The sequence below is a fragment of the Rhipicephalus sanguineus genome, chromosome 1 (assembly GCF_013339695.2).
Source record: "Rhipicephalus sanguineus isolate Rsan-2018 chromosome 1, BIME_Rsan_1.4, whole genome shotgun sequence".
In the NCBI taxonomy this organism is placed as follows: domain Eukaryota; kingdom Metazoa; phylum Arthropoda; class Arachnida; order Ixodida; family Ixodidae; genus Rhipicephalus; species Rhipicephalus sanguineus.
The window spans coordinates 75,871,586-76,015,764 of record NC_051176.1 but is presented as its reverse complement, the minus strand read 5'-3'; the positions used below and the strand labels follow the sequence as shown (position 1 = coordinate 76,015,764).

Below are 144,179 nucleotides of genomic sequence, written 5' to 3'. Positions count from 1 at the left end.
CTACTGCCATGCAGAATGCCTGGGTTCGATTCAGGTCGAGACTCTAACGAAAGTGTTGTATGCCGGGGTCCACCAAGACTTCATTGACGTATTTCCGTCACGGATATCACTTTGGTACAATACACAGCAACCAATAATTAAACAAACGAGAGAAAATGTTCCATCACCAAGAATCAAAGCCACGACCTCTCGGTCCGCGACGATTACTGCTGGGCGTTTCACCCATTGGGCCATGGACGCAGATGCACGAGGCTCCACGAACTCGCCTTATATCTCACACATTCTCTCTCGCACGGTGCTCTTGGTTTACGAGGCGGTGTCGCCATCTGTGAAAGGTGAAATGAAGTACTGCGATATGATACTAACGAGCGTCGCTGATAGGGAGCGATTCAGCGACGACGCCGTTAAAGCGTCTTCATGCCAGCGAGGAAAATGGCCGCGCTAGCATGGAGGAGTCGCACTAGACGCAATTCCATTCTTTGCCTTTCGCTTCGTGTTAGAGCGTGACGGCTTCCTGTCGGTGTAGTGCAGGTTCCACATTCACCAAGAGCGTTTCTCCGCCGCCTACTGCTTCGAGTGTGATAACATCGACTAATAAAACTGCTGCAATGAGCGTCGCGGAAAGGCAGCGGTGTCGAGGGGCGAATGTCGGGACTTGATAGAGCGAGACAGAGGCCAGCGGAACGTGGAACGCCGTCATGCGCTCACGGCTCAAGCTATTGAGTTATCTGTTATAAATTTGATTATTCTTTTGATGAAATTTAGAATTCGAGCATCCATGTCTACGTCCTGAATGCCTTGTGAACCAGAGTCAGACAGACATTCTTGATCAGTCCATTCTGAATTTGACAGTCCTATCTCATTATTACTAGGAACATCTGATTGGGATCCAATTGAAGAATTAGACTGAAAGGATTCTGGAAACTCTTGGATAACTGCTCCGAAATACTAGACAAGTGCGTAAATTTCACTTGAGCCAATGTCTCCGAATATTTCAGTAGAGGTTTTTCAAGAGATTTTTCCACTGCTTTCTCTACGATGCATGAAACAGATTGAATAAATAATGCATCCATAGCGAGAGGCTGACGGGCTGCAAGGCCTGCATATCCTTGTGTCCTGCTCTGTACTTCAGCTAGAGCTTCTCTTCCCGAACATCGCCTTCTGTCAATGATGTCAAGAACCTGTGATTATTTAGCCTTAGCAGGGCAATCTGTGTGGTCAGCTGTGCGATTGGCTTGGCATAGGCAGCATGACTCATTACTAGACTCACAGTCTTCAGCACTATGATCCGCCCCACATATGCGGCATCGGACATTAGAGCGACATCCGTTCGCACTGTGTCCATACCACCAGCATTGACCACATTGAAGAGGGCGTGGAGCAAGAGGCTCAACCCAGTAAATTAACGGCCGTGCTTTAATCTCTGATGGACGCGATGCCCCCGCATATGTGGCAATTATTGTCTCGGTTGGAACCCTCACATTATTCACGTGCCTGTTACAGCGGTAGACGGACACTACACCTGAAGAAAGAAAGTGCAAAATATAGAGAGACAGCGAAGACCGCCCAGCTACTTTCTTCAGACTTTGCACGACTGGTGCAAATTTTCTGTACCCTACTTTGCTCTCACGTCTTTCCTTTGTCTTTGAAATGGTCTTATAGAAGTTGCTCTTCTGCTTTCTTTTTTTATTTTTCTGTTAGAAATACGGCGCTATCTGCTGCAGCCCTTGCGGGAGCACGACTCGGCTACATATATAGTTTCCCCAGCGCGAGTTCTTCCCTCAATTCAAAGCCTCCTCCTCCTCGGGTGCTCACTTCTCTCGCAAATTTCTACGTAATCTTGACGATTTTAGACGTCGCCCCTAAGCACGCGTGAACGCCAGGTCCGTAGCCAATGGCATTTTTCGGGGGGGGGGGGGGGGGCACTTGCTGAAGGCCTTGACTCTTCGTGAAAAACACCTATTGTCGTTATTTATCTTCGGTAAAACACCCCACCCACCTCAGTCAAAACTTTGGGAGGGAGGGGGGGCGGGGGCTAGGGTCCCTTCCTCCTGGCTACGGGCGTACACTATAATCGCCTTCGTCTTGGTCAATCTCCGGTATTGCGTGTCACAACGCCTCCTTTATATGAAAAAAACTAAAAAATTAAGGCAGCTTCCCACTAGGGCTGTCAAGCCTGAAAGAAGTGCGGAAGTGGGCGGCCTTCCTTGTTGCTCTTCATTTTTCTCTTTCTATCTTCATATGTTTCCTTGTTTTTCTCTGATCTCTCTGTTCTTTGATCTCTTTTCTGTATCCGTGTATTTGCATTTATCTCTTTCTTTGTATTTATTTCTCTTTCTATATTTTTGTCTTCCTATCCTTCTTTCGCATCTTTGTACCGCTCTCTCTTTCTATTTCTCGCTTACTTCCTCGTTCTTTTTACCTTTTTCTGTCTCTTTCTTTCTCTTTCTCTGATTCTCTATATTTATCTCTTTCTGTCTCTTTCTGCATTTCTTCTTTCTATTTCTCTCTTTCCTCTTCTTTACATGCTATGCTTAACTCCCTTCTCCTCGCCCTCACTTTCCTTTTCTACCCCACTGCTAAACGATACTACACAATGCTATGCTATGTTCTGTCAGCCTGCCTGGATAGCCGAGTGGTTAAGACGCTCGCCTTCGGGTCGTAGCTACGTGGGTTTGAATCCCGCCAGCTTAAGAGGAATTTTTTTCGCCAAGATCTTCTCTTTCTCTATATCTTATTTCTTTCTGACTCTCAGTTGCTTTCTCCCTATCTCCATTTCTTTCTTTCTTTCTTTCTTTCTTTCTTTCTTTCTTTCTTTCTTTCTTTCTTTCTTTCTTTCTTTCTTTCTTCTTTAATTCTTTCTTTCTTTCTTTCTTTCTTTCTTTCTTTCTTTCTTTCTTTCTTTCTTTCTTTCTCTATCTCTGAACTCGTTCTCTCCTCACACCCATCAGGGTTATTACACGCCACGCCGAAGAAATCGGCGCACGTGTTTTTGGAGCGAAGCAGAAGAGGAAGAAGAGGACTGAGAGGAAGGAGAGGACGAAGAGAGCGCGTGTGAATTCATGATGACGATAGTTTCTATTCGCACTACACGGCGCAACGAAAAGCTTTAACAGCTCCGCTCTTAAAACTATGCCTGTCAAAAGAGCCCCTCTCGTTCAAGCACACTCTTTCCTATCTCACTTTCCCATTTGCGAGTGCTTGCTCCTCATGGTGCTGACGGCTGAGACTAGCTAGAGTTACTGTATATGCTACCTTTAGGTAGCAGAGGTACACATAGGTCTGGCAAGCAACCAGAGCTATGCGGCGAAGCCGCTCTCCGTTTTTGCCGGCCCCATGCCTACCGCGACGTCAACCGACATGTTTGGAGTGTGGAAGGCCAGTGATTAACTGTCGATGTCTGGTGTCAATCCAATTCGCTGCAGCGGTGGCGTAAAGAAATACAAGAATTTGCCCAAGCGTCAGCTTCTCCGCAATGCATTGATGCTAGCGGCGTTTGGAAGACAGATGCGTAACTCTGCTACCTAAAGGTAGCACATACAGTAACTCTAACACTAGCGTGAAGCGTCCCATCCCGTCTTTACGGGCAATGCACAGCCTTGCTTCACAATTCGCGGGACAAAAGCAAGGACATTTTCTTTTCTTGGTGTTGAAGCGCTCGGGAAGATGTCATAAATTGGGATTTGTGTACGGACAGCGTTTATCATGAGGAACTGTTGCGCGCCTCTGTGCGTTGGAACCGTTGGCGTATAACCAGTGGCACATACAATGGGGTACCCCAAAATTAGGTTATTTCGTTGACACGGCGGACGGCCGTATAATCGATACGCATTTCATCATGCATACATGTGAGCTGTGTGAACTTACAGGCAAGCTCTTTTTTAAGATCACAACACCAGCTTCGCATGAAATAATCTTTTTTATTAGTTCCATGAAACGTGATTTTAGACTTGTCGGATGAAACAACAATTCCATCATAAAATGTTAATGCACGCGCAAATATTCAAAAATCTCATAATATTTAGGCTGCCTGTTGGCAGCACCAACACCCCAATCCAGTGCGACTTGGGGGGCAGCGGAGAAGACGAGCCCACATTTCACTCTTTCCCCAACAGGCGTAAGCAGCACCGCAGAATAGTCCCCCCACGCCATCGCAACAACTCTTCGTCAGCTTCAGCGAGGACCCCGAAGGTGTGATGGAGAGCATAACTCGCCGATCTTCGCAGCCACAATCCTCTCACCGCGTTCACACGTGAGACGACCCAGCTCATTGTTCGATGGCGTCGCTCTGGTCGCTTGAACGAAGTCGCAGACGATGACCGTCATGTCGTGACTCCCGCCATCAGCACGAAGCCGAACAGCAAGATACACACGTGCAACCAGCAGTGGCTCCTGTAGGCGTCTCGTTGAAGGGTGATCTGCTCCCGAGTGGCTGTGTCCAGGGCTGCGAAGGAGAACGGCTGCTGGCACCAGTGGTCCGTCCCGGAAGACGCGAGGATACCGGCGTGCACTCATTGCGCTCCTCACACGTAGTCGCGTAAAGCGTCGGGCGCGTTGACTGCGCAGCATTGAGCTGTGCCCGGTGTCAAGCGGGGGTCGGTGAATGACCTTGGAAGCGGCTGCAGTTCTTGACATAAGGCAATCGAATCTGCACTGTGCAGCGGTCCAGTCGTCTTCGTCGTCTTCGAGATTCTCGCTCCCGGAGCACGAGGGCCGATAGTGAAGATTGCGCTGCGAACAGCGGGAATTCTCGGACGTTTTGTAGTTTACCCTCAGATGATGGTATATAACGTAATACTTAAGAAAAAGAGAGAGAAAGCTCTTTAATGAAAAACATAGAATTCTGCCGGCGTACCTAAAGGCGCCTACATGCTACTCTGTATAAGGGAGGGGAGTGAGGACAGAAAGGCCCTAGGAGGAGGAGGGCAGGAAAGGGAGAAGAAAAAAAAAAGATAATATGATCGTGGTATGTACATGTCACAACGTAATGATGTCGTAAGTTAAGTTGCAGTTTATCAATTCAGTTAATGTCCTCGAGGAATCTGAACAGAAACGTTAGGAAGACGTAGGTACAAGTATTTTCCCGAGATCTAGCGGCGCTTGGGATGTTGAGCATATTCTACTTTGGAGACAAGTTCTTTCTCATCTGTATGCCTGGCAATCTAATAAAATATGTTTTATTGATACTAGAACACCAGTTATCACAGTATGGGTCAGTGGTCAAACCATGGAGGCACATGTAGCTATTGGTGAATGCTGCGTTGAGGCGAAGGCGATGTTAAAAGTGTCTCAAGATGACTGCGAAGGTGATGCGGAAGTCTCGTTTTTAAGTCAGGGTCTATGGAGCGGAGATAGAGGTCTTGAGGTGAAAGATTCCATAACTGATCCCTCTCTCCGTGGGCGTTCTTCTAGATAATAGCACACGCTCCGACTTATACAACATTATTCGCAATTTAGCCCGACCAAAACTTCAATTGGCCGACCATAATCATCGTGGGCTTGGGATAAGTATGAAAAGTGTTGCAGGATTGGGCTATATGCCGTGAGTCTCCTAAATAGTGAACTGTTTATCATAACATGATGTCCTCGCGGCATTTGGCACTGCTTGCTATAAGAATTAGTAGCCGTTCCTCTTCATCTTATGCTTTAGCCTTTTTTTAAAAGCAAAGCTGTTTATGCTGTCGGTAACTCGTGCTCCGTCGTGAAAAAACTGGCATCGTGATGAACCGGCGCGGGCTCTCTTCATTCTCTTTATAGAGAAGCTGTTTAAGCTAACGATAACTTGTGCTCCGTCGTGCAAAACTCATCTGGTGGGTATGCGCCACAGGATTTGCACAGGCCCCATCATCTGCAGCAGGTGCGAGTGTCAAACCAAAAAGGAAACATGAAAAAGAGAGAGAGAAAGAAATGTATAGAAAGAAAGAGATGGAAAATACAGAGAAAGAGAGAGAAGAGAAAGAAAGCGTTGTAAAGAAAGAGGGAGGGAAAAATATAGAAAATTAGGGGAATAAATACTAAAAAGATAAAAAAGAGAGAGCAAGAAACAGAGTTAGAGAGACAGAGATCGAAAGAGAGAGGAAACGATAAATAGAGAAAGCGAGACAAAGAAAGGGAAGAAAGAGCAATAAATAAATAGAGTGAGAAAGAAAGGAACAGATACAAAAAAGAGATGGAAGAAACAGAGAGACAGAGAAAGAAGGAGAAGAAGAATGTAAGACAAAAATAAAGAGAATCAAGAAAGGCGGCCCAGCTCCGCTGTTCCTTCAGGCTTGGCACGACTAGTGCACAACTGCCATAAGTTTTTCTGTACCCTACTTTGCTCTCGCGTGTTTCCGCTGTCTTTGAAATGGTCTGATAGAATGCTTTCTTTTCTTTATTTTTCTGTACCTTTCTTTTTTGAAGCAGAAGAATAGGGCGCTTTCTTCTGCAGCCCTTGTTGGAGCACGACTCGCCTACATATATGCTTTTCCCGGCGCGCGCCCCTCCCCCTCACTTCAAAGCCTCCTCCTCCTCCTCGGGCGCTCACTTCTCTCGCAAATTTCTACGTAATCTTGACGATTTCTGACATCGCCCCTACGCATGCGCGTACGCCAGTTCCGTAGCCAGTGATTTTATTCAGAGGGTGGGGGGGGGGGGGGCATTTGCTGAAAGCCTTGACTCTTCGAGAAAAACACCTATGTTTATTAATTACCTTCGGTAAAACGCCCCTCCCACCACCGAAACATCGGGGGCAGAGGGGAGGGGCTATTCGACCCCCTCTACCCCGTGGCTACGGGCCTGGCGTACGCTGCTATCGCCTGCGTCTTGATCAATCTCCCGTAGTGCGTGTGAAGCACGCCTCCTTTATAAAAAAAATTAAGGCATCTTCGCACTAGGGTTGCCAAGCCTCAAGGAAGTGCGGAGCTGGGCGCCTGCCTTGTTCGTGTTTATTTTTCTCTTTTTGTCTTCCTCTGTTTCTTTGTTTCTCTCTGATCTTTCTGTTTTTTTATGTCTTTTCTTTCACTGTTGATTTCTATTCCTTTCTTTCTTCATCTATTTGTTTCTTTTTCTCTCAGCTCTCTGTTTTTTCTGTCTTTTCTGTATCCGTTCATTTCTGTTTCTTTCTTTCTCTCTTTTTCTCTTTCTATTGCTTTCTCTTTCTATCTTTCTCTTTCTTTCCCATCTTTGTATCACTTCAAAGCTTTTTTCCGGAGTAAAATGCTAATGAGGAGTTAAACTTAGTCATTTACATCGCAGAAATTTCTCCTCTGAAGATGCCGTTGAAGGAAAACGTCGTTGTCGGACGTCCAACGCCAGGCACAAGAAGGCGGAGATCGTGGGTGACGTCTCCAAGGCACTTTCAGCGTGGACCAGGTCTGCCTTCAACGCCTGTCTTGCTTCCTGTGAGCATTAGGGTTGAAGGAACTGCCGCTTGCGAAAACCCGGCTCGAGTGTGCTTCAAGAGAAATTTTGTAGCGTTAGCTACACATGCTTAGCCGGAGCCGATTTCGCGTGGATTCTCATGAGCCGTGCTGCGCATGCGCGAGGATCAGTGATGTCACACAACTGGCTCACCGGAGCCGGCAGCGAGTTTGTAATATGCAGAGCGCTCAACGCATGGCAACGGCAGCGGACGCCGCTGCGGACTTCCGACTAGCAACGGCCGCCACGACGAGACGACCACTGGAGACGACGCGTCCTCCTTCTCGGGGTGCCTTTCGCGGGAATTGTAAACGGTGAATGTGGCCGCCGGGTCCCCGGGGAATTTTCGTACGCCGCTTGTGAACTGCTACTGCTCTCGCGTTGACCGAAGACGCCGTCGTCGCCGTAGGATTCGACTGTGCTTTGTGCATTTTATTTTGTTATAACGGTGAACGCGTTCGCCCATGAACATTTGTGTTGTCGCCACTGTCTTTTGTGCCTTGGCGCTGCAGCAAGACGCGATCGGCCGTTGTGTTCCACTAGTGCGTTTTTTTTTTCTTTTTTAACAGTGAACTACGCTCGCCCTTGAATATCTGTGCTGTCTGCTGTGTCTTTTGAGCCCTCGCGTTGTCGCAAGACATAATCGCTGTTGTGTTGGACTGATTGATTTTGTTTATTTTTTTAACGCTGAACACGCTTTCACGTGAATATGTGTGTTGTCGCCAGTCTTTTTTGTGATCTCGCGTTGTCGCAAGACGTGATCGCCGTGGGTTCGAGTGTGCCTTGCGTTTTTTTTATTATTGTTTTCGCGGCTGTGTAGACGGCTCGAAGACAAACACATCGTTGGTTGTAGACTTCGTGAAGTCAACAGCAAGGTGTGAAAGGTAATACAAAAAGCGGTGTTTCATAACTTCAAAAATAACTTGCGGCATCTTCTGTGGTAATTTAACTCAATGCTTTGGGGATAATGTCCAATGATGAGCCGTCTCAATTAGGTCGTATTATGTGTGCACTTGGCCCCCCTTACACGTGGCGTAAGCGGTTGGCGAAACAAAATCGAAAAAGTGCCGCAGCCACATAAGTAATTATGTTCTAGTTATTTTCATATGTTATGGCGTAGGTACCATAGGATGGGAAAATAATGAGAGCAATCAGAGCGCAATGTGAAGCAGATCTACATTATGGTTGGATCTCACGAAAGTATTCCACAAACGTGCACATTTGGCCATACTCACTTAGGTCACCAACTCAAACCTAGGAGAAAGATCATACAATTACGTCCGATACTTCCTAACGAATAGGAAGGTTACCTTCAACATGGGGGAACTGGAGTCTGAGGTGAGGAGCATGGACAGTTTAGTTACACCTCAGGGCTCCATGATATCGCTCATGCTCTTAATCTCATTATGACAGGTGTGTCAGAAAAACGTGAAGACATCGAAGGAATCAATCGCTCCGTATACACGGATGATGTTGCCATATAGATCTCGCAAGGCAGTGATGGGTAAATAGAACAGAAGTTACAGGAAGTGGTAGATAAAGTGGAAGTCTACCTCATAGGCACTAGGCTTGAATTTTCACCAGAGAAACCTCATAGGCACTAGGCTTGAATTTTCACCAGAGAAATCAGAACTCCTTTACAGACCCATACTTAACAGCAGGTGGCCCAAGAGATACATCAAGGAGAGAGAGTGCGAGGAGATACAGACTTGCACGAAAAACGTGGGGGGCATCCCCATCATTGAACAAGTTAGGGCCCTTGTACTAACATTGAGTCGAAGCGAACTAACAGCAATACTCTTATAAAAATAGTGACTAAGGTCACTAAGGCAACTGGCTGATCAGGAGAATCACAAACAACTTTCACGGAACGATGGAGGCTAGCATTCTTAGGCTTAAATGGAACAAGACAGAAAAGGACAAAATCAATATGTTTGTAAGGAAAGCTTTTAAGCAGGCCCTAGGCTTGCCCGAAAGCACCAGCATAGAGAGATTAACGCACCTGGGCATGCATCACACCTTAGAAGGATTGATTGAAGCTCAGTTGGAAAGAATTGCCAGCACCTGGACTGACAGAATATAGATAAATTACAAACAATAACCAGCAAGGACCCAAGGTTGCATGGGCCAGAAGATTGGGAGCCAGTTGACATTGCAAATTTACTAAAAAAGAAATACAAACAAAATTGAATTAGGGGCCGAGCACAGCTAAATACGACCTAATTGAGACGGCTCAAGTGCACACATAATACGACCTAATTGAGACGGCTCATCATTGGACATTATCCCCAAAGCATGAAGTGAAATGACCACAGAAGATGCCGCAAGTTATTTTTGAAGTTATGAAACACCATTTTTGTATTACTTTTCACATCTTGCTGTTGACTTCACGAAGTCTACAACCCACGATGTGTTTGTCTTCAAGCCGTAATCTTCTACACAGCTGCATGCGTCTTGTTCATCAGTGATGTTCGCCCGAACCACGTCGCGAGTTTGTAATATCCAGAGCGCTCAACGCATGGCAACGGCAGCGGCATGTCAACGTCAGGCGATGAACAGTTATTGTCTTCAACGCATTCGATCGCGCGGCGCGCCGACGTCTCACATGCGCTGTTTTCCTTGGTCATAGCCGTACAACACCGGCGTTGCAGGGCTGCGAAATGTGTTGGCTAGAACAGCCGCGAAAAAAAATAATAAAGAAAAACACAAGGCACACTCGAACCCACGGCGATCACGTCTTGCGACAACGCGAGATAACAAAAAACACTGGCGACAACACATATATTCACTGTGAAAGCGTGTTCAGCGTTAAAAAAATAAACAAAAGCAATCAGTCCAACGCAAGAACGATTATGTCTTGCGACAACGCGAGAGCTCAAAAGAGACAGCAGACAGCACAGATATTCAAGAGTGAGCGTGTTCACTGTTAAAAAAAGAAAAAAAGAAACGCACAGTGGAACACAACGGCCGATCGCGTCTTGCTGCAGAGCCAAGGCACAAAAGACAGTGGCGACAAGACAAATGTTCATGGGCGAACGTGTTCACCGTTATAACAAAACAAAAATCCGCAAAACACAGTCGAACCCTATGGTGACGACGGCGTCTTCGGAAAACGCGAGAGCAGTAGCAGTTCACAAGCGGCGACGAAAATTCCACGGGGCTCGGCGGCCGCGTTCACTGCTTAAAATTCCCGCGAAAGGCACCGCGAGAAGGAGAGCGCGTCGTCTCGTCGTGGCGGCCGTAGGTCCATTCGATTCGCCTGCACCACCGGAACCAGTTCACGAGGTGCTGCACCTTTCCATTCGTTTCAGCAGTGCAGCAATGGCGGCCTCTGAACCACGCCATTCGTTTCAAAAGGTGCAGGAGTGGTGCAGCACTGGTTCACGATTTTCCTGCACCCTCTATGCTGACGGTGCCGCCTTGGTGCAGTCTTGCGCGTGCGCACTAGTAGCTGAGCAGACGACGCAGCATTCGGACGTAGGCGCTCTACCCGCCTTATTAACGTGAGACGTGTTTTGCCACAGTTTTTGCGCTTCAAAGACTGTCCACGTGCTGTTTGCCACCTGTCAACGTTACGTGGACGACGTAAAGTAAGCGAACAAAAATAAGGTCTGCACCATGTCAGCACCTCGTCATTCGTTTCTAGTGAAGCACCGTCATTCATTTCTAGTGAAGCACTGAACTCCTGCTGAACAATTCCTGAACTTCTCGTGCACCGCCGTGAACCGGTTCCGATTGGTGCAGGTGAATCGAACGGACCTCGTTGCTAGGAGGAAGTCCGCAGCGGCGTCCCTGTGTGCGCGCAGCCAATAGCGCGCCGCTGCCGTTGCCATGCGTTGAGCGCTCTGCATATTACAAACTCGCGAGCCGGCATCTCACGCGCTCTTCGCCACTAGCCACGCGCGGCTCGCCGCTGATGGTCTACGCATTCCAGAGGAGTAACGTCGTAGCCATGGCAGACACAGTGGAGCCGGCGCGCGCGCAGCTATTCGACTTCACTGTGCTCTCGTCGTCTGACACTGCGCTAGGGCCACTTGATAGCGCCTCTGACTGGCGTTTGCCGGTGGGTAACGCCATTGAGGAGAGCGCAAATGCTGATCAACGGCGCAGAAGAGCCGAGAAGCTTATCTCATCGGATCCCGAAGTAGTTGCCTGGCAATTAGCGGTTCAGCGTACAAAGAATGACCAGAAGAAGGCTAATAATCTCAGACAATCTAGAAAGGTAACAATATTCAGCTGAACCTTTGCTAACGCTACGTATATGCTGGCATAGCCGAGCTAAGATTACTACGACTGGGTACAACATGCATATGTACCAATTTGCACTTCAAAGGAACTCTTCGTAATATTTTTGTCAATTTTATGCTCCGTAAACAAGAGAGAACCTCGCTCCTCCCCAATATGATACGGGGTTGTTTTGGTATTTACAATGTATATTTACAAAGAAGAAATGGTAGACGAGTCAAGTTGGCTGACCAGCACACTCGCGCGCCAGTCAGGCTGTCCAGCCCTTCGTCTTCCTTCACTTCATCTCCGTAACAATATTTAAGCCTTAAAAAGAAGGACAATGGCAACCATAGCAACATGCTCCCTCACCTAAGTTGTTACGCGTGAACGTCAATTTAGGCACTTTGGCAGGCATTGTAACTCTGACATCACAAAAATAATAGAACATGTTTACGCAGATTAAGTTAGAGCGCACATTGGGCTTCGACTATGAGGAGCTTAAAGCGAATTGAACATGGCTTGTTTTTTTTTAAATTGTATTTTTAGCTCTAGCAGTTTTAGAGACATGCCTTCACTTATGCATTTATTGTTTGGCTTTGACATCATTCTCAAAGGTAATATTTAACGTAATTGTTAAGCTAATGTGTGGCAACAGTCTGAGAAAATTTTAAAATTCTGAGCTCTATAGATGCGAAGCGAAAAAAATCTGAAAGTAGAGCATTATTGAGCAATATGCCGTATTCGCGATTTTTTGCTTTAAAATACGGGCAACAAAACTGTAAGATAACAACATTCACAGCTACAATAGGTATTTTGCAGGACCTCGTCAAAATCGCATTCTCACGCCATTCGCAAAAAGCTGTTCTGCTGAGTGGAGACTTCCGAAATTTTTTGACTAGGGCAATTTTTTTTCGCAAGATAAAGAATGGTTTCGTGCCCTGGGGACACGTACAGCAATATATATATATTTTTGCAGCTGAAATTTAAGGGGTGCGCGGACATGCACCGACGTGCTCATCTGAACACACCCTATAGAATCTAGGACTGACAAACAACAGTGAATAATTGGAAAATTCACCTGCTACTCCGCCAATCCCCTGCATGGGTATGAGCCATGCCCAAAACAACAACAACTGCTACGAGGCTCAAACTTAACCATAGGCACTGTGCTCGCCTTCGGTGCATTGGCTTTGAGCTTCAGCCACAGAAACGGTTTTGATGCTGTTTCTGCTTTTATTCGCGAAACAAAACGAACGGGATTTTCAATTCCTGCTTGTAAAGTTATTCTAATAGTACTTTTGAATCAGTCAAAGAAACCATTCGGTTAGACTTAATTCCATTATTCCAATTTTTATTAAGGATAACCATTAAGCTCTCTTGTCTGAATGCAGAAGTAAGTAATTATTGCACTCTTTCCTTTACATCATTGCTTTTCTCTTCCGTTTAATCATTATTCATTTCTAGACGAGCTATATGTGAGGGAACAATAACAGCAACGGCAAGTGAAATTTACTGAGGAAAAACCTTCTCAAAGCGGTGTTTAATAGAGTTAGATTGGAGTTCATTGCTTCTAATATTCTATTCTTGGGAGCCACCTCATTGGGTAGTTGTCACCGGCATGTCTGTTCCGCTGTACAACATTTTTAATTGAATCAGGGTGGTTTTGATTTCGAATTTATAAATTAGCATTATAAATTTATTGTAATTATCCTATATTCATTAGTAATACAATTAAAAAGTGACCACTTTTATTTATAACTTATTCGTTTCTTGGTCAATCCCCCAGAGTAGATGTGAGCTACTCATAAAGGCAATCATCACCATTATCATCATCATGAGGCGCATACCAGGCAGGACTGCGAGATACACCGGAATGCATGCTCGAGCTTCTCGCGAGCGCGCGCGTGCACGGTGATCTCTCTCTACGTGGCCTCGTGCTCGCCGCTCGAAGCGCGCCGCTGTCGAGCTACCAAGGGCCGGATACCAATCAACCCTCTCGGTTGCCTCCCCTGGAGTCGAAGCTGGTTCCTGTGCTGGACGAATCGATTCCAGGTAAGATACGAAACCTCTCAATTCGACAATGGCGCAGGAGCTCCATACAATTAGGTTTAATTGCTCTTAAATGGGCGCGTCTCGCCGCAGGGCCGGCGCCATGTTTTTCGTTCGTACGAAGGGGCGGGGGGGGGCGCTGCCTCTTTCGTGGCCCCTCCTGGTGCTGCCCCTGTCGAGCCATGCCCCGCTAGAACTTAAATTAGGCGATTCTTCAACTCATTTGATCACCATATTCGTCTCCGTTCTCACTTCTTTAAGCCCACTCGACAACTTTCACTGTTGAGAAGAGAACTCAGGATTAGAATTGAGTGTAGCAGAGTTTTTCATGTTTAGAAGGAACGCTTTCACAAAGTACGATTCACAGCAGACTGCTAAAAGCTAAAACGTTTTAGTCTTAAGGCCAAGACCCGTGCATAGACCGAACTCGTCGCGTTGAGGCGTGGCCTTCGTGATTGGCTGCTGCCGGAGCTAATCGCGATAGCCACGGGTGAGGAAAAATGGGGTGAAGGTAAAAACGCCGATGGTGATGTTACACTTTACAGAACGCTTGCACGAGCGTTCGCCGCAACGCCGTAACGTCGGAGCGCACGTGCGAAATGGAGCAGACGAGGTATGTTTGACGTCAACGCTTTGGCAGTTCACGTGACTTCTGTGACGTCGTGTAGTCGTGCTTATGTCAGCGAATGTTTTTCGTCGCGCGAATTTTGAAATCTTGAACTCTGCTTGAGAGAAGCTGCTGGATAATAAATTACTGGCGATGCATGATCGTAAATATTCCGGTCGTTGTCATAGCCCCCAGAAGATTAAGCTTTGAGTACTCCAGCAAAAAAAAAAAAAAAAAGGTCGTTGCCTAAAGACGAGCTGTAAGCCTCAGATTATTCATCGTTAGCTAGTGCTATGTGAGCGCTCTGAAGAGAATATACTTACCTATTTGTCGATGCTCTCTCATGTTGTGGTGTGAAATTATTATTGAGGTTCTGTTGTCTCTGGCGCTGTTGTTAAAAAGTAAAAGCGACAGTCATCGCATCTTTGACTTGTTGTTCTGGCATTTCTGGCGATTTTAAACAAAATATCCAAAGAATCATTCACTTAGACGTTGTGCGCTCGCACTCTCATGCAAAATGTCTAAAGGAGGCCTCGAAACAGACGTTGTGAAATTCTTCGGCAGAGGAGATTATGGTAGCACCATACTCGCTCAGAGAAATGCAACTAAACAGTCCGTCGGCGCATTTGAGGCACAAAGGTCTTATTTTGAAATGTATCTATTTTAGGTCTTCTCGAAGACCAACGTTTATAGCCGTTTCGAAATTCTTGTTAAAAGGTTTTTTTTTTTCGTGGGTGTCGCCTTGTGTAACAGTACTGTAGAGCAAGACTGGATACGGTACTTTCACTAACGAAATTTAGTATGAAAGAAAGTTGAGCTAGTTGCTGGGGGATTCAATTAAAAATAAACATGGCTGATTCCTCTGTCATATGAATCAGAATAACACGAATGTGAAACGTGTCTTCCCAGACGTAGTTGGGAGTTTTGTTGTGCATACTTTCGCCCCAAGCACTAACGAATAAATTATACAGCAACACATTGTAATGTCACGCGAAGAGCGGCAAGCAGCTCGAAACTTGCAACGCGCTGCTCAAGCAGAAAGGAGGCACGGAACGAACAGACACATGATGAGCGCGAACTGTCACAGTTGTGACTTATATTTTTGTGAGCAGCGCGCTCCTTTTGCAAAAGCGGCTCCTGCAGTGAGCGAAGTGACCTTCGTGCTCTCAACGCAAACTTGCGGTGAGAGCACAATACGTACAAACCACCGCCATCACTAGATAAGCGCGCGCACGAGCGACCATGCCCTGTAGAGGCGCGCGCTCAACCGCGGGGGGCGATGACATTTAAAGTGCACTCTTCTAAAGTCCCTGTTCGAGGCCCTCGCACCACCCAGCCAGTGATAACGAAAACAGGCTGATGTACCACTGATCTCTGAGTACCGCCACTGGCTAATGGTGTATATAAATAGCTCGCCGTTAGCACAGCAAAGAACGTGCCGTCTGTGGCCGAATGGTGTCGCGCCGCGTGCTGCGGAGCGAGGGGTCATAAGTTCAACTCCCGGTGACTGAACTTTTATTCTAGTTTTTTTCTTTGCCATATGTTAGTCTTTATATTTTAGGTCATATCCCTGATGGAAATACGTCAGTGGAGCCGTGGTGGACCCCGGCATCAAACACTTTCTTGTTAAAGGGACCGAGAACTCGCTAGAACGTGGGATTATATAGATGCTGGTGTAAATGAAAAGGCCGTAAAATATAGTGACCGATTCCAGCATCCTTTTCGCGTTGCGAGTAGGATTTATATTTTTAAATCGTGTGTAAACGTAACAAAACCGGTATGTTGCGCAGCCTATCGGAAGAGCCTTGAAGATGGATTATGAAGTCGATCACTTTGCTGTACGTAGTCTGATGCTGTCATGAGTGCCACAATTAGTCCTCAAAGTCAGAGTATGTATATTATTATCCAACCCCACTCAATTCTGTGCTGCTTACGAGCTAAAAGGAGCTGCACGGTGAGAAGCGGCGCAGCCATCGCGGATTCAGCGGACCATGTCGAGCCGCGGCGCATGCGCGCGAAGTACACGCCTGCGCAGAAACTCATCGCGCTCGAACACGAACCGCACCCGCGCTCACAGTTTGCAGCATATGTTATCTCGTGTGTATAATGACTTCATATTCGGCGCAGATGCAAAAATTCTGATTACAAATGTTTCGCGGCGTATTCCATGTTACCATTCCGTGATTAGGCAGTCTGACCAATGAGCTTTCCGCTGCGCTGAAGAAAATAGGTACAATGAAATTGGTTGTCGGTCCCTTAAAAAAGAGGTTGTGATCCACAGACTTCTTCTGTGTCCGTGTCTGCGCGCATAGCCACGGGCTTCGAAAGGTGCGATAGGGGTACTGCCCTTTGCCCCCCCCCCCCCCCCAAGCCACTCCAGCACTCCTACCCCCTCTCCTCCAACCACGGCGATGCAACACGGGTTTGAACCCCTCCAAGACAAAATCCTGAGGTCGCCCATGCGCCTAGCTTACCTTCTTTAAATTTCAGCAAGTAGCCGCTGGTGGCATAAACTTGTGAGGTCTCCTTCTCATTGTGTTCGCTGACTGTTCCAGAAACCTGGTTTCATGGGCTTCTTTCTGCATTTGGATCGAGCTACATCGGAAATTCGTATGCCACGGCATCACATCCAGCGAGATCGTCGCGGTGCTGATGCTCCCGTAGATCCTGAGAAGGGCGTCGCATCGATGGTGCTTTTCGGGTACACACACCGACAAGTCCTGTCCGAGAAACAGTACAGTCACCCGAACAAGCCAGGTCTGCCAGTAAGGCGTACAGGGCGTGCAGATAGCAACAGAGCTGCGGCGGCCCTGCCTAACCTCAGAGGCTGCACGTCATTCATTAAAGAAGGTTATGGTTTCATACGAATAGATAAGCCTGAACGAGCATCTATCCATGCCCAACGCTCTACCATCTTTACTCAAAGTCCGAAAGATCCGAGAAACTTAAGACTCCAGGAAGAGAGTCACCTGCAGTTCAAGGCCACACATCAAGTAGTGGGGGTAAAACTCGAAGAACTCGAGGCCTACGCTGCGCAGCAGAACTATCCGTCGGTGCCAGCGTCTGGTCTGAACAGTGTGGAAAAGGAGATCGTAATCCAGGTGGACACTTTATACAGCGTAAGTGAAAACGAAGGAACCTTAAAATTTGGTTCAGGAGACAAACAATACGCGGTTTTCGACACACGCTGCATATCGAACACGCTCCTGAAACCGACGGTGAAATTTTCCGAAATTTTCGCGGTAGGCAACAAGGTGGATTTAGCTCGCGCCTCACGAACACCGGCGCAGGTGCTGCGCAGTGGCAAGCAACGCTGGTGACCGCTGTGCTATATGAAAACTCCAGCCAAGATTTTGTCTTCGATGCGGTGCTGACGAGATGTGTGAGGCATGACAGAAAGAGCGACTTTGGCAACGAGCTCATGTACGCACCGTTCAGGAGCGATCCGCGAGCACCCTTCCAGAGCTCACAGCGGGGTCCTGCAAGCGGTGTATCGGCAGCTCGGCCACGCTGTCAATTGCCCGTGGAGTCCCGCATCGTTGTCCCAGCGGCAAGCTCCCTTCCTGTTCTCGCCGCGCCTGACAAGAGCAACTCGAACTTTGCTTCCCACACCAGCGTCGCACCAATCACGCCCATTGCAACGCAGAGCAGCAGTGGAAATGGTCCATCGGCCGTTCGACCACGCTGTCAATTGTTCCTTGAGTCTCGTACCCTTTCTGCAGCAAGCAACCTTCCTGTTTCCGCCAGGAATGATATGAGGAGCACGAGCCTAGTATCTGACACCAACGGTGCAACCTCAACATGCGAGCTCATTACAACGCAGACTGGCGGTGGATGTAGTGCGTCAGTCGTTCAGCTATGCTGTCAATTGTCTACAAAGTCTCGCACCCTTTCTGCGGCAAGCTACCTTCCTGTTTCCGCCCGGGATGAAGTAGGAAACTCAAGCCGAGGTCTTCAAAACAACGCCGCCGCAAACGGATCATCTGTGCCACCTGCAACGCAGAGCAGCAGTGGATCTTGTGCGTCGGCCGTTCGGCCACGCTCTCAAATGTCCACAGAGCTGCAGACCCTTTCGCCGGCAAGCAGCCTTTCTGATCCTGCAAAAACTCAAGCCAGCAACTCGAGCCTGTTTTTAGACGCCAACGTCGCGCTAAGAACGGCGACCGCCGTTGCAACGCAGAGCAGCAGTGTAGCCACTGAACGCCCCGATGAAAAAGACAGCCTTGCTTTCGTGGCTCTGCGTTGCAAGCTTCAGCGGGCACTTGACATTGGTGGTGCCTCAACGAAGGCAGACACCACTGCTCCTCCAGGTGGCCACCACGTTCCTGCCGGCACTGTGCAGCCACCGTGAGTTTGCATGGTCTATTTTAGGGGTATTAAACACGCGACCCGCTGACCCTTTAGAAATGACCTTTATAATCCCTTTTAGAAATGACCCGCATATGAGGCGTGGGAAAGGCATTATTTCAAATGGCAACGTTTGCTGACATTTTGTTGAAGCGCCTCCCCCCCCCCCCCGCCCTCCCCCGTTCCAACCTTCTTCACTGTACCGACCCTTACGGGAGACAATTATTTTACTGCGGCCCGCTAGCTGAGGTGAGCTTGAAACCCCTGCTCTATTTTGTGGCATGGACAAAAGTCATCCGTCCGCTTTGCAGAAGCGGGAAGCTAGGAATGTGCCATGCGGCAATCTCTGAAAATACAAAAGCTTCGCTTTGAAAGCTCTGGCATGGAACCCTGGGTCAGTAAACATTCTTTTCCTGATGGTAGTGCTGTCACACCATATGACCACTAATATACCTAGAAGTGCAGGAGCATGGGACGACACCAGGGGAGGGAAGGGGGGGGGGGACGCCGTTTCTTCAAAATTCTCGCCTTCCCCCTCCCCAAGAGCTAAGATAGTGGAAACACAACGCATAAGTTCTCCGCCTCCCTTCCCCTCCGAAGGCACTCGTAGTAAGTGTACCCTTCCCCCAGTAAAAAAATCCTGGCGCCGTCCTTGTGCAGAAACACTGGATATGTAGCTAAGCAGTTCTGGAGAAACTTGTACAGTTATCTCTGTTTAAGCAGGATTGTCATCTACACATACACATAATGGGTATAGGGAGTACTAAGCCATTCGGGGGAACAGGGAAGGGCTCCAAGTAAGCGGTACACACCCCAACCCCCGTCACCCCCTCTTCATTCCGCTGTTCACGGCGGGTGGGGGTGAGGGTGGAGGTCATACCCTAGCGAGAAGAATTCGCGGCTTTATTTTGTTTTAGACATGTACTAAAATGCTGGAAATGCTGGAATGGACCTAACACCAACCAATGTTGGATCGCAGCAGTGACAGGTTTATATTGTGTAACTGCCTCTCAAGCTCAATGCACAGTCAACTTTGCCTGTCGCCGCTAATTCTATCCCACGTTCTTTTCTGCAGTAAAAGAACACCTTTCGAGAAGACACCCCGACAAGGCTTTTCGCTTGCCACCAACTATCACGGCATCGACACTACCAGTACTGCTGTAAGACAGCCGGCGCCGTGCTCTGGTGAACGTCCTCCTGCCTCTGCTGGTGATTATATGCGGACAGCCACAGCTGTTCCCATCGAACGCGTCACAGGCCATCATTGTGGTAAGCACTCGACAAACTTATAAGAGCACGTGACAATTTGGACTACAGTCGAACACCTTAACAACAAAATCACCGGGGAAGCGATTTTTGTTCCTTCTCGTGAGAATTTCCTTGCCGCGAAAATAGAAAAATACGCAGGTCAATTACTTCGCGCAACCAAAATTTATGTAAAGCAGTCGCTGATACTGCTCTGTCAAACTCCTGTGCAATATCTGCCTTTTTCCTTCATTTCGCATCTTCGGCGATGATCCTACACGCCTCCTGAAGCGTCAGAAACTTAACGATTATTAATTGGAGGCGGTATCTTTCCGAGAGGCTAAACAGTGCACGTAAGCGATGCGCGGGAGATGTCCGCGGTCACATAGAGACGGGGCGCGGCAGCAAGCAGTTAAGCAGTCTAAACGGAATGTCTGTCGGCATGACGTCACTTTCGAGGGTGTCGTCACTTGAAACGTCATGTCCCGACGTAGTTGCCAACAGAAGCGTTAGGAAAAACTATTGTCGGCGAAAAAAAGTCTTGGTGTTATCTTTATCATCCGACTAACGTAAACAGCAATGGTCGCACCGATGCTAGGCGGAAACGTATGTGCCCGACTTGTCGATTGAGCGGTGCTGCAATTTTCGAACTTCTGGGTTCCCAACTAGAACATGGGTTAAAAAAAATGTTGCCGATCACTACCTAAAACTTGCGTTATTGCGGGTGTGCTTTTTAAAATCTCTTCGCTATCGCAAGGAGGCAAATACATTGAACACTATATGGACGTTAACCGGGGCCGCCGGATTTCTTGATTGCCGCGAGAATTCCGTTATTGAAGACTTCAAATATATTCGTTTTGTTCACGAAACGGAGGTACAAACCCCAAATTAAGCAAAAATTCAGGCAAGCAGGAAAGTGCTCGATATAAGTTTACTACCTAAAGCTTGATTTCGCAATACTAGTACCGAGCACCGTAATAGTCGTGCGCACAAGAGCGTCGGGGCTTGGGGTGGGGGGTGTGCGGTGCCCACCCTAATACCTCGTCTTTGCTTCCACTGCGTTCTGATAATACGGGCCCCAGTGTGAGGGTCGGGAAGAGGGCAGGGGGTGCCGCAGTGCAACACCCCCCCCCCCCCCCCAAATGGAGAATCTGTGCACGCCTATGAGTATCGCGTTCTTATTGTTGAAGCCGTGGAGGCATTCTCTAATGATGCCACTGGCTCGCTCTTGACAACTTTTTATGGGCAACATCTGTATAGCTACACGAATGCGCTATAAGTAAGGCCGATAATATAGTAGGCCCGAACTTTCTTCAACTGTGTCAAATTGATATACACTACGGTGTTCAAGCTTGTACAAAAGCGCTTATACTGAAGGAACCAGCAGTGTCACTGCTGCAGTTCTCACACACACGCACAAAAAATGAATATGATTGGCACGATAAAAAGTTTTGAACAAAAAGTGGTAGTGATGTGTAATGTGTGAAGGACTGAAGATAAACCACCAAGAGAGCCAGATATAGCTCGTTTTAGATATTTGGTTCGTTTTTGCGAGGTAGATAAGAAGTGAAAGGAATAATAAGTAAAGGTTAAAAATTATTTTTATGAAGTCATAGCTGGTACATTAGAATTCCTTGTAATGTATGCAATGATGCCATGCTCAAGATCGAAATCTACAGGATAGACTTGAAAGACAAGGAATCTCTAGAGGAGCACTCTTTACATATATGTTCCATTTTTTTTCTCTCCATCTTGATCAGGAGCCGGTGAAGACGAACAAGAGCTTGCTGTGAGCAGCCAGCCTGCTGACTATCAAATAACGCGAGTTCCCTCCTGTGCATGAACTGCCGGTGTTGCAGTGATTCAACCGCCATAGGAGAGATAAATTTCCTGTACAAAATTAGGCTAACAGGCAGTGCGGCCAAGGACAGCACACATAGGGGCCGTTATTTGTAGTAAAAAAAAAAACTCTCAGGATCCTCAGGAAGCCATCCGGTGTTTCTATCTGGTCATCATCACTGTCATAATCATAACCAAATCTCAATCTTTAATTAATCATCATCATCATCTTCTTCGATGAGTGATCACCTTCTTCTTCGGGGAGGAATTACCATAGTCATCTTCGATGGTGTTGATAATGATGACGATGTTTGGTGTCATTTGCGTTGAGGACGACAGCGGCGGCGGTCCCTTTTCCCGTTTGATAAACCCTATAAAGCTTTCGCCTTAATTACTGAAATGAAGTAATTGTTAGGTAAAGGAAAAAATGAATTAAAGAGGAAAACTTGCTGCCGGTTATGACCGACACTGCAACCTCGGAATTGGGAATATGCATGTTGTAAACAAGTATCTTTGTGTTAATTTAGAAAACCACTACCAGAATGGTGACGTCATGCCTGAGGAGTGTCATCCGCGAGGAAGCACAGGCACTGAGGCTCGAGGTCTTTCGTCAGACGGGCATCACCGCAGGAGCAGGCGACATGAGGTGAGTCTTATGTGCAAACGACATTGTACGTTCTCACTTGTTGGGTAAGCGAGGGTGATTCAGAGTCCATGCAAATTGGAGCCTGGACTCGACCTGTGTGAGCTGGCTGCTAGAATAACTCGAGTTTATCAGGGGCGATCACATTCATCTCTATCGTACTGCCTGTGCAAGGGTCAGCCTGAGTTTGCATTTTTGCTTGGAGTACATCATTCAGAAATCATCAAATCGTTCGTTCATATTCCGTCTCTCTCACTACACTTCCTGTACATACTCTGCCAAATTTCAGAGTCTCTAACGTGACATTTAAGCTTTAGAAGAGGTCAACGTCATTATGACGAAATTGTTACGGATGCTGAAATTTAGTGAAACGTAGACCAACGCTGCGTTTTACGCTAGAGCGATTTAACGTTGTGGATATTATTTGCATAATAAATGAAAACGAACAGTTTTCTAACGATGCTTCACTAAATAGTATTTGAACTAACTGAATTGCAGCTCATATTGCAATCTACAATTTACAGCCGATAACTTCGAGAATCATATACAACTCGAACGAATTCTGATGATACCGGTTGAGAGGTTAGAGGCGGCGTAGCCTTAGGCAAGAAACGTTGGAAAATGATCCCTCTGGCTGCATTGAGGAAGTTTTGTAATCGAACTTTGGAAGTTTATTTTGGCACTGTTCATGCTAGCTCCGCACATGTCTAAAGTAAATAAAGCCGGTAATTGGGGTTGTTCATGTTCGCGACTATGGCGGGAGGAGGGGAAGGGGGCAAGAGGGGGGTAGCGCACTCCTGCACTCTTCCCTCTCCTCCCGTAGCCACACCACTTTGCCACAAGCACATGTTATTTTAACGCGAAAGCGTTACAGAGGTTGTTGCGCAGAAATTCCGGTGTCGGCGTCGGCGTCGTTGGTTGTGAGCGAATATTCAGTACGTGAGTCAAAATTTGAAATAGCTGAAAATAAATGAATTATTAAACTCTTCGGCTCGAGGGACAATCGGACCCAGGAGTTCTGCGTGGGAAGCAGGTGCTCTACCACACAGCCACGCCAGTGTCCCATAGTGTTTCAATAAAAACCTTATACCAATGTCGTCTCGTGCTAGGAGTCTCCTCCTAATGTAATGTTGCGCGAAAGAAGCGTACAATAGCAGCAGGGGTCAAAACATGTGCATTGCACAACGAGTGGGAAGCCCGCCAATTACAAAGCGTACAGGCATAATTAATCATCATTATCGGCTACAGCATCAACAAAGCGTGCAGCTGCGCGGGTGCCCATGGCACCTCACGGATACATAGTGGGCACTTCGCCTATTCGAAAATAGAAGAATTGTGTCGTAGTGGGCCCTCCGCAACCATACTTGCAGCAGACTTTCCGGGATAATTTGAAACGGCCACGGTTACGCGCATAGACGTTCCGTACCTTGCGGCACGGTGTCCACCGAGAAGTGAAGCGAGGCTAGCGATTGAGAAGGCAATGCACACAGAGCCCGATTACGCTATCGCGTTCTACTCTTGAAGGCGAAGCTAGAGCATCCTCCAAGTTTTTAAAACTAATGTGCTAGCGTCACTATTCATCTTGCTCATGTGACTTTCGTTTTCTCCTTACCAGCAGTTCTGGCCAACATGGTTCGTCATCGAAGGCTCCGAAGGCCAAGAAAGACATGGCTGCAGGCTGCTGAAGGAGGTGTTGTTTCCCCAGGTTAGTACCGCAATAGAACAAGCAAAACGTGGAGAAAGTTTGCCTGCAACACTAGCCGGGAGGTTACGAAAATTATGTTGTCGACCAGCCTCACGTAAGCATGATTCTAGGCTACCACGGCAGCATTCTTAGGTGGCTCACTAACAGATGCGTTAGTTACGAGAAGGAGAGGTTCGTTGGAAATCAGGAGTAACCGGTTTTTTGGCCGCTATCGAACAGTGTGATATATCACTGGGCATATTGCTTTGCCCGCATTGATATCAGCGGCAAAGCAAGCGCGTCATCGTCGAGTTGCGCTAGTAATTGTCACTCGCGCGATACAAAAGAGCCAAACGCTATATGACGTCGTGACGTGCATCTAGCTCTTGCAATCACTTCCGTTTTTTGCGGTATCGAAGGGCGTTTTCGAGGTTGTGAATTCGTTTAGTCTGCACCCGTAGTTGCCATGCAGCTCTACAGTTGAAATTGCTACATTCAATCTTTCAACGGGAAATTTTAAACCGGACCGAGAGTGGTCAATTGTGGCGAGCTTGCTGAGAGATGGGCATACGTATGCATGAAATGTACAACACAAGTGTGATATTTTTGTTTCATAACTTCATAAGGTTTTTAGGAGAAAGCCTTATGTGCCTCTTGCGAACGTTGCCTTGGCGGAAATGCCGGCCTGTGGTAAATGAAAAATGCACAGTTTAGCCGCAAGGACGAAGCAATGAGTATATTAGCAATAAATTGTAATGCCATACGAAGAAAGGCTAGCACGTGCCTTCTTTAGCAAACATGGCCGCTGAAGCAAGCGAACTGACCTTCGTCTAGTCTACGTCTACAATGCAATCTGAGCGATGAAGGATCTGCGCGCGAGTAGGGGCAACCACGTCCTGTTGGGCAAAGTACGGAGCCGAAGGCGCATCCCCACTCCGGCGGCGAAAGACGGACGGGGCGGCGCCTAAAACGCGCCCTTTGACCCTGCGCACCATTCGGCGGCTGATCGTGAACACGCCATCGCCACGCTGAAGCACCTCAGAGATGTGAATAGCATCAACGTGAAATGATGTATATAAATGCTTGGTGGCAGTATGATGTAGGACGCATGCGTTGTGGCCCAGAAACCCGTCGTGTTTCGTTGCGAGGAGTCGCAGGTTCGATTCCTCGGTCGCGCTCTTCGGAAAACTTTTTCTCAAGACTAATTTTATGTTGTGGCTTTTACACATATACACATACCTATACATATACATAAAAACTGGTTGAGAGTTCCCGTATAATTGTTATCGCAATAACAATAATATATCCAATAACAGCAGATATAACTGGTGCATTACGTGGCGCATGGAGCTCAACATTAATAAATGTAAATCGATGCGCATTTCTCGTTCATACGCAACCTGCCCTACCTATGTCCTAAATAACTGCCCCGTTAGAAGCTACCGCTATCTAAGCGTACACATTGAGACGGACCTTTCTTTGAAGCAGCATATATATCTGATATCTCAAGCTAACCGTTCATTAGGACACTTGAAGATTAATTTTTCGCTTGTCCCTGTTTCATAAAACGACTCTTGCATATAGTCTACATCCGCGCCGAATTGGAACATGCCTCATTCGTATGGGATCCTCATCAAGTCACATTAATTAACGAAATTGAATTAGTACGAAATCGGTCTGTTCGTTTCATCTTGGCTAACTATAATCGCACTGCTAGTGTTACATCAATGAAGAGAACCCTTCAGATCAGGCCTGTAGCCAGAGGGGGGGGGGGGGCAATGCTCTCTCCCCCCAAAATTTTGGTGAAGTAGGTGTTTTTGCCAAAAATAATGAAAATAGGTGTTTTTCTTAAATAGTCAATGTTTTCGGCCAGTGCCCCCCCCCCCCTGGAAAAAATTCCTGGTTACGGGCCTGCTTCAGATACCACTATATCTCTTCTCAGAAAATAATCGGGCATTTCAATTTTTCATAAAATGTATTACCAGAACGCATCCCTTCGCTCCCTTCGGATTCCCCCTACATCTTACTATTCAGCTCGTCATGATTACGTACTTAAAGCTAACGTAACTCGTCATAACACCATAGCATGTTCAGAATCATTCATTCCTAAGACCTCAATCGACTGGAATAGTCTAGCTGCATCATTATTAAGCATCACCGACCCCACAAGTTTTAAGCATGCACTAATCAACATGAAATAATGAATCGTACGAACAGGCATATTACATGTTTATTGGTGTACATTGCCTGTTTAGTGTACTCTCTGCGTATTTAATTTTAATTGTCCATTTAACAAAGCTTACTCCCTGTGTGTATTAATTTACTATTATATAGTATTTTTTTCTGTACTTTAATTTGTTACAAATGATTCTGTATTTATTTTGCGCTTACGCTCTATTACCGCCCCTTCCCTCTACAATGTACAAAGTGTATCCTGAGGATCCCACACATAAATAAAAAATAAATAAATAAATAAATAAATAAATAAATAAATAAATAAATAAATAAATAAATAAATAAAAAAGTCACATGAGTACCCGCGCGCTTCGTGGGTCTTGCCGACCGAGCTCCGCGCTCACTCGCCTTCGTGGCGTTCGCGTCCTATGTAGTGGACGGTAAAATAACCACACCGGATGGCTTTCACCTTCGCGTCGCCCTGGCGAATCCATAAGGGACCCTGTGAAGATTTACTTATAGTTTGGAGCTGTCTAATTATTACCACTTCTGTTTTCTCGCAATTTACGATGAAGCAATGTATTGTTACGGGGCGTAGAATATATAGTACAAAGACTTCTTCTTTTGCTGTCCTCTTCGTCGTCCTTTGTAGCCCGTTACGGTATTTCTTGGCCGCTAGAGCACCGACCCGGTGCTAACTAGCAGGCACTCGAACGATGGTTTGAGACGCGTGACATGCACAATATCAGTACGAGGCTGAACGACAGTGGGCTCGCTATAGAGCGATTGCGTGTGTGACGTCGGTCACTTGACGTAAGATAGGGTCAGGGCCGGAATAGCGTTCAAGTAACTCATCCGAAAGTCCGACGCGGCCTGAGAGGGTCCGTAGGAGAAGCAGGCTAAAGTCAGCATGGCGGGCGTCATATCTGCACCCTCTGATTGTCGTCCGAGTCCGCTAGTCGTCGCCGGGCAATTCGGCGCGCCCCTTGGAGCTTCGTTCTGGCTTCGCGAGCGCACTCCGACAAGTAATTTACTCTGGACGGCAGGGGTGTGCCGAAAGGTAATGTAGGCTCGCGGCCAAACAAAATAAAAATAGGAGAGAACAACAAAATAAAATAAATGGAGACAACCCAGCGGTATCGTGGCTATATAGGAATTGAAGGGAAAAGTGACGAACAGTAACGTATATTCTCTCAATCTTGATGGCCAGCAGAGACCAGGGCTGGACAAAGATTCTTTGAACTTTATCGCAATACAATACAAGATACTGAGGCAAGAAGTATTTGAGATACAGTTACAAGATACTACCGCGATAATTGTATTCGATGCGATACTTAAAAATTGTATGTTAACATACTTCGATACAGTCGCCAGTTAATGTATATCCGTATGATGGAGCAGGAAACGCCAACGCACAAAAATGTCTGCTTGAAATTCCTTAACTCTGACCAATTTTGTTTCATTTGAATGAAATGTCTTTAGTATCTTAAAAGTTTTGTCTTTCTTGCTCAAAGTACATTAACTCAATTCCGAAGCAACTTACCGGGAAGAACTTCAAAAGAGGCCCTCGCATGATGGTGCAAATTCCGGCGTGGAGTTTTACCTTATCCATAAGCCACCACTGCGCACTACCTGATCACTGGCCAGGTGTACAGCAGCAACAAAGGTGGAAGCGACATTTGTGAAGAATGGTGCATACGTAGGGGACATAAAACTGCAATGGCTGTTCATATTCTACGTATCTGCAGGTGAAAAGCGTTCGTTATCGATATGCTCACTAACGTGCAATCTTTGAACAATTGTTCTTAAACGAAAGAACATCTGCAACTCGGAAACTTCTCAGACGTATTGTATTGTCACGTGGTATAGTGACGATTAATATGACGGCAGTCAAATTGTAGAAACGAAACTCTTTACTGAACTAACTTAAGGTAAGACAATAGAAAATTCATTACATTTGGAAAATTGCCCGAAACGGTTCGTTGGGACGCCCATGAGAGATACGGAGCATTTGGTCTATATGTTTCTCGAATCATCCGTCTAACATCTTCTCGAGTGCCCCCATCTAACGTCTTTAAGATGGCTCCTAGTAATTTCCATTATTATAATGCAAACTCAATTTCGCTACTACATTAAGCGGTAAGCAGAATGTTTGGTACTGTCTACTCAAGACCCGCCACGGTGGTCTAGTGGTTATGGTGCTCAACTGCTGTCCCGAAGGTCACGGGATCGAATCCTGGCCCCGGCGGCCGGATTTTCGATGGAGACAAAAATTCTTGAGGCCCGTGTACTTAGATTTAAGTGCATGTTAAATAACCCGAGGTGGTCGAAATTTCCGGAGCCCTCCACGGCGTCTCTCATTATCATAACGTGGTATTGGGAAGTTAAACCTCATATAATATTATTACTGTATAGTACTCAAGGCACGCCCACATAATTATATATTTGTTTTCAAATTCTCCTCGGCAGAATAGAAAACCCAAGTGAAGTATAACTGCGCAAATACTAGCAGAAATAACGCAGACATTTAAAAGTAACAATAAAGCAGAGAGCTTATTTTGGCAGCACGTTACAAAAGAGATGTTGCAGCGACCACTCCGGAAAAAAACAATAAAGAGGCCTAGGTAATGCATGGAATGCAAAAGGAGAGATAAGAAAGCATTTGTGCTAACAATCAAATTATGATTTTAAAAATTATTTGAATATATAAATAGCACGAAAAAAGAATATGGCACACCGAAATAATAGTTGTTAGGCAAAGGCTTGTTCTATTAGATTGAGCATCGGTACCGGTGAATCTATTGTTCTTAGAACCTTATTTACATATAGGTCGATGTCATCGCATGTAAGGCAAACTTACATCCAAGAGGTGCTTCACATTGCTGATGTGTGAAAGCCATGAGACGCAAGGCAACTTCATTCTTGCATGCTTCAGATTTCGTTACGAAGCACCGCGCAAGAGGGTCTTCAGTTACGACACGAAAGCGGCATAATAACTTGCGCAATAGACGCTGCACTCATTAGAGTACGCGACGCAGGACCGTGGCTAAGAGAAAGTGTCATGGATGTAACACAACTAAAAAGAAAAAATATCGAGAAAACAAGAGCTACGTGGGATGGGCGTAGACGTTCGCGCGCTTGTTCGTGTGGAGACTGCGCGAGCGCTACCGCATGATTCTACTCCACCAACAGGGACGCGCAAACCACGTCGCCTGCCCTCAGTAGAGTACCCTGGCGGGAAAATAAAATTATTACGCCACCCTTAGATTTATTCAGTGGCTTAGTGGCGCCCACACCAGCTTCAGAAGCGTAGTTCAGCCAGGGAGAATTGTTTCGCACGGTGGTGTTGCGGTAACGGTATCTTGTATCTTAAGATACACGATACATTATTGAATGTATCGGAAATACAGATACAGATACTCGTTTTTCGAGACATATCGCGATACAGATACAAGATACTCGAAGAGTATCTAAGACAGTATCTAAGATACATGTATCTTCGATACTGCCTAGCACTGGCTGGCATAAACACCTCCACTGTTAAAAATCGGCAGATCCTACCGCATTGCGAGAATCGATTTCATGCGAAGCAGTTGGCGAGTAGCAGCGTATGCTGCTTTTTTTCCCATTGTGCCAAACTTTATAAAGTGGATTGACATCGCTGCGTAAACTGAGTAGTTGTTTGCAGATAGTGGGATTACCAGGCGTGTCGACTACACTGGCGTCCAATGGGTATCTCATGGTTCGACGAAACTCTGTAACTCACGTTAAAACACAGACGTCACTTTCGTCGCAACGAACCGCACATTAAGGTGCGATGGCCTTCGCATTATTAACCAGCGGTTGTCGGCGTAGTTGAGCAACACTTGACAGTACCTTGCTCATTCACAGGAGTACATGTGTGCTGCTTGTCACATTGTTGTAAACGTGGATAGCCAATACTCTGGCGTTGGCCCGACATGGCGCTTCGATGAGGTCTTCTTCTAAAGAGCGCTGGCGGGGCTCTGTGCTAGATGACCTACCTGACTCCCAGGCAGAATACCTGGCTTCGATTACGGCTCGAGCCGCGAATGTTATTCTTTACTTCCATCGCTATTTCTCGCTCATCGACGAGGCTGCCAACACCGGCAAAGGATTTTGTGCGACAAAGTCAAATCCTGCTGTCCCTAATATGAACTATGAATCACCTGTGTCATATACCCGCATACCACGGGCACCGATATGCGGGTATGTGCCACACGTGACTCGTGGAACGTATTTCAAGACGTACGCGAAAGGAAGTCGCATTATTCATGCCATGATCCACCCACTCCCTGGACATTTTTTTTTCTTTTTTGCTTTTTCTCCCTCAATAAACGTTTTGATAAAGCTAAGGAGACGACCACAATAGCCCCCAGACGTAGGCGGCTAGATAGATAGATAGATCAATAGCAACGGTCAAAGTGCCTCTGGTTCGCTAAGAAATGCTTCGCGTTTGAAAGGCTGTTCCGTTACATTTGTCTGCAATCGGTGCGGTGAGTATGGGCGAGATGCCTAATTTGGTGTTTGTATTGCGGTAAGGCATAGCCTTCGAGATAACAGACTCGTCGCCCACCTTGCTTGTGCTCCTGCCGCTCGCTGAAGGCTTTAATATCATCCGGAAATTATTGTCCAAGGTTCAGCAGTAACGCACTCGCGTGTTCCAACCGATCACCTCAGAAGATAGACTACAAAGTAGCAAAAAAAAAAACAAATTCTGCACGACAACTTCACATTTCTATGGAGGTTTGCTGGCCGCCGCATCCTCTCGATAAACGTTGCCACCAGGGGAAAGTGTGGCGCTGCATGTTTGGAAAATTGTGCATTCACTCCACCACAAATATTATTTTTCTAAAGAAAAACGGTAGCGGGTCGCTACCACCATGCAGCGCTTTGCTTCGGAGCGTTCCTCGTGCTCCGGTCTCACTGTCGGCACCGGCGCTGGTCTGAACCCAAGCAAATAAATATCTTTTATAATTATCAATTCATTTTCATTTCATCGCCTTCTGACAAGGCCGACTATACAGGAAACTTTATTTATTTACTGTCACTTACTTCCCTATGTTCGTCTACAATTTTTTTTCACAATACCAGCCGGATCGTGCCATATGTAGTGCGTTTGTGCCATTGTTCAACCAATCACTATCATAATCGTCTTCACTCTTCTGTGAAATGACACATCAATGCCTTGGAGCTGCACTCGTTGAACGACCCAAGGCGTACTAATTTCATCGGTGAAACTTAGCGGTGAGTCAAAATTTTCGGAGTCACTGTTATTAGGGTCGAGCTCAGCGCCAGTTATAGTACGGCCTGTCGCTAAGTTAACGTAAGTTTACAGCTATAATGTGACAGAGTTGGATGGAACGGCGGGAGGGGCAATTCCCTGCGTACTTCGCAAGGCTAGATCCGCCCGCGACTGACAACATTCCCCTCCTTCTTGGTGAAGTTGACCTATGACATTGCCAGAAAGCATTTCCGCCTTGAGAGTCAAGTGACTCTCACAACGGCGTCTCGTGAATCGGCACCTCTTTCTGATTTATACTATATATGTCATTTGTATCTAAGGAACATCAAGCTTGGAGTTTAATTTTCCAAAGTGGGTCCAAGTGCAACAGAATATTGCGAAAGACTTAAGAGACAAGGTTAATTCATATGACGCGCTAAGTTAATAATACATTTAGGAACACAGTGCCCGGGTTGCCAGGTTTGGCAACCCACCGGGCTAGTTTTGGGTTTCTTTCTCGTTCCCTCGATTTGAACGAAACTATCTGTATCTGGTGGCGTCGCAGCCGCTGGCGTACGTGTATTTGGTGCAAAAACACGGCAGCCAATGCGTGTTTTCAGCTGTGCCAAAATTGCATTTGGCACTTTGATTGTACCATGAACTTCACCGAAGAGAATGGCTCAGTCGCCAAAGCAGAGATAAAGGTCAACGGTGGGGACCATAAAATAAATATATAAAAAAGCTGCACGTTTACAGCCTGCCAGTCAAGCGGGCCTCGCGGGAAAACAAAAGGAAATGATTTTGGATACGTGGCTGGGACTAGGGGGGAAAATTTTAGAATAACAGAGAGCTGAGCTAGTTGGTAAGTATTCATTCTAAAAAGACAGGGCGTGCAAACACGGACACAAGAAAGAAGTCAGGACACCACAAACGCCGACTAACAACTGAAGAGACGCACAACGGCTGAAAAGAAAGAAGGCACGAAAACTTATCTTCTAATCTATCTTTACATTGTCGAGATTGTAAGTGCACGCCAAAATTCGATGAATGCACAGTGTTGTACCGTCATAGAAATGAAGAAACGCGCCTGATGATTGAAGCATGGCATATCGAGAATAGTGGTAGCGCATGCGTGAGCCAACCGTCGATTAACTTGCATAAAGATGAAATCAAATGCCTTAACAGTTATCTTCCACGTAGACCGCCACGCGTGCCGGATTAGGAGGTTCGCCTGTTGCATGGGCATGCGCAGATAAGTTTTCGTGCCTTCTTTCTTTTCAGCCGTTGTGCGTCTCTTCAGTTGTTAGTCGGCGTTTGTGGTGTCCTGACTTCTTTCTTGTGTGCGTGTTTGCACGCCCTGTCTTTTTAGAATGAAGGGGGGAAAATGTTGCCTGGGGCCTCATCTTACAGACCACCTATTGTTGCACGCCACATCAAACCGCTATTGGAAGTAAACAGGAATCGAAAACGCTCCGCATCCAGGGCGCTCTGCATCATCGACATATGCGACGAACTACTTGTGTGATGTGTTAGGATTTGGTACGGACTGCGACTCGGCACTATTAACTTCTCAGTCTTCGTCATCACTCAAGTTATGATTGCGAAAGCGACTACAATTTATGCTTCCATGCCAGCAACTGGTTCATTATTACAAATTAAACGCACGGCGAAAAAGCAAGACGGGACGCCGTCCTTGTGATTCTTTGCGCTATTATCTGAATCATGCATTACCAACTAGCCTATCACTGTGAAGAGAGAGATGTGTGAAGAGGGTGTCATTTTTGCAACAACGCAAAGACTTCGTCATCCTGCACGAAATGATTGCTAGATTCAATAATTTAGGCTTGAATCTCAAGAGTATTGATAGTGAAGTGTTCATGTTGTACATATTTATATTTTCACCGAAAGGCTTTCCGTTTAGTGATTTAAATAAAAACGTCGCAGTTGTTTTCATACACGCGTGGTTACTTTTGGCTATTTAACTCCCCTTGGCAAAAGTTGACTACTTTTTGGCTAGTTTTTCTGATTTGCTGGTTACTTTTGTCTTTTTGACCTGGCATCACCGCACATTGCAGTTCAGTTCACAATGATTCAGCTAAGAAGGCGACACGATTTGACGTTCACGGTCCAACTCGTGGCCTTCTTGGCCACGAATCCTTTACTGATCACACTGGGAGGAGGAGGCCGATGATGTGGTCGAGTGCACAGCAGTGTACTGAACGCCACTCTGCAAACTTTACCACCTTCAGCGCATTGCTTCTTTTAAATGTGCATCCTTATAACCATAAGTAATCTTTGCCCTCTGAAATCGCTTATTCAATGTGATTATGTCCGGTCGTGGAAGTAGGTTAGGAATATAAGAGCCATAAAACGAACGTATACCCAAATCAGGATGTTACAGAAGCTGATGTTTCGAATTCCCCGCGTAAGTCATGCCGTTGTTGCCACTTTACCCTACGTGAAACTCCATTTTGCCTGATAACATTGAAGTAAACGACACATTTCATAACATTTTGATCGCTATACTGGATTTCTTAATTTAACAGTAATCATTGATTGCAGTTAATATTAGTGGCAAATTATTCAACTGAACTCTCGCAGGTCGAAGAAAATGGATGACAACGCTCACTTGCGCCTAGTTGAAGACGCACTGCTATCTTACGCTGACCAGTGGGCTGACCTAGAGGGCGTCACCGACAGCTTCACGGCGGCTGTCTTCAAGTACCGCTGTTCATGCTCGGAGACACACGAGAGACCTTGTGGCATTGTCCGACATCTGGCGGCTTTGAGCGAACTGTTATTTTCCGCGAAAATGTAATTACGAGAAATACCGGGAGCGTGCGGACAGCTCGCTTTGGTGAGCGTAGCACATTTCGGCCTGCACCTGCCGGAACCGCAGGATTTCCAGTCAAAGCTGGGCGCCTGTTTGATGCACCGCCTTTTGAAATGTCATCAATGCATTGCAGCTCTTAGCGTCACACCATTCCATTCCGAGAGGTGCGCACCACTGCCCAAACAGCGCCTGCGTCGTCAAGAACGTAGCCTGGTGTCGCAGCAGCGTCATCGTTGGCCCATCAGAAGCGCACGCGTGGCTGCACTGGCCATTCTGCCATGATAGTGTGTGCGCATCAGGGACACTGCGTATTATTTTAGCGTTCGTATTTTACTTTTGTGCTTTTCATGACTCTCCCTAACGCGATTATTAACGATATCTTTGATTTGAAAGAAATATGTTTGTTTCATTAAATAAATTATCAGTAATGTACTGATGTTTGTGTTTATGTCGGTACCCAAAAGCTGTGCGGCCCGAGGTGATTGCAAGGTGTGCTGATGGGACTCTGATAAAGCCTTTATGAATCCTTCGAAAGTGAGGAGAGCAATTCCATGCAGTTTCTTCACAAGGCGGCAGCAATTTTCGTGCAGCAGCCGGCCAATTATAGCGCCGTCAGAGGTTTATCAGATTGATACGAGACGCTGGAGTCGGCTACCTGATACTAGACACCAGAGTCTGCGGCTGGCGTTACATGATACGCGCCGAGTGACGTCAGCAGGAGCGCTTGCTCCTGCACTAGCGCGGCAGACTCGTTTTGCCTACCAACAGCAACGCACCTGGACGGCGTCGAGTTGCTATTCAATAAATGCTACGCAGTCTTATTAGCCCGTGTTGTTTACTTTAACTTCTCAACATCACAAATGGTGACGATAATGGGGAAAACAAGGCAAGACGCAAGAAATAAGCGCTAAAGCGTGGGAACCAAGCGCCGATAACCTGCTGAGCTCGGCTTAACGCGACCACACTCTACGGAAAAAGGCGAAAGACTTCGGAGATGGCAGTGCCCAGTCAAATTGGCGAAATTGGGAATTGGCCTTTGACGATACTGAGTGACTGGCTGTCTTGCGAAGAACGTCTCAGTTCTTTTTTGCGGGGAACGAAGTACCGGAACGTCCGAAGGTGCACGCCTTGCTTGGCATCATTGGGCCGAAGTACAGCCTCTTGACGTCCCACCACCTTCTGGTCTAGTGGTTATGGTGCTCGACTGCTGACCCTCAGCTCGCGGGATCGAATCCCGGAGCCCTCAACTATGGCGTCTCTCATAATCATATCGTGCATTTGGGACGGTAAACCCCAAGAAATATTATTATAGCCTCTTGAATCTATGACTGCACCAGAGAAGCCGTCAGAAAAACATGCTCTAATAAGGCTGCACTCAAGTTGCAGAGTCAGAAAAGACGTTCGAGCAACTAACAGAATTGCTTCGATATCACGTGAGCCCGAGAGTGTCAATTGTGATTGGAGAGCTAGCAAAATTTCACAGGAGATGTCAGCTGCAACGTGCATGCACCGCACAGTATGCAGCCTAGCTCAGAAAACAAACTCTCAAACCTCTGAATTCGGCACCTTCTTGGACTAATCTCTTCGAGACAGATTTCTGTGCGGTTTGTCCCGTACCGATATTCACCGATACTTATTTGCTGAAGATAAAAAGCTGACATTCTAAAAAGCCGTTGAGCGCACTTACTCTGGACGAAGCTAAGAAAAAAGTTCACCGACAATTACGATACCGCCTAATGAGAATTCTGAGCGCAGCTTTGTGTTTGGGCATGGTCAACTGTGTCTGAAATTTTGGCTTAAGTGTGAAGTTGGACAGCACCCACTACGCCATTCTTCGTCTTTCTGCGGATAAGCAAGGTACCCGCTACACATCTGCAAGGTATTTTGTGCACTTTGTTTGTGCTGCATGAGGCTGATAACGATGACGAATTATGGCTGAGCACTTTGCAGTGGTTGGGAAGCATTAAACCAATCACTCGTTGCGCAATTAGCATTGTGTGATGACTGGTTGTTATTTTACTCGTCTGCCACGCTATTTTGGATAGGTTAACGCGATTCCATGCCCGACATGACGCCTGTATTGTGTCTTCTTGCAAATGAGCTTCAATCAATAGCGGGGCTCTGTGGGAGACTAGTCGTCTGCCACGCAGAGGCGCCTGTTTCAAATCCCATTTGATCCATCGTATTTTATCTCCATTTATTTTGTCATGTCTATAGGTTGCTCTTTTATGTCTATCGATTACGCCACCGACGGAGACCCCGGCCAACGCAGGAACAGGCTCTTAAGAACTGCGCTCAAAAATGTTGAGGAGGCGCACGCGAGAAAAGCTGGCGACGATCTTTACAACAAAAAGAATGTTTTCGTTGCGGCTCTGACAGCATTTTTCCCGTGCCTGTCCACATATGCCTGATAAGTGCACGAACTGTGGCAAGAAGGGCCACATTCATCGCTCTTGCCGTGGTCCCAAGCAAAAGCCAGCGAGTTCCAGGAAAACCATACGCACTCTTCAGATCGACGACTCGAGCGACGCCCAGATGCTGTCTCAAAAAACCCGGAGTCCCATTAGCGTTGAAGTCGAATTTCATGATTTACCTGCGAATGTGGAGTTGGACATAGGTGTCACGGTGTCTGTAATATCAAGGCAACAGTTGAAGAATATTAGATCACCTTGTGAAGCGAGAACCAACAGAACCGTGCGTCTGAAAACGCACACTGTAGAAGTTGCCCAGCCCTGCGGCGTCTTCAAAGAATCCGTACGGTACATGGTCCAAGTTAGTTACAGGGACAAATCTGATGTTTACACAAGCTGCGCAATGACTCGCACGCTGCCGCAAGCAAAGATGACCACAGAAAGCGATGGAAAGGACTTCTTGACAAATACAGGTCCACTTCCAACGACACCCTAAGCGAAGTTGAATGTGAGCAAGCTACTTTATTTCTTAAGGAACAACGTCCAAAGTTCCTGAAAGCTCGAAACGTGCCATACGCTTTGCGCTTAGTAGGGAAAGAAGAGCTTCGAAAGCTGGAGGAAAAGGGCGTCATTACCCAAGTTTCCACTAGCGAGTTCGCCACTCTAATTGTACCGGTTCTTACGAAAGACGGGACCGTGTGTGTGGAGACTGCAAGACAGTCTTGAACCCTGTCAGATACCGACTGGTACCATCTGACTAATCTATAGATGAGATACTAGCTACGGTTGCCGGAGGGTGGCACTTCTCGAAGCTGGGTATAAACAGCGGGTACCAACACGTGGAAATACAGGAAGACTCTAGAAAGCTGCTCACGTTGAACACGTATAAACGGCTATTTTGCAGTAAACAGGCTGCCGTTCGAAATGGCCTCAGCAGTCGTTCCAGCGCATCATGGATAATGTATTGAAAGGTCTGGCAGGAGTGGTATGTTACCTAGATGACATTCTTTTGACAGGAGCAGCTGCTGAAGAGCACTTCAAGAATATTGAAGCAGTGTTTCAAACACTCGCGTGAAAAGGCATCCGAGTAAACGGCAAAAAATGCGAATTCATCAAATAAAGTCTTTCGTATCTTGGTCATGTTATTAGTAAGGCCGGCGTCAAGCCAACTAAAATGCTCAAGCTCTTCTGGAAGCCCCAGCGCCTACTAATGTAGCACAGCTGCGTACGCTGCTTGCACTCATGACGTACTACGGCAAGTTTACACCACAGTTGGCAATGCTTGCTAAAGCCTTCTACAGACTGTTACAGAAAGACATCTCCTCAAAACAGTGGTGTCTCCAGCCAAGTTCTTGAGCACTACGTCCCGCCGCTACCACTGCAGCTGTTACGCGACGCGCCCTCGCAAGACCTCGGCGCCGTGTTATCGCACGTTATGAAAGACGGCACGGTTAAGCCAATTTGTACGCTTCTAGGACGCTACAGAAGAGAACGAAAGCCTGATTTAGGAGGCACTTGCCTTAATCTCTGTCATCAAGAAATCACATTTTTATATTTATGGTCGACAATTCACGTTAATCATAGATCATAAGTCACTGTAAACAATTCTTGTACCGGAGAGTGGGCTTCCGGCTATAGCCGCCGCCAGACTACAGCAATGGCGGGCTGTAACCCTTTCAGCTTACAAGTACGACCTGGTTTACCGAAAATCGGGCAACAACGTGGACGCGGACTGTTTCTCGCGACTGCCATTACAGAAAACGACGGAGAGGACAGCACCAATGAGACATTTTATATGCTTCGGTTAGCGTCTCTTCCTGTGACAAGAAATGAAATCGCGCGCCACACAGCTCGTGATCCTCTTCTCGGCCTTGTTTTTGATTTCATCAGAAAAAGGTCGTCTTCGTATGTTGAAGACAAAGTGCTGAAACCATACTTTGACAGACGCAGTGAACTGATGGTCGACGAAGGGTGTCTGATGCATGCGATGCGAGTAGTGGTGCCTCCGAAACTGCAGCGTCCAGTCGGATGATATATATAAGGGACATCCAGGAATCGTACGAAGCAAGGAACTCGCCCGCAGCTACGTATTGCGGGCATCCGTGGAACAGGATGCTGACAATCAAGTGAGACACTGCATATCATGCCTGCAAGAGCGCAAAATTCCACAACAGGTATCTTTGCACCCCAGGTCGCAGCCTATGCAGCCATGTTCACATGTGCATATTCACTTTGGGGGCGCATTCCGTAGACGTATGCTGCTAATTGCTGCAGTTGCACATTCAAAATGGCCTGAGGTGTACGTCATGACATCCTCGTCAGCGCAAGCTACCATGACAAAATTAGGCGATTTATTCGCTCCAAAGGGCGCGCCGGAAACGATTGTATGTGAAAACGGCGCACAGTTCACACCGTCCGAGCTAGAGATGTTCATGAAAGAACACGCCGTTCGGCAAGTTTTCACGTTTGATTATCACCCCAGTAGCAAGGCACTGGCAGAAATGTTCGTCCATACCGTAAGGAACGCCATACGCAAAGTCCCTGCAACTGAAAATCTTGAAGAAACGTTGTCCAAATTGTTGATGGCGTATCCGAACATGGCACATGCGGGGACACTGTAGACACCGTCTTTTCTGTTTCTTTGTCGTCAGTTGCGAACTCGTTTGGACGCTCTGAAGCCAGATTTATCGCGTACGGTCAGCACAAGTCAGTCCCAGCAAATAATGCGGCGAAACACCGATCATACTGTGTTTCAATTGAACGAACAAGTTTTGGCGCGCAATTCCAGGAGCGCACTAAGATGGCTGAATGCAACTATATTGCATATATTGCAGCGGACGCGACCAGTGTCATACAAGGTCAAGGCGCAGACACCGAACGGACCTTGTACGTGGAGGCGACACAAAGACCACTTGCTTCGAGCCCCTGCCACAACGACGGCGTCCCCATTTGCAATGGAGGAGGAGACAGAAAACTGTTATCCAGCCTTTGCAGATCATCGGAAAGCAGCAACCGCCGTCCCCAAAAATACAGCAGCAAACATGGTCATTGGGAGCAGCCCCACGACGCGATACCCTCGGCGAGTTAAGAAGCCACCCGACAGATGCAGGCATCCTGCCTCTTCAATTGCGGTGGAGGAAGCGACACGAGACGCCCGAGTCGGCGACTGGCGCTACACGACCCGTAGCGAGTGATGTTAGCGGGGGCGCTTGCAGCAAGCGAGCTCAGCGAGCTCCGGCTCTTGCGCCGCAGGCTCGCTTTGGCTACCAGGGGTAAATTCAGAAATTTGTTTCGGTGGGGGCCCTTCCCTGATCGAAGTGGGGGGCCTGGCGGGCAGATGTGGGCGAGTGTGATTTTGTGCTCTGTATATCATCGCAAAAACGAAAAAAAAATTGGGTGGGGAGAGGGGGGCACGGGCCCGGTGTGCCACCCCTTGGCTACGCAAGTGTAGTGGTTACCGACAGCAGCGCACCTGGAGGTCGTCTAGTTGCTACTCAATAAATGCTACGTCTAACTAGCGCGTCTTGTAATTACTGTGATCAGCGAACATCACACAGATTAATCCTATCGTCACTACCGCAGTTCGCTAGAGTATGCATCCTGGAAGACGATTTCAGGGTGTTCAATAGCATCGCTACCAAGGTCACGTAAGCCGCAGAACAATTTTCACAAAATGATCTTACGCAAAAACTGCTCGTAACTCGGTAACTAAATATTTTTGCCAACCCGAAAAAGCGCTTACGGAAGCATATATTCTGTGAAGGTGAATCGCCAGCGAAGTAGAACCTCGTCTCCATGATAACTCCCATGAAAAGAGTGTGAAGTGCGCAAACAACACATTCATATGGAGGTATTCGTAGTTCGCGCGATGCATTGAGGGCTCAGCACGCTTAGTTCACGGATAAAGCAAGCGCGCTGCGCAGATGATGTCTGTGAATGAGTTGTGTGAGACACATACTGGTGAGCCTATCTGAGGTAGGGAATGCTACATACTCGTAAACGCTTGAGCGAAGGCTTACTGCCCGTTGTTTCACTATAGCTGGTGGCTGTAAACAAGAGTTTTGTCTGACTAGGAAGCTTTAACTTCTTGGAAGGTGTGCGCTAGTATGTGTCTCGTGTGTCTGCCATGCAGTGGCAGCCCTCCCGCAACGTTCGTGCTTATATATACGCAGCATGCATTTCGCAAGGAATTGCATAAAGCATTCCTGAAATCATAAAATATCCGGCAGATCCCACGCATTGTGCGAATCAATTTCACGCGAAGCAGTCAACGAGCAGCAGCATAGGCCGGAGTTTTCGCTTTCAGACAAGCGTTAAGAGGAGGATGGACGTCTTCGTGTAAACTAAGCAGTTGTGCGCAAATTGTGGGCTTACCAGGCACGCCGAGTGCAGTGGCGGGTAAAAGGTAGCTCGTAGTCCGACGTGACGTCAGCACTCACGTTTGAGTAGAGGTGTCAATTCCATCGGCACTAAGTGCTCGCTACAGTGCGTTGATGTTCATATCATAAGTAGCGGTCGTATATTCGTGCAAATTTAGACAATTGCTTGAGAAGTCATAGAAATGCGATCTTTGTTACACATATTTAAAAACGGATAGCTGACACTTCCACGAAACTTGGCGTTGTCCTGACGTCACGTTTGTATAAAGTTTTTTCCGGAAACAGTTCAAAGCTCTGGCGTTGCTCTCTGGTAGAGTGCCTACTGCCATGCAGAATGCCTGGGTTCGATTCAGGTCGAGCCGCTATTTTAACACGAATTTGTTTTATGCCGGGGTCCTCCAAGACTTTATTGACATATTTCCGTCATGGATATCACGTTGGTACAATACACAGTAACAAATAATTAAAGAAACCAGAGAAAATGTTCCGTCACCAAGAATCAAACCCACGACCTCTTGGTCCGCGACGCATACTGCTGGGCGTTTCACCCATTGGACCATGGACGCATATGCACGATGCTCTCTCTCTCTCGCACGGTGCTCTTGGTTTGCGAGGCGGTGTCGCCATCTGTGAAAGGTGAAATGAAGTACGGCGATATGATACTAACCAGCGCCGGTGATGGGGAGCGATTCGGCGACGACGCCGTTAAAGCGTCTTCGAGCCAGCGAGGAAAACGGCCACGCTAGCATGGATGAGTCGCCCTAGACGCGATTGCATTCTTTGCCTTTCGCTTCGTGTTAGAGCGTGACGGCTTCCTGTCGGTGTAGTGCAGGTTCCACATTCACCAACGGCGTTTCTCCGCCGCCTACTCCTTCGAGTGTGATAACACCGACTAATAAAACTGCTGCAATGAGCGCCGCAGAAAGGCAGCGGTGTCCACGGGCGAATGTCGGGACTTGATGGAGCGAGACAGAGGCCAGCGGGACGTGGAACGCCGTCATGCGTTCACGGCTCAAGCTATTGAGTTATCTGTTATAAATTTGACGATTCTTTTGATGAAATTTAGAATTCGAGCATACATGTCTACGTCTTGAGTGCCTTGTGAACCAGAGTGAGACAGACATTCCTGATCCGTCCTTTGTGAATTAGATGGTCGTATCTCATTATTACTAGGAACATCTGATTGGGATCCAAGTGAAAAATTAGACTGAGAGGATTCTGGAAACTCTTGGACACCTGCTCTGAAATACCAGACAACTGCGTAGATTTCACTTGAGCCAATGTCTCCGAATTATTCAGTAGAAGTTTTTCAAGTGATTTTTCCACTGCTTTCTCTACGATGCAAGAAACAGATTGAATAACTAACGCATCCATAGCGAGAGGCTGACATGCTGCTACGCCTGCATATCCTTGTGTCCTGCTCTGTACTTCGGCTAGAGCTTCTCTGCGCGAACACCGCCTTCTGTCAATGATGTCAAGAACCGGTAAATCTTTAACCCTAGCAGGGTAGTCTGAGTGGTCAGCTGTGCGATTGGCTTGGCATAGGCAGCATGACTCATTATTAGACTCACAGTCGTCAGAACTATGACCCGCCCCACATATGCGGCATCGGAGATCAGAGAGACATCCGTTCGCACTGCGTCCATACCGCCAGCATGGACCACGTTGAAGAGGGCGTGGAGCAAGAGGCTCAACCCTGTAAATTAAGGGCCGTGCTTTAATCTCTGATGGACGCGATGCCCCCGGAAATGTGGCAATAACTGTCTCGTTGGGAACCCTCACCTTATTCACTTGCCTGTTACAGCGGTAGACGGACACTACACCTGAAGGAAGAAAGTGAAAAATATAGACAAGGAAGACCACCCAGCTCCTTTCTTCAGGCTTGGCACGACTAGGGCAAGACTGCCATAATTTTTTCTGTACCCTACTTTGCTCTCGCGTGTTTCCTTTGTCTTTTGAAATGGTCTTATAGAAGTTTGTCTTCTGTTTTCTTTTTTTTATTTTTCTGTAGCTTTTTTTTTTTTTTTGAAGGAAGAAAATACAGCGCTATCTGCTGCAGCCCATGCGGGAGCACTACTCGGCGACATATATAATTTCCCCGGCGCGCGCCCTTCCCCCTCACTTTAAGGCCTCCTCCTCCTGGGGCGCTCACTTCTCTCGCAAATTTCTACGTAATCTTGACGATTTCTGACGTCGCCCCTACGCATGCGTGAACGCCAGGTCCGTAGCCAGTGATATGTTTGGGGGAGGGGGGGCGGCACTTGCTGAAGGCCTTCACAACAACTATTGTCATTATTCATCTTCGGTAAAACACCCCACCCACCTCCGTCAAAACTTTGGGAGGAGAGGGGGGGCAAGGGTCCCTTCCTCCTGGCTACCGGCGTACACTATAATCGCCTTCGTCTTGGTCATTCTCCGGTAGTGCGTGTGAACAACGCCTCCTTTATAAAAAAAAAAACTAAAAAAAATTAAGGCAGCTTTCCACTAGGGCTGTCAAGCCTGAAGAAGTGCTGAGTGGGCGGCCTTCCTTGTTGCTCTTCATTGTTCTCTTTCTATCTTCATATGTTTCCTTGTTTTTTTCTCATCTCTCTGTTCATTGATGTCTTTTCTGTATCCGTGTATTTCCATTTCTCTCTTTCTTTGTATCTTTTTCTCTTTCAATATTTTTGTCTTTCTATCTATCTTTCGCGTCTTTGTATCACTCTTTCTATTTCTCGATTACTTCCTCGTTGTTTGTATCTTTTTCTGTATCTTTGTTTCTTTCTTTCTCTTTCCTTGATTCTCTATATTTATCTCTTTCTGTCTCTTTCTGCATTTCTTTCTTTCTATTTCTCTCTTTCTTATTCTTTACATGCTATGCTTAACTCCCTCCTCCTCGCCCTCACTTTCCTTTTCTACCACACTGCTAAAAGATACTGCACAAAGGTATGCTATGTTCTGTCAGCGTGCCTGGAGAGCCGAGTGGTTAAGACGCTCGCCTTCGGGTCGTAGCTACGTGGGTTTGAATCCCGCCGGCTTAAGAGGAATTTTTTTCGCCAAGATCTTCTCTTTCTTTATATCTTCTTTTCTTTCTGACTCTCAGTTGCTTTCTCTCTATCTCCATTTCTTGCTTTCTTTCATTCTTTCTCTCTCTCTGAACTCGTTCTATCCTCACACCCATCAGCGTTATTACACGCCACGGCGAAGAAATCGGCGCACGTGTTTTTGGAGCGAAGCAGAAGATGAAGAAGAGCACTGAGAGAAAGAAGAGAACAAAGAGAGCGCGTGCGAGTTCATGATGACGATACTTTCTATTCGCACTACACGGCGCAACGAAAAGCTTTAAGAGCTCAGCTCTTAAAACTATGCCTGTCAAAAGAGCCCCTCTCGTTGAAGCACACTCTTTCCTATCTCACTTTCCCATTTGCGAGTGCTTGCTGCTCGTGGCGCTGACGGCTGACACTAGCTAGAGTTACTGTATATGCTACCTTTAGGTAGCAGAGGTACGCATAGGTCTGGCAAGCAACCAGAGCTATGCGGTCGAAGCCACTCTCCGTTTTTGCCGGCGCCATGCCTACCGCGACGCCAACCGACATGTTTGGAGTGTGGAAGGCCGGTGATTAACTGTCGATGTCTGGTGTCAATCCAATTCGCTGCAGCGGTGGCGTAAACAAATACAAGAATTGGCCCAAGCGTCAGCTTCTCCGCAATGCATTGATGCTAGCGGCGTTTGGAAGACAGATGCGTAACTCTGCTACCTAAATGTAGCACATACAGTAACTCTAACACTAGCGTGAAGCGTCCCATCCCGTCTGTACGGGCAATGCACAGCCTTGCTGCACACATTCGCGGGAGAAAAACAAGGACATTTTCTTTTCTTGGTGTCGAAGCGCTCGGGAAGATGTCATAAAATGGGATTTGTGTACAGACAGCGTTTATGATTGCGTGCCTCTGTGCGTTGGAACAGTTGGCGTATAACCAGTTGCACACACAATGGGGTACCCCAAAATTAGGTTATTTCGTTGACACGGCGGACTGCCGTATAATCGATACGCATTTCATCATGCATACATGTGAGCTGTGTGAACTCACAGGCAAGCTCTTTTTTTGAGATCACAACACCAGCTTCGCATGAAATAATCCTTTTTATTAGTTCCATGAAACGTGATCTTAGACTTGTCGGATGAAACAAAAATTCCATCATAAAATGTTAATGCACGCGCAAAAATTAAAAAATCTCATAATATTTACGCTGCCTGTTGGCAGCACCAACACCCCAATCCAGTGCGACTTGGGGGGCAGCGGAGAAGACGAGCCCACATTTCACTCTTTCCCCAACAGGCGTAAGCAGCACCGCAGAATAGTAACCCCACGCCATCGCAACAACTCTTCGTCAGCTTCAACGAGGACCCCGAAGGTGTGATGGAGAGCATAACTCGCCCATCTTCGCAGCCACAATCCTCTCACCGCGTTCACACGTGAGACCACCGAGCTCATTGTTCGATGGCGTCGCTCTGGTCGCTTGAACGAAGTCGCAGGCGATGACCGTCATGTCGTGACTCCCGCCATCAGCACGAAGCCGAACAGCAAGATACACACATGCAACCAGCAGTGGCTCCTGTAGGCGTCTCGTTGAAGGGTGATCGGCTCCCGAGTGGCTGTGTCCAGGGCTGCGAAGGAGAACGGCTGCTGGCACCAGTGGTCCGCCCCGGAAGACGCGAGGATACCGGCGTGCACTCATTGCGCTCCTCACACGTAGTCGCGTAAAGCGTCGGGCGCGTTGGCTGCGCAGCATTGAGCTCTGCCCGGTGTCAAGCGGGGGTCGGTGAATGACCTTGGAAGCGGCTGCGATTCTTGACATAAAGCAATCGAATCTGCACCGTGCAGCGGTCCAGTCGTCTTCGTTGTCTTCGAGATTCTCGCTCCCGGAGCACGAGGGCCGATAGTGAAGATTGCGCTGCGAACAGCGGGAATTCTCGGACGTTTTGAAGTTCACCCTCAGATGATGTTATATAACGTAATACTTAAGAAAAAGAGAGAGAAAGCTCTTTAATGAAAAACATAGAATTCTGCCGGCGTACCTAAAGGCGCCTACATGCTACTCTGTATAAGGGAGGGGAGTGAGGACAGAAAGGCCCTAGGAGGAGGAGGGCAGGAAAGGGAGAAGAAAAAAAAGATAATATGATCGTGGTACGTACATATCACAACGTAATGATGACGTAAGTTAAGTTGCAGTTTATCAATTCGGTTAATGTCCTCGAGGAATCTGAACAGAAACTTTAAAACCTGACGTTGCTGAGAAGGAGAAGACGTAGGTACAAGTATTTTCCCGAGATCTGGCGGTGCTTGGGAGGTTGAGCATATTCTACTTTGGAGACAAGTTCTTTCTCCTCTGTATGCCTGGCAATCTAATAAAATATGTTTTATTGATTCTAGAACACCAGTTATCACAGTGGTCAGTGGTCACATGTAGCTATTGGTGAATGCTGCGTTGAGGCGAAGGCGATGATAAAGTGTCTCAAGGTGACGGGGAAGGTGATGCGGAAGTCTTGTTTTTAAGTCAGGGTCTATGGAGCGGAGATAAGAGGTCTTGAGGTGAAAGATTCCATAACTGATCCCTCTCTCGGTGGGCGTTCTTCTACTTAAACAACATTAGTAGCAATTTAACCCGACGAAAACTTCACTTGACCAAACATAATCATCATGACATAATGCAGCGCTAAAAACACACACACCACAAAGTAAGGAACACAAACCGACGGGACAGGCGCTACTCACAACTTTAATGAAGACCACAAGATTGATGCACATATATACACATCCCAATGCGCAAACGCAACGTCACAAACCATAGTGGGCGTATCATATCAAAGATTTGAAAAAATTGTGTTCCGCATTGTACAGGAAGACTGACGTCTGACTGACGCAATCATCACCATTATGTCATTCAGCAAGCACCAACTCGCCCAACAACACGTTCTTCTGCAGCATAATTATCATGGGCTTGGGGTAAGTATGAAAAGTGTTGCAGGATTGGGCCATATGACGTGAGTCTCCTAAATAGTAAACTGTTTATCATAACATGATGTCCTCGCGACATTTGGCATTGCTTGATATAAGAATTAGTAGCCGTTCCTCTTCAACGTATATGCTTTAGCCTTTTTTTGTTTATGCTGTCGGGAACTCGTGCTCCGTCGTAAAAAAAACTATCATCATGATCAACCGGCGCGTTCTCTCTTCATTCTCTTTATAGAGAAGCTGTTTAAGCTAACGGTAACTTGTGCTCCGTCGTGCAAAACTCATCAGGTGGGTATGCGCCACAGGATTTAGGCAGGCCACACTATCTACAACAGGTGCGAGTATCAAACCAAAACGAACACATGAAAAAAAGAGAGAGAAAGAAAGGTATAGAAAGAAAGAGATGGAAAATAGAGAGAAAGAGAGAGAAGAGAAAGAAAGCGTTCAAAAGAAAGAGGAAGAGAAAAATAAAGAGAAATGGGGGAATAAATATATAAAAAGATAGAGAAACAAAGAAAGAGAGAGAAGGAAACAGAGTTAGAGATAAAGAGATAGAAAGAGAGAGGAAGCGATAAACAGAAAACGAGAGACAAAGAAAGGGAAGAAATAGCAATAAATAGATAGAGTGAGAAACAAAGGAAAGAGATGCAAGAAACAGAGAGAAAGAGAAAAAAAAAGAGAAGAATGTAAGACAAAAATAAAGATAACCAAGAAAGGCGGCCCACCTCCGCTCGTCCTTCAGGCTTGGCACGACTAGTGCACAACTGCCATAATTTTTTCTGTACCCTACTTTGCTCTCGCGTGTTTCCGTTGTCTTTGAAATGGTCTGATAGAAGTTTGTCTTCTGCTTTCTTTTCTTTATTTTTCTGTGCCTTTTTTTTTTGAAGCAGAAGAATACGATGCTTTCTTCTGCAGCCTTTGCTGGAGCACGACTCGGTTACATATATGCTTTTCCCGGCGCGCGCCCTTCCCCTTCACTTCAGAGCCTCCTCCTCCTCGGACGCTCACATCTCTCGCAAATTTCTGGGTAATCTTGACGATTTCTGACATCGCCCCTACGCATGCGTGTACGCCAGTGCCGTAGCCAGTGATTTTATTCGGAGGGGGGGGGGGGGGGGGCGGGGCACTTGCTGAAGGCCTTGGCTGAAAAACACATATTTTTATTAATTACCTTCGGTAAAACACCCCTCCCACCACCGAAACTTCGGGGGGAGAGGGCGAGGGGCTATTCGACCCCCTCTACCTCGTGGCTACGGGCCTGGCGTACGCTATAATCGCCTGCGTCTTGATCAATCTCCCGTAGTGCGTGTGAACCACGCCTCCTTTAGAAAAAAATTAGGGCAGCTTAGCACTAGCGTTGCCAAGCCTGAAGAAAGTGCGGAGCTGGGCGGCCTGCCTGGATCCTCTTTATTTTTCTCTTTCTATCTCCTCTGTTTCTTTGTTTTTCTCTGATCTTCCTGTTTTTTTATGTCTTTCTTGTCACTGTGTATTTCTATTTTTTTCTTTCTTCATCTATTTGTTTGTTTTTCTCTCAGCTCTCTGTTTTTTTGTCTTTTCTGTATCCGTTCATTTCTATTTCTTTCTTTCTCTTTTTTTTCTCTTTCTATTTCTTTCTCTTTCTATCTTCCTTTCTCTTTCTTTCCCATCTTTGTATCACTTCAAAGCTTTGTTCCTGAGCAAAATGCTACTGAGGAGCTAAACTTAGTCATTTACATAGCAGAAGTTTCTCCTCTGGAGATGCCGGCGAAGGGAAACGTCATTGTCGGACGTCCAACGCCAGGCGAAAGAAGGCGGAGATCGTGGGTGCCGTCTCCAGGGCACTTTCTGCGTGGACAAAGTCTGCCTTCAATGCCTGTCTGGCTTCCTGTGAGCATTAGGGCTGAAGAAACTGCTGCATGCGAAAACCCGACTCGAGTGTGCTTCGTGAGAACTTTTGTAGCATTAACTACACTTGCTTAGCCGGAGTAGATTTCGCGTGGATCCTCAATAGCCTTGCTGCGCATGCGGGATGATCAGTGATGTAACACAGCTGGCTCACCGGAGCCGGCATCTCACGCGCTCTCCGCCACCGCCGAGCGCGGCTCGCCGCAGCTGGTCTGCACATTCCAGAGAAGTGACGTCGTAGCCATGGCAGACACACTGGCGCCGGCGCGCGCGCAGCTATTCGCCTTCGCTATGCAGTCGCCGCCTGACACTGCGCTGGAGCCGCATGATAGCGCCTCTGACTGGCGTTTGCAGGTGGGTAACGCCATAGAGAAGGAGAGCGCGAATGCTGCTCAACGGCGCAGAAGAGTCGAGAAGCTTATCTGATCGGGTCCCGAAGTAGTTGCCTGGCAATTAGCGGTTCAGCGTACGAAGAAGAAACAGAAGAAGGCTAATAATCCTAGACAATCTGGAAAGCTAAGAATAATGAGCTGAACCTTTGCTAACGCTACGTTATCCTGGCATAGCCGAGCTAACATTACTACGACGGGTACAACACGCATATGTACCAATTTGCACTTCAAAGGAAGTCTTCGTCAATTTTATACTCCGTAAACACGAGAGAACATATTTAAGCCTTAAAAAGTAGGAGAATGGCAACCATAGCAACATGCTCGCTCACATAAGTGGTTACGCGTGAATGTCGATTTGGGAACTTTGGCAGCCTTTGTAACTCTGACCTCACAAAAATAACGGAACATGTTTACGGAGATTAAGTTAGAGCACACATTGGCCTTCGACTCTGGGGAGCTTAAAGCAAATCGAACATGGCTTGTTTTTTTTCGAAATTGCATTTCAAGGTATTGCATTTTTAGAGACATGCCTTCACTTATGCATTTATGGTTTGCGTTTCACATCAGTCTCGAAAATAATATTTACCGCAATTGATAAACTAATGTATGGCAATACTCTGGGAGATTTTCGAAATTCTGAACACTATAGATGCGAAGCGAAAAGAAATTCTGAAACTAGAGCATTGTTGAGCAATGTGCCGTATTTCCGATTTTTGTTATAAAATACGGCAACAAAACTGTGAAACATTCACAGCTACAATAGTTATTTTGTAGGACCTCGTCAAAATCCCATTCTCACGGAATTCGCAAAAAGCGGTTCTGCTGAGTGGAGAATTCCGTATTTTTTTGACTAGGGAATTTTGTTTTTCGCAAGACCAAGAATGGTTTCGTGGCCATGGGGACACGTACGTATATATATTTTCCAAGCGAAATTTAAGGGGTTCCGCGGACATGCACCGACATTCTTATCTGAACACACCATATAGAATCTAGGACTGATACACAACAGTAAATAATGGCAAAATTCTCCCGCTACACCGCCAATCTCCTGCAATGGGTATGAGCCATGCCCAAAACAACAACTGCTACGAGGCTCAAACTTAACCATAGGCACCGTACTCGCCTTCGGTGCATTGGCTTTGAGCTTCAGCCACAGCAACGGTTTTGATGCTGTTTCTGCTTTTATTCGTGAAACAAAACGAACGGGATTTTAAATTCCTGCTTGTAAAGGTATTCTTATAGTACTGTTGAATCAGTCAAAGAAACCATTCGGTTAGACTGAATTATATTATTCCAATTTTATTGCGATAGCAATTATATGGACAGTCTCGGCTGATTTTTGCCGTCGCCGTCGCCGCCGTCATGCTGCGTATATGTATAAGTATGTATATACATCAATATCCTAAAGAAAAATAAATCAGAAAAATGCTTCCGAAGCGCGGAATCGAACCAGCGACCTCTGAATTCGCAGCGCGGTGCGCTAAGCACTACTCCATAAAGCGTTCATCACTCAGGTAGCTAACGGCGAGCGTTATATACACACCTTTTACCGTTTGCAGTCCTCCGTGACGGAGGCGCGTATGAGCGTTTCTTCATTACCAGCGAGATGGTGTTAGGAGCGCGACGGGCGCACTTAAAGGCGTCGGCCAGCTCTCTCGCTTCTTCTTGCGCAGGGAGAACCTTGCCCTTGCGCTGTCTGCTCGCGCGGGCGCTCGAACAAGCTACCGCAGTGTTCATGATTCTCAGCAGATGGAGCTACGTGGTAGCTTTCACTGCGCGTCGCGTACGTGTAGCTAAAAGCGTTTCAGATGTCGTGCACGTAACGTAAGTGTACTTTTCACGTTAGCGTATGAGAAGTCCCTACGCACGTGAAATTAAAACTGTCTAGTAGCTGCCGGGTAGTGATGGACGCACGGTAGTTGCAGCGCGTCCATCACGGGCCGCTTTTCTTGCTATCGCATTCATTGCTTCGCCCTTGCGGCGAAACTGTGACTTTTTTATTAAGGATAACCATTAAGCTCTCTTGTCAGAATGCAGAGGTAAGTAATTATTGCACTCTTTCCTTTACACTATTGCTTTTCTCTTCTGTTTAATCATTATTCATTTTTATACATATCTAAACTTTCATATGAACAATTCTTGGCCAACGCCCCAATGCGGGTACGAGCCATATGGGAGGGAACAATCACGACAGCAGCAAGCGTAATTTACTGAGGAAAAACATTCTGAAAGCGGTGTTTAATCGAGTTAGACTAGAGTACATTGCTTCTGAGATTCTATTCTTGGGAGCCTCCTCATTAGGTCGTTGTCACCGGGATGTCTGTTCCGCTCTCAAAAATTCTTAATTGAATCAGGGTGGTTTTGATTTCGAATTTATAAATAGCATAATTAACTTATTATAATTATTCTATAATTTATTAGTAATACAATTCAAAAGTGACCACATTTATTTATAACTTATTCGTTTCTTGGCCTAACCCTCAGAGTGGATGTGAGGCACTCATAAAGGCAATCATCACCGTCATCATCATCATGAGGCGCATACCAGGCAAGACTGCGATGTACGCCGGAATGCATGCTCGAGCTTCTCGCGAGCACGCGCGTGCACGGTGATCTCTTGCAACGTGGCCTCGTGCTCGCCGCTCGAAGCGCGCCGCTGTTGAGCTACCAAGGGCCGGATACCAATCAACTCCCTCGGTTGCCTCCCCTGGAGTCGAAGCTGGTTCCTGTGCTGGACGGATCGATTCCAGGTAAGATACTGAACCTCTCAATTCGGCAGTGGCCCAGAAGCTGCATACAATTAGGTTTATTTGCTCTTAATAGGGCGCATCACGCCGCAGGGGTGGCGACACGTTTTTCTCTGGTACGAAGCGGGAGGGGGGGGGGGGGCGCTGCCTCTTTCGTGGCCGCTTCTGGTGCCGCCCCTGTCGAGCCACGCTCCGCTAGAACTCAAATTAAGCGATTCTTCAACTCATTTGTTCACCATGTTCGTCTGCGTTCTCACTTCTTTAGGCCCACTCGATAACTTTCACTGTGGAGAACTCTGGATTAGAACTGAGTGTAGCATAGTTTTTCATGTTTAGAAGGAACGCCTTCACAAAGTACGATTCACAGCAGACGGCTAAAAGCTAAAACGTTTTAGTATTAAGGCCAAGACCGATGCATAGACCGAACTCGTCGCGTCGAGGCGTGGCCTTCGCGATTGGCTGCTGCCGGAGCTAATCGCGAAGGCCACGGGTGAGGAAAATGGGGTGAGGGTAAAAGGCCGATGGTGATGTTATACTTTACAGAATGCTTGCACGTGCGTTCGGCGCAACGCCGTAACGTCAGAGCGCACGTGCGAAATGGAGCAGACGAGGTATGTTTGACGTCAACGCTTCGGCAGTTCACGTGACTTCTGCGAGGTCGTGTAGTCGTGCTTATATCAGCGAATGTTTTGGTCGCGGGAATTTCGAAATCTGGAACTCTGCTTGAGAGAAGTTGCTGGATAATAAATTACTGGCGATGCATGATCGTAAATATTCCGGTCGTTATCATAGCCCCCAGAAGATTAAGATTTGAGTACCCCTGCAAAAAAAAAAAAAAAAAAAAAGATCGTTGCCTAAAGACGAGCTGTAAGCCTCAGATTATTCATCGTTAGCTAGTGTCATGTGAGCGCCCTAAAGAGAATATACTTACCCAATTGTCGATGCTCTGTCATGTTGTGGTGTGAAATTATTATTGAGGTTCTGTTGTCTCTGGCGTTGCTGTTAAAAAGTAAAACCGACAGTCATCGCATCTTTGACTTGCTGTTCTGCCATTTCTAGCGCTTTTAAGCAAAATATCCTAAGAATCCTTGACTCGCGCTCTCACGCAAAGTGTCTAAAGAAGGCCTGGAAACAGACGTTGTGAAATTTTTCGGCAGAGTAGATTCTGGTAGCACCATTATCATCTCATAGAAATGCAACTAAGCAGTCCGTCGACGCATTTGAGGCACACAGGCCATATTTTGAAATGCATCTATTTTAGGTCTTCTCGAAGACCAAGGCGTTTGTAGCCCTTTCGAAATACTTGTTAGAGGTTTCGTTTCGTGGGTGTCGCCTTGTGTAACAGCACTGCAGAGCAAGACTGAATACAGTACTTTCACTAACGAAATTTAGTATGAAGGAAGTTGAGCTAGTTGCTGGGGGATTCAAAATAAACATTGCTGATCCCTCTGTCATAGGAATCAGTGTAACACGAAAGGGGAACGTGTTTTCACAGACGTAGTTGAGCGTTTGTTGTGCATTCTTTCGCCCCAAGCATGAAGGAATAAATGCTACAGCAACACATCGTAATGTCACGCGAAGAGCGGCAAGCAGCTCGAAACTTGCAACGCACTGCTCAAGCAGAAATGAGGCGTGGAACGAACAGACACAGGATGAGCGCGAACTGTCAGAGTTGGGACTTATTTTTTTGTGAGCAGCGCGCTCCTTTCGCAAAAGCAGCTCCTGCAGTGAGCGAAGTGACCTTCGTGCTCTCAACCCAAAATTGCGGTGAGAGCACAAGACGTACGAACCTCCGCCATCACTAGATAAGCGTGCGCACGAGCGACCATGCCCTAGAGGCGCGCGCTCAACCACGCGGGGCGACGACCTTTAAAGTGCGCTCTTCTAAAGTCCCTCTTCGAGCCCCTCGCACCACCCAGCCAGTGATAACGAAAACAGGCTGATGTACCACCGATCTCTGAGTACCGGCACTGGCAAATGGTGTATATAAATAGCTCGCCGTTAGTATAGGAAAGAACGTGCCGTCTGTGGCCGAATGGTTTCGCGCTGCGTGCTGCGGAGCGAGGGGCGTAAGTTCGACTCCCGGTGACTGAACTTTTATTCTAGTTTTTTTCTTTGCCATCTGTTAGTCGTTATATTCTAGGTCGTATCGGTGACGGAAATACGTCAGTGGAGCCGTGGTGGACCCCGGAATAAGACACTTTCGTGTTAAAAAAAAAAAAAACGCCAGGCCTGCGCGGAAAGCGCAGCACAGCCACAGCGAAAGCTGGAAGAGCGGCATTTCTAGAGCCCATTGTAAACTCTATTGGGGCTACTAATACAAGTACATTAGCAAGGTACCCACTACGCCATAAATCACAATATTTTTGAAGTTGCGAAGCACCTGCAACGCCATTATTCGTTATTATGTGCAGAAGCGAGGTTCCAGCTACACATATGTAAGGCATTATGTGCAGTTTGTTTACGTGACGACTGTTGACGATGAAGAATTGTGGCTCAGCCCTTTGTAATGGGTTGGAAGCTTTAAACGGCTCACCAGTTACGTAATTCGCATTGTGTGACGCCCGGTCGCTATTTCACTCTCCCACCATGCAATATAACATACGTTGACGTGAGAAAGAGAGACAGAGAGAGCAGGAAGAACTTTGAGACCCTGAGGAAATGGATGATAGGCTTATGGGATTCCTTGGCAACCAATGCAAGTGCAGTTGCGAGGAACCCACTACGCTATAAATCATCATAATTTCTGTGAAGTAGGGAAGCAGCCACTATGCCATTTTTAGTCATTCAACGGAGAGACGTGGTACCCGCTAAAAACATGTAAGGCATAATGCGCATTTTGTTGGTGTTGTGCCTCATGACGATGAAGAATTATTGCAGAGCCCCTTGTAATTTGTTGGAAGCATCCAACAGCCCACTCGTTGCGCAATTCGCATTGTGTGACGCCTGGTTACAGATTTCGCGTTGTGTGGTGCGTGGTTGTTCTTTCACTCTTCTACCACACTAAATTACATATGTTAATGTGGTTCCTTCTGGGCATGAAGCCTGTATAGCGTCTTCTTGCAAGGCAGTTCCAAGCACCGGCATGGCTCTGAGGTACAACACTGGGCTCCCATGCAGAGGGCCCAGGTTCGAACCCCGTTCCATCCTGGAAATTTTTTCTTATTTCGCCTTTTTTCTTATTTCGAGCGATAGTGGTTACGGACACCGGCGGCGGCGGCGGCGGCGGACAACTACGGCGCCAAAAACGGCCGTTGAAATGATTTCATAACAGCTTGCGCTGTAAAAAAGGTTGTGATCTCCAGACTTCTGTGCCCATATCTGCGCGCATAGCCATGGGCTTCGAAAGGTGCGAAAGGGGTACTGCCCCTCCCCCCGGCCCCCAAGCCACTCCAGCACTCCTACCCCCTCTCCTCCAACCACCGCGATGCAACACGGATTTGAACCCCTCCAAGACAAAATCATGCCGTCGCCCATGCGCCTAGCTTACCTTTTTTATTTTCAGCAAGTAGGCATTGGTGGCGTACACTTGTGAGGTCTCATTCTCATTGTGTTTGCTCGCTGTTCCAGAAACCTGGATTCATGGGCTTCTTTCTGCATTTGCAGCGAGCATCACCGGAAGTTCGTATGCCACGGCATAACATCCAGCGAGAACGTCGCGGTGCTGATGCTACCGTAGACCCTGAGAAGGACGTCGCATCGATGGTGCTTTTCGGGCACACACACCGACAAGTCCTGTCCGAGAAGCAATACAGTCTCCCGAACATGCCAGGTCTGCCACTAAGGCGTACAGGACGTGCTGATAGCAACAGAGCTGCGGCGGCCCTGCCTAATCTCAGAGGCAGCGTGTCATTCGTTAAGGAAGGTTATGGTTTCATACGAATAGATAAGCCTGAACGAGCATCCATCTATGAACAACGCTCTACCATCTGTAATCAAAGACCGAAAGATTCGAGAAAATTAGGACTCCAGGAAGAGAGTCACCTGCAGTTGAAGGCCACATACCAAGCAGGGCGGGTAAAACTCGATGAATTGGAGGCCTACGCTGCGCAGCAGAACTATCCGTCGGGGCCAGCGTCTGGTCCGAAGAGTGTGGAAAAAGAGATCGTAATCCAGGTGGATACTTTATACAGCGTCAGTGAAAACAAAGGAACCTTAAAATTTGGTTCAGAAGACAAGCAATACGCCGTTTTTGACACACGCTGCATACAGAACACACTCCTGAAACCGACGGAGAAAGTTTCCGAAATTTTCGCGGTAAGCAACAAGGTGAACTTTAGATCGCGCCTCAGGAACACCGGCGCAGATGCTGCGCAGTGGCAAGCAACGCTGGTGACCGCTGTGCTATATGAAAACTCCAGCCAAGATTTTGTCTTCGACGCGGTGCTGACGAGATGTGTGAGGCATAACAGAAAGAGCGACTTTGGCAACAAGCTCATTTACGCACCGTTCAGGAGCCATCCGCGAGCCCCCTTCCAGAGCTCACAGCGGGGTCCTGCAAGCGGTGCATCGGCAGCTCGGCCACGCTGTCAATTGCCCGCGGAGTCCCGCACCCTTGTCCCGGCGGCAAGCTGTCTTCCTGTTCTCGCCGCGACCGACAAGAGCAAATTGAACGTTGTTTCCCACACCAGCGTCGCACGAATCACGCCCATTGCAACGCAGACCAGCAGCGGAAATGCTGCATCGGCCGTTCGACCACGCTGTCAATTGTTCTCTGAGTCTCGTACCCTTTCTACGGCAAGCTACCTTCCTGTTTCCGCCAGGAATGACATGAGGAACACGAGCCTTGTTTCTGACACCAACGGTGCGACCTCAACATGCGAGCTCATTACAACGCAGAGCGGCGGTCGATGTAGAGCGTCGGCCGTTCAGCTATGCGGTCAATTGTCTACAATGTCGCGCACCCTTTCTACGGCAAGCTATCTTCCCGTTTCCACCAGGGATGAAGTAAGAAATTCAAGCATAGATCGTCACAGCAACGCCGCCGCAACAAGATCATTTGTGGCACTTGCAACGCAGAGCAGCAGTGGATCTTGTGCGTCGGCCTTTCGGCCACGCTCTCAAATGTCCACAGAGTTGCAGACCCTTTCTCCGGTAAGCAGCCTTTCTGATCCTGCCAAAACTCAAGGGAGCAACTCGAGCCTGTTTTTCGACGCCAACGTCGCGCCAAGAACGTCGACCCCCGTTGCAACGCAGAGCAGCGGTGTAGCCACTGAACGCCCCGATCAAAAAGACAGGCTTGCTTTCGTGGCTCTGCGTTGGAAGCTTGAGTGGGCACTTGACATTGGTGGCGCCTCAACGAAGGCAGACACCACTGCTCCTCCAGGTGGCCTCCATGTTCCTGCCGGCCCTGAGCAGCCACCGTGAGTTTGCATGGTCTATTTTAGGGGTCTTAAACATGCGGCCCGCCGACACTTTAGAAAAGACCTTTAGAATCCCCCTTTGAAAAGACCCGTATATGAGGCGTGGGAAAACCATTATTTCAAATGGCACCGTTTGCTGATATTTTGTTCAATGTCCCCCCCTCCTCCCCCTTTCCAAGCTTCGTCAGTGTACCGACCCTTACGGGAGACAATTTCTTTACTGCGGCCCGCTAGCTGAAGTGAGCTTGAAACCCCTGCTCTATTTTATGGCATGGAGAAAAGTCATCCGTCCGCTTTGCAGAAGCGGGAAGCTAGGAATGTGCATGCGGCTCTCTCTGAAAAGACAAAAGCTTCGCTTTGAAAGCTCTGGCATGGAACCCTGGGTCAGTAAACATTCTTTTCCGAATGGTAGTGCTGTCACTCGATTTGAGCACTAATATACCTAGAAGTGCAGAAGCATGGGATGACCCCCCGGGGGGGGGGGGGGGGGGGGGGTGAGCCCCGGTCCCTCTAAACTCTCGCTTGCCCCCTCACAAACAGCTAACATAGTGGAAACACAACGCATAATTTCTCCGCCTCCCTTCCCCTTCGAAGGAACTCGTAGCGGGTGTCGCCTTCCTCCAGTAAAAAAAATCCTGGCGCCACCCTTGTGCAGGCACACTGGATATGTAGCTAAGCAGTTCTCGAGAAACTTGTACAGTGATCGATGTTGAAGCAGGATTGCAATATCCACATACACATAATGGGTATAGGTAGTACTATGCCATTGAGGGGATCAGGGAAGGGCTCCAGGTAAGTAGTACACACCCGACCCCCGTCATCCCCCCGCTCCCCCTCATTCCCCTGTTCATGGCGGGTGGGTGTGGGGGTGGAGGTCATACCCTAGCGAGCAGAATTCGCGGCTTTATTTTGTTTTAGACATGTAGTAACATGTTGGAAATGCTGGAATGTACCTTAAAGCAACCAATGTTAGATCGCAGCAGTGAGAGGTTTATTTTGTCTGTCTTTCAAGCTCGATGCCCAGTTAACTTTGCCTGTCGCCGCTAATGTTTTCCCACTTTCTTTTCTGCAGTACACCTTTCGAGAAGACACCCCGACAAGGCTTTTCCCTTGCCACCAGCTATCACGGCATCGACTCTACCAGTACTGCTGTAAGACAGCAGGCGCCGCGCTCTGGTGAACGCCCTCCTGCCTCTGCTGGTGACTATATGCGGACAGCCACTGCTGTTCCCATCGAACGCGTCACACGGCATCATTGCGGTAAGTACTCGACAAACTTACAAGAGCACGTGACAATTTGGACTACAGTCGAACCCCTTAAGTACAGTCGAACCCCTTAAGAACGAAATCGCTGGGGAAGCGATTTTTGTTCTTTCTCGTGAGAATTTCGTTGTCTCGAAAATAGAAAAATACGCAGATCAATTACTTCGCGCAACCAAAATTTATTTAAAGCAGTCGCTGATACTGCTCTGCCAAACTCCTCTGCAATATCTGTCATTTTCCTGCATTTCGCATCTTCGGCGATGATCCTACACATCTCCTGAAGCGTCAGAGTCTTAACGATTATTATTTCTAGGCGGCATCTTTCCGAGAGGCTAAACACCGCACTTAAGCGATGCGCGGGAGATGTTGGCGGTTACATAGAGACGAGGCGCGGCAGCAAGCAGTTAGGCAGTCTATGGAATGTCTGTCGGCATGACGTCACTTTCGTGGGTATCGTCTCTTGAAACGTCATGTGCCGACGTAGGTGCCAACAGAGGCGTTAGGAAAAGCTGTTCTCGGCGAAAAAAAAAGTCTCGGTGCTATCATCATCATCCGACCGAATGTAAACAGCAATGGTCGCACCGATGCTAGGCAGAAAAGTATGTGCCCGACTTGTCGATTGAGCGGTGCTGCAATTTTCAAACTTCTGGGTTCCCAACTAGAACGTGGGTTCAAAAAAACGTTGCGGATCACTACCTAAAACTTTCGTTATTGCGGGTGTGCTTTTTAAAATCTCTTCGCTGTCGCGAGGAGGCAAGTGCATTGAACACTATTGCCGCGGGAATATCGTTATTGAGGTGTTCAAATGTATTCATTTTGTGCACGAGATGGAGGCACGAACCCCAGATTGAACAAAAATGCAGGCAAGCAGGAAAGTGCCCGATGTAAGTTTACTACGTAAAGCTTGATTTCGCAATACTAGTACCGAGTACCGTAATAGTCGTGCGCACAAGAGGGTCGGGGGTGGGGGGGTGGGTGGGGGGGTGGGTGCGGGGTGCGGGGTGCCTACCCTAATACATCGTCTTTGCTTGCACGGCATTCTGATCTTACGGGCCTCAGTGAGGGGTCAGTGCACTTAGTTGGGCCAGTTGGTTCTGCATGTCGGGAACAGGGACGGGGGTCGGGAACAGGGACGGGAGTGCCGCAGGGAAACTTCCTCCTCCCGACCAAATGGAGAATCCTGCGCACGCCTATGAGTGTCGCGTTCTTATGGTTGAAGCCATGGAGGCATTCTCTGATAATGCCGCTAGCCCGCTCTTGATAACTTTTTATGAGCAACATCCGTCATAGCGGCGTATAGCTACACGAATGCGCCATCACTAATACCGATGATATGGTAGGCCCGAAATCTCTTCGACTCTGTCAAATTGATATACACTACGTTTTTCAAGCTTCACACCTGCAAGTATCAACCGTTTTATTGTACATAAGGGCTTACACTGAAGGAACTGGCACTGTCACTGCTGCAGTTATCACACACACGCACAAAAAATGAATATAATTGGCTCGATAAAGAATTTTGAAAAGGAAGTGGTAGTGATGCATAATGTGTGAAGGACTGATGAGAAACCATTAAAAGAGGCAGGTGTACCTCGATTTATATATTTGGTGCGTTTTGCGAGGTAGATAAAAAGTGAAAAGAATAAGAAGTAAAGGTTAAAAATCATTTTTATGAAGTTAGAGCTCGCGTATTAGCATTCCTTGTAACTTATGGAACGATCCCATACTCAGGGTGAAAGTCTACAAGATGGACTTGAAAGACGAGGAATCTCGAGAGGAACACTGTTTGCATATACGCTCCATTTTTTTCTCTCCCTCTTGATCAGGAGCCGGTGAAGACGAACAGGAACCTGCGGTGAGTAGTGAACCTCCTGACTGTCAAAGAACGCGAGTTCCCACCTATGCATGAACTGCCGGTGCTCCAGTGATTGAACCACAATAGGAGAGATGAATTTGCTGTACAATATTAAGCTAACAGGCAGTGCGGTCAAGGACAGCACATATAGGGGCGTTATTTGTAGTAAAAGTCGCAGGATCCTTTATGCATTCGCCTCCGACGACTCGAAGGCGGAAGCAATCCAGGGTTTCTATACGGTAATTATCATCATCACCAAATCTCCTTGCTCGATTAATCTTCATCATTATCATCTTCGATGATGGCGATCGTCGAATCTTCTTAGATGAGTTTTCTTCGGTGACGGATTATCACAGACATCTTCCATGGTGCTGATAATGATGATGATATTTGGTTTCATTTGTTTTGAGGACCACTACGGTGACGGTCACTTTTCCCTTTTGATGAGGCCTATAAAGCTTGCGCCTTAACTGAAGTGAAGTAATTCTTAGATAAAGGAAAGATGAATTAAAGCGGAAAAATTGCCGCCGTCATGACGAACGCTGCAACTTCGGAATTGGGAATATGCATGTTGTAAGCAAGTTTTTTTTTTCTTAATTTAGAAAGGCGCTACGAGAATGGTGATGTCATGCCTGAGGAGTGTCATCCGCGAGGAAGCTCAGGCACTGAGGCTCGAGTTCCTTCGTCAGACGGGCATTACCGCAGGAGCAGGCGATATGAGGTGAGCCTTATGTGTAAACAGCACTGCACATTCTCACTTGCTAGGTAAGCGAGGGTTATTCACAGTCCATGCAAATTGCAGACTGGATTCACTTGACCTGTGTGAGGTGGCTGCTAGAACAACTCGAATTATCAGGGGCCATCACATTTATCTCTGTGGTACTGCCTGGGGAAGGGTGAGCCTAAGTTCGCACTACACTTCGTGTGCATACTTTGCCAAACTTGAGTCTCTAACGTGCCATTTAAGCTTCATAAGACGTCAACATCTTTATAACGAAATTGTTACCAATGCTGAAATGTTGTGAAACGTAGACCAACGTTTTACGCTAGACCACTTTAACGGTGTGGACATTTTTTGCATAATAAATGAAAACGAATAGTTTTGTAACGATGCTTCACTAATTATTATTTGAACTGAATTGCACCTCATATTGCAATCTAGAAATTGCAGCCGATAACTTTGAAAATCGTATCCAACTCGAACGAATTGTGATGATACTGGTTCAGAAATTAGAGGCGGCGTAGCCGTAGGCGAAAAACGTTGGAAAATTATCTGACGGACTGCATTGAGGAAGATTGCCTAAATAAAATAATAAATTTTGTAATCGAACTTCGGAAGTTTATTTCGGTACTGTTGATGCTAGCTCCATACATGTCTAAAGTAAATAAAGCCGGTAATTGGGGTTGTTCATGTTCGCGACTGTGGCGGGAGGAGGGGAGGGGCGAGTGGGGGGTAGCGCACTCCTGCAGTCTTCCCTCTCCTCCCGTAGCCTACGGCACTGCGCCACGAGCACATGTTATCTTAACGGGGAAGCGTTACAGAGCTCGTTGAGCAGAAATTCCGGTGTCGGCGTCGGCGTCGTTGGTTGTGAGCGAATAATCAGTCCGTGAGTGAAAAATTGAAATAGATGAAAATAAATAAATTATTAAAATCTGCGGTTCGAGGGGTGATCGAACGCAGGACTTCTGCTTGGCAAGCAGGTGCTCTACCACAGAGCCGCGCCAGTGGTCCAAATTGTTTCAGGAAAAACCTTATACCAACGTCGTCTCGTGCTAGGAGTCTCCTCCAAATGCAATATTGCGCTACAGAAAAGTAGAATTGCAGCAGACGCCAAAACATGTGCATTGCACAACGAGTGGTTGTTTTAAAGGCCCACCAATTACAAAGCGTACATGTATAAACAATCATCATTATCGGCAACAGCATCAATAAAGCGTGCGGCTGCCCGGGTGCCCGTGGCACCTGACGGACGCATAGTGAGGAGCCACGGGCTTCGCCTATTCGCAAAAGGAAGAGTTATGTCGTAGTGGGCCCTCAGCAAGCATACCTGCAGCAGGCATTCCGGGATAATTTGAAACGGCCACTGTTACGCGCATAGACGTTCCTTACCTTGCGGCACGGTGTCCACCGAGAAGTGAAGCGAGGCTAGCGATTGAGAAGGCAATGCACACAGGGCCCGATTACGCTATCGCGTTCTACTCTTGAAGGCGAAGCTAGAGCATGCTCCAAGTTTTTAAGCTAATGTGCCAGTGGCACTATTCGTGTTGCTCACGTGTCTTTCTCGTTTTCTTCTTACCAGCAGTTCTGGCCACCATGGTTCGTCTTCGAAAGCTCCGAAGGCCAAGAAAGACATCGCTGCAGGCTGCTGAAGGAGGTGGTGTTTCGCCAGGTTAGTACCGCAATAGAAAAAGCAAAACCTGGACAAAGTTTGCCCGCAACACTAGCCCAGAGGTTACAAAAATTGTTGTCGACCAGTCTCACGTAAGCAAGATTCTAAGCTACCACGGCAGCATTCTTAGATGGCTCATCAACAGATGCGTTAGTTACCAGAAGCTGGGTTCGCTGGAAATCAGGAGTCACCGGTCTTTTGGCCGCTATGGAACAGTGTGATATATCACTGGGCATATTGCTTTGCCCGCATTGGTATCAGCGGCAAAACAAGCACGTCGTCGTCGAATTGGGCTAGTAATTGTCACTCGCGCGATAAGAAAGAGGCAAAAGGTGCATGACGTCGTGACGTGCATCTAGCTCTTGCAATCACTTCCGTTTTTCGTGGTATACAAGGGCGTTTTCGAGGTTGGGAATTCATTTAGTCTCCACCCGTAGTTGCCATGCAGCTGTACAGTGTAAATTGCGGCATTAAATTAATCAACCGCAAATTTTATACCGGACCGAAAGTGGTCATATTTTTCGAGCTTGCTGAGAGATGCGCATACGTATGCATGAAATGTACAACACAAGTGTGATATTTTGGTTTCGTAGCTTTATAAGTTTTTTAAGGAGAAAGCCTTATGTGTCTCTTGCGAACGTTACCTTGGCGTAAATGCCGGCGTGTGGTAAATAAAAAAAAGCACAGTTTAGCGGCAAGGGCGAAGCAATGAGTATATTAGCAATAAATTGTGATGCCATACGAAGAAAGGCTAGCAGCTCCCTCCTTTAGGAAACATGGCCGCTGAAGCAAGCGAACTGACCTTCGTGTGGTCTATGTCTACAACGCAATCTGAGCGATGAAAGATCTGCGCCCGAGTAGGGGCAACCACGTCCTGTTGGGCAATGTACGGAGCTGAAGGCTCATCCCCACTCCGGCGGCCAAAGACGGGCGGGGCGGCGCCTAAAACGCGCCCTTTGACCCTGCGCACCATGCTACGGGTGATCGTGAACACGCCATCGCCACGCTGAAGCACTTCAGAGACGTGATTAGCATCAACGTGAAATGATGTATATAAATGTTTGCTGGCAGTATGCTGTAGGACGCATGCGTTGTGGGCCAGAAACCCGTCGCGTTTCGTTGCGAGGGGTCGCAGGTTCGAATCCTCGGTCGCGCTCTTCGGAAAATTCTTTCTGCAGACTATTTTTATGTTGTGGCTCTTACACATATACACATACCTATACATATACATAAAAACTCGTTGACAGTGCCCATATAATTGTTATCGCAATAACATTAATATATCCAATAATAGCATATATAACTGGTGCATTACATGGCGCATGGACCTCAACATTAATGAATGTAAATCGATGCGCATTTCTCGTTCAAACGCAACCTGCCCTACCTATGTCCTAAATAACTGCCCCGTTACAAGCTACCGCTATCTAGCCGTACACATTGACCTTTCTATGAAGCAGCATATACAGTACCTAATATCTCAAGCTAACCGTTCATTAGGACACTTCAAGATAAATTTTTCGCTTGTGCCTGTTCCATTAAAATGACTGTTGCATATAGTCTACATCCGAGCCCAATCGGAACATGCCTTATTCATTTGGGATCCTCATCAAGTAACGTTAATTAACGAAATTGAATTAGTACAAAATCGGTGTGTTCGTTTCATCTTGGCTAACTATAATCGCACTGCTAGTGTTACATCAATGAAGAGAACCCTTCAGATCAGGCCTGTAGCCAGAGGAGGGGGGGGGCTATGCCCCTCTCTTCCCAAACTTTTGATGAAGTAGGTGTTGTAGCCAAAAATAAATAATGAAAATAGGTGTTTTTCTCGAATAGTCAAGGTTTTCGGCAAGTGCTCCCCCCCCCCCCCTCGCCGAAAAAAATTCCTGGTTACGGGCCTGCTTCAGATACCACTATTTCTCTTCTCAGAAAAGAATCGCGAATTTCGTGTTTTCATAAAATGTATTACCAGTTACCAGAATGTATCCCTTCGCTCCCTTCGGATCCACCCTGCATCTCTCGTCATGATTACGTACTTAAAGGTAACCTACCTCGTCATAACACCATAGCACGTTAACAATCATTCCTTCCTAAGACCTCACTCGACTGGAATAGTCTAGCTGCCTCATTAGTAAGCATCACCGACCCCACAAGTTTTAAGCATGCACTAATGAACATGAAATAATGAATCGTACGAACAGGCATATTACATGTTTATTGGTGTACATTGCCTGTTTAGTGTACTCTCTGCGTATTTAATTTTTATTGTCCATTTAGCAAAGCTTACTCCCTGTGTGTATTAACTTACTATTACAGTAAAACCCCGGTGATACGATCACGGCTCGTACGAATTTCGGGGTGATACGAATTTTTCTGTGGTCGCGGCCAAGGCCCATTAGACTGCAATGTATTGGAGCACGGTTGTTGCGAACCGATTTGCACCCCGCGACGTTTGATACGAACGTACGCTATAGCGCACAGGTACGCACAGGTGCTGCCCGCGCTGTCGCGGAAGACCCGGCAGTCATGCGCGGGCGCGGGCATGCGCGCGAATCTTGAAGGCCTTTAGGCGCCTTCGCGTTGAGATAACAGATGACGTTGACGCCGCGCTTTCTTTTGCCGACACGTTGACGCGTGCTCCTGTGCTCGAGGCAGCAGCGTCGTTGTACTGTGTTAACACGTGCCTGCCACGTCGATGTAAGCCATGTCCCCGCAATCAGACGTTCTATGAAACAAGACTGAAACTTGGGCTGCGGGTCCGTCATGAAGTCCCATGAAACGTGCACAAAGACCCCAAGAGACTATAGCAACCGCGCCGAGCGAGCGTGCTCGGCGCTCGGAGTCCACGTTCGCATCGTGTTGTGTTTACTGTGCGGTCACGGAGAGTGGCCTGGGAACTCGAGTTACGGCGGCCGGGTCGGCCGGGTGTTGTAAACACAGCCGCCGGGCCGAAGCTACGCCAGTCGCCCCGTCGCTGCTGCCTCGTTCGCCTCGCAGCGCTTTTGCTTAAATATACGAGTTCTTATTGTAGACGTGCCTTTGTCTTTCTTTACTTGTGAACACGCAATATCATCGCGCAACCAACGCCCTGGACGTCTACAAATTGGTGACCACGGACTATCGAAATTTTTACAATCATTTTCCTGGCTGCGACGACGATGGAAACCACCGGCGACTCCAGACAAGCATCCCCCGACCCTGCAGCGACGCAAGCAGTCTCCGCCGTCTCTTTTCGGCTTCCGCAATTCTGGCCTGCTGATCCGTCTCTCTGGCTGGCGCAAGTAAACAGCCAGTTTGTCACGGCCCGGGTAACGACTCAGATATCAAAATTCCACCACGTGGTGTCTGCGCTTCCACCGGAGATCGCCAGCGAAATCAGAGACCTCATTCTGGCCCCACCGGAGACGAACCCCTATGAGAAGTTGTCGGCCGAGCTCCTGAAACGCACTTCGTCTTCAGAGAGGCAGCGTCTCCAACAGCTGCTTTCTACTGAAGAACTAGGCGACCGTAAGCCTTCACAGCTTTTGCGCCGTCTTCAGCAGCTTCTTGGTGACAAGGCCACCTCGTTCGATCAGGACCTGCTACGAGAGCTCTTCCTACAGCGCCTGCCTTCGACCGTCCGCATGGTGCTCGCCGTTGCAGCGGACTTGTCGCTGGAAAAGCTCACGCAGCTTGCCGACTCCGTGATGGAATTCGACTCCCCAACTATGTCAGTGATCGCGACCACTTCCACAACAAGTGAGGCATCTCGCCCTTCGCCACCAGACCTGCACGCCCTACTCGACGACTTTCGCAGCCAGATCGAACAGCTCTCCGCTCAGATAGCTACCCTGTCTGCGCGCTCTCGATCCTCGTCACGCCGCCGCTCCTCTTCCCGCCGGCGCTCCTCATCACAGTCTCCGCATCCCGGCGAGTGTTGGTATCACCGGACCTTTGGTGCGGCCGCCCGAAAGTGCTCATCTCCCTGCACTTTCTCGGGAAACGCTCCGACTCACCACTAGAAGCGGCGAGTGGTGGCGGTCCAGCAAGCAGCCGCTTGTTCTTCGTTTTGGACAAGACATCAGGGCTCCGTTTCCTCGTGGACACGGGAGCCGAAGTTAGCGTTGTTCCACCCTCACCCGCATTCCCGAAGAATCGCCGATCTGCACTTACGCTGCAAGCCGCCAACAAGACCACCATCATGACTTACGGTGAGCGCGCTCTCACGCTTAACCTTGGACTCCGTCGCGTTTTTCGTTGGGTTTTCCTCGTAGCGGACGTTTCTTACCCAATTCTCGGAGCGGACTTCCTTCGTCATTTCGACCTGCTCGTGGACATCTCCCGCAAGCGCCTTGTCGATGCTAAGACACACCTAACGGTGCAAGGTATAGCGTCAACAACCGGCATCACCGCAGTTATCAACAAGCCACCTTCGTCAGTGTACGAACAGTTACTCGACGACTTTCCAAGCTTGCTTCGCCCGTCCAATTTTCTGCGCCCTGTCAAGCACGATGTTACCCACCACATTATTACCTCAGGGCCACCTGTCCATGGTCGTTCACGACGCCTCGCACCAGATCGACTCAAGGTTGCCCGAGCTGAATTTGATCATATGCTCGAGCTTGGCATTGTGCGACCTTCATCAAGTCCTTGGGCTTCTCCGCTGCACATGGTGCCCAAGAAGTCCCCAGGTGACTGGCGACCCTGCGGCGACTACCGCGCTTTGAACAACGCCACCGTTCCTGATCGCTACCCACTGCCTAACATCGCGGACTTCACAGCACCACTGCATGGAGCAACCATCTTTTCGAAGATTGACCTGGTCAAGGCGTATCATCAGATACCTGTCGAACCCTCGGACATTCCCAAAACTGCTGTCATAACACCTTTCGGCCTTTTTGAATACCTGAGGATGCCCTTCGGGCTCCGTAACGCCGCTCAAACATTCCAGCGGTTTGTAGACACAGTCACCCGAGGCCTGCCGTTCTGCTTTGCGTACATCGATGATCTCCTCATCTTTAGCCGCAACGCAGACGAACACCTTTCCCATCTTCGACAGCTCTTCGAACGCCTTGCCGAGTACGGCCTCATCGTCAACAAAACCAAGTGTACGTTCGGCGTGCCTGAACTTGACTTTCTGGGACACCACGTTGATTGTCATGGAATCCGGCCACTCCCTTCCAAAGTGCAAGTTGTTCGAGACTTCCCAAAGCCAACTTCGTTGCGTCAACTGCGCGAGTTCCTGGGACTGATCAATTTCTATCGGCGTTTCATTCCCCGCTGTGCTGACCTGATTAGACCCCTTACTGACCTGCTTCAGGGTAAGAAGAAGAAGTGTACTTCCATTACGTGGTCTGAGAATGCATCAAGCTCCTTTGAAGCAGTTAAGACAGAGTTCGCAGACGCCGCCCTGCTTGTTCACCCAACACCAGACGCTCCACTCTGCCTCATGACCGACGCGTCGGATGTGGCAGTTGGAGCCGCCTTACAACAGTTCGTTGACGGATCGTGGCAGCCTTTGGCATTCTTCTCGCGCAAGTTGTCACCCACAGAAAGCCGCTACAGCACTTTCGGACGTGAACTCATTACTGCTTATATGGGTGTGCGCCACTTCAGGCATTTCCTTGAAGCCCGATGTTTTTTCATCGCCACGGATCACAAGCCGTTGACGTTTGCCATCAAGTCTGCAAGCAGCAAATTTTCGCCCCGTGAGAGTCGTCACCTCGCTTACATCGCGGAATTCACAACCGATCTCAGGCATGTGCAGGGATCTGCGAATGCTGCAGCCGATGCGCTTTCTCGCCTGACGGCTTCCGTATCTTGTGCCGCAGCGCCGGCAACTGTCGATTTCAGCGCCCTAGCGTCAGCGCAAGCACAAGACGAAGAAATCGCTAAACTTCGCCTATCCCCTGGAACACTCAGGTTTCGTGAAGTAACCCTTCCGTCCTGCACCGTTCCTATCTTGTGCGACATGTCTACCGGCAACCCTCGACCAGTTGTTCCGAGCGATTTCCGTCGGGCTGTTTTTGACTCCTTGCACACCCTTTCCCATCCTGGCATCCGCGCTACTCAACACCTTATCACCCAGCGTTTTGTCTGGCCGGGAATTAACAAAGACGTTCGTGCTTGGACCCGTAGTTGTTTGCAGTGCCAGCAGTCCAAGGTTTATCGCCATACGTGCTCTCCGTACGGCACCTTCACACCGCCTTCAGAACGTTTCGATAAAGTTCATCTGGACATCATCGGACCATGGCCTCCATCGGATGGAAACACCTACCTGCTGACATGCATTGACCGTTTTACTCGGTGGCCAGAGGCGTTTCCCATTCCCGACATAAGAAGCGAAACAATCGCTAAAGCTTTTGTATCGGGTTGGTGTCACGCTTTGGCGTTCCCTCTACAATCACCACCGATCGCGGTCGACAGTTCGAGTCTGCTCTTTTCAAGAAGCTCATGGTTTTGCTGGGAAGTTCGCGGATTCGCACAACAGCATACCACCCCATCGCTAACGGCATGGTCGAGCGTTTTCACCGGACCCTGAAAGCATCCTTGAAGGCGCAACCCGACACGGTCAACTGGACAGTTTCACTGCCACTTGTTTTGCTTAGTCTTAGGACGACGTTAAAGCAAGACATCAAGTGTACACCTGCCGAACTGACCTATGGTTCACAGCTCCGCCTTCCTGGAGAATTTTTTGATGCTTCAACTACCTCGCCTTGCCCTGATCCAACCGAGTATGTGGTGCAGCTGCGCTCCGCTATGCGCAGTCTTTCTGCCCCACAACCTCGCGTAAAACACAGTGTTCCTACCTACATCTCTCCTGACTTGGAAACGGCGACACACGTGTTTGTGCGCCACGACGCAGTCCGAAAGCCTTTGCAGCGCCATGAGAAGCTCTACACGCTTGATTTGAACGGTCGTCATGATACCGTGTCTATCGACCGCCTTAAAGCAGCCATCGTCGAGGACCCACTGCCCCGTGGTATTCCAGATTGCGCCACACCTTCCGCCTCCGTTCCCACCACTTCATCGCACTCTTCACCTCCTCCCACCACTCTGTCGCTCTGTATCGCTCTTCACCTCCTCCCACCACTCAGAGCGTCGCTCTGTATCGTTCAGGCTCCCTCCTTTCAGCGGGCTCCTTCACTAGCGGGGGGCCTATATAGCAACCGCGCCGAGCGAGCGTGCTCGGCGCTCGGAGTCCACGTTCGCATCGTGTTGTGTTTACTGTGCGGTCACGGAGAGTGGCCTGGGAACTCGAGTTACGGCGGCCGGGTCGGCCGGGTGTTGTAAACACAGCCGCCGGGCCGAAGCTACGCCAGTCGCCCCGTCGCTGCTGCCTCGTTCGCCTCGCAGCGCTTTTGCTTAAATATACGAGTTCTTATTGTAGACGTGCCTTTGTCTTTCTTTACTTGTGAACACGCAATATCATCGCGCAACCAACGCCCTGGACGTCTACAAGACAAAGCGGACGGTCTTGGCGTAGGAGCTTGGCCTCTATCTATCGAGTGCAAAGCGCTTCTTAAGTCACAATCGCCGAAGTACTTCGGTGTCATGCAGAAAAGCGTAGTAAGATTAGGCAGGGGCAGCTGGCGGTCACGGGGCACAACACATCTGGTTCATTAATTACACACGAGCGCATGCACCGTATAATAACGAGTACAAGTATGATCGTTGACGTCTAAAAACTTTACTGGCCTGCTTTCAGAGCTGTTTATGACGTCGCTGCGGCCCTGAGAAACACTAAATCAAACGTATGCCAACTTTCTTTTGTCGCATACTAATTTTTCATGTTCTCTGGTGATACGAATTTCGGGTGATACGAATAGTTTTGGTAACCCCGCGAGATTCGTATCACCGAGGTTTTACTGTATATAGTATTGTTTTCTGTACTTTAGTTTGTTAGAAATTCCCTCTACAAGGTACAAAGTGTATCCTGAGGATCTCACACATAAATAAATAAATAAATAAATAAATAAATAAATAAATAAATAAATAAAAAGTTACGAGCACCCGCGAGCTTCGTGGGTCTTGCCGACCGAGCTCCGCGCTCACTCGCCTTCGTGGCGTTCGCGTGTTATATAGTGGACGGTAAAATAGCCACACCGGATGGCTTTCGCCTTCGCGTCGCCCTGGCGAATGCATAGGGGACCCTGTGAAGTTTTACTTCTAGTTTGGATCTGTCTAATTTTTACCACTTCTGTTTTCTCGCAATTTACGCTGAAGCAATGCATTGTTACGGGGCGTAGAATACATAGTCCAAAGAATTCTTTTGCTGTCCTCTTCGTCGTCCTTTGCAGCCTGTTACGGTATTTCTTGGCCGCTACAGCACCGACCCGGTGCTAATTAGCAGGCACTCGAACGATGGTTTGAGACGCGTGACATGCACAATATCAGTACGAGGCTGAACGACAGTGGTCTCGCTATAGGGCGATTGCGTACGTGACGTCGGTCACTTTACGTAAGATACGGTCAGGGCCGGAATAGCGTTCAAGTAACTCATCCGAAAGTCCGACGCGGCCCCAGAGGGTCCGTAGGAGAAGCAGGCTAAAGTCAGCATCGCGGGCGTCATATATGCACACTCTGATTGTCCTGCTAGTCCGCTAGTCGTCGCCGGGCCATTCGGCGCGCCCCTTGGAGCTTCGTTGTGGTTTCCCGAGCGCACTCCTACAAGTAATTTACTCTGGACGGCAGGGGTGCGCCGAAAGGTAACGTAGGCTCGCGGCCGAACAAATAACAAAAATGGAGACAACCCAGCGGTATCGTGGCTATATAGGAATCGTAAGCGTGCGCAGGGTTCCCCTTCAGGGGGGGGGCGAAGGTTCGTCGCAGCGCCCCCCTCCCTATTATGTCAATGTATGCGGCTGCCTTTGCGCCCCTCTTCTCGCCCCCCCCCCCTACAATGTATAGGGCTGCCTTTGCGCCCCCCCCCTTCTCGCCCCCTTGCCCCCCCCCCCCTGCACACGCCTATGATAGGAATTGAAGGGAAATCTTGATGGCCAGCAGAGACCAGGGCTGGGCAAAGGTTGTTTGAAATTGTATCGCGATACAATACAAGATACTGATAATAATAATAATATCTGGGGTTTAACGTCCCAAAACCACCATATGATTATGAGAGACGCCGTAGTGGAGGGCTCCGGAAATTTCGACCACCTGGGGTTCTTTAACGTGCACCTAAATCTAAGTACACGGGCCTTAAACATTTTCGCCTCCATCGAAAATGCAGCCGCCGCGGCCGGGATTCGATCCCGCGACCTTCGGGTCAGCAGTCGAGCGCCATAACCACTAGACCACCGTGGCGGGGCTACAAGATACTGAGGTAAGAAGTATTTGAGATGCAGATACGAGATACTACCGCGATAATTGTATTCGATGGGATACTTGCCAATTGTATCGTAAGATACTTCGATACAGTCACCAGCTAGGTAATGTATATCCATATGATGCAGCAGGAAACGCCAACGCACAAAAATGTCTGCTTGAAATTCCTTAACTCTGACCTATTTTGTTTCATTTAAACGAAATGTCTTTAGTATCTTAAAAGTTTGTCTTTCGTGCTCAAAGTACATTAACTCAATTCTGAAGCAACTTACCGGGAAGAACTTCAACAAGAAGCCTTCGTATGATGGTGCAAATACCGGCGTGGAGTGTTACCTTGTCCATACACCACCGCTGCGCAATACCTGATCACCGGCCAGGTGTACAGCAGCAACAAAGCTGGAAGCGACATTTGTGAAGAATGGTGTATACGTAGGGGACATAAAACTGCAATGGCTGTTCATATTCTACGTATCTGCAGGTGAAAAGAGTTTGTTATCGATGTACTCACTAACGTGCAATCTTTGAACAATTGTTCTTAAACGAAAGAACATCTGCAACTCGGAAACTTCTCAGACGTATTGTATTGTCACGTGGTATAGTGACGATTAATATGGCGGCAGTCAAATTGTAGAAACGAAACTCTTTACTGAACTAACATAAGGTAAGACAACGGAAAATTCATTACCTTTGGAAAATTGCCTGAAACGGTTCGTTGGGACGCCCATGAGAGATACGGAGCATTTGGTATATATGTTTCTCGAATCACCCGTCTATCATCTTCTCGAGTGCCCCCATCTAACGTCTTTAAGATGGCTCCTAATAATCTCCATTATTATAATGCAAACGTTACAAAAGAGATGTTGCAGCGACCACTCCGGAAAAAAACAATAAATAGGCCTAGGTAATGCACGGAATGCAAAAGGACCGCTAAGAAAGCATTTGTGCTAACAATCAAATTATGATTTTAAAAATTATTTGAATATATAAATAGCACGAAAAAAGTAATATGGCACACCGAAATATCTTTTGTTAGGTAAAGGCTTGTTCTATTAGGTCGAGCATCGGTATCGGTGGATCTATTGTTCTTAGAATCTTATTTACATATAGGTCGATGTCATCGCATGTAAGGAAAACTTACATCCAAGAGGTGCTTCACTTTGCTGATGTGTGAAAGCCATGAGACGCAAGGTAACTTCATTCTTGCATGCTTCAGATTTCGTTACGAATTACCGCGCAAGAGGATCTTCAATTACGACACGAAAGCGGCATAATAATTTGCGCAATAGACGCTGCATTCATTACAGTAGGCGACGCAGGACCGTGGCTAAGAGAAAGTGTCATGGAACTGACACAACTAAAAACAGAAAAATATCGAGAATACAAAAGCTACGTGGGCTGGGCGTAGACGTTCGCGCGGTTGTTCGTGTGGAGACTGCGCGAGCGCTGTCACGTGATTCTACTCCACCAAGAGAGACGTGCAAACTACGTCGCCTGCCCTCAGTAGAGTACCCTGGCGGAAAAATAAAATTATGTCGCCGCCCTTAGTTTCATTGAGAGGCTTAGTGGCGCCCGCACCAGCTTCAGAAGCGGAGTTCAGCCAGCGACAATTGTTTCGCACGGTGGGGTTGCGATAACGCTATCTTGTATCTTAAGATACACGATACATTATTGAATGTATCGGAAATACAAATAGAGATACTTGTTTTGCGAGACGTATCGCGATACAGATACAAGATACCGGTAGAGTATCTAAGACAGTATCTAAGATACATGTATCTTCGATAATGCCCAGCACTGGCAGAGACATACATGGAACGTGTCAGTAAGTGTTCGATTGGGACGCTCGGTTAGGCCGTTCGTTTGCGGACGATTAGAAGTTGATAGCTTGTGCTTAGTTGCGGAGGAGTGTATGAGGTCATCAACCACTTCGGAAAGAAATCGTAGCGGCCACGGTCGGTGAGGAGCTGCCGAGGGGCTCTTTGGTGTTGGATGATTTTCTGTAGGAGGAGGGCGCCATCGTGACAGACGCTGAAGTTATTGCATATACATATAGTGTACATATATTCTTCTTCCCGTAACCATATGACATTGCTACCAAGCCTAATACTGCGACTCTGTTCTCCCTGAGGGATGAAACGGCGGCGCCACTCACGTGCGCGCGAGGATTACTTGTGAGTAAAAGGTCAAGAAGCGTAATACTTCGTTGTTGTTCTGATTTCTAAGATAATGTTAAACTTAACATCAGAAGTTGTGCTCACCTGCAGTGAAAGGTGCTGAGATATCGCAAAAAGGTGTCCTCGATGCGGTCTCTACTTTTATTCAAGTGACAAAAGGTACACAATTTTAATGTGTACTTTTACAAATGGTCGTAAAGTATTGAAAATAGTATATAGTATCTCTTGTCGAGATTCGTCTGACTGCAAAATATCACAATAACTGAAGTGTTTGTTTTATATAGTTTCATTTCATCCCTTCTTTGTTTCTTTTTAATCATAGCGTATTCTCTAATATGAAAATGTTCAGATGACCAATTTATGGTCAGTACCACAGAGTGGGCATGTGCTATCGTTACTGAAGAACAAACAAACAAACAAACAACAAACAAACAAACAAACAAACTTTGTTCTATGCTGTGCGAGATGCCCTATCCAGTCATGAGTTATATGACTAATTCAGCTGCTCTAGAAAACTTAACGGGTTGTGAGATGACTAGATCTTCATCATTCTTCGTGCGACGTTTTCCGGAAAAGGTGTAACGCAGCAGGCATCTACCAAACATTTTCCCTCTGGTTCTCTGGGCGCCAGAAGGGCCGCAGCAGATCTCGCCACTTCTTCTCGCGCAGGTGTCACCACAACGTCATGCTGAGATGCTTTCTTAAATCAGTATCTGGAGTGGCACTAACAACAACAACAACAACATTAATAATAATACCAACACTACTACTACTACTACTACTACTACTACTACTACTACTACTACTACTACTACTACTACTACTACTACTGTTACTACTACTACTAGTAATAACAATAATAAAAATATCATGGGCTTTTACGTACCCAAACCACGATATGATTATGAGAGATTCCGTAAGGGGGGGTTCAGAGTAATTTCGGCCACACTTATATCACAGCGCAATAGTACTGGCGTTCAGCAAGATTCATTCTTTATTTTTCTTTTTTTTTACTTGGTGACGTTTGGTCGAGAATGTTCTGCACGCCAAAGTATTTCAGTTGATTACATCGCTGTGCAAAGATTGAACCGATGGAAGTTACTCATAATTATTGCAGCTGTTTAATCCTCGCACTGATGCGAGATCCACTTGTTAGAGACAGCGAGTCACAGTAGCATAACAACTATTCTATAACAGCGGGAATAAAGGGGAATGCCAACACCATTTATGAAATCGGTTATTTCTTTGTGTGGTTGGCAGACTATCTAGTTATATGCAGGCCTACTTTTATTTTCCAGTTTACTATGTGCTCTTCAGCCAAGAACAGCGTTCAGACACGTGTGCATAAAATGTGGATGGAGCAATAATGTGGAAGTCTCGACGGTAAGAAAAAAAAAGGTCACAGTTTCGCGCAAGGGAAAAGCAATGAACGCGATAGCAGCAAATTGAAATGCTATTCGAAGTAAGGATAGCAGCTAACTCCTTTAACCCGGTCTCGCGTAAGTCTACAAAACGCTGGTGTATGGGAATACGGCCGCTCCAGGGAGCGAAGTGGTTTTCTTTCTGTACGTCATCACAACACGAAGTATGCGTTGAGACCACAACTGGTAGATGGGTGTATGAGCCGTGTATTGATGTCTGTAGAAGCATGGCAAGTTGGGCTAGGGGCTATACTTGCATGATGAAATGGACTTGCGCTAAAAAACATAGACACAGCACCGCATGTCAGCAGCGCTCGCGTGGCTCTATTGCCACGTGAACATACAAGGTGCAGGGCAATGTTAGATATTTGGACATTATATGGAACGTGGCAGTGACGGCGACGGCAAAAAAAGCCACCAATCGAGGGTGTCCATATAATTGCTATCGCAATAAAACGTTCACTGTATCTGCGGAAACAAAAGCAGTTAAATTATCGATCTTACACTTTTAACGAAGTGTGAAAAAACAACGACGCACAAGCGCAATGCGAGAGATACAGAAAAGGCTGATTAGATCCATAGTTACAAAACTCTGTATTGCCTTTCTGGAAAGCACCTCTCGTAATTCTCTCAGAGTTAGCTCGCGCAGTCACACCGAAGATTACAGCGATGTCATCTGTTTCTGTCCTTGCTCTAGGGTATCGCATTGGTTTGTCAATGGGCTTGTTTGTATTTACGTACAAGGTTGCGCTACTGCTAACACTAAAGAACTCTGAATAGATATTCTTGCTAAGTGAGTATGTAAAATGCAGCGTGAAAATCCCGAAATGCGTAGTTGAAGCCGAGCAAACTCTTCTGTCGACCACAAATATAGCCTGGCGCGTTACGTTGCCCACGCAGACAGCCGTGCGCTGTAAAATGAAATGAACGCAGCCCTTTTTAAACATTTTATATCTCTCAGCAATGTCGGAGCTTTCTTATCACGACTGCTTTAGCACGTGTTTGTATTCTACTACCCCCCCCCCCCCCCCCATTCCCCCGTCTTTTGTGTCGTGCCTTCGGGCCTTCCACATAATGATCAATGAATTGAAGCTACAATTTGAATTGAATAAGTGTCATAATATAGTTGTAATGCGCAGTAAATATTGCAAACTCTACCCTACGAGCCGCATATTCCGAGGTTAAGATAGTAAAGTGGAGAAATATCGCAAGTCACAGGGAAATTGTTGCGAACTGTTTTGGATGTTCCTGGTTAACGAACACGAGGCGTGGCTGGTGTGTCTGCGGAATATCTGTGAAAACGCAGGTAATATTTTCAGATCAGTAACCGTTCATCAGCCGGTCAATAAATGAACGCGAAGTTAATCTAATCATTTTGACTTGCGTCTGGTTTATTTTGTTTATATATTTTTACCACTCCAGCACCCTTACATTTCATCACGCTGGCCATCTGCAACGTTGAGGTGGCTGCTGGGCGCTGAAGAATCACACGCAGCACCTCTACCCAAACAGCGCCAAGGTCGCCAAGGACGTAGCCTGGTGTCGCAGCAGCGTCAACGTTGTTCCATAAGAAGCGCACGCGGGGTCGCACTGACTATTCTGTCATCATACAGTGTGCACATCAGGCTCACTGTGTTTTATTTTGACGTTCTTATTTTCGTTTTCTTCTTTTCGTGACTTTCCTCAACACGATTCCTAATGATATCTTTTATGTGAAAGAAACATGTTTACGTTTTATTAAATAAGTTATCGGTATTGTACTGATGTTTGTGTTGATGTCGGTACCCAAAAGTTGTGCGGCCCGAGATGATTGCAAGCTGTGCTGATGGGTCTCTGATAAAGCCTTTATGAACCCTTGAAAAGTGAAGAGCGCAATGCCATGCAGTTTCTTCACTAGGTGGCAGCCATTTTCATGCAGCCGCCGGCCAACTACAGCGCCGTGAGGGGTTTTATAAGGTTGATACGAGACGCTGCAGTCGGCTACGTGATACGAGACGCCCGAGTCTGCGACCGGAGTTACATGGGACGCGCCTAGTGACGTCAGGAGGAGCGCTTGCAGCAAGCGAGCTCCTGCACTTGCGCGGCAGACTCGTTTAGGCTACCGACAGCAACCCACCTGGACGGCGTCGAGTTGCTACTCAATAATTGCTACGCAGTCTTATTAGTCCGAGTTGTTTACTTTAACCTCTGAACATCGCAAATGGCGACGAGAATGGTGAAAACAAGGCAAGACGCAAGAAATAAGCGCTAAACCGTGGCAACCAAGATCTGATAATCTTCTGAGCTAGGCTTAACGCGACCACACCCTACGATAAAAGGCGACAAGACTTCCGAGATGGCAGCGCCTAGTCAGATTGGCCAACTTGAAGCCTTGGCGAAATTGACTGGCTGCCTTAACGAAGAACGTCTGAGTTCCTTTTTTGCGGTGAATAAAGTTCCGGAAAGTCCGAAGGTGGATGCCTTGCTTAGCGGTCACTGGGCCGCAATACAACCTCTTGTAGTCCCACCACAGTCAGATTGGCCAACTTGAAGCCTTGGCGAAATTGACTGGCTGCCTTAGCGAAGAACGTCTGAGTTCCTTTTTTGCGGTGAATAAAGTTCCGGAAAGTCCGAAGGTGGATGCCTTGCTTAGCATCACTGGGCCGCAATACAACTTCTTGAAGTCCCACCACCTTGTGGTCTAGTGGTTATGGAGCTAGATTGCTAACCCACAGGTCGCGGGATCGAATCCCGACCACGGTGGCCACATTTTCAATGGGGGCGAAAATGCTCGAGGCCCATGTACTTAGATTTAGGTGCTCGTTAGAGAACCTCCGGTGGTCGAAATTTTCTGAACCCTCCACTACGGCCTCATAATCATATCGTGGTTTCGGGGCGTTAAACCCCAACAGTTATTATTACAGCCCCTTGAATCTACGACTGCACCAGAGAAGCCGTCAGAAAAAAACATGCTATAAGAAGGCTGCACTCAAGTTGCACCGGGAGAAAAGACGTTCGTGCAACTAACAGAATTGCTTCGCAATCACTTGAGCCCGGGAGCGTTTGTAATCGGAGAGCTAGCAAAATTTCACAGGAGATGTCAGCTGCGACGTGCAGGTATTGCACAGTACGTAGCCTAGCTCAGAAATCTCTCGGACCTGTGAATTCAGCACGTTCTTGGGCGAATCGCTTCGAGGCAGGTTTGTGTGCGGTTTGTCCCATACCGATATTCACCGATACTTATTTCCTGAAGATAAAAAGCTTACTTAAGCGCACTTACCCTGGAAGAAGCTAAAAAAAAGTTCACCATTGATTACGATACTGCCTAATGCGAATTCTGAGCGCAGCTTCGTGTTGGGGCAAGGCAAACTGTTTTTGAAGTTTTGACTTTTTTGTGAAGTTGGACAGCAACCGCTACTCCATTATTCGCCCCACATATACGGCATCGGACATTAGAGCGACATCCGTTGGCACTGTGTCGGTACCGCCAGAATATACCACACTGAAGGGGGCGTGGAGCAAGAGGTTCAACCCTGTAAATTAAGGGCCATGCTTTAATCTCTCATGCACGCGATGTCCCCGCAAATGTGGCCATAAATGTCTCAGTGGGAGCCCTGTAATTATTCTCTTGCCTATTACAGCGGTAGACGGACACTACACCTGTGTCTGAGAAAATATCCAAGATTTCCGCCGGACCTATCCTGACGTCTACTCCGCGAACTAGGTCTTTACGACAAGCAAGGTGAGGAGGAATGAAGGAGCTCACCGGATGTGTGGCAAAAGAGGAACACTTTAGAAGGTCCTGGATGCCGGCCTGGTCTGGTGAGCAGCAGAGAATGCCGCCGCGTCCAGACTGCGGGACCTAGGTTATTTGTAGAAAATGAGGGGTCACCGTGTGAAGCTCAGTCGGGATGGCCTTCGGGTTCTTCATGCGAATAGCTCTACCATTCGTTGGTACCAGAGCTACTGGAACGCTACTGATTCCACTGCGCAGAAATTGTTCCAAACGTACATTCTGAGAGGGAACAGAAGCAGACCAAAGGGAAGCCCTCTGTCCTGGAGATGAGAAAGACATCAAGATAAGGTAGACACCAGGGGCGTAGCCAGGGGTGGGGTGGGGTTCACCCCCCCCCCGATATTTTTCGATTTTGCACGTGCATATATACACGCACAAACGCAGGCACAAACCTACAAAAAGGATAGTTACCCCCCCCCCCCCCGAAAAACATTTAAGGCTACGCTTCTGCTAGACACAACACTTAAAGAACATTAAAATTAACTAGGGAAATAAATGACACAAGGAGAAAAGTAACCGCTGGTTAAAGAACAACCACACGCTGCTATGGACAAGGTCAACGCGTCGTTTTTCGAACAGCTGCCCGCAGGGTTGGTGATGATGATGAAGATGATGCTCCTGGAATGATGGGGATGAAGAGTAGGGCGGATCATATAATCTGAAATTTTTAAATGCTAATACAGGTTACGGAGTCAATTAGAATGAAGAGTTATTTTTAATGAATACCAGTTTTAGCCTAGACCATGCAGCATAACCTCGCAAATGACCGTTATGTCATTATGACATATTTTAAAAGTTACGTGCACCGTGCACCGTGAAGCGGTCTAGTCGTCTTCGCCGTCTTCGAGATTCTCGCACCCGGAACACGACGGCCGATAGTGAAGATTGCGCTGTGAACAGCGGAAATTCTTGGACGTTTTAAAGTTTTTCTCAGATGATGGTATGAAACGTAGTACTTAAGAAAGATAATAGCACATTCTCCGACTTATACTGCGTTATTCGCAATTTAGCCCTACCAAAATTTAAATTGACAAAATATAATCATCGTGCGCTTGAGATAATTACGAAATGTGTGGATTGTGCTATATGCCGTGAGTCTCCTAAATAGTAAAGTGTTTATCATAACATGATATCTTCGCGACATTTGGCACTGCTTGCAATAAGAATTAGAAACTGTTCCTCTTCATCGTACGCTTTAGCCTTTTTTAACAGCAAAGCTGCTTAAGCTACCGGTAACTTGTGCTCCGTCGTGCAAAACTGCTCAGGCGGGTATGCGCCACAGGAATTGGTCAAACACCGTCATCTACCGCAGGTGCGAGAGTTATACGAAAAGGAACGCGTGAAAAAGAGAGAAGAGCAAGAAAGGGATGGAAAGAAAGAGAAAGGAAAAATAGAGAGAAATCGGGGGAATAAATACATAAAAGGATACAGAATAGAGATAGCAATATAGAAAAAGGAATAAATATAGGAAGTGAGAAAAAGAAAGGGAAGAAAGAGAAATAAATTTAGAGAGAGCGAGAAAGACAGAAATAGATCGATCGGGAAAGAAAGAAATGAAAAAAAATAGAAAAAAGAGATACAAGAAGCAGAAAGAATTTATTTATTTTTCTGTCCCCCCCCCTTTTTTTAAGGAGAAAGCGGCACTACCTTCTGCAACTATTGTGGGAGCATGACTCGGCTACGAATATGCTTTCCCCGGCGCGCGTGTCGTGTCCTCGTGCAGGGCAGAGTGTACAGTGACTCATTATGCCATACCATAGTCACCATAGTCCTGTGTTTTTTGGTAGGCGAAGGTGTGTGCCCCATGTCTTTTGCTTAAGCTCCAGTGAGTGCTTGTAGGTTGGTTTTAGGAATCCCACGCCGCGCAGGAAGGCTGCATCGTAGAAGACCTTCGCCGAGAGGCGTATACATTCGCAGTAGGGCCTTTTGGGAGCAGCCCCAGCGTAGATGCTCGCATATGACCCAACTCTTTCTTTTAATATTCGAACGTGGGGTGCCGGGTCATCCGCTTGCTTCAGAGAGCTGTCCTGTTGTGCGGAAGTTGGCTCCCGCTGCATTTTCAAAGCACATCTATGCCGACGGAGCCATCGTGGATAGTTCCTTTGTGGTGAATTGTCACTTTCGTGCCTGGGTTCTAGAAGAAGAGACGTACACCCGGAGGATAGCACTAACATATTTTACTCTATAGCACGTAGAAAAAAAGCCTACATCAAAAAAAGCCTACGCCTACATCATCTGCCATTGGTGCGTGGATTCCGTATTCGAATGTCACCACCACTGTCACTCTCAGTCACCGTACTTCATCTACAGCCACTGAAAGCTGGCTGCACTGCGGTATGCTTTCAATTACATCGTAGGCCAGACAGCTCAGTTTTGGGTCATCTTTACCGACTCAAGAGCGGCCCTGCAATACCTGAAGTCCCCACGCACGCAGCAACAACTCGTAATGGACATTTAATGCCTGTGCAACAAAGACTGTTAACTGCATCGCTGCATTGTTCTGCAATGGATACGAGCCCACTGCGGAATACAAGGCAACGTCCGGGCTGATGATTCTGCCAAAGCTGCACACGACACCTCGAGATAAATGATTCAGATACCTTCCTCGAAACAAAAGACGAGGTGACACTCGTATTAGCACACGCTTGGCGCATGCAGCAACCCCTCTGGATAGAGGCAAGCCACCAGTGCGGGCTTCTTTACAAAACTGATCCATCATGCTACTTATATGTGCCGTGAGACCTTAACAGACAAGATGAAATATGCCTTCACCGCAACAGATTAACTGTCGCCAATACGAATTGGTTTAAAAGCAAGATTAAACTGTCCGTCTCACTATTATTCATTCAATGTAACGCCCCAGAGGACCTGCAACATGTTCTCTGTGACTCCAGGCGGTACGCATGAGAGAGAGTTTCTCTGAATGCGGCACTACACTATCAACGGGACTCGGGCTTAAATCTGCGGCATATTGTGAGACCATGGCAAAGCGTCACCTGAGAGCGCTAAGCGCCAGGACAGCGCTGTTGACGTTCTTGCGGGCCAGAAGCCTAAACGAAACTTTGTAAACAGTGTAATGTATGTGCGTGTGTTTGGATGTACATGATGTTGTGTGTTTATCAGTGCATATGTTATAATCACCACCCCGCACCTGGAGTAGCATGCCAGGTTAATAGCCATGCTAACATCTCCAGCTTTCCATTAGAGCATTTCTCTCTCTAATTATTATACCTTTAGAATCTCATTGGTGAATGCTGCCGCAATTAGGCAAGAGAGGACGACAATATAATATTTCTATTAAAATAGCTCAGTGCTGCGTTTCCGTATTTTTACGATCCTGTAAAACCATGCCGCATAAATGAAATCGCAACTAAGTTTTTGGTACTACACATAATACTACACATAATAATTTTTACACACTAGAGATGAGTATATAATTAACATACTGGCGAGGACGTTGAGCATGATTTATACCGGTTTATTTAAGATCCGTCATATCACGAAAGCGAAACTTATCGCCATAGAAATAAATGTAGCTTTGTTGAACGCTAAGAAATACAATATCATAAATTTACGCACTCTTTCTTGCTACGATGGAGTTTATTTAAATGAATGTAACATTTGCGAACGTTAATTGTATTTTCTTGCGCCCAGGACTTCCACTAAAACTGCTGTTGAAATATCAGTAACTTCATATATTACCAGGTGTTTGTATCTCGGCTCTCTGATGACCGCCATCAAATCAACGTTAAGTGTTCAGGCAACACGTTCGCAACGAGGTGTCCGTTGTTCCCACTGCGCATTGACAGCGCAGCAAATAATACTTCACCAGTAAGGAACGTTCTGCGCTCTTGAGGTATACGTATTCTGTGTGACACTCGTAAGCCGATCTGAGAAAGGGAATCCTGCGCACTTCGAAACGTGAGAGCAAAACCTTTTTGCCTATATTGTACTGAAGCTAGCGGCTTAAAACAAGCTTATTTTACTAGAAAAACTGTTCCATGTCTTAAAAAGCGCACGTGCGCGCACGCCTTCGTGTTTCTGTGTGGGGGCGTGCCTGTGTGCGCGTCACAAAGATTAAGATGATAAATATCATTAATCATGGTGGAAAGAACAGTGCTGATCAGATATGAATACTGGAGTACTAAGAATGTTCGCAAGCATTCTATGCCCTTTGTGTGACTTGATAAGCGCATATTCTCAAAAACTGACACGCAATTGGCCTATAACAAGTGGCACATACAATGGGGCACCCCAAAATTAGGTTATTTTGTTGACGCGACGGACTGCCGTATAATCGATACGCATTTCATCATACATATATGCGAGCTGTGTCAACTTACAGGCAAGCTCTTTTTTAATATCACAACACCAGCTTCGCATGAAATAATCCTTTTTATTAGTTCCATGAAACGTGATTTTAGACTTGTCGGATGAAACAAAAACGCCATCACAAAATGTTCATATACGTGTAAAGACTAAAAAATCTCATAGTGTTTATGCTGCCTCTCGGCAGCACCAACAACCCAATCCAATGCGACTTGGGGGGGCGGCGGAGATGGCGAGCCCACATTTCACTCTTTCCCCAACAGCCGTAAGCAGCACCGCAGGAAAGCCCCCCACGCCATCGAAACAACTCTTCGTCAGCTTCAGCGAGGACCCCGAAGGTGTGATGGAGAGGTTAAGTCGCTGATCTTCGCCGCCACAATCCTCTCACCGCGTTCACATGTGAGACCACCCAGCTCAGTGTTCCATGGCGTCGCTCTGGTCGCTTGAACGAAGTCGCAGACGATGACCGTCATGTCGTGACTCCCGCCATCAGCACGAAGCGGAACTGCAAGGTACGCACGTGCAAGCAACTGTGGCTCCTGTAGGCGTCTCGTTGAAGGGTGGTCTGTTTCGGAGTGGCTTTGTCCAGGGTTGCGAAGGTGAACGGCTGCTTGCACCGCTGGTCCGCCCCGGAAGGCGCGAAGATACCGGCGTGTACTCCTTGCGCTCCTCACACGTAGTCGCGTAAAGCGTCGGGCGCGTTGACTGAGCAGCATTCAGATGTGCCCGGTGTCAAGCGGGGGTCGGTCAATGACCTTGGAAGCGGCTGCAATTCTTGACATAAGGCAATCGAATCTGCACCGTGCAGCGGCCCAGTCGTCTTCGTCGTCTTCGAGATTCTCTTACCCGGAGCTCGAGGGCCGGTAGTGAAGATTCCGCTGTGAACAGCGGGAATTCTCAGACGTTTTGAAGTTCACCCTCAGGTGATGTTATATAATGTAATACTTAAGAGAGAGAAAGCTCTTTAATGGAAAACATTGAATTCTGCCGGCGCAACTAAAGGCGCCCACACGCTACTCTGTATAGGGAAGGGGATTGAGGACGGAAAGGTCCCAGGAGGAGGAGGGCAGGAAAGGAGAAGGAAAAAAAATGAAGTTAATATGAGCGTGGTATGTGCATATGACAACGTAATGATGATGTAAGTTAAGTTACAGTTTGTCAATTCGGTTAATGTCCTCGAGGAATCTGAACAGAAACTTTAAAACCTGACGTTGCTGAGAAGGAGAAGACGTAGGTTCAAGTATTTTCCCGAGATGAAGCGGTGCTGGGGAGGTTGAGCATATTCTACTTTGTAGACAAGTTCTTTCTCCCCTGTATGCCTGGCAATCTAATGAAATATGTTCTATTGATTCTAGAGCGCCACAGTTATCACAGTATGGGTCAGTGGTCAAACCGAGGAGGCGCATGTAGCTATTGGTGAATGCTGCGTTGAGGCGAACGCGATGATAAAGTGTGTCAAGGTGACGGGGAAGGTGATACGGAAGTCTTGTTTTTAAGTCATGGTCTACGGAGCGGAGATAGAGGTGCTCGCTCATGTAAGTGGTTACGCGTGAACGTCAATTTGGGCACATGGCGGCTTTGTAACTCCGAGCTCACAAAAATAATGCAACATGTTTTCGCAAATTAAGTTGGAGCACACACTGGGCTTCGATTCTGGGTAGTTTAGAGCAAAATCGAACACGGCTTTTTTTTTTTAAATTGCATTTAAACGTACCGCATTTTTAGAGACATGCCTTCACTTATGCATTTAGAGATTGTGTATATTGTGTTTGACGTCATTCTGGATAATAATATGTAACGCAATTTTTAAACTAATGTGTGGCAACCCTCTGGGGAAATTTGGAATTTCTGAGCACTATAGACGCCAAGCGAAAAAAAATCTGAAACTAGAGCATTATTGAGCAATGTGCCGTATTTGAGATTTTTTTGTCATAAAATACGGGCAACAAAACTGTAAAATAACAACATTCACAGCTACAATAGTTATTTTGTAGGACCTCGTCAGAATCCCATTCTCGCGCCATTCGCAAAAAGCGGTTCTGCTGAGTGGAGACTTCCGAACTTTCTTGACTAAGGCAAGATTGTTTTCCCCAAAACTAAGAATGGTTCCGTAGCCCGGGGGACACGGACATCAATATATATTTTTTCAAGCGAAATTGAAGGGTGTCCGCGGACATGTAAAAACGTTGTTATCTGAACACGCCCTGCAGAAGCTAGGAACGATACACAAGACTAAGTAATGAGAAAATTCACCCGCTACTCGGCCAATCCCCTGCAGTGGGTATAAGCCATGCTCAGAGGAAAACGCTACGAGGCTTAAAGGGACGCAAAAGCAAATAACAAATTTATGTCAGAGTGAAAGCTCAATGTATGAACACGTCTAAAACGGCAATATTATCAACAGCAGTGCCCTACCTACCGAGAAATTAAGCTATATGTATACCCCGATGAGCGCCACGAGCGGGACAGTTTGAAAATGACCCCGATGACGTGATACAGTCCGACTACAATTAATCACTCGTAATCAAATTAGCTGTAATAAAAGAAAGAACCTTCCGTGCATCAAGAGACGTAATAAAATGCTGCTTCTTCGTTTCTGTTTGATTCATGGAAAAAAGAACCTCTTTCGTTGCCGGCGTTTGTGGTCCAAAAGTTCCGTTTTCGCCGAACTGCGCTTCGCCCGGCGCCCTGCTTCGCTCACGCGGTCGCGTCTCAGTGGTAGTTTCGGTACCTCGTACTGCCGTGTTTGTTTTGCACGATCGTGAAAGTTGCTCTGACAGAAAGTTCGACAAAATTCCGCATGCATGTGATGTTGCCGGATGCCCGAATGGTGCACGCCGACAGCGCATGCCGCCTCGCAGTAAAGGCGGGCAACGTTGGGCACGGCAACAGTGACGTGAGAAAAACCGCTTTCAAGCGGGTGATTTGAAGTGCGCTAGCGCAATGCGGACCACTGAAACGTGATTTTATTTCAAAATAAGCCCTTTGTGGTGTTCGCGTGTGTAATCGGTTTCGGTTTCGAAATGCCTTGTAAAGATGCCAGGGGGCGCCGCTCTGGTGTCGATATTCAACCGGCGCACTTGTAAATAAAGAGAGTGTGTGAGCAGTACCGGCAGTACTCGTTGAGTGCGGACGTCCGTTCCTTTCTTCGGCGCTTCGCGCCAACTCGCGTGTTCGGGGCTGGACGGCGTCCCCGCCGGCCGCGTTCGTCACCGCCGGTCGTCTTCGCCTGCTTCCTTCGTCGGTACCACCAGCCGCCGACACAGCACCCTTCTTTGGCGCAAAAGTAGCACAACGAGGTTTCTGGACCGCTATTTCAACAATCAACGTCGACTTAATATTTGCCTTTAGTGTCCCTTTAAGCTTAACCATAGACACTGTACTCGCCATCGGTGCATTGGCTTTGAGCTTCAGCCAAAGGAACGGTTTTGACGCTGTTTGAGCTTTCCTTCACGAAACAAAACGAATGGGATTTTAAATTCCTGCTTGTATACTTTTCTACGTGGGAGACGCCCGCTACACGCTAAGCGCGTCCTGCAGGACATGAATAAAAAAATTTTCCAATCCGATCCGATACGTATTCTTATAGTACTTTTGAATCAGTAAAAAAAAAAAACCTTTTGTTTAGACTTAATTACATTATTCTATGTTTTATTATGGATAACCATTTAGTTGTCTTTTTTTAATGCAGAAGCAAGTAATTATTGCGCCCTTTCCTTTTTACCATTGCTTTTCTCTTCCGTTTATTCATTATTCGTTACTATACATATGTAAAATTTCATATGAACAATTCTAGGTCAACGCCCCAGTGCGGGTAATAGCCATATGTGAGGGAACAATAACGACAACAGCAAGTGTAATTTACTGAGGAAAAACATTCTCAAAGCGGTGTTTAGTCAAGTTAGATTGGAGTTCATTGCTTCTAATATTCTATCTGTGGGAGCCTCCTCATTCGGTCATTGTCACCGGGATGTCTGTTCCGCTGTACGAAAATTCTTAATTGAATCAGGGCGGCTTCGATTTCGAATTTCTGAACTGGCATTATTAACTTATTCTAATTTTTCTATAATTCATTAGTAATACAATTCATAAGTGACCACTTTTTTCTATAACTTATTCGTTTCTCGGCCAATTCCCCAGAGTGGGTGCGAGCCACTCATGAAGGCAATCATCATCATCAACATGAGGCGCATACCAGGCAGGACTGCGAGATACACCGGGATGAATGCTCGAGCTTCGCGTGAGGGCGAGCGTGCGCGGTGATCTCTTGCAACGTGGCCTCGTGCTCGCCGCTCGAAGCGCGCCGCTGTCGAGCTACCAAGGTCCGGATACAATCAACCCTCTCGGTTGCCTCCCCTGGAGTCGAAGCTGGTTCCTGTGCTGGACGAATCGATTCCAGGTAAGATACGAAACCTCTCAATTCGACGTACGGCGCAGGAGCTGCATAAAATTAGGTTTAATTGCTCTTAAATGGGCACATCTCGCCGCAGGGCCGGCGCCATGCTTTTCGCTGGTACGAGGGGGGGGGGCGCTGCCTCTTTCGTGGCCCCTCCTGGTGCCGCCTCTGTCGAGCCATGCTCCGCTAGAACTTAAATTAAGCGATTCTTCAACTCATTTGATCACCATGTTCGTCTCCGTTCTCACTTCTTTAAGCCCACTCGATAAATTCATTGTTTGCAACAGAAGTCAGGATTAGAATTGAGGGTAGCGTAGTTTTTTTTTGTTTACAAGGAACGCTTTCACAAAGTACGATTCACAGCAGACGGCTAAAAGTTAAAACGTTTTAGTCTTAAGGCCAAGACCCATGCATAGACCGAACTCGTCGCTTTGAAGCGTGGCCTTCGCGACTGGCTGCTGCCGGAGCTAATCGCGAAGGCCACGGGTGAGGAAAATGGGGTAGAGGTAAAAACGCCGTGGTGGTGGTATACTTTAGAGAACGCTTGCACGCGCGTTCGACGCAACGCCGTAACGTCGGAGCGCACGTGCGAAATGGAGCAGACGACGTATGTTTGACGTCAACGCTTCGGCAGTTCACGTGACTTCTGTGACGTCGTGTAGTCGTGCTTATGTCAACGAATGTTTTGGTCGCGGGAATTTCGAAATCTGGAACTCTGCGTGGGAGAAGTTGCTCGATAATAAATTACCAGCGATGCATGCTCGTAAATATTCCGGTCGTTATCATAGCCCCCAGAAGATTAAGCTTTCAGTACCCCCGGGAAAAAAAACGATTGTTGCCCAAAGACGAGCTGTAAGCCTCAGATTATTCATCGTTAGCTGTGTCATGTGACCACCCTGAACAGAATATACTTACCCAATTGTCGATGCTCTGTCATGTTGTGGGGCGAAATTATTATTGAGATTTGAGGTTCTGTTGTCTCTGGCGTTGTTAAAAAAGTAAAACCGACAGCCATTGCATCTTCGACTTGCTGTTCTGGCATGTTCTGGTATTTCATGTGCTTTTAAACAAAATATCCTAAGAATCAGGGGCGTCCCGTCCCCCCCCGAAATTTTTCAATTTTGCTTGCGTATATATACACGCACACATACATAAAGCATGGTTGAACCCCCCCCCCCCCCCCCCCCGAAACAAATTTCTGGCTACGCCTCTGTAAGAATCCTTGACTTAGACGTTGTGCGTTCGCGCTCTCACGCAAAATGTATGAAGAAGGCTTCGAAACAGACGTTGTGAAATTGTTCGGCACAGTAGATTCTGGTAGCACCATACTCGCTCAGAGAAATGCAACTAAACAGTCCGTCGACGCATTTGAGGCACAAAGGTCATATTTTGAAATGTATCTACTTTAGGTCTTCTTGAAGACCAAGACGTTTGTAGTTGTTTCGACATACCTGTTAGAGGTTTTGTTTCGTGGGTGTGGCCTTGTGTAACAGCACTGCAGACCAAGACTGGGTACGGCGTTCACTAACGAAATTTAGTATGAAAGAATGTTGAGCTAGTTGCTGGGGGATTCACTTAAAAAAATAAACATGGTTGTGATCCACAGACTTCTGCTGTGCCCGTGTCTGGTCGCATGTATAGCGCTGATGGGTGCAACAGCAATACTGCCCTCCTCCTCCCCCCGCGGCCCCGTGCGAGTAGTGAAATTTTAATCTCGAATGGAATTCGAATCGAATAGTGCCGAATAGTGGCCAAAAATATTGAATATCGAATCGAATATCGTAGAGTATATTTGCACGAAACGTCTACGGCCAGACAAAGAAAAAAAACGGGGACGCTACGGCATGCTGACAGCTTTATTACGCGCGTGTTCTGGAGGGTTTGTTTGTTTGTTTTTTCAGCTGTTATGGGGCGCGCAAAGCATGTTGATAGAACAGCCACCATTCCAGTCAGCAGCGCCACTCCCAATCTCCTAACAGCTAACAGAGGGAGTAGCTAGCTTTCTTTTTTTTTTAATGGTCGCGCAATACGGCTCATCTGGCAACGTAATGTTGTGCTTGATTGCCATGGGTGCTCCTGGACCAAAACTCTTCGGGCGCCCGTTAGCAGTGTTTTAATTTGCCGCATTACGATGGGAGTTTCTGAACGAGTGGTGCGGTGGGGCACTGACGACTGCACAGCATGAACAAATTTTCGCATGCGAATTTTTCACATTTTCATGGGCCAAAGTCGCCACGTTTTACGGCACTTGAATGCAGCATACACAACCGAACTGCACTAGAAGTCTGTACCTTCGTTTCAGAAGCGAAGTTGTGAAGGGCTTGACAGTTTTCTCATGTGTTTTTTACGTGCGGAAATGACATAATCTCCTTTAAAATAAACATGCGCTCGCTTCTGAACCAGGATATTGGTTAAAATGTAACGAAAAGCCTGCTGTAACGACGTTAGCGTTGATTTTAACCACGTCACCCTAACCAAGTTGCACCATTGGCCTTCGTCGCGTTTTAGATATTCGTGATATCGAATTAACCCAAACTTCGAATACAATCTATTCGAAAGACTAATCGAATTATTCGATTAGGTAATATTCGATTCGAATTCGAAACTCGAATATTCGCACTCCCCTAGTTTGAACCCCTCCAAGACACAATCCTGCCGACGCCCATGCGGCCAGGGCTGGCAAAGATACTTTGAAATTGTATCGCGATACGACACACGATACTTGGACATGAAGTATTTGATATACAGATACAAGATACTACCAGAATTATTGTATCCGATGCGATACTTTCCAAATGTATCTTAAGATACTTCGATACATTTGCAAGCTTGTTACTATAGAACTATATAACGAAGCAGCAAACGCCTATGTAAAAAAAAAACGTTTGCTTGAGAATTTAACTGCGAACAACTTTCTGTAATTTAGTGAAATATCTGTTACTATCCCAAAAGTTCTGTCTTTCATGGTCAAAGTTCATTAGTTTCATTATGAAACTACTTATTGGGACTGATTTGGCTGCTTAACATGTGAACACTCTATACGCTGCTCTGTCAGTGGTTTTTGCTTGTAACTTATGTTATTGATGGGTGCCGCTGTTCTACTTGCCGCCCAGCTAACGGGTTGCCATCTACTTACAAGAACGTTCACACGATGGCGCGAACACCGCTGTGCAGCCTTACCTTGTCCGTAAGCGTGTTACCGTTTTCGCAATACCGGATGACCCGACAGGTGTACAGCAGCAACAACGCTGGTAGTGATCTTTTTTGTGACGCATCATATATAAATAGAGGACATAAAACTGAAATGACTTGTCACATTCTATTCTACTTATCTGCAGGCGTAAAGCGTTCGTTAGCAACATATTCACTAACGTGCAATCTTCTAACATTTCATGTCCAAGAGAACTTGCGCCGCCCATAAACGAAGGAGGAGACAGAACGAGCGCTTACTCGCAACTGAAATGCGGGGTGAGGCGTGGTGATACACTTTTGGTTGTTTGGAATTTTGGAGGCTTTGAAGATATGTTGTCATACCTACGTGCTATAGTTATTTCTGATGTTAGGATGTTGGATATGTTTAGTGAAGATCTTGCTTTCCTTGCCTTTTTGCACGTTGGTAAGTTTCCTACGTGGTAAGTTTCCTACTATTGCCCCTGATAGCTCCGATTTACTGGTGATTTCCAGCAATAAAAAATCATTACGGTGACAAAAAACGGGAAAAGTAATATATCTAAGTAAACTATCAAAGCTGTGTCGTGTGAAACAATCATTGTTGAAAAGTATACAGGGTGTTTCACGTAACTACAACCAAGTATATAAAAATGGTTAACCACAACTCAATGAAACCAACGGCATATGGTTCACTCTTATGCGACGCTCGTTATGGTATTATTGCCATAGCAATTATATGGACAGTCTCGACGGGTTTTTGCCGTCACCGTCGCCGTCATGTCCTGTTTAAAGTCCAAATTGATAACATCTCCTCGCGCATCGTATGTTCTACCGCCAGTAAAAGCGCGTGAGCGGGAGCGACGAACGCGGTTGAAGTAGAGATCAAACGAGCTCGGAAGGCGCATGCGATAACATCATCCCGCTCGGGAGGCCTCCCGTAGAAGCAGAGAGCAAATGCCCCGCCCGTCTTGAACGAGCACGAAAAGACCCGAGGGGGTGGGTGTCGCTCGAGCTGCTACTTTGAACTTCGATGCTAAGGGCGCGGTTGTGATCGCTGACGCGAGCGCTATCTCGACAGCTATCACAGCGGGCGGCTCGTATACCCTTCTACGTACTGCGCTGTCAACGCGAAGAGACTGTGCGGAGAGAGCATCTCTCCCTGGAGCGGCCGTATTCTTTTACACCAGCGTTTTGCAGAGTTACGAGAGATCGGATGCAAAAGAGTTAGCTGCCAGCCTCACTTTGCATGACATTACAGTTTGTTGCTATCGCACGCATTGCTTCGCCCTTGCGGTGAAACTGTGACTTCTTTATATTGCACTTACTTTATTAATTAAATGAGGTCAATTATGTAAAAAATAATAATATTCACTTGAGGGCCAAGTGCGTTTCGTGTACATTGCCACAAAAAATCGGATTGGTCATTTTGGAAGACCCTCTAAAATGTAACTAAACGCACCTGGCCCTAAAATAAATATCGGAAATGTTGCATAATTCACGTTGGTTAATTAAAAAATTATGCGCATGATAAAATACTCTAACGAGCGCCAGATGATGCCAAACCATATGTCGTAGGTTTCATTAAGCGAAGGCAAACCACTTTTTTTAATGCTTGGTTCTAGTTACGTGAAACACCCTGTATAAACACGAGACAGGCGACTTCTCTAAAAGCTACGACTATTGGGCATGATGCATAACCAAATTAGATGTTAAGGTCCGATAAAAGAAAACTCAGTGGCTACGGAAAATAGCATAAAGCGGCTCGCGGTGACGCTCATGAGAAAAACGTAGTACTTCGCATTATTAAGTTCGCATTCTTTCCAAAGTTTCGCATTCTTGACACATTTAGGATGTTTACTTATAATTTCCATTGCTATATCTCAAGCGCAGTTTCACTCTTTTACTAAGTTGTAAGCAGAACTTATGTTACTGTATACTTTAGGTACGCCCATATTACTTCACCTTTGTCCTCAACATCGCCTTGACATAACAGTAAACTAAAATGGAATGTAGATATATAAATAGTAGCAATGACGCAGACAGTTAAAAATACGAATGAAGCAGAGAACGTATTTTAGCAGCATGTTAAAAGAGAAACATTAAAGTAATAGACGCGCTCAAACGATACAGAGCCCTAGGTAATGTATGGGATGCAAACAGAGGTCAGCAAAGAAAGCACTTGGGCTAACAATTAAAATTATGATTAAAATCACTCCTTGAATAATTTAGCAGGAAGAACATAGATACAGTACGCCAAGATATATTCCGTTACGTAAATGCTTGTTCTATTGCATCGATAGCATCGGCGCCGGTGGCGCGACAGCTGTTAAAATCTCATTTCCCTATAAGTCAATTTCATCGTATGAATGCCGAACTTACAGCCACGAGATTTTTCAAATCGCTGATGTGTTAAACCCGCAAGACGCAAAGCAACCCTATTCTTGCATTACTTCAGACTTCGTAACGAAGCACCACGCAAGAGAAACTTCGATAACGACACTATAGCGACATCCAAATTTGCGCGAAAGACGGCGCACGTAATAGGTATGCAGCACAGTACAGTGGCTACGAACAAGTGCCATGGCACCCACACAGCAATAAGTAAGAAATTATCGAGAAAACGGAAGGTTCACTGCACGGACGTCCGCGCTTGTTTTTGTCCAGATGGCGCGAGCGCCACCACGTGACTATGTTCCATCAATAACGACGCGCAGACATCGTCGCCTGCTCTCGCTGGAGGACTCTGGCGGAAAGATAAACGAATTTCACTGTATCTCGTTTTATTCAGGTGGCTTAGTGGCAGCAGTATCAGTTTGAGAAGCGGAGTTCAGCCAATGTTTATTGTTTCGCTCGGGGTTGTTGCTATAGCAGTATCTTGTATCTTAAGATACACGATACATTATTCAACATAAAGGAAATACAGATACAGATACTCGTCCTGCGAGAAGTATCATGATACAGATACAAGATACCTGAACAGTGTCTAGGATAGCATCTAAGCTACATGTACCTTCGATACTGCCCAGCACTGCATCCGCCTAGCTTACCTTCTTTTATTTTCAGCAAGAAGCCATTGGTGGCGTGCACTTGTGAGGGCCCATTCTCATTGCGTTTGCTCACTGTTCCAGAAACCTGGTTTCATGGGCTTCTTTCTGTATTTGCAGCGAGCAACATCGGAAGTTCGTATGCCACGGCATCACATCCAGCGACAACATCGCGTTGCTGATGTTCCCGTAGACCCTGAGATGGGCGTGGCATCGATGGTGCTTTTCGGGTATACACACCGACAAATCCTGTCTGAGAAACATTACAGTCTCCCGAACATGCCAGGTCTGCCGGTAAGGAGTACAGGACGTGCAGATGGCAACAGAGGGGCGGCGACCATGTTTAATATCGGACGCCGCGTGCCATTCGTTAAAGAATATGGTTTCATACGAACAGATAAGCCTGAACGAGCACCCACACATGCACAACGCTCAACCGTCTTTAATCAAAGGCCGAAAGATCCGAGAAACTTAGGACTCCAGGAAGACAGTCCCCTGCAGTTCAAGGCCAGATACAAAGCAGCGTGGGTAAAAGTGGAAGAATTCGAGGCCTACGCTGCGCAGCAGAACTATCCGTCGGTGCCAGCGTCTGGTCCGAAGAGTGTGGAAAAAGAGATCGTAATCCAGGTGGATACTTTATACAGTGTCAGTGAAAACGAAGGAACCTTAAAACTTGGTTCAGAAAATGAACAATGCGTGGTTCTCCACACACGCTGCATACCGAACACACTCCTGAAACCGACGGAGAAAGTTTCCGAAATTTTCTCGGTAGGCAACAAGGTGGGCTTTAGCTCGTGCCTCACGAACACCGGCGCAGGTGCTGCGCAGTGGCAAGCAACACTGGTGACCGCTGTGCTACATGAAACCTCCAGCCAAGATTTTGTCTTCGACGTGGTGCTGCTGAGATGTATGAGGCATGACCGAAAGAGCGACATTGGCAACAAGCTCATTTACGCACCGTTTAGGAACAATCCGCGAGCACGCTTCCAAAGCTCACAGCGGAGTCCTGCAAGCGGTGCATCGGCAGCTCGGCCACGCTGCCAATTGTACGCGGAGTCCCGCACCCTTGTTCCGGCGGCAAGCTCCCTTCCTGTTCTCGCCGCGACTGACAAGAGCAACTCCAACTGTGTTTCCCACACCAGCGTCGCCCCAATCACGCCCATTGCAACGCAGAGCAACAGTGGAAATGGTGCATCGGCCGTTCGACCACGCTGTCAATTGTTCCCTGAGTCTCGCACCCTTTCTGCGGCAAGCTACCTTCCTGTTTGCGCCAGGAATGACATGAGCCTAGTTTCTGACACCAAAGCTGCACCCTCAACATGCGAGCTCATTACAACGCAGCGCGGCGGTGGATGTAGTGCATCGGCCGTTCAGCTAGGCTGTCAATTCTCTACAATGTCTAGCACCGTTTCCGCGGCTAGCTACCTTCCTGTTTCCGCAAGGGATGAAGAAAGAAACTCAAGTCGAGGTCTTCACACCAACGCCACCGCAACAAGATCATCTGTGCCACTTGCAACGCACAGCAGCAGTGGATCTTGTGCGTCGGCCTTTCGGCCATGCTCTCAAATGTCCAGAGAGTTTCGGACCCTTTCTCCGGTAAGCAGCCTTTCTGATCCTGCCAAAACTAAAGGGAGCACCTCGAGCCTGTTTTTCGACGCCAATGTCGCGCCAAGAACGTCGACCCCAGTTCTAACGCAGAGCAGCAGTGTAGCCACTGAACACGCCGATGAAAAAGACAGGCTTGTCTTCGTGGCTCTGCGTTGCAAGCCTCAGTGGACACTTGACATTGCTGGTTCCTCAACGAAGGCAGACAGCACTGCTCCTGCAGGTGGCCTCCACGTTCCTGCCGGCACTGATCAGCAACCGTGAGTTTGCATGGTCTATTTCAGGGGTCTTAAACACGCGGCCCGCGGACCCTTTAGAAATGAGCTTTAGAATCCCCTTTAGGAATTACCAGCATATGAGGCGTGGGACAGGCATTATTTCAAATGGCAACGTTTGCTGAGATTTTTTTCAAGCGACGCCCCCCCCCCCCCCGATTCCAACCTTCGTCACTGTACCACAGGGGCGTAGCCAGAAATTTTTTTAGGGGGGGGGGGGTTCAACCATACTTTACGTATGTTCGTGCGTGCGTTTGTATGTGTGCGTGTATATATACGCAAGCAAAACTGAAAAATTTCGGGGGGGGGTTTGAACCCCCCCAACCCCCCCCTTGGCTACGCCCCTGCTGTACCAACCCTTAGAGAAGACAATTTCACTGCACCCCGCAAGGTGAGGTGAGCTTGAAACCGCTGCTCTATTTCATGGCATTGACAAAAGTCATCCGTTCGCTTTGGAGAAGCGGGAAGCTTGGAATGTGCGTGCGGCATTCTCGGGAAGTACAAAAGCTTCTTTTTTAAAGCTCTGGCATGGAACCCTGGATCAGCATACATTCTATTCCTGGCGGCAGTGCTCTCAGTCGATTTGAGCACTATTATACCAATTTGACGACAAACAAATATAAAACTAGAAGTTCAGGTCATACTCTAGCGAGCCTAATTCGCGGCTTTATTTTGCTTTAGACATGTAGTGAAATGCTGGAAATGCTGGAATGGGCCTTACCCCAACCAATGTTGGATCGCAGCTGTGACAGGTTTATTTGTGCAACTGTCTTTCAAGCTCAATGCACAGTTAACTTTGCCTGTCGCCGCTAATTTTTTCCTACTTTCTTTTCTGCAGTAAAAGAACACCTTACGAGAAGACATTCCGACAAGGCTTTTCCCTTGCCACCAGCTATCACGGCATCGACTCTACCAGTACTGCTGCAAGACAGCAGGCGCCGAGCTCTGGTCAACGTCCTCCTGCCTCTGCTGGCGACTATATGCGGACAGCCACAGCTGTTCCCATCGAACGGGCCACACGCCATCATTGTGGTAAGCACTCGCCAGTCTTATAGGAGCACGTGATAATTTGGACTACGTAATAATATCTGGGGTTTAATGTCCCAAAACCCCGATATGATTATGAGAGACGCCGTAGTGGAGGGCTCCGGAAATTTCGACCGCATGGGGTTCTTTAACGTGCTCCTAAATCTAAGTACACGGGCCTCACACATTTTCACCTGCATCAAAAATACAGCCACCGAGCCCGGGATTCGATCCCGCGACAATCAGGAGTTTGGACCACAGTCGAACCCCTCAAAAACGAAATCGTCGGGGAAGCGATTTTTCTTTCTCGTGAGTATACCGTTGTTTCGAAAATATAAAAATACGCAGATCAATTACTTCGCGCAACCAAAATTTATTTAAAGCAGTCACTCATACTGCTCTGTCAAACTCCTCTGCAATATCTGCCTTTTTCCTGCCTTTCGCACCTTCGGCGATGGTCCTACACATCTCCTGAAGCGTCAGAAACTTAACGCTTTTTCATAGGAGGCGGCATCTTTCCGAGAGGCTAAACACTGCACGTAAGCGATGCGCGGGATATGTTGGCGGTCACACAGAGACGGCGCGCGGCAGCAAGCAGTTAGGCAGTCTAACGGAAAGTCTGTCGGCATGACGTCACTTTCGTTGGTGACGTCACTTGAAACGTCATGTGCCCACGTAGTTGCCTACAGAGGCGTTAGGGAAAAACTGTCATCATCGTCCGACCATATGTAAACAGCAATGGTCGCACCGATGCTAGGCTGGAAACGCATGTGCCTGACTTGTCGAATGAGCGGTGCTGCAATTTTCGAACTTCTGGGTTCCCAAGTAGAACAACCAAAAATGGAGGCAAGGAAAAAGTGCCCGATATCAGTTTACTACGTAAAGCTTGATTTTGCAATGCTAGTACCCAGTACCGTCATAGTCGTGCTCACAAGAGGGACGGGGGTGGGCGGGTGCGGTGTGCGGGGCGGCTACTCTAATACCTCGTCTTTGCTTGCACTGCATTCTGCTCATACGGGCCTCAGTGAGGGGGTCGGGAAGAGGGCAGGGGGTGCCGGGGTGCAACTCCCTCCTCCCCCCCCCCCCCAAATGCAGAATCCTGTGCACGCCTATGAGTATCGCGTTCTTATTGTTGAAGCCGTGGAAGAATTCGCTAATAATGCCACTGGCTCGCTCTTGTAAACTTTTTATGGGCAACATCTGTCATAGCGTTGTATAGCTACACGAATGCGCCGTCAGCAATGCCGATGATATTGTAGCGGGGTTGCAGCTATGACTATGGTGAGGTGTGCGAAGAAGAGGCAGACGACGTGTCGGTGTGCTGGAAGTAACAACCGCCATCTTGACTGCTGGACCATCCTACACTGTAAATAAGTTATAAATATATTCGCAACATTTTGGTGGTGGTGCTGGGTACTACGCAAGACGGAACTCCGCAGCGGACGTATCCTGGACAGCCGCAATATGTCAACAGAAAGCAACTCTGCTGCTGCCGCTTCGACCGCGCCTCCTGTACAGCCGGTACAGCCGGTCGTATTGACTCAACCCCGCGATCCCGGTAACTTCTGCGGCACCGACCACGTTGACGTCGATGACTGGATCGCGAAGTATAAGCGGTTTGCAGCGGTCTACCGGAGGGACCCTACAATGATGCTTGCCAACGTTGACTTCTATCTCTGCGGAACAGCAGGTACGTGGTTTCAGGCTCATGAAGCTGACATAACCAGCTGGGATGCCTGTAAACAGAAGCTTCGTGACCTATTTGGTAGAGCCGTCGGACGCCAGCGGGCCGCTTCTAAAGAACTCTCCTGTCGGGCACAATCTTCGACCGAATCGTATGTCTCCTACATCCTTGACGTCCTGGCCCTTTGCCGACGTGTCGACACCAACATGTCAGAGGGTGACAAAGTAAGCCACTTGCTCAAGGGAATTGCGGATGATGCTTTCAATTTACTAGTGTCTAAAGACTGCTCCACCGTGGACGACATCATCAAAGAGTGCCGCCGGTTCGAAGAACTGAAGAGTCGCCGCATTGCCCAGCATTTCGTGCGACTTCCGAACACGGCCGCTACATCATCTTGCGAGGACCTTCAGCCGCCATGCGGTCAACCGCCTACCAACGAGAGCGTAGTTCGCATCGTGCGCCGAGAAATCGAGGCGGCGTCGCCACCGTCTTTCCTGACGCGGCCATCTGATGATCCTCGACCAACGATCTCGTTGATCCAGCAGGTTGTGAGGGAAGAGCTTGCGAATGTCGGACTGCAGCCGGTGTGTTCGTTGACGGAACCTCGTGTCAGTTCCATAACGCCTCCTCGTGCACCGGAAATGTTTCGCCGCTATCGTGATCCTGCCCAGTGGAGAACGCAGGACGACAAGCCGATCTGCTTTCGTTGCCACGGTGTAGGAAATACTTCTCGCTACTGTCGTTCTCGCACCTTTCCATCTCGCTCGTTTTCTGGCTATCGACGTGACGACAACCACCGGACCCTGCAGTTTCCCGCTCGTGACGGTGGACCATACGCTGAGGCTCCTGCGACATCGGTCCGACGCTCCAGCCGTTCGCCGTCCCCAAGCGATCGTCGCTCCCGGTCACCTCAGCTCCGTCGCCATTCGTCGCCCCGCCCTACTGGACGCCCATACTCGGAAAACTGAGCAATGCAGCTCCCGGAGGTGACGCTGCATTCGACCCCCGACCTGAAAACCCTCTGCTGACCCTCACTACGGACCAGAACCTGCTTGCTGTGGAAGTGGATGGCCTACCTGTTACTGCCCTCATTGATACCGGCGCACATATTTCTATTATGAGCTCTGATCTCCGTGCACGATTAAATAAGGTCCTTACGCCGCCCGAGTCCCTATTTGTACGTGTCGCTAGTGGAGGAACTCCTGCTGTACTCGGAATGTGCACGGCACGTGTGAGGTTCTCCGACCGCCAGACGTCCGTTCTGTTTCATGTTCTCGCTCATTGTCCACATGATGTCATCCTCGGACTCGATTTCTTGTCTGACCACTCTGCTGTCATTGACTGCTCGGCCGGTGTTGTACAACTTGACTTGCCTGCGTCCGCCGACGTGTCGGAGGTGGTTCAGACCAAACTTTCGTGTGCTGAGGCTATTCGTCTGCCACCACAAGCCCTAACTTGCGTCGCTGTTGAACCCTATCCCAATGTACCGGATGGTGATTACGTGGTTTCTCCTTCTCCCAGTGTTCTACTGGCCCGCAGCGTCTCCTCTCCATACACAGTTGTAACTGTTACAGCGAACAAGGCGTGCCTTCCTCTTCTGAACTTCGGATTCAGCCCTCAAGTCCTACCACAAGGCATTGCTCTTGCTACTCTGTCACCGTCGCACGAGTGCCAGATCTCATCGGTGTCACCTGAACTGCCCGTTGTCGTCTCTCCGATCCCGCATAGAGTCGACGCAGTCACCTCTTCTACACTGCACAACAACATCACCAAGATGATTGCCTCAGAACTTTTGCCCTCTCAAGTTAAAGACCTCACTGATCTCCTTATGATCTACTCTGACATATTTGACTTCGACGGTAGGCCCTTAGGTCAAACCTCGCAAGTCAAGCACCGCATAGATACCGGTGATGCAGCTCCAATTCACAGGCGTCCTTACCGAGTTTCACCATCAGAGCGCCAAGTTATTCAACAGGAGGTCGACAAGATGCTCACAAAAGGCATTATTGAGCCTTCTTCGAGTCCGTGGGCTTCCCCTGTAGTCTTAGTTAAAAAGAAAGACAACACCTGGCGTTTCTGCGTGGATTATCGGCATTTAAACAAGATCACCAAAAAGGATGTCTACCCGCTTCCTCGTATCGATGATGCCCTGGACTGCCTTCATGGTGCTACCTATTTTTCTTCGATAGACCTACGCTCTGGTTACTGGCAAATCGCCGTAGACGACCTCGACCGTGAGAAGACTGCCTTTGTAACGCCTGACGGTCTCTACCAATTCAGAGTCATGCCGTTCGGCTTGTGCAATGCGCCGGCCACGTTCGAGCGGATGATGGACACGCTTTTGCGCAGCTTTAAATGGTCTATCTGCCTGTGTTACCTGGACGACGTCATTGTATTTGCCCCCACCTTTGAGTCTCACCTCGACCGACTTTCGTCCATTCTTTCAGTGTTTCGTGCGGCTGGGCTACAACTTAACTCATCGAAATGCCACTTTGGCCATCGCCAAGTTGCTATTCTCGGGCATCTCGTTGACTCATCTGGCATCCGACCCGATCCCAACAAAGTTCGCGCTGTCCTCGATTTTCCCATACCAACTTGTGCCAAAGACGTTCGAAGTTTTGTGGGCCTATGCTCATATTTCCGACGATTCGTCAGAAACTTCGCAGATATTGCCCGCCCCCTCACTGATCTTCTCAAGAAAGATGTGCCATTTTGGTGGGGTCCTGACCAAGCCAGTGCTTTTTCCCGCCTCATTACGCTGCTCACCACACCGCCGATCCTCGCCCACTTCGACCCGTCTGCTCACACCGAGGTCCGCACAGACGCTAGTGGTTACGGCATTGGCGCTGTGTTAGCCCAGCGTCAATCCGGTCATGATAGAGTTCTTGCGTATGCCAGCCGGCTCCTCTCCCCTGCCGAACGCAATTACTCTATTACTGAGCGCGAGTGCCTGGCGCTTGTATGGGCAGTTGGTAAATTCCGTCCCTATTTATATGGTCGACCTTTCACCGTTACCACAGACCACCACGCTCTATGCTGGCTTTCAGCACTCAAAGATCCAACAGGGCGCCTAGCTCGTTGGGCTCTGCGCCTCCAGGAATTCACGTACACAGTGGTCTACAAGTCCGGCCGTCTACATCAAGACGCCGACTGCCTTTCTCGGTACCCCGTTGACGATCCAGACCACGTAACGGATGACACGTCCATCTGTATCTCCTCGCTCTCTGCTTTCGGCAACATCGGTGACGAGCAACAGCGTGACGCGTCCCTACGAGATCTAATCACCCGCCTGAATACTGACTCGACGGACAGTTCGCTTCGCATGTTCGTCATCATAGACGGTATCTTATACCGACGGAACATGCGCCCAGTGGGACAGGAACTACTAGTTGTAGTACCCACTCATCTCCGCTCGACCGTACTTCAGCAACTACATGATGTACCAACGGCCGGCCACCTTGGTGTTGCCAGAACGTACGACCGTGTCCGCCGACGCTTTTTCTGGCCCGGCCTCTACCGTTCCGTACATCGTTATGTCGCTTCTTGCGAGTCGTGCCAACGCCGGAAAAGGCCAGCTGTACACCCCGCCGGGCTCCTTCAACCCATAGACATACCTGCTGAGCCTTTTTTTCGTGTCGGCCTCGACCTTCTGGGACCTTTCCCACTTTCTCACAACGGTAACAGATGGGTCGCCGTCGCTACGGATTATTCTACCCGTTTTGCCAATACGAGACCTCTCCCGAGCAGCTGCGCTACAGACGTCGCCGACTTTTTGATACAAGACGTCATCTTACATCACGGCGCTCCTCGTCAACTCATCACGGACCGAGGCCGCTACTTTTTATCCAAGGTAATCGAGGACCTACTTCGCTCTTGTGCAACCAAGCACAAGCTTACAACGGCCTATCACCCCCAAACGAACGGACTCACAGAACGTTTGAATCGCACGATCACTGACATGCTCGCCATGTATGTCTCGACTGATCATCACGACTGGGACATTGCTCTACCCTTTGTCACTTTCGCTTACAATAGCTCGCGCCACGACACTGCTGGATATTCTCCCTTTTACCTTCTGTATGGAAGAGAACCGACCTTGCCGTTCGACACGCTCGTACCCATCCCTGACCACATCTCCACCGAATATGCTCGCCACGCTATCAGCACAGCCGAAAAGGCCCGTCAGATCGCCCATCGACGCCTTTCGGACTCTCAACTCAGCCAGAAACATAGATACGACAGTTGCCACCGGAACGTTCGCTTCAGTCCGGGTGACCTCGTTCTCCTGTGGTCTCCGTCTCGGCATGTTGGCCTGGCCGAAAAACTTCTGCCCAAATACTCCGGCCCCTACCGTGTGCTACGCCAGGTGACTGAGGTTACCTATGACATCGCCCCTCTGGACCCTACGGCGCCCTCTACGTCTTCAAACGTCGTCCACGTCGCTCGCCTGAAGCCGTACCTTTCGCCCATCACCTGCTAACAGGCGCCGAGTCGGCGCTTTCGCCGCCGGAGGTCGATGTAGCGGGGTTGCAGCTATGACTATGGTGAGGTGTGCGAAGAAGAGGCAGACGACGTGTCGGTGTGCTGGAAGTAACAACCGCCATCTTGACTGCTGGACCATCCTACACTGTAAATAAGTTATAAATATATTCGCAACAATATGGTAGGCCCGAAGTTTTTTCTACTTTGTCAAATTGGTATACGCTACATTTTTCAAGCTTCACACCTGCAAGTATCAACTGTTTTATGGAACAAAAGGGTTTACACTGAAGGAACTGGCACTGTCACTGCTGCTGTTTTCACACACACGCACAAAAAATGAATAGATTTGGCCGGATGAAGAATTTTGAAAAGAAAGTGGTAGTGATGTATATTGTGTGAAAGACTGAAGGGAAACCATCAAAAGAACCAGATATAGCTCGTTTTATATATTTGGTGCGTTTCTGCAAGGTAGATAAAAAGTGAAAGGAATAATACGTAAAGGTTATCAATTATTTTTATGAAGTCAGAGCTGATACATTAGCATTCCTTGTAACGTATGCAATCATCCCATACTCAAGGTCAATATCTACAGGATAGACTTTAAAGACGAAGAATCTCGAGAGGAACACTGTTTACATATACGTTTCATTTTTTTCTCTCTATCTTGACCAGGAGCCGGTGAAGACGAACAAGAACTTGCGGTGAGTAGTCAACCTCCTGACTATCTCCCTCCTATGCATGAACTGCCGGTGGTGCAGTGATGCAACCGCAATAGGAGAGATAAATTTCCTGTACAAAATTAAGGTAACAGGCAGTGCAGCCAATGGCAGCACGTATAGTGCGTTATTTCTAGTAAAAAAACTCTCAGGATCCTTTATGCATTCGCCTAAGACGACTCGAAGGCGGAAGCCATCAGGTGTTTCTGTCTGGTGATCATCATTAACGTAATGATAACCAAATCTCCATCTTTGATTAATCATCATCATCATCTTCTTCGATGAGTGATCACCTTCTACTTCGGGGAGGAATTACCATAGTCATCTTCGACGGTGTTGATAATGATGACGATGTTTGGTGTCATTTGTGTTGAGGACTACTACGGCGACGGTCACTTTTGCCGTTTGATGCGGCCTATAAAGTTTTCGCCTTAAGAACTGAAGTGAAGTAATTGGTAGACAAAGGAAAGATGAATTAAAGAGGAAAACTTGCCGCCGGTAATGACGGACAATGCAATCTTGGAATTGGGAATATGCATGTTGTAAACAAGCTTTTTTTTTGTTAATTTAGAAAGGCGCTACGAGAATGGTGATGTCATGCCTGAGGAGTGTCATCCGCGAGGAAGCTCAGGAACTGAGGCTCGAGTACTTTCGTCAGACGGGCATCACCGCAGGAGCAGGCGATATGAGGTGAGTCTTATGTGAAAACAGCACTGTACATTCTCACTTGCTGGGTGAGCGAGGGTAATTCAGAGTCCATGCAAATTGCAGACTGGATTCGCTTGACCTGTGTGAGGTGGCTGCTAGAACAACTCGAATTATCAGGGGCCATCACATTTATCTCTGTGGTACTGCCTGGGGAAGGGTCAACCTGTGTTTGCATTTTTGCTTGGCGTACGTCGCTCATAAATCATAAAATCGTTCGTTCATATTTCTTCTCTCTCACTACACTTCCTGTGCATACTCTGCCAAATTTGTGGGTCTCTAACGTGGCATTTAAGCTTTAGAAGACGTCAACCTCGTTATAACGAAATTATTACGGATGCTGAAATTTAGTTAAACGTAGACCAACGCTGCGTTTTACGCTAGAGCGCTTTAACGTTTTGTATATTATTTGCATAATAAATGAAAACGAATAGTTTAGTAATGATGCTTCACTAATTATTATTTGACCTGAATTGGAGCTCATATTGCAATCTAGAATTTGCAGCCGATAACTTCGAAAATCACATCCAACTCGAACCATTTCTAATGATACCGGTTCAGAGATTAGAGGCGGCGTAGCCGTAGGCGAAAAATGTTGGACGATGATCTGACTGACTGCAGTGAGGAATATTGACTAAATAAAATAATAAATTTTGTAATCGAACTTTGGAAGTTTGTTTTGGCTCTGTTCATGCTAGCTCCATACATGTCTAAAATAAATAAAGCCGGTAATTGGGGTCGTTCAAGTTTGCGACTATGTGGGGAGGAGGGTGGGGGGCGAGAGGGTTGCAACGCCCTCCTGCACTCTCCTCTCTCCTCCCGTAGCCACGCCACTGTGCCACAAGCACGTGTTATTTTAGCGCGAAAGCGCTACAGAGCTCGTTGCTTAGAAATTCCAGTGTCGGCGTCGGCGTCGTTGGTTGTGAGCGAATAATCAGTCCATGAGTGAAAATTTGAAAGAGATGAAAATAGATAAATTATTAAAATCTTCGGTTCGAGGGGTGATCGAACGCAGGACTTCTGCTTGGCAAGCAGGTGCTCTACCACACAGCCGCGTCAGTGCTCCAAATTTTTTCAGGAAAAAAACCTTATAGGAATGTCGTCTCGTGCTAGGAGTCTCCTCCTAATGTAATATTGCGCGGCAGAAGCGTAGAATACCAGCAGGCGTCAAAACATGTGCATTGCACAATGAGTGGTTGTTTTAAAGGCCCACCAATTACAAAGCGTACAGGTATAATTAATCATCATTATCGGCAACAGCCTCAACATAGCGTGCACCTGCGCGGGTGCCCGTGACACCTCACGGATGCATAGTGGATACTTCGCCTATTCGAAAATAGAAAAATTGTGTCGTAGTGGGCCCTCCGCAACCATACTTAAAGCCAGGGTGTCGGAACGTAACGAAAACCGAAAACGAAAAAAGAAAAAAAGAGAACGATATTTTCGACCGGAACGAGAACGTAACCGAAACTTTATCTATTATTTCGTTCCGGAGTGAAACCGAAATTTTTCAATCGTTTTTCGGTTCAAGAGAAAACTTCCCAATCCAGAGCAACTGAGCTCATGTATTGTGAGCATATCTCAGGGTACAGTATTAGCGCGTACCTCAGGCAGGAATTCCAAAGCAAATATATGTTGAAATTGCGCGAAAAACAAAAACAGTGGCAACCAGAGATGGTTATATTAACGCAAGTGGACTTTTGCGTGCCTGTCACACAGGCCAAAGTGGAGAGGGCATTGTCGGCGCTGAAGTTTGTTACAGCGAAAGCTGCTATGAGATCACAACAGTTAATTTTGCGCCATAGTTTTCTGCCGCCGCCGGTGTCCGTGACCGCTATCGCTTGATTTAAAAAAATAAATGAGAAACAAATGTCTAGGATCGGATGAGATTTCAACGCGCGCCCTCTGCGTGGCAGTCGGCTCTTCCACCACAGTGCCACGCTGGTGCTTGTAACTCCTTCGCAAAAATACTCTATACAGGTGTCATGTCGGGCAAGGAATCGTGTTAACATATTTAATATAGCGTGGCAGAAATGTAAAATAAAAACCAGTCGTCAAAAAATGGTAATTGCGCAAAGAGTGTGTTGTTTAATGCTTCCCACCAGTGTTGCGGAGTTGCCCCACCAGAATTGTAATGAATCCGGAATCATTCCACATGTTCGCGGCGCCGGAATGGAATGGGGACAACGCTTGGAGGAATGGAATGGAAACGGAAATAAGCGCCTTTTGCACTGAATTGAATGGGAATGGAATTACATCTTTTTCCGAAAATAGAGCACGTTTTCGTCTACGTGCTGTTTTTCAAACTTCAAACATTAGTAAGTCAGAGCCTCGAAATTAACAATAAAGCAGTATTTTTAAAATGGCTTCGCTGATTAGAAGCACGGTACATTTATAAGCAACGTGCCTACTAGAAACCAAGGGGCAAGTTAGTGTACAAACAAAAGCATTATCGCAGCAGATACTGAAGGGAGAAACAAGTTATCCCCAGTGCCTTGATTCCCATTGATACCCCCACACGAAAGTGGCGAATACTCTATGCAAAGGCTGATCTTTGTCTCACGAGCAGTTAGTACCTGACACACGTAAATACCCTTTGCGACAAGGAAGACATTGCATACCTGCGCACAGGCGAACACAGAAAGTTCTCCTCACCCCATCCATGCTTGCGAGGCGCGCTTAACAAGCGTGAGTGCTGACGAGCAGTGCGGCCCAGTGTTCCGTATTCGATACAATGGCACAAGGTGCCCGAGCGGTGCACTGTTCCAACTAATACCAGGAGATCTAGAGGGTCTTATTCCCCAGTAACGAAATCTTAGTTTTCTCCATATTCACGACCGCTCCAGACCTGTGACAAAACTGCATGGTCTTCTTGAATACTACTTAAAAAATACGCTATGTAACACCACCATTCGTTCAAACATGCTGACCATGCAAATAGTATAGGTAGCGGGAGAACTGCCCCTATGGGAATTAGTAGGGTGGTTGTACTGCGCGAGATATGTCACCAAGCTACTATCCCTCGACCTTGTTAACGTGTTTTGCGTACTTTTAAAGCTCTTAATGCATCTGATGACATCAGCTTTATGGGGCGTTCATTCTTAACTCGATAAAACTATCAAGATGCCTCTCCTACGTCGAGGAATTGCAGGATTGGAATTGAACTGCCGGGCCATTCTGAGAGTGCGAATGGGCTAAGTTTTTTTTCATTCCGAGGAATTGAAAGGAATGGAATTGCAGCAAGTTCTGATTCCCCGCAATTGAATTGAAATGGAATGGAGGCGCCCATTCCGCAACACTGCTTCCCACCCACTGCAATGTGCTCAGCCATAACTCTTTATCATCATCAGTCAGCACAAAGTGCACACAATGCCTTACAGATGTGTAGCGTGTACCACGAGACTCGGAAGAATGACGAAAAATTGCATAGTGGGAACTTCTCTACTTTAGAAAAATTGGGATGATTTATGGCGTAGTAGGTCCCTTGCATGTGTACTTGTATTATTGCCCCAAGAGACTCTCCTACGGCCTCTACAAATTCCGCTCTTCCAGCTTTCGTTGTTACTGTGCTGCGTGTTCCACACAAGCCTGGCGATCTTTTTCTCAGAACAGCGTTCTCGCTCATCAGAGAGAACACTTAATGACGTGCTGCTTCTGAGATCGTGCTCACTCCCTTGACACAAAGCATTGAGCCCATTAAAAAAATTTGTATTCGTCTTTTGAGAAAATAAATACTATGACTTTGAAATTAATAATGGGTTGTGCTAGTTGGTAGGAATTCCTGGTACAGTTACTTCCTCTCCTCTGAAGAACGTGTTTTACCCTTGTCCCACTTTCCTATGAGGAGGGCAAGTAACTACATCACAAATCCACTGTTCTTTATGATTACCTTAACTTCAAATTTTTGCATAAAGAAACTGTTACGAACCGTTACGGAAACCTTAACTTCAAATTTTTGCATAAAGAAACTGTTACGAACCGTTACGGAACATTTTTTTTTGGTTCCGGAACAGAAACGGAACGGAACTTTTTGCGGTGGAACGAAACTAAAACCGAAACGAAAAACATTCCTTTCCGACACCTTGCTTGCAGCAGGAATTCTAGGATAGTTCGAAACGGCCACTGTTCCCTACCTTGAGGAACGGTGTCCACCGAGAAGTGGAGCCATGCTAGCGGTTGAGAAGGCAATGCAAACGGGACCCGATTACGCTATCGCGTTCTGCTATTGAAGGCTAAGCTAGAGCATCCTACAAGTTTTTAAAGCTAATGTGCCAGCGCCACTATTCGTGTTGCTCACGTGACTTTCTCGTTTTCTCCTTACCAGCAGTTCTGGCCACCATGGTTCGTCTTCGAAAGCTCCGAAGGCCAAGAACGACATGGCTGCAGGCTGCCGAAGGAGGTGCCGATTCCCCAGGTTAGTACCGAAATAGAAAAAGCAAAACGTGGACAAAGTTTGCCTGCAACACTAGCCCAGTTACGAAAATTCTGTTGTCGACCAGCCTCACGTAAGCATGGTTCTAAGTTACCACTGCAGCATTCTTATGGTGCCTCACTAACAGATACGGTAGTTACGTGGAGCAGGGGTTCGCTGGAAATCATGAATCACCGGTCTTATGGCCGCTATGGAAACAGTGTGATATATCACTGGGCATATTGCTTTGCACGCATTGGTATCAGCGGCAAAGCAAGCCGAATTGGGCTAGTAATTGTCACTCGAGAGATAAAAAAGAGCCAAACGCTGCATGACGTCGTGACGTGTATCTAGCTTTTGCAATCACTTCCGTTTTTTTTTGCGGTATACAAGGGCGTTTTCTAGGTTGTGAATTTATTTAGTCTCCAACCGTATTTGCCATGCAGGTGTACAGTGTAAATTGCGACATTAAATCATTCAACCACAAATTTTATACCGGACAGAAAGTGGTCAAATTTTGCGAGCTTCCTGAGAGATGCGCAAACATCTACACGAAATTTACAACACAAGTGTGATATTTTGGTTTCATAGCATAAGTTTTTTAAGGAGAAAGCCTTATGTGTCTCTTGCGAAGGTTACCTTGGCGGAAATGCCGGCCTGTGGCAAATAAAAAAGGCACAGTTTATCCGCAAGGGCGAAGCAATGAGTATATTAGCAATAAATTGTAATGCCATACGAAGAAAGGCTAGCACGTCCCTTCTTTAGCAAACATGGCCACTGAAGCAAGCGAACTGACCTTCGTGTTGTCTATGTCTACAACGCAATCTGAGCGATGAAGGATCTGCGCGCGAGTAGGGGCAACCACGTCCTGTTGGGCAAAGTACGGAGCTGAAGGCGCATCGCCACTCCGGCGGCGAAAGACGGGCGGGGTGGCGCCAAAAACCCGCCCTTTGACCCTGCGCGCCATCCTACGGGTGATCGTGAACACGCCATCGCCACGCTGAAGAACCTCAGAGATGTGCATAGCATTAACGTGAAATGGTGTATATAAATGCTTGCTGGCAGTGTGCTGTAGGGCGCATGCGTTGTGGGCCAGAACCCGTCGCGTTTCGTTGCGAGGGGTCGCAGGTTCGAATCCTCGGTCGCGCTCTTCGGAAAATTTTTTCTCAGACTATTTTTATGTTGTGGCTCTTGCACATATACACATACCTATACATAAAAACTCGTTGACAGTGCCCATATAATTGTTATCGCAATAACAATAATATATCCAATAATAGCATATATACCTGGTGCATTACATGGCGCATGGAGCTCAACATTAATAAATGTAAATCGATGCGCATTTCTCGTTCAAGCGCAACCTGCCCTACCTATGTCCTAAATAACTGCCCCGTTACATGCTACCGCTATCTAGGCGTTGACACTGGGTCTGACCTTTTTCTGAAGCAGCATATACAGTACCTAATATCTCAAGCTAACCGTTCGTTATTACACTTCAAGATAGATTTTTCCTTTGTGTCTGTTCCATTAAAACGACTGTTCCATATAGTGTACATCCGCGCACAATTGTAACGTGCCTCATTCATTTGGGATCCTCATCAAGTCACGTTAATTAACGAAATTGAATTAGTACAAAACCGGTCTGTTCGTTTCAACTTTGCTAACTATAATCGCACTGCTAGTGTTACATCAATGAAGAGAACCCTTCAGATCAGGCCTACAGCCAGAGGGGGGGGAGGCTATGCCCCCCTCTTCCCAAACTTTTGATGAAGGTGTGTTTGCGAAAAATAAATAATGAAAATAGGTGTTTTTCTAGAATAGTCAAGGTTTTCGGCAAGTGCACCCCCGCCCCCCCCCCCCCCCCCCCCCGCCGAAAAAAATTCCTGGTTACGGGCCTGCTTCAGATACCACTATTTCTCTTCTCAGAAAAGAATCGCGCATTTCGTTTTTCCATAAAATGTATTACCAGAATGCATCCCTACGCTCCCTTCGGATCCACCCTGCGTCTTACTATTCAGCTCGTCATGATTACGTACTTAAAGTTAACGTACCTCGTCATAACACCATAGCATGTTCACAATTATTCATTCCTAAGACCTCAATCGACTGGAATAGTCTAGCTGCATCATTAGTAAGCATCACCGACACCACAAGTTTTAAGAATGCACTAATCAACATGAAATAAGGAATCGTACGAACAGGCATATTACATGTTCATTGGTGTGCATTGCCTGTTTAGTGTACTCTCTGCGTATTTAATTTTAATTGTCCATTTAGCAAAGCTTAGTCCCTGTGTGTATTAACTTACTATTATATAGTATTTTTTTCTGTACTTTAGTTTGTTAGAAATTCCCTCTACAAGGTACAAAGTGTATCCTGAGGATCAAACACATAAATAAATAAATAAATAAATAAATAAATAAATAAGTAAATAAATAAATAAATAAATAAATAAATAAATAAATAAATAAATAAATAAAAATAAATAAATAAAAAGTTACATGAGCACCCGCGAGCTTCGTGGGTCTTGCCGACCGAGCTCCGCGCTCACTCGCCTTCGTGGCGTTCGCGTGTTATATAGTGGACGGTAAAATAGCCACACCGGATGGCTTTCGCCTTCGCGTCGCCCTGGCGAATGCATAGGGGACCCTGTGAAGTTTTACTTCTAGTTTGGATCTGTCTAATTATTACCACTTCTGTTTTCTCGGAATTTACGATGAAGGAATGTATTGTTACGGGGCATAAAATATATAGTCCAAAGACTTCTTCTGCTGTCCTCTTCGTCGTCCTTTGCAGCCTGTTACAGTATTTCTTGGCCGCTAGAGCACCTAGCCGGTGCTAATTAGCAGGCACTCGAAAGATGGTTTCTCGAAAGATGGTTTGAGACGCGTGACATGCACAATATCAGAACGAGGCTGAACGACAGTGGTCTCGCTATAGAGCGATTGCGTATGTGACGTCGGTCACTTGACGTAAGATACAGTCAGGGCCGGAATAGCCTTCAAATAACTCATCCGAAGTCCAACGCCGCCTTAGAGGGCCCGTAAGAGAAGCAGGCTAAAGTCAGCATGGCGGGCGTCATATGCACTCTCTGATTGTCCTGCGAGTCCGCTAGTCGTCGCCGGGCAATTCGGCGCGTCAATTGGAGCTTCGTTGTGGCTTCCCGAGCGCACTCCGACAAGTAATTTACTCTGGACGGCAGGGGTGGGCCGAAAGATAACGTAGGCTCGCGGCCGAAAAAAATAAAAAAATGGAGACAATCCAGCGGTATCGTGGCTATATAGGAATTGAAGGGAAAACAGACGAACAGTAACGTATATTCTCCCAATCTTGATGGCCAGCAGACACCAGGGCTGGGCAAAGATTGTTTGAAATTGTATCGCGATACGATACAAGATACTGAGGTAAGAAGTATTTGAGATACAGATACGAGATACTACCGCGATACTTGTATTCGATGCGATACTTGCCAATTGTATCGTAAGATACTTCGATACAGTCACCAGCTAGGTAATGTATATCCATAGGATGCAGCAGGAAACGCCAACGCACAAAAATTTCTGCTTGAAATTCCTTAACTCTGACCTATTTTGTTTCATTTGGATGAAATGCCTTTAGTATCTTAAAAGTTTTGTATTTCTAGCTCAAAGTACATTAACTCAATTCCGAAGCAACTTACCGGGAAGAACTTCAAAAGAGGCCTTCGCATGATGGTGCAAATACCGGCGTGGACTTTTACCTTGTCCATAAACCACCACTGCGTAATACCTGATCACCGGCCAGGTGTACAGCAGCAACAAAGCTGGAAGCGGCATTTGTGAAGAATGGTGCATACGTAGGGGACATAAAACTGCAATGGCTGTTCATATTCTACGCATATGCAGGTGAAAAGCGTTAGTTATCGATATGCTCACTAACGTGCAATCTTTGAACAATTGTTCTTAAACGAAAGAACATCTGCAACTCGGAAACTTCTCAGACGTATTGTATTGTCACGTGGTATAGAGACAATTAATAAGGCGGCAGTCAAATTGTAGAAACGAAACTCTTTACCAAACTAACTTAAGGTAAGACAATAGAAAATTCATTGCCTTTGGAAAATTGCCTGAAACTGTTCGTTGGGACGCCCATGAGCGATACGGAGCATTTGGTATATATGTTTCTCGAATCACCCGTCTAACATCTTCTCGAGTGCCCCCATCTAACGTCTTTAAGATGGCTCCTAACAATTTCCATTATTATAATGCAAACTCAATTTCGCTACTTCATTAAGCGGTAAGCAGAATGTTTGGTACTGTCTACTCAAGACCCGCCACGGTGGTCTAGTGGTTATGGTGCTCAACATGTGTCCCGAAGGTCGCGGGATCGAATCCTGGCCCCGGCGGCCGGATTTTCGATGGAGACAAAAATGCTTGATGCCCGTGTTCTTAGATTTAAGTGCATGTTAAAGAACCTGAGGTGGTCGCAATTTCCGGAGCCCTCCACGGCGTCTCTCATTATGATAACGTGGTATTGGGACGTTAAACCTCAAATAATAATATTACTGTATAGTATTCAAGGCACGCCCACATAATTATATATTTGTTTTCAAAATCGCCTGGGCAGAATAGTAAACTCAAGTGAAGTATAAATGCGCAAATACTAGCAGAAATAACGCAGACATTTAAAAGTAACAATAAAGGAGAGAGCTTATTTTGGCAGCACGTTACAAAAGAGATGTTGCAGCGACCACTCCGGAAAAAAACAATAAAGAGGCCTTGGTAATGCACGGAATGCAAAAGGACAGCTAAGAAAGCATTTGTGCTAACAATCAAATTATGATTTCAAAAATTATTTGAATATATAAATAGCACGAACAAAATGATCTGGCACACCGAAATATCTTTTGTTAGGTAAAGGCTTGTTCTATTAGGTCGAGCATCGGTATCGTTGGATCTATTGTTCTTAGAATCTTATTTACATATAGGTCGATGTCATCGCATGTAAGGCAAACTTACATCCAAGAGGTGCTTCATATTGATGATGTGTGAAAGCCATGAGACGCAAGGCAACTTCATTCTTGCATGCTTCAGATTTCGTTACGAAGCACCACGCAAGAGGATCTTCAATTACGACACGAAAGCGGCATAGTAACTTGCGCAATAGACGCTGCACTCATTACAGTGCGCGACGCAGGACCGTGGCTAAGAGAAAGTGTCATGAAACTGACACAACTAAAAAGAAAAAAATATCGAGTATACGAAATCTACGTGGGCTGGGCGTAGACGTTCGCGCGCTTGTTGTGTGGAGACTGCGCGAGCGCTACCGCATGATTCTACTCCACCAGCAGGAACGCGCAAACCACGCCGCCTGCCCTCACTAGAGTACCCTGGCGGCAAAATAAAATTATGTCGCCGCCTTTGGTTTTATTCAGAGGCATAGTGGTGCCCGCACAAGCTTCAGAAGCGGAGTTCAGCCAGCGACAATTGTTTCGCACAGTGGTGTTGCGATAACGGTATCTTGTATCTTAAGATACACGATACATTATTGAATGTATCGGAAATACAAATACAGATACTCGTTTTTCGAGACATATCGCGATACAAATACAAGATACCCGAAGAGTATCTAAGACAGTATCTAAGATACGTGTATCTTCGATACTGCCTAGCACTGGCTGGCATAAACACCTCCACTGTTAAAAATCGGCAGATGCTACCGCATTGCGAGAATCGATTTCATGCGAAGCAGTTGGCGAGTAGCAGCGTATGCTTTTTTTTCCCTTTGTGCCAAACTTTATAAAGTGGATTGACATCGCTGCGTAAACTAAGTAGTTGTGTGCATATCGTGGGATTACCAGGCGTGTCGACTACACTGGCGTCCAATGGGTATCTCATGGTTCGACGAAACACTGTAACTCACGTTAAAGCACAGACGTCACTTTCGTTGCAACGAACTGCACATTAAGGTGCGATGACCTGCGCATTATTAACCAGCGGTTGTCGGCGTATTTGAGCAACACTTGACTGTACCTTGCTCATTCACAGGAGTACATGTGTAGTGCTTATCACATTGTTGTAAACGTGGATAGCCAATACTTTGGCGTTGGCCCGACATGGCGCTTCGATGGGGTCTTCCTCTAAAGCAGTTTCAAGCGCTGGCGTGGCTATGTGATAGATGACCTGACTGCCAGGCAAAATACCTGGCTTCGATTACGGCTCGAGCCGCGAATGTTATTCTTTACTTCCATCGCTATTTCTCGCTCATCGACGAGGCTGCCAAGGCCGGCAAAGAATTTTGTGCGACACGGGCTCGTTAACGCTGTCGCGTTAAGATTTCCAAAGTCAATTCCCGCTGTCCCTAATATGAACTATGAATCACCTGTGTCATATACCCGCATATCACGGGCACCGATATGCGGGTGTCTGCCACACGTGACTCGTGGAACGTATTTCAAGATGTACGCGAAAGGAAGTCGCATCGCATTATTCATGCCATGATCCAACCACTCCCTGGACATTTTTTTCTTTTTTGCTTTTTCTCCCTCAATAAACGTTTTGATAAAGCTAAAGAGACGACCACAAGAGCCCACAAAAGTAGGCGGCTAGATAGATAGATAGATAGATAGATAGATAGATAGATAGATAGATAGATAGATAGATATAGATAGATAGATAGATAGATAGATAGATAGATAGATAGATAGATAGATAGATAGATAGATAGATAGATAGATAGATAGGATCGGTCAAAGTGCCTCTGGTTCGCTAAAAAATGCTTCGCGTTTGAAAGGCTCTTCCATTACACTTGTCTGCAATCGGTGCGCTGAGTATGGGTGATGTGCCTAATTTGTTGTTTGTATTGCGGTAAGGCATAGCCTTCGAGATAAGACTCGTCGCCCACATTGCTTGTGCTCCTGCAAGCTCGCTGAAGGCTTTAATATCATCCGGAAATTCTTGTCCAAGGTTCAGCATTAACAAACTCGCGTGTTCCAACCGATCACCTCAGAAGATAGACTACAAAGTCGCAAAAAAATAATAAATTCTGCACGACACCTTCACATTTGTATGGATGTTTGCTGGCCGCCGCATCCTCTCGATAAACTTCGCCACCAGGAAAAGTGTGGCGCTGCATGTTTGGAAAATTGTACATTCACTCCACCACAAATATTATTTTTCTAAAGAAGAAAAACGGTAGCGGGTCGCCACCACCATGCAGCGCCTTGCTTCGGAGCGTTCCTCGCGCTCCGGTCTCACTGTCGGCACCGGCGCTGGTCTGAACCCAAGCAAATATCTGTCATAATTATCAATTCCTTTTCATTTAATCGCCTTCTCACAAGGCCGACTATACAGCAAACTTTATTTTATTTACTGTCACTTACTTCGATATGTTCGTCTACAATTTTTTTCACAATACCAGCCGGATCGTGCCATATGTAGTGCGTTTGTGCCATTGTTGAACCATTCATTATCATCATCGTCTTCAATCTTGTGTGAAATGACACATCAATGCCTTGGAGCCGCACTCGGTGAGCGACCCAAGGCGTACTAAGTTCTCGGTGAAACTTAGCGGTGAGTCAAAATTTTCGGAGACACTGTTATTAAGATCGAGCTCACCGCCAGTTATAGTACGGCATGTCGCTAAGTTAACGTTACAGCTATGATGTGACAGAGTTCGATGGAACGGCGGAAAGGGCAATTCCCTGCGTACTTCGCAAGGCTAGATCCGCCTCCGACTGACAACATTCCCCTCCTTCTTGGTGAAGCTGACCTATGACATTGCTAGCAAGCATTTCCGCCTTGAGAGTCCAGTGACTCTCACAACGGCGTCTCGTGAATCGGCACCTCTTTGTGATTTATACTATATATGTCATTTGTATCTAAAGAACATCAAGCTTGGAGTTTAATTTTCCAAAGTGGGTCCAAGTGCAACAGAATATTGCTAAAGACTTAAGAGACAAGGTTCCTTGATATGACGCGCTAAGTTAATAATACATTTAGGAACACAGTGCCCGGGTTGCCAGGTTTGGCTATTTTGAGCCAATTTGGCTACTTCTTTTAGGCCGGTGGCGGGAGAAAAATCGTCTTGGCTACTGGGCATGTTTTGGGTTTCCTTCTCGTTCCCTCGATTTGAACGAAACTATCTAATCTGGTGACGTCGCAGCCCCTGGCGTACGTGTATTTGGTGCAAAAACACCGCAGGCAATGCGTGTTTCCAGCTGTGCCAAAATCGCATTTGGTAGACTTATTGTACCATGAACTTTACCGAAGAGAATGGCTCAGTCGCCTAAGCAGAGGCAAAGGTCAATGGTGGGGACCATCAAATAAATATATAAAAAAGCTGCACGTTTATCGCCTGCCAGTCAAGCGGGCCTCGCGGGAAAACAAAAGGAAATGCTTTTGGATACGTGGCTGGGACTCGGGGGAAAATGTTGCCTGGGGCCTCGTTTTAGAGACCACCTATTGTTGCACGCGACTTCAAACCGCTATTGGAAGTAAACAGGAATCGAAAACGCTCCGCGTCCAGGGCGCTCTGCATCATCGACATTAGGCCTCGGATATGCGACGAACTACTTGTGTCATGTGTTAGGATTTGATAGGGACTGTGACTCGGTAATATTAACTGCTCAGGCTTCGTCATCACGCAAGTTATGATTGCGAAAGCGACTACAATTTATGCTTCCATGCCAGCAACTCGTTCATCATTACAAATAACACGCACGGCGAAAAAGCAAGACGAGACGCCGCCCTTGTCATTCTTTGCGCTATTATCTGAATCGTGCACTACCAACTAGCCCATCAGTGTGAAGAGAGAGATGTGTGAAGAGAGTGTCATTTTTGCAACAACGCAAAGACTTCGTCATTCTGCACGAAATGATTGCTAGATTCAATAATTTAGGCTTGAATCTCAAGAGTTTTGATATTGAAGTGTTCATGTAGTACATATTTATATTTGCGCCGACTATCCGTTTATTGATTTAACTAAAACGTCGCAGTTGTTTTCACACACGCGTGGTTACTTTTAGCTATTTAACTCCCCCTGGCAAAAGTTGACTACTTTTTGGCTAGTTTTTCTGATTTTCTGGTTACTTTTTATCTTTTCGACCTGGCATCCCCGCACATTGCAGTTCAATTCACAGCGATTCAGCTAAAAAGGCGACACGATTTCACGTTCACGGTCCCACTCGTGGCCTTCTTGGCCACGAATCCTTTACTGATCACACTGGAAGGAGGAGGCCGACGATGTGGTCGAGTGCATAGCAGTGTACTGAACGCCACTCTGCAAACTTTACCGCCTTCAGCGCATTGCTTGTTCTACCATAAGTAATCTTTAAGTAATCATAATGTCCGGTCGTGGAAGTAGGTTATGAATATAAGAGCCATAAAACAAACGTAGACCCAAATCAGGATGTTACAGAAGCTGATGTTTCGAATTCCCCGCGTAAGTCATGCCGTTGCTGCCATTTTACCCTACGTGAAACTCCATTTTGCCTGACAACATTGAAGTAAACGACACATTTCATAACATTTTGATCGCTACACTGGATTTCTTATTTAACAGTATTCATTGATTGCAGTTAAGATTAGTGGCAAATTATTCAACTGAACTCTCGCAGGTCGAAGGAAATGGATGACAACGCTGACTTGCGCCTAGTTGAAGACGCACTCGCATCTTACGCTGACCAGTGGGCCGACCTAGAGGGCGTCACCGACTGCTTCACGGCGGCTGTCTTCAAGTGCCGCTGTTCATGCTCGGAGACACCCCAAAGACCTGGTCACATTGTCCGACATCTAGGGGCTTTGAACGATCTGTTAATTTCCGCGAAAATGTAATTACGAGAAATACCGGGAACGTGCGGACAGCTCGCTTTGGTGAGCGTAGCACATTCCGGCCTGCACCTGCCGGAACCGCAGGATTTCCAGTCTAAGCTGGGCGCCTGTTTGATGCACCGCCTTTTGAAATCCCATCAATGCATTGCAGCTCTTAGCGTCACACCATTCTATTCCGAGAAGTGCGCATCGCTTCTTTGCGACGTACTTCCTTACGACGTACTGGTAACACTAAATAAATCTGTATTGATATTCTTGCTAAGTGAGTATGTAAAATGCAGCGTAAAAATCCCGAAATGCGTAGTTGAAGCCCAGCAAACTCTTCTGTCGACCACAAATATAGCCTGGCGCGTTACGTTGTCGACGTAGATAGCCCTGCGCTGTAAAACGAAATTGACGCAGCCCTTCTTAAACATTTTATATCTCTCAGCAATGTCGGAGCTTTCTTTTCACGACTGCTTTTGCACGTGTTGGTATTCTAACCCCTCACCCCCGTTCACCGTCTTTTGTGTTGTGCCTTGGGGCCTTCGACGTGATAACCAATGAATTGAAGCTACAATTTTAATTGAATAAGTGCCATAATATACTTGTAATGCGCAGTAAAAAATTGGAAACTCTTCCCTACGAGCCGCATATTCAGGTGGAATGGTGGAATGGAGAAATACCACAAGTCACACGGACATTGTTGCGAACTGTGTTCGATGTTCCTAGTTAACGAACACCAAGCGTGGCTGGTGTGCCTGTGGAATATCAGTGAAAAGGCAGGTAATATTTTTAGATCAATAACCGTTCATCAGACTATCATTGAATGAGCGTAAAGTTAATCTAATCACTTTGACTTGAGTCAGGTTGATGTTTTTTTATATTTTTTTACCACTTCAGCGCCCCTACATTTCAAACGCTGGCCATCTGCAACGATGCGGTGGCTGCTGGGCGCTGAAGAATCACACGCAGCACCACTGCCCAAACAGCGCCTGCGTCGTCAAGAACGTAACCTGCTGTCGCAGCAGCGTCAACGTTGGCCCATCAGAAGCGCACGCGTGGCTGCACTGGCCATTCTGCCATGATAGAGTGTGCGCATCAGGGACACTATTATTTTAGCGTTCGTATTTTACTTTTGTGCTTTTCATGACTCTCCCTAACGCGATTATTAACGATATCTTTGATTTGAAAGAAACATGTTTGTTTCATTAAATAAGTTATCAGTAGTGTACTGATGTTTGTGTTTATGTCGGTACCCAAAAGCTGTGCGGCCCGAGGTGATTGCAAGCTGTGCTGATGGGTCTCTGATAAAGCCTTTATGAATACTTGAAAAGTGAGGAGAGCAATTCCATGCAGTTTCTTCACAAGGTGGCAGCAATTTTCGTGCAGCAGCCGGGAAATTACAGCGCCGTCAGAGGTTTATCATATTGATACGAGACGCTGGAGTCGGCTACGTGATACTAGACACCCGAGTCTGCGGCTGGCGTTACATGAGACGCGCCGAGTGACGTCAGCAGCAGCGCTTGCTCCTGCACTTGTGTGGCAGACTCGTTTTGCCTACCAGCAGCAACGCACCGGGACGGCGTCGAGTTGCTACTCAATAAATGCTACGCAGTCTTATTAGCCCGTGTTGTGTACTTTAGCCTCTCAAAATCACAAATGGTGACGATAATGGTGAAAACAAGGCGAGACGCAAGAAATAAGCGCTAAAGCGTGGCAACCAAGCTCTGAAAACCTCCGAGCTGGGCTTAACGCGACCACACCTTACGACAAAGCGCGACAAGACTTCCGAGATGGCAGCGTCCAGTTAAATTGCCGAAATTGGGAATTGGCCTTTTACGACACTGAGTGACCGGCTGTCTCAGTTCTTTTTTGCGGGGAACGAAGTACCGGAAGGTCCGAAGGTGCACGCCTTGCTTAGCATCATCGGGCCGAAGTACAGCCTCTTGAAGTCCCACCACCTTGTGGTCTAGTGGTTATGGTGCTCGAGTGCTGACCCGCAGCTCGCGGGATCGAATCCCGGAGCCCTCCACTACGGCGTCTCTCATAATCATATCATGGTTTTGGCACGTTCCACCCCAACAATTATTATTATAGCCTCTTGAATCTATGACTGCACCAGAGAAACCATCAGAAAAACATGCTATAATAAGGCTGCACTCAAGTTGCAGCGTCAGAAAAGACGTTCGAGCAGCTAACAGAATTGCTTCGCAATCACTTGAGCACGACAGCGTCAACTGCGCTCGTAGAGCTAGCGAAATTTCACAGGAGATGTCAGCTGCAACGATGCATCGCACAGTACGTAGCCTAGCTCAGAAACCTCTCAAACCTGTGAATTCGGCACCTTCTTGGACGAATCTCTTCGAGACAGGTTTGTGTGTGGTTTGTGCCGTACCGATATTGACCGATACTTATTTGCTGAAGATAAAAAGCTGACATTCTAAAAAGCCGTTGAGCGCACTTACAATGGAAGAAGCTAAGAAAAAAGTTCACCGACGATTACGATACCGCCTAATGCAAATTCTGAGCGCAGCTTCGTGTTTGGGCAAGGCCAACTGTGTTTGAAGTTTTGGCTTTTGTGTGAAGTTGGACAGCACCCACTACGCCATTCTTCGTCTTTCTGCGGATAAGCATGGTATACCCGCTCCACATCTGCAAGGTATTTTGTACACTTTCTTGATGCTGCATGAAGCTAATGACGATGAAGAATTATGGCTGAGCACTTTGCTGTAAATTATCTTTTCGCATATTCCTTTTATTTTATTTTTTTCACAAAGTCTACTGCCGCACGCTTCGTGGCCGATTCCCCGTAGTGGGTTGAGCTATTCCCTTAAGGAACCAACCAACCAACCAAAGCTGTGGGTGGGAAGCATTAAACCAATCACTCGTTGCGCAATTAGCATTGTGTGATGACTGGTTGTTATTTTACTCGTCTGCCACGCTATATTGCATAGGTTAACGCGATTCCTTGCCTGACATGACGCCTGTATTGGGTCTTCTTGCAAATGACCTTCAATCAGTAGCGTGGCTCTATGGAAGGCTAGTCGGCTGCCACGCAGAGGGCCCGGTTTCAAATCCCTTTGATCCATGGTATTTTATCTGCATTTATTTTTTCAAGTCTATCAGTTGCTTTTTTATGTCTGTCGGTTACGCCACCGACGGCGACGCCGCCCAACGCAGGAACAGGCTCTTAAGAACTGCGCTCAGAAATGTTGAGGAGGCGCACGCGAGAAAAGCTGGTGACGATCTTTACAACAAAAAGAATGTTTCGTTGCGGCTCTGACAGCATTTCTCCCGTGCCTGTCCGCATATACCTGATAAGTGCACGAACTGCGGCAAGAAGGGCCACATTCATCGCTCTTGCCGTGGTCCCAAGCAAAAGCCAGCGAGTTCCAGGAAATCCATAAGCACTCGTCAGATCGACGGCCCGAGCAACGTCCAGATGCTGTCTCAAAAAACCCGGAGTCCCATTAGCGTTGAAGTCGAAATTAATTATTTACCTGCGAATGTGGAGTTGGACATAGATGCCGCGGTGTCTGTAATATCAAGGCAACAGTTGAAGAATTTTAGACCACCTTTCCAGCGAGAACCAACAGAACCACGCGTCTGAAAACGCAAACTGTAGAAGTTGCCCAGCCCTGCGGCGTCTTCAAAGAATCGGTACGATACAAGGTCCAAGTTAGTTACAGGGACAAAATCTGCTGTTTACACAAGCTGCGCAATGACGCGCACCCTGCCGCAAGCCAAGGTGACCACAGAAAACGATTGAAAGGACTTCTCGACAAATACAGCTCCATCTCCAACGACATCCTAGGCTTAGAAGAATGTGAGCAAGCTACTTTATTTCTTAAGGAACAACGTCCAAAGTTCCTGAAAGCTCGAAACGTGCCATACGCCTTGCGATTAGCAGTGAAAGAAGAGCTGCGAAAGCTAGAGGAAATGGGCGTCATTACCCAAGTTTCCACTAGCGAGTTCACTACTCCAATTGTACCGGTTCTTACGAAAGACGGGACAATGCGTGTGTGTGGAGACTACAAGACAGTCTTGAACCCTGCCAGGTAGAAACTGGTACCCTCTAACTAAGCTAGATGAAATACTAGCTACGGTCGCCGGAGGGTGGTACTTCTCGAAAGCTGCTCACGTTGAACACGTATGGCTATTTGGAGTAAACAGGCTGCCGTTCGAAATGGCCTCGGCAGTCGTTCCAGCGCATCATGGATAATGTATTGCAAGGTCTGGCAGGAGTGATATGTTACCTAGATTAACAAGAACTGACATTCTTTTGATAGGAGCAACTGCCGAAGAGCACTTCCAGAATATTGAAGCAGTGTTTGAAACACTCGCGTGAAAAGGCATCCGAGTAAACGGCAAAAAATGCGAATTCATCAAGTAAAGTCTTTCGTATCTTGGTCATGTTATTAGTAAGGCCGGCATCAAGCCAACAAACTAAATGTTCAAGCTCTTCTCTAAGCCCCAGCGCCTACTAATGTAGCACAGCTGCGTCTATTTGCAGTTGCAGCTGCTTGGAATCATGAACTACTACGGCAAGTTTACACCGCAGTTGGCGATGATTGCTAAAGCCTTCTACAGACTGTTACAGAAAGGCATCTCCTGGTCCTGGGAGCATAAGTGCGAGGAACCGTTTCAAGCGTTCAAAGCAGTGGTGTCTGCAGCCAAGTTCTTGAGCACTACGTCCCGACGCTACCACTGCAGCTGTCATGCGACGCGCCCACGTAAGGCCTCGGCGTCATGTTATCGCACGTTATGAAAGACGGCACGGTTAGGCCAATTGGTTACGCTTCTAGATAGGACGCTAGGAAATACAGAAGAGAACGATAGCCTGATTTAGGAGGCACTTTTTGCCTTAATCTCTGGCATCAAGAAATTACATTTTTATATTTATGGTCGACAATTCACGTTAATCATAGATCGTAAGTCACTGCAAACAATTCTTGTACCGAAGAGTGGGCTCCCGTCTATAGCCACCGCCAGGCTACAACAACGGTGGGCTGCAACCCTTTCAGCTTACAAATACGACCTCGTTACCGAGAATCGGGCAACAACGTTGACGCGGACTGTTTCTCGCGACTACCGTTAGAGACAAGCGACGGAGAGGACATCACCAATGAGACATTTTATACGCTTCGGTTAGCGTCTCTTCCTGTGACAAGAAATGAAATCGCGCGCCACACAGCTCGTGATCCTCTTCTCGGCCTTGTTTTTGATTTCATCAGAAAAAGGTCGTCTTCGTATGTTGAAGACAAAGTGCTGAAACCATACTTTGACAGACGCAGTGAACTGATGGTCGACGAAGGGTGTCTGATGCATGCGATGCGAGTAGTGGTGCCTCCGAAACTGCAGCGTCCAGTCGGATGATATATATAAGGGACATCCAGGAATCGTACGAAGCAAGGAACTCGCCCGCAGCTACGTATTGCGGGCATCCGTGGAACAGGATGCTGACAATCAAGTGAGACACTGCATATCATGCCTGCAAGAGCGCAAAATTCCACAACAGGTATCTTTGCACCCCAGGTCGCAGCCTATGCAGCCATGTTCACATGTGCATATTCACTTTGGGGGCGCATTCCGTAGACGTATGCTGCTAATTGCTGCAGTTGCACATTCAAAATGGCCTGAGGTGTACGTCATGACATCCTCGTCAGCGCAAGCTACCATGACAAAATTAGGCGATTTATTCGCTCCAAAGGGCGCGCCGGAAACGATTGTATGTGAAAACGGCGCACAGTTCACACCGTCCGAGCTAGAGATGTTCATGAAAGAACACGCCGTTCGGCAAGTTTTCACGTTTGATTATCACCCCAGTAGCAAGGCACTGGCAGAAATGTTCGTCCATACCGTAAGGAACGCCATACGCAAAGTCCCTGCAACTGAAAATCTTGAAGAAACGTTGTCCAAATTGTTGATGGCGTATCCGAACATGGCACATGCGGGGACACTGTAGACACCGTCTTTTCTGTTTCTTTGTCGTCAGTTGCGAACTCGTTTGGACGCTCTGAAGCCAGATTTATCGCGTACGGTCAGCACAAGTCAGTCCCAGCAAATAATGCGGCGAAACACCGATCATACTGTGTTTCAATTGAACGAACAAGTTTTGGCGCGCAATTCCAGGAGCGCACTAAGATGGTTCAATGCAAATATATTGCAAATATTGCAGCGGACGCGGACCAGTGTCCTACGAGGTCAAGGTGCAGACACCCAGCGGACCTTGTATGTGGAGGTGACACAAAGACAACTTGCTTCGAGCCCCTGCCACAACGACGGCGTCCCCATTTGCGATGGAGGAGGAGACAGAAAACTGTTATCCAGCCTTTGCAGATCGTCCGCCGGCAGCAACTGTGTTCCCTAAAATACAGCAGCAAACATGGTCATTGGGAGCAGCCCAACGACGCGATACCTTCGACGAGTTAGGAAGCCACCCGACAGATACCAAGCATCCTGACTCTTGAATTGCGGTGGAGGAAGCGACACGAGACGCCGGAGTCGGCGACTGGCGCTACACGACCCGTAGCGAGTGATGTTAGCGGGGGCGCTTGCAGCAACCGAGCTCCGGCTCTTGCGCCGCAGACTCGCTTTGGCTACCAGGGGTAAATTCAGAAATTTTGTTCGGTGGGGGCTCTTCCCTGATCTAAGTGGGGAGCCTGGCCGGCAGATGTGGGCGTGTGTGATTTTGTGCTCTGTATATCATGGCAGAAACGAAAAAAAAATTGGGTGGGGAGAGGGGGGCATGGGCCCGGTGTGCCACCGCTTGGCTACGCAACTGTAGTGGCTACCAACAGCAGCGCACCTGGACGTCGTCTAGTTGCTACTCAATAAATGCTACGTCTAACTAGCGCGTCTTGTTTACTGTGACCAGCGAACATCACACAGATTAAGCCTATGGACACTACCGCAGTTTGCTAGAGTATGTATCCTGGAAGACGATTTCGGGGTGTTCTATAGCATCGCTACCAAGGTCACGTAAGCCGCAGAACAGTTTTCACAAAATGATCTTGCGCAAAAACTGTTCGAACTCGGTAACTAAATATTTTTGCCAAATGGAAAAAGCACCTACGGAAGCATTTACTCTGTGAAGGTGGATAGCCAGCGAAGTAGAACCTCGTCTCCAGGATAATTCCCATGAAATGAGCGTGAAGTGCGCAAACAACACATTCATATAGAGGTATTCGTAGTTCGCGCGCTGCATTGACGGCTCAGCACGCTTAGTTCACGGATAAAGCAAGCGCGTTGCGCAGATGATGACTGTCAATCAGTTGTGTGAGACACATACTGGTGAGCCTATCTGAGGTAGGGAATGCTATATACTACTCGTAAACGCTTGAGCGAAGGCTTACTGCCCGTTGTTTTACTATAGCTGGTGGCTCTAAACAAGAGTTTTGTCTGATTGGGAGGCTTTAAGTTCTTCGAAGGTGTGCACTCGTATGTGTCTCGTGTGTCGTATGTGTCTCGTGCTTACACAGTATGCCATTCGCTAGCTATTACATAAAGCATTCCTGAAATCATAAAAATCCGGCAGATCCCACGCATTGTGCGAATCAATTTCATGCGAAGTAGTCAACTAGCAGCAGCATAGGCCGGAGTTTTCGCTTTCAGACAAGCGTTACGAGGAGGATCGACGTCTTCGTGTAAACTAAGCAGTTGTGCGCATATTGTGGGCTTACCAGGCACGCCCAGTGCAGTGGCGGGTAAAAGGTAGCTCGTAGTCCACGTGACGTCAGCAGTCACGTTTGAGTAGAGGTGTCAATTCCATCGGCACTAAGTGCTCACTACAGTGCGTTGATGTTCATATCATAAGTAGCGGTCGTATATTCCTGCAAATTTAGACAATTGCTTGAGAAGTCATAGAAATGCGATGTTTGTTACACTTATTTAAAAACGGATAGCTGACACTTCCACGAAACTTGGCGTTGTCCTGACATGACGTTTCTATAAAGTTTTTTCCGGAAACAGTTCAAAGCTCTGGCGTTGCTCTGTGGTAGAGTGCCTACTGCCATGCAGAATGCCTGGGTTCGATTCAGGTCGAGCCGCTATTTTAACACGAAATTATTTTATGCCGGGGTCCACCAAGACTTCATTGACGTATTTCCGTCACGGATATCGCTTTGGTACAATACACAGCAACCAATAATTAAACAAACGAGAGAAAATGTTCCATCACCAAGAATCAAAGCCACGACCTCTTGGTCCGCGACGATGACTGCTGGGCGTTTCACCCATTGGGCCATGGACGCAGATGCACGAGGCTCCACGAACTCGCCTTATATCTCACACATTCTCTCTCGCACGGTGCTCTTGGTTTACGAGGTGGTGTCGCCATCTGTGAATGGTGAAATGAAGTACTGCGATGTGATACTAACGAGCGCCGCTGATAGGGAGCGATTCGGCGACGACGCAGTTAAAACGTCTTCGAGCCAGCGAGGAAAACGGCCGCGCTAGTATGGAGGAGTCGCACTAGACGCAATTCCATTCTTTGTCTTTCGCTTCGTGTTAGAGCGTGACGGCTTCCTGTCGGTGTAGTGCAGGTTCCACATTCACCAACGGCGTTTCTCCGCCGCCTACTGCTTCGAGTGTGATAACACCGACAATAAAACTGCTGCAATGAGCGCCGCGGAAAGGCAGCGGTGTCGACGGGCGAATGTCGGGACTTGATGGAGCGAGACAGAGGCCAGTGGGACGTAGAACACCGTCATGCGCTCACGGCTCACGCTATTGAGTTATCTGTTATAAATTTGATGATTCTTTTGATGAAATTTAGAATTCGATCATCCATGTCTACGTCCTGAATGCCTTGTGAACAAGAGTCAGACAGGCATTCTTGATCAGTCCATTGTGAATTTGACAGTCCTGTCTCATTATTACTAGGAACATCTGATTTGGATCCAAGTGAAGAATTAGACTGAAAGGATTCTGGAAACTCTTGGATAACTGCTCCGAAATACTAGACAAGTGCGTAAATTTCACTTGAGCCAATGTCTCCGAATTGTTCAGTAGAAGTTTTTCAAGGGATTTTTCCACTGCTTTCTCTACGATGGAAGAAACAGATTGAATAACTAACGCATCCATAGCGAGAGGCTGACGGGCTGCAACGCCTGCATATCCTTGTGTCCTGCTCTGTACTTCAGCTAGAGCTTCTCTTCCCGAACATCGCCTTCTGTCAATGATGTTAAGAACCTGTGATTATTTAGCCTTAGCAGGGCAATCTGTGTGGTCAGCTGTGCGATTGGCTTGGCATAGGCAGCATGACTCATTACTAGACTCACAGACGTCAGAACTATGATCCGCCCCACATATGCGGCATGGGACATTAGAGCGACATCCGTTCGCACTGTGTCCATACCGCCAGCATTGACCACATTGAAGAGGGCGTGGAGCAAGAGGCTCAACCCAGTAAATTAACGGCCGTGCTTTAATCTCTGATGGACGCGATGCCCCCGCATATGTGGCAATTATTGTCTCGGTTGGAACCCTCACATTATTCACGTGCCTGTTACAGCGGTAGACGGACACTACACCTGAAGAAAGAAAGTGCAAAATATAGAGAGACAGGGAAGACCGCCCAGCTACTTTCTTCAGACTTGGCACGGCTGGTGCAATTTTTTCTGTACCCTACTTTGCTCTCACGTCTTTCCTTTGTCTTTGAAATGGTCTTATAGAAGTTGCTCTTCTGCTTTCTTTTTTTATTTTTCTGTTAGAAATACGGCGCTATCTGCTGCAGCCCTTGCGGGAGCACGACTCGGCTACATATATAATTTCCCCAGCGCGAGTTCTTCCCCTCAGTTCAAAGCCTCCTCCTCCTCGGGTGCTCACTTCTCTCGCAAATTTCTACGTAATCTTGACGATTTTAGACGTCGCCCCTACGCACGCGTGAACGCCAGGTCCGTAGCCAATGGTATTTTTCGGGGGGGGGGGGGGGGGGCACTTGCTGAAGGCCTTGACTCTTCGTGAAAAACACCTATTGTCGTTATTTATCTTCGGTAAAACACCCCACCCACCTCCGTCAAAACTTTGGGAGGGAGGGGGGGGGGGGCGGGGGCTAGGGTCCCTTCCTCCTGGCTACGGGCGTACACTATAATCGCCTTCGTCTTGGTCAATCTCCGGTATTGCGTGTGAACAACTCCTCCTTTATATGAAAAAAAACTAAAAAAATTAAGGCAGCTTCCCACTAGGGCTGTCAAGCCTGAAAGAAGTGCGGAGTGGGCGGCCTTCCTTGTTGCTCTTCATTTTTCTCTTTCTATCTTCATATGTTTCCTTGTTTTTCTCTGATCTCTCTGTTCTTTGATCTCTTTTCTGTATCCGTGTATTTGCATTTATCTCTTTCTTTGTATTTTTTTCTCTTTCTATATTTTTGTCTTTCTATCTTTCTTTCGCATCTTTGTATGGCTCTCTCTTTCTATTTCTCGCTTACTTCCTCGTTGTTTGTATCTTTTTCTGTCTCTCTCTTTCTTTCTTTCTCATTCCTTGATTCTCTATATTTATCTCTTTCTGTCTCTTTCTGCATTTCTTTTTTTCTATTTCTCTCTTTCCTATTCTTTACATGCTATGCTCAACTCCCTCCTCCTCGCCCTCACTTTCCTTTTCTACCCCACTGCTAAACGATACTGCACAAAGGTATGCTATGTTCTGTCAGCCTGCCTGGATAGCGGAGTGGTTAAGACGCTCGCCTTCGGGTCGTAGCTACGTGGGTTTGAATCCCGCCGGCTTAAGAGGAATTTTTTTCGCCAAGATCTTCTCTTTCTCTATATCTTTTTTCTTTCTGACTCTCAGTTGCTTTCTCTCTATCTCTATTTCTTTCTTTCTTTCTCTCTCTCTGAACTCGTTCTCTCCTCACACCCATCAGGGTTTTTACACGCCACGCCGAAGAAATCGGCGCACGTGTTTTTGGAGCGAAGCAGAAGATGAACAAGAGGACTGAGAGGAAGGAGAGGACGAAGAGAGCGCGTGTGAATTCATGATGACGATAGTTTCTATTCGCACTACACGGCGCAACGAAAAGCTTTAAGAACTCCGCTCTTAAAACTATGCCTGTCAAAAGATCCCCTCTCGTTCAAGCACACTCTTTCCTATCTCACTTTCCCATTTGCGAGTGCTTGCTCCCCGTGGTGCTGACGGCTGACACTAGCTAGAGTTACTGTATATGCTACCTTTAGGTAGCAGAGGTACGCATAGGTCAGGCAAGCAACCAGAGCTATGCGGCGAAGCCGCTCTCCGTTTTTGCCGGCGCCATGCCTACCGCGACGCCAACCGACATGTTTGGAGTGTGGAAGGCCGGTGATTAACTGTCGATGTCTGGTGTCAATCCAATTCGCTGCAGCGGTGGCGTAAAGAAATACAAGAATTGGCCCAAACGTCAGCTTCTCCGCAATGCATTGATGCTAGCGGCGTTTGGAAGACAGACGCGTAACTCTGCTACCTAAAGGTAGCACATACAGTAACTCTAACACTAGCGTGAAGCGTCCCATCCCGTCCTTACGGGCAATGCACAACCTTGCTGCCCACATTCGCGGGAGAAAAGCAAGGACATTTTCTTTTCTTGGTGTTGAAGCGCTCGGGAAGATGTCATAAAATGGGATTTGTGTACGGACAGCGTTTATCATGAGGAACTGTTGCGCGCCTCTCTGCGTTGGAACCGTTGGCGTATAACCAGTGGCACATACAATGGGGTACCCCAAAATTAGGTTATTTCGTTGACACGGCGGACTGCCGTATAATCGATACGCATTTCATCATGCATACATGTGAGCTGTGTGAACTTACAGGCAAGATCTTTAAGACCACAACACCAGCTTCGCATGAAGTAATCTTTTTTATTAGTTCCATGAAACGTGACTTTAGACTTGTCGGATGAAACAAAAATTTCATCATAAAATGTTAATGCACGCGCAAAAATTCAAAAATCTCATAATATTTATGCTGCCTGTTGGCAGCACCAACACCCCAATCCAGTGCGACTTGGGGGGCAGCGGAGAAGACGAGCCCACATTTCACTCTTTCCCCAACACGCGTAAGCAGCGCCGCAGAATAGTCCCCCCACGCCATCGCAACAACTCTTCGTCAGCTTCAGCGAGGACCCCGAAGGAGTGATGGAGAGCATAACTCGCCGATCTTCGCAGCCACAATCCTCTCACCGCGTTCACACGTGAGACGACCCAGCTCATTGTTCGATGGCGTCGCTCTGGTCGCTTGAACGAAGTCGCAGGCGATGACCGTCATGTCGTGACTCCCACCATCAGCACGAAGCCGAACAGCAAGATACACACGTGCAACCAGCAGTGGCTCCTGTAGGCGTCTCGTTGAAGGGTGATCTGCTCCCGAGTGGCTGTGTCCAGGGCTGCGAAGGAGGACGGCTGCTGGCACCAGTGGTCCGCCCCGGAAGACGCGAGGATACCGGCGTGCACTCATTGCGCTCCTCTCACGTAGTCGCGTAAAGCGTCGGGCGCGTTGACTGCGCAGCATTGAGCTGTGCCCGGTGTCAAGCGGGGATCGGTGAATGACCTTGGAAGCGGTTGCAGTTCTTGACATAAGGCAATCGAATCTGCACCGTGCAGCGGTCCAGTCGTCTTCGTCGTCTTCGAGATTCTCGCTCCCGGAGCACGAGGGCCGATAGTGAAGATTGCGCTGCGAACAGCGGGAATTCTCGGACGTTTTGAAGTTCACCCTCAGATGATGTTATATTGTCGCGGGTTATGAAACACGGGGGCTTTATTTAGAAAGGCGTACGGCGTGTCGTACTCCAAGATAGCGCTGAAAGCGTGCAGCCGCCAAGAACGTCTTCTTTTTCAGTCTTTCCCGCTGCGCCTCTCGAGCGCACCGGTTGTCTTCCTTGTCGTCGCCAGCGTATAGACAGACACAAATATGGACGCGGCATTACCCTCCCTCCAGAGCGAGCATCGTCTCGATGCTCACGAAGTAGCAGTCGATGCGCAGTTAGCGAGTGGGCGGTCACATCACTCAGAAAAGTACGGCTTCATGCGTACCACGTGCACTGTCTCAGGCAGATGCTGGCGGTGCTTTGAACAAGAAGAGCCGTCAGCGACGACTTCGTACGTGACGTCGCTAAGGCGGCGCAGAACCTTGTAGGGTCCGAAGTAGCGGCGCAGAAGTTTCTCCGAGAGGCCTCGCCGTCGTACAGGGAACCAAACGGAGACTCTTTCCCCGGGTTTAAAGGTGACGAATCGATGGCGGAGATTGTACCGTTGAGCGTCAAGTTCTTGCTGGCTAGTTATTCTGACGCGGGCAAGCTGTCTTGCTTCCTCGGCACGCTCAGTGAAATCTGCGGCGTCCGTCTCTGAATCACAGTCATGAGGCAGCATAGCATCAAGCATCGTAGTTACGTCTCTGCCGTGAATCAGTGCAAACGGTGTCATTTTCGTTGTTTGTTGGCGTGCCGTATTATACGCGAATGTGACGTACGGCAAAATCCTGTCCCAATTCTTGTGTTCCACGTCAACGTACATGCAAAGCATGTCGGCGATAGTCTTGTTCAGTCGTTCCGTAAGTCCATTTGTTTGTGGGTGATAAGCTGTCGTCTTCCTATGCGCTGTACCACTGAGTGTAAGCACAGTGCGCAACAGCTCGGCTGTAAACGCGGTACCTTTGTCTGTTATCACGACCGCGGGAGCACCATGTCTCAGCACGATGTTCTCAATGAAGAACCGGGCCGCTTCAGCTGCAGTGCCGCTCGGAATCGCCTTGGTCTCGGCGTATCGGGTGAGGTAGTCCGTCGCCACTATAACCCATTTGTTACCGCTGTCCGATGTTGGAAATGGGCCCAAAAGGTCCATGCCAATTTGAGCGAACGGAGTTTCCGGTACTGGAGCGGGATGTAATAGCCCAGCGGGTTTGACCGGTGGTACCTTGCGCCGCTGACAGTCAATGCATGTTCGCACGTAATGCTTCACCTCCACTGCTATTCTTGGCCAGTAGTATTTTTCTTTGATACGTGTCAATGTTCTTGTGAAACCGAGGTGGCCCGACGTGGCTTCGTCATGACACGCTTGCAAAATTTCTTTGCGGAGGATTTCCGGAACTACCAGCAGATAGCTTTTGCCTGTTGATGAGAAATTCTTCTTATAGAGAATTCCGTTACGCAAGCAGAATGCTGATAAATTTCTCGAAAACACTCTCGGCGCAGTCGTGGCTCGTCCATTCAAGAAGTCGATTAGTGAGTTGAGCTCCGGATCGTCTTGCTGTTGCCGGGAGATGACAGCCGCATCGACAACTCCTAAAAAGCCTGCGCATTCATCATCCTCTGGGCTCGGTGGTTTAATCGGTGATCTTGACAGGCAATCGGCATCTAAGTGCTGCCTTCCCGACTTGTAGACTACGGTCATGTCATACTCTTGAAGCCGTAAGCTCCAGCGTGCCAAACGTCCAGACGGGTCTTTCATGTTGGTCAACCAACACAGGGTGTGGTGGTCGCTTACCACTTGGAAAGCGCGGCCATATAAATACGGGCGAAACTTTGCAACTGCCCAAACGACAGCCAGACACTCCTTCTCAGTTGTTGAGTAGTTGGACTCAGCACGGGACAAGGTTCTGCTAGCGTAGGCAACTACTCTCTCCGCACCATCTTGGCACTGAACAAGAACAGCGCCGAGGCCCACATTGCTGGCGTCTGTATGGATGGCTGTTGGTGCATCCTCATTGAAGTGAGCGAGTACGGGCGGAGTTTGTAGACGCTGCCGCAACTCGTTGAACGACGCTTCTTGCTCTTCGCCCCATACAAACGCAACATCTTCCCTTGTGAGGCGGGTGAGTGGAGAGGCGATGTGCGCAAAGTCCGCTATAAATCGCCGGTAATAGGCACAAAGGAAACGTCGGACCGCCTTCTTATCTACAGGCCTTGCGAACTTTACGACGGCTGCAGTTTTATCTGGGTCAGGCTTAACACCTTTCTGACTGACCACATGCCCCAGGAACTGAAGTTCTTCGAAGCCGAAGTGGCATTTTTCTGGTTTCAATGTGAGTCCTGTGGACCGTATGGCTTGAAGGACAGACAGCAGCCGTTTTAGGTGTTCTTCAAACGTGGCCGAAAAGCAATCACGTCGTCAAGGTACACAAGACACGTTTTCCATTTCAGACCGGACAGAACGGTATCCATGAGCCTTTGAAACGTGGCTGGGGCCGAGCATAAACCGAAAGGGAGGACTTTGAATTCATAAAGCCCGTCAGGCGTCACGAATGCGGTCTTTTCTCGGTCACGCTCATCTACTTCTATTTGCCAGTATCCACTTTTCAGGTCCATTGACGAGAAGTAGCGCGCATGCCGTAGCCTGTCCAAAGATTCGTCGATCCGTGGCAGCGGATAAACATCTTTCTTCGTAACGTTGTTGAGCTTACGATAGTCAATGCAGAAACGCAAGCTGCCATCTTTCTTTTTCACGAGTACCACCGGTGATGCCCAGGGGCTTTTTGATGGTTGGATCACATCATCCTCTAGCATCTTCTTGACCTGCTGCTGTATGACCTCACGTTCTTTCTGAGCGACGCGATATGGGTTCTGTCGGATGGGCCTTGCTGTCTCTTCCGTGATTATACGGTGTTTAGTCAGCGGCGTTTGACCCACTCGTGACGTCGAGGAAAAGCAGTCCTTGAACCGGCCAAGAAGTTCCATAAGACGACATCTTTCAGTGGGCGTTAACCTTGGGCCGATGTCGACATCTGGTGCCTGCGGTGCTGTACGAGCCTTTGCTTCCCCTTGCATAGCAAGACAGTCGTAAGAGTAGTCGAGTTCCTCGAGGTATGCCACAGCAGTGCCTTTACCAATGTGCCGGCGCTCATTCGTAAAATTGGTAAGTAGCACCTCCGTACGGCCATCAACTAAGCTGACGATGCCGCGAGCGATGGCAACGCCTTGACGGAAGAGAAGGGCAGTTACACGTTCGGCTATGGCGTCTTCATTACACTGCACGCAGCAACTGACGGAAACAAGGCTACATGACAGCGGCGGCACGCAGACGTCTTCGTCTACCACACGTAACGCCCTGGGGTCTTGGCCTGCGTCCGAGGTCACGGGATTGTCAGAGGCAAATGTTATCACGCCTTCACGTATGTTGACAACGGCGCCGTACTCCCTTAAGAAGTCCATTCCTAGTATTAGAGGCTTGCAGCACTCCGGTAGGATCACGAATGAGGCTACAAAAGCTCTATTCCCGATCGTGAGTCTTGCTGTACATTTGCCTGAAGGCGTCATTACCTGGCCTCCAGCATTTCGAATATAAGGGCCCGTCCATTCCGTTCTGACTTTCTTGAGTTCGCCGGCCAGTCGCTCACTTATAATAGAAAAGTCTGCGCCAGTATCGACTAAGGCCGTCACTTCAAGCTCATCAATTGTCACGGTGAGGTCGGCAGTCACAGTTTTCTCGGCGTAATCTTCTTGTTCGTCGTTCTCTTGTTTCGGCAACAATGGGGGATTTTCGGCAATTGGAGGACTTGCAACCTTCCCCCCAGAGGTCGCTGCTTTCAGTTTCCCCGCCGTGGGCTGGGAGACCGACCTCTAACGGCGTCAGCAAAACTACGGCGGCTCGGTGAAGCAAAACGAGCCGGGGATGGCGAGCGTGTCCGGAAGGTAGCGGAGCTCTCCTGCCGGCCAGCCAGGTCGTCGTCGATGGGGGCGCGGCTTTCACAAAACTGTCGGCGCGTAGCAGCAGGTGCACTTCCGCGGTACCCAGCTGGACAATGGGGGCAAAAACAGTAAATGTGCCCTGGCTCTCCACAATTGTAGCACAGTGGCCGACGATCCGCAGTGCGCCATATATCCGTCTTACGCAGTTGAGGTCGCCTTATGGGATCCTGCTGGGCCCAGGCTGCAACAGGTGGCGGTTGGCGCTACTGCGGCGCGGGCATGGGCAACGGTCGACGAACAGCGTCTGCATAGCTGTATGCGTCCGGCTGGTACGATAGTTCTGGAGCCAATGGACGACGTACAGCGTCGCCGTAGGTATATGCGTTGGGCTGGTACGACGCATCAGGGTATTGCTCGGGAGAGGCAAACGCTTGCCGAAGTTCCTGGCGGACAACTTCATCGACGGATGCAACCGTGAACTCCTGCTGCTGCGGCGATTGCGACGGCGATGTGCACCTTGCGTTCTCCTTTGCAATCTCCTCGCGCACGTTCTGTCGAATGAGTAAGCGTAGAGAACACTCATCGGTCGCAGTGAGTGCTGCGGCACCTGCAGATGCACCGGTGGCTCGGCGATCGCATTGATGGTACCGTTGCTGCAGCGCCCGCTCTATTGCGGTGGCTTCCCTGATAAACTCGTCGACTGTTGTCGGCGGATTGCGCACGAGACCAACAAACAGCTGTTCTCTGACGCCTCTCATGAGATGGCTTAGCTTCTTAGCCTCGGACATGTTGGGGTCAGCGCGGTGGAACAAACGCACCATATCCTCGGCAAACATGGCGACGCCTTCATGTAGCTGTTGGATGCGTGACTCAAGAAGGCGTTGTGCGTTTTCACGTCGGTCTGTGTTGCCGAAGGTATCGCGTAACCGACGGCAAAACTCGTCCCATGTTGTCAGAGTTGCCTCGCGGTTTATGAACCACGTCTTCGCACCGTCTTCAAGGGCAAAGTATACGTGGAAGAGCTTCTCGTCGGGGCTCCAGCGGTTCGACTTCGCTACCCGTTCAAACTCCTCAAGATAGTCTTCCGCATCTTCGTTCGGGCGGCCGTGAAATGGTTCGGGAATCCGAAGATTCTGGACCGTTACCTGCGTAGGGCTCCTTGAAAACGCCATTTCTTGAGCAGGGGTGGCTGTCGGCAGCGGGGGTCCTTGTAAAAGGCCAAATTCTGGTCTCAGACCTTGCAGGCGACGGCTTCAGCGGTGTACAGGCGTCTCCACGCGTGGCGGTCTCGTGGGGCTGTATGCAGGGCTGCTCACAGGAGTACCGATCATGAGGCGATGGTACCCAGCTCCTCCACCAGTGTCGCGGGTTATGAAACACGGGGGCTTTATTTAGAAAGGCGTACGGCGTGTCGTACTCCAAGATAGCGCTGAAGGCGTGCAGCCGCCAAGAACGTCTTCTTTTTCAGTCTTTCCCGCTGCGCCTCTCGAGCGCACCGGTTGTCTTTCTTGTCGTCGCCAGCGTATAGACAGACACAAATATGGACGCGGCAATATAACGTAATACTTAAGAAAAAGAGAGAGAAAGCTCTTTAATGAAAAACATAGAATTCTGCCGGCGTACCTAAAGGCGCCTACATGCTACTCTGTCTAAGGGAGGGGAGTGAGGACAGAAAGGCCCTAGGAGGAGGAGGGCAGGAAAGGGAGAAGAAAAAAAAGATAATATGATCGTGGTATGTACATGTCACAACGTAATGATGTCGTAAGTTAAGTTGCAGTTTATCAATTCGGTTAATGTCCTCGAGGAATCTGAACAGAAACTTTAAGAAGACGTAGGTACAAGTATTTTCCCGAGATCTAGCGGCGCTTGGGAGGTTGAGCATATTCTACTTTGGAGACAAGTTCTTTCTCATCTGTATGCCTGGCAATCTAATAAAATATGTTTTATTGATACTAGAACACCAGTTATCACAGTATGGGTCAGTGGTCAAACGAAGGAGGCACATGTATCTATTGATGAATGCTGCGTTGAGGCGAAGGCGATGATGAAGTGTCTCAAGGTGACGGGGAAGGTGATGCGGAAGTCTTGTTTTTAAGTCAGGGTCTATGGAGCGGAGATAGAGGTCTTGAGGTGAAAGATTCCATAATTTATCCCTCTCTTTGTGGGCGTTCTTTTAGATAATAGCACACGCTCAGACTTACACAGCATTATTCGCAATTTAGCCCGACCAAAACTTCAATTGGCCGACCATAATCATCGTGGGCTTGGGATAAGTATGAAAAGTGTTGCAGGATTGGGCTATATGCCGTGAGTCTCCTAAATAGTAAACTGTTTATCATAACATGATGTCCTCACGACACTTGGCACTGCTTGCTATAAGAATTAGTAGCCGTTCCTCTTCAACGTATGCTTTAGCCTTTTTTTAAAAGGAAAGCTGTTTATGCTGTCGGTAACTCGTGCTCCGTCGTGAAAAAACTGGCATCGTGATGAACCGGCGCGGGCTCTCTTCATTCTCTTTATAGAGAAGCTGTTTAAGCTAACGATAACTTGTGCTCCGTCGTGCAAAACTCATCAGGTGAGTATGCGCAACAGGATTTGCACAGGCCCCATCATCTGCAGCAGGTGCGAGTGTCAAACCAAAACGAAAACATGAAAAAGAGAGAGAGAAATAAATGTATAGAAAGAAAGAGATGGAAAATAGAGAGAAAGAGAGAGAAGAGAAAGAAAGCGTTGTAAAGAAAGAGGGAGAGAAAAATATAGAAAATTAGGGGAATAAATACTAAAAAGATAAAAAAGAGAGAGCAAGAAACAGAGTTAGAGAGACAGAGATCGAAAGAGAGAGGAAACGATAAATAGAGAAAGAGAGACAAAGAAAGGGAAGAAAGAGAAATAAATAGATAGAGTGAGAAAGAAAGGAACAGATACAAAAAAGAGATGCAAGAAACAGAGAAAGAGAAAGAAAGAGAAGAAGAATGTAAGACAAAAATAAAGAGAACCAAGAAAGGCGGCCCAGCTCCGCTCTTCATTCAGGCTTGGCACGACTAGTGCACAACTACCATAAGTTTTTCTGTACCCTACTTTGCTCTCGCGTGTTTCCGTTGTCCTTGAAATGGTCTGATAGAAGTTTGTGTGCCGCTTTCTTTTGTTTATTTTTCTGTACCTTTCTTTTTTGAAGCAGAAGAATAGGGCGCCATCTTCTGCAGCCCTTGCTGGAGCACGACTCGGCTACATGCATGCTTTTTCCGGCGCGCCCTTCCCACTCACTTCAAAGCCTCCTCCTCCTCCTCGGGCGCTCACTTCTCTCGCAAATTGCTACGTAATCTTGGCGATTTCTGACATCGCCCCTACGCATGCGTGTACGCCAGTTCCGTAGCCAGTGATTTTATTCCGAGGGGGGGGGGGGGGGGCATTTGCTGAAAGCCTTGACTCTTCGAGAAAAACACCTATGTTTATTAATTACCTTCGGTAAAACGCCCCTCCCACCACCGAAACATCGGTGGCAGAGGGGAGGGGCTATTCGACCCCCTCTACCCCGTGGCTACGGGCCTGGCGTACGCTGTTATCGCCTGCGTCTTGATCAATCTCCCGTAGTGCGTGTGAACCACGCCTCCTTTATAAAAAAAATTAAGCATCTTCGCATTAGGGTTGCCAAGCCTGAAGGAAGTGCGGAGCTGGGCGCCTGCCTCGTTCGTGTTTATTTTCCTCTTTTTGTCTTCCTCTGTTTCTTTGTTTCTCTCTGATCTTTCTGTTTTTTTGTCTTTTCTGTCACTGTTTATTTCTATTCCTTTCTTTCTTCATCTATTTGTTTCTTTTTCTCTCAGCTCTCTGTTTTTTCTGTCTTTTCTGTATCCGTTCATTTCTATTTCTTTCTTTCTCTCTTTTTCTCTTTCTATTGCTTTCTCTTGCTATCTTTCTCTGTCTTTCCCATCTTTGTATCACTTCAAAGCTTTGTTCCCGAGCAAAATTCTACTGAGGAGCTAAGCTTAGTCATTTACATCGCAGAAATTTCTCCTCTGAAGATGCCGTTGAAGGGAAACGTCGTTGTCGGACGTCCAACGCCAGGCACAAGAAGGCGAAGATCGTGGGTGACATCTCCAAGGCACTTTCAGCGTGGACCAGGTCTGCCTTCAACGCCTGTCTTGCTTCCTGTGAGCATTAGGGTTGAAGGAACTGCCGCTTGCGAAAACCCGGCTCGAGTGTGCTTCAAGAGAAATTTTGTAGCGTTAGCTACACATGCTTAGCCGGAGCCGATTTCGCGTGGATTCTCATGAGCCGTGCCGCGCATGCGCGAGGATCAGTGATGTCACACAGCTGGCTCACCGGAGCCGGCAGCGAGTTTGTAATATGCAGAGCGCTCAACGCATGGCAACGGCAGCGGACGCCGCTGCGGACTTCCGCCTAGCAACGGCCGCCACGACGAGACGACCACTGGAGACGACGCGTTCTCCTTCTCGGGGTGCCTTTCGCGGGAATTGTAAACGGTGAATGTGGCCGCCGGGCCCCGGGGAATTTTCGACGCCGCTTGTGAACTGCTACTGCTCTCGCGTTGACCGAAGACGCCGTCGTCGCCGTAGGATTCGACTGTGCTTTGTGCATTTTATTAAATGCGAAGCATTTCTTAGCGAACCTCAGGCACTTTGGCCGTGTCTATCTACGTATCTATCTATCTATCTATCTATCTATCTATCTAGCCGCCTACGTCTGGGCGCTCTCATGGTCGTCTCCATAACTTATAATATACCAAAATTGGTATAGCAGGGGATCAGTGTATGACGAACCCGATTCACTGGTCACGACATGAATAACGCAAAATACCTGTCGCGTACGTCATGAAACCCTTTCTCTCAGCCACGTGTGGCACATACCCGTAAGCCAGAGTTAATGTTATGCGGGTATGTGCCACAGGTGATAGAGTCTCAACCAACACAGTAACCGCGAACACACACATTGACATGGAAGGAAAGTGATAATAATAATAATTGTTGGGGTTTTATGTCCGAAAACCACGATATGATATGAGAGACGCCATAGCGAAGGGCTCCAGAAATTTTGGCCATCGGGTATTTTTTAACATGTACCGAGATGGCACAGAATACGGGTATCTAGCATTTTGCCTCCATCGAAATGCGACCGTCGCGGCCGAGATCGAACCCGCGACCTTCGGGTCAGCAAGCGAACACCTTAACCGCTATACCACCACGGCGGACGCAAGGAAAGTGAGGAAACTGAAGACAGAACACCCCTGGAAGACGCTCAACTACCGTCCACTCGTCCACGTGGTCCGCAATGTGGACCACGTGGATTACGCAAAAAACGGCGTCAATGCTTCCAACAATAAACCTGCTGCGAGAACCAGGCCTCTCATCATTACCGGTGACTTCAACATTGATTTATCAAGACCCAACAACGCTTGGTCCTTATACTGCGTGAAGATGGATTGAGTGTGGAGAGGGCATCAAAAGACATCGCTGCCACGTGCAGGACAGGATACATCATAGATCATTTCATCGTAAGAGGGGATTTCCACCAGCTGCACTATACCTAGCTCGCACCTCACTACACTTAGACTCCTCATAACCGCGATCACGAACACATCCAATTAACAAGTCCGGTCCAGCTGCTAGTGCTCACTGATCACGCTGATGATGACCTTGTACAAGAACTGTCAAGAACCCTTCTACGCATACACATGGGTTCGTGAAGCGTTCGTGCGTGCGTTTTCCTTAATAACGGACATAGCAACTGTAACTGTTAAAGCATAACAACTGTAACTGTGACTGTAACGTACGTGCAGTGCGCCTGCGCGTGCCACTCGGCTGTGTTTATATCTAGGGCAACTTTCCTGAATAAAGCTTAGTTGCGAGTAACGCCTGTCCTGTGCATCTGTGTTCCTTCTTTGTCCTGTTCGGATTCGCGCTATGCAGTATTGAAGAATACATGTCTAAGCACTACATATCAGCTTACCGCGTCTGGTGCCGGTAACACCCATGTTGCTGTTGCCATCGTTACACAACTGCAAACAACTGGTTATGTAATAGATATGCGACTCTTCGAGATATGAGTGTGCACATACCACTTCCATATTTCTCTGGCGTCGTTCCGTAACGTTTCGCTCAATGTGAAAAATTACGCCACAGGCACCATCCCGCCCATGCTTCGCATAACATCGTTTCCCACGGTAGGTGGGATCTGCCAAATTTTTTTTGTTATAACGGTGAACGCGTTCGCCCGTGAACATTTGTGTTGTCGCCACTGTCTTTTGTGCCTTGGCGCTGCAGCAAGACGCGATCGGCCGTTGTGTTCCACTGTGCTTTTTTTTTCTTTTTTTAACAGTGAATACGCTCGCCCTTGAATATCTGTGCTGTCTGCTGTGTCTTTTGAGCCCTCGCGTTGTCGCAAGACATAATCGCTGTTGTGTTGGACTGATTGATTTTGTTTATTTTTTTAACGCTGAACACGCTTTCACGTGAATATGTGTGTCGTCGCCAGTCTTTTTTGTGATCTCGCGTTGTCGCAAGACGTGATCGCCGTGGGTTCGAGTGTGCCTTGTGTTTTTTTTATTATTGTTTTCGCGGCTGTGTAGACGGCTTGAAGACAAACACATCGTTGGTTGTAGACTTCGTGAAGTCAACAGGAAGGTGTGAAAGGTAATACAAAAAGTGGTGTTTCATAACTTCAAAAATAACTTGCGGCATCTTCTGTGGTAATTTAACTTCATGCTTTGGGGATAATGTCCAATGATCAGCCGTTCTCAATTAGGTCGTATTATGTGTGCACTTGGCTCCCCTTATACGTGGCGTGCGGTTGGCGAAACAAAATCGAAAAAGTGCCGCAGCCACATAAGTAATTGTGTTCTAGTTATTTTCATATGTCATGGCGTAGGTACCATAGGATGGGAAAATAATGAGAGCAATCAGAGCGCAATGTGAACCAGATCTACATTATGGTTGGATCTCACGAAAGTATTCCACAAACCTGCACATTTGGCCATACTCACTTAGGTCACCAACTTGAACCTGGGAGAAAGATCATACAATTACGTCCGATACTTCCTAACGAATAGGAAGGTCACCTTCAACATGGGGGAACTGGAATCTGAGGTGAGGAGCATGGACAGTTTAGTTACACCTCAGGGCTCCATGATATTGCTCATGCTCTTAATCTCATTATGACAGGATTCTCAGAAAAACGTGAAGACATCGAAGGAATCAATCGCTCCGTATACACGGATGATGTTGCCATATGTATCTCGCAAGGCAGTGATGGGTAAATAGAACAGAAGTTGCAGGAAGTGGTAGATAAAGTGGAAGTCTACCTCATAGGCACTAGGCTTGAATTTTCACCAGAGAAATCAGAACTCCTTTACAGACCCATACTTAACAGCAGGTGGCCCAAGAGATACATCAAGGAGAGAGAGTGCGAGGAGATACAGACTTGCACGAAAAACGTGGGGGGCATCCCCATCATTGAACAAGTTAGGGCCCTTGTACTAACATTGAGTCGAAGCGAACTAACAGCAATACTCTTATAAAAATAGTGACTAAGGTCACTAAGGCAACTGGCTGATCAGGAGAATCACAAACAACTTTCACGGAATGATGGAGGCTAGCATTCTTAGGCTTAAATGGAACAAGACAGAAAAGGACAAAATCAATATGTTCGTAAGGAAAGCTTTTAAGCAGGCCCTAGGCTTGCCCGAAAGCACCAGCATAGAGAGATTAACGCACCTGGGCATGCATCACACCTTAGAAGGATTGATTGAAGCTCAGTTGGAAAGAATTGCCAGCACCTGGACTGACAGAATATAGATAAATTACAAACAATAACCAGCAAGGACCCAAGGTTGCATGGGCCAGAGATTGGGAACCAGACTGACATTGCAAATTTACTAAAAAAGAAATACAAACAAAATTGAATTAGGGGCCGAGCACAGCTAATACGACCTAATTGAGACGGCTCATCATTGGACATTATCCCCAAAGCATGAAGTGAAATGACCACAGAAGATGCCGCAAGTTATTTTTGAAGTTATGAAACACCATTTTTGTATTACCTTTCACATTTGCTGTTGACTTCACGAAGTCTACAACCCACGATGTGTTTGTCTTCAAGCCGTAATCTTCTACACAGCTGCATGCGTCTTGTTCATCAGTGATGTTCGCCCGAACCACGTCGCGAGTTTGTAATATCCAGAGCGCTCAACGCATGGCAACGGCAGCGGCACGTCAACGTCAGGCGATGAACAGTTATTGTCTTCAACGCATTCGATCGCGCGGCGCGCCGACGTCTCACATGCACTGTTTTCCTTGG

The 144,179-nt window shown here is 47.5% G+C and overlaps 1 protein-coding gene across 1 annotated transcript; it reads left to right on the top strand.

Moving 5' to 3' along the window:
- The first annotated feature begins 57,166 nt into the window (after window positions 1-57,166).
- On the top strand, window positions 57,167-120,061 carry LOC119393098 (uncharacterized). Its single transcript, XM_049419270.1, has 6 exons — window positions 57,167-57,465; window positions 58,538-58,725; window positions 60,555-60,583; window positions 61,186-61,304; window positions 109,404-109,493; window positions 119,089-120,061. Exons 1-6 carry the CDS (start codon window positions 57,167-57,169, stop codon window positions 119,303-119,305), a joined length of 942 nt encoding a protein of 313 aa, XP_049275227.1. The 3' UTR covers window positions 119,306-120,061.
- Window positions 120,062-144,179: the final 24,118 nt, after the last annotated feature.

What these genes read in the sequence shown, in the direction of transcription:
- LOC119393098 (XM_049419270.1), top strand. Translation starts at nt 57,167, where the DNA reads ATGTCCACAGAGTTGCAGACCCTTTCTCCGGTAAGCAGCCTTTCTGAT. An exon ending in GCAGGAGCAGGCGATATGAG is followed by an intron (nt 61,305 to 109,403) that starts GTGAGCCTTATG and finishes TCTCCTTACCAG; the next exon opens with CAGTTCTGGCCACCATGGTT. An exon ending in AGGAGGTGCCGATTCCCCAG is followed by an intron (nt 109,494 to 119,088) that starts GTTAGTACCGAA and finishes GAACTCTCGCAG; the next exon opens with GTCGAAGGAAATGGATGACA.